The sequence below is a fragment of the Chanodichthys erythropterus genome, chromosome 6, assembly GCF_024489055.1.
Source record: "Chanodichthys erythropterus isolate Z2021 chromosome 6, ASM2448905v1, whole genome shotgun sequence".
NCBI classification, from domain to species: domain Eukaryota; kingdom Metazoa; phylum Chordata; class Actinopteri; order Cypriniformes; family Xenocyprididae; genus Chanodichthys; species Chanodichthys erythropterus.
This window is the reverse complement of record NC_090226.1, coordinates 30621969-30742246: the sequence shown is the minus strand read 5'-3', so window position 1 is coordinate 30742246 and position 120278 is coordinate 30621969. Positions and strand designations below refer to the sequence as shown.

The 120278-nt window shown below is 38.8% G+C and overlaps 1 protein-coding gene across 2 annotated transcripts; it reads right to left on the bottom strand.

The window, feature by feature from the left end:
- Positions 1 to 18529: 18529 nt before the first annotated feature.
- Positions 18530 to 71028, bottom strand: si:ch211-236d3.4 (protein FAM107B). Of its 2 annotated transcripts, XM_067387478.1 has the most exons (5): positions 70809 to 71028; positions 40092 to 40149; positions 31581 to 31812; positions 20213 to 20369; positions 18530 to 19985 (listed from the first exon to the last, which is right to left on the bottom strand). In XM_067387478.1, the coding sequence occupies exons 1-5, from the start codon at positions 70830 to 70832 to the stop codon at positions 19869 to 19871; spliced, it is 588 nt and encodes a 195-aa protein (XP_067243579.1). In that variant the 5' UTR covers positions 70833 to 71028; the 3' UTR covers positions 18530 to 19868. The 2 variants fall into 2 exon arrangements, with proteins under 2 accessions (XP_067243579.1, XP_067243580.1); XM_067387479.1 differs by lacking the exons at positions 40092 to 40149; positions 70809 to 71028 and adding an exon at positions 38134 to 38324.
- Between the last annotated feature and the right edge of the window lie 49250 nt (positions 71029 to 120278).

Sequence of the window (120278 nt, the reverse complement as noted above, 5' to 3'; positions counted from 1 at the left end):
ATTAAAATACATAACGCTAGGCAAGACTAAAAAGTCTTATTAAAAGTATAAACTAAAAAAATGTATTCCAAATTGTTCAATATGTTAATTTCAGTGATTTGGGAACTGAAAAGTCATTCCAAGAAATGTCATGAAACCATTCACATAAATATTAAAGCAATTATAAAATGTTACCAGACAAAACACATTCGCTGCCCGTATGTCATGCATATGAGGCTGCCACATCTTTAACTCATTTTGTTTCCAGTTTGGATTTGCTGTGAGGAAACAAAGAGTGACAGACTGATATGTCTGCCAGACCAATAATCCTCCAATAGTTGACCATTTTTGGATTATCCTCATGGACAAATAATCATGAACACTTGGATGATTAGCAGAAGGGTCAGTTTTCTGTTTCCAAATATTTTTTTTCTTACAACATTACATTGTGTAACATCATACGTCTTATCGTACAGGCTATCTGCTTTCTAAGTATTGGCACCTGGCATGTGGACTCCTCATGCAAAAATTTGCCAAATGTCCATACACTACAAACATTTATTGAGTTTTAAGGTAGTGTTCAGTCTTTTGTAATAAGTATTATCTATATATAATGAGTAATACAAATAAACTTTGTTTGTGATGTATTTGAAAACAAGTCCTAATGTAATTTGTGTGTGTATGCGCGTTTTTGTGACATATCAGGACACAAATTTGTATAATGGCATGGGTATGACATAGGTATTACAAAGAGAGGGTGACTTTAGAGGGCATTACCCCATGTCCCCATTTTTCAAAAGGCTTATAAATCATACAGAGTTTTAAAGTAAAAGTGTGCACAGTTTCCTGTGATGGGTAGGTTTAGGGGTAGGTGTAGTGTAGGGGGAGATAAACTACAATTTGTACAGTATAAAAACCATTACGCTTATGGAATGTCCCCACAGTATACACAAAAAAACGAATGTGTGTGTGTGTGTGTGTGTGTGTGTGTGTGTGTACAGATTAGGATTTTTTTTTGTTTTTTGTTTTTTATAATGGTGAGCTGTGAAAGTAAGGATAATAAACCAGAAATGAGGATAATGAACCATTTGCACATTACATGAGGTTAAGGTTAAGAATAAACATCTCCACACTGACAGCCAAGTGTACCCTAAAGCAAATCATTAATGCATAACATGTAATGACGCGCAGAACATTTATCACCCTACAGGACAGCAAACCTAAAGGAATCACATTTTTAACCCCCCCTCATTTGCAAGAATGCTGTGAGAAGGTGTTTTAGCTGTTTTAGCTTCTTCCTGCATGCAGAATGTCTTTCTTTCAGACAAGTTCTTCACATTGGTGTCATGATCATTCGTCCTGAGTCATTATTTACTAATTAGGTCATGCTTTTAGCAGCCAGTAAGATTTTAGTATTATTAGTTTCATTTAACACATTTTTACCAAATTTAAATCCATTACAATGGATTCAGATTCAAGATTATCACCCTAAATAGAGGCTTTAACCCTAACGCACATAGCTCGCTTAAGATTTAATAAAAATCACAAAAAATAACACATTCTAAAATTGAATGAAATTATGCATTTTAGTTAACTAGACTAAACATCTTTCTGTTACTATACCTGCAGGATGGACAGGATTGATACTATAGCGATAGAATGACTTATTTAAAAAGGATGCATTTAATGTTGCCACAAATTTTGGTCAAAATAAGATGTTCTTGCAGTGACACACCTACAGTATGATGTTAAGGCAGGCTGCTCTGAGTCACAATAACTTGAACTATAATGTAACATGTTTTGCAAGATGACCATCAGTGTTTTGACTGACTTTCTTGCATCTTTAAATAAAATAAGTTTCACTGGAAATAAAAAATTGAGCATAAAACCTAGGACAAATAACAGTTTTTGGATAATCCACTGTTAACTCTTATGTCAAGATGGTAAAGTCGATCGTTTGTTCATGTCTAATCCAGTCTGCGCAGGCTTCAAAGAGATTTAGATTCCTGAAGCTCAGATCTAATGCACAAAATAGACTTTCACGCTGGACCAAGATACCCAGACTTTGATCAGCCACGCGGCTCATTCATTGGATCTAGCTGCAGATATACACACTGCTGTGAAGCTTTTATTTCTGGCTGAAGGAACAGTCTAATTCCAGACTGAAGCGATCAATGTCATCTCAAATTATTTGCACAAAATATCAGCACATTTGTTTTCAATTGCAAAGGATCTAATATAGAAAATGACTCATTGCATCTAAGACAGTGGACTACAGAGTGTGAAATTGTTATTCTGAGCTTTACTGCCACCTCTAGGTGTGTCACCATTATGCACACATGAAATATCAAAATGTAAATGAAGCAAACAAATATCAGTATAAAAGTAACACATGCTATATTTCATAAATGCTTTTTTGTTCCAAGTAAAAGTCTGATTTGTTAAATTGCATTTGTTCATCAAAATAGCAGTAGCTGCTGTGTTCGAAATGGGAAACTAGCATTCTGTTTACTGCATACTGCACAGTATATACTGTTTACTAACATAGGCTGTAAAAAAAAGATGGATGACGCATCTTCACTCTCTTCCATTGTGGTAAGCGAAGCTGCCAGTGTGCCAATATGGTGCTGACATCTTGAATCTATCTTGAGTCTGCGCAGAAGTGAGTGCGAAGTGGAGCCGCGATATCAAGGTCGATCCCACCCACACTCCTGCAGAATCGGTTAATACTGCAGAACAACTCATTATGTCGATGTGAAATAAACAGTTCTGGAAATGTAGAAATTAAAGTTAAAGCTCCAATATTCTCCTGAAGATCCAGAAAAAAGTCAGTTGATGCTTCAGTGAGGACTTCACTCAGAGAAGCTGTCAATCTCAGCTGTCAATCATGATGTCAAAACACGCATTTTTATTGCATCAAATAACTAACTAAAACCAAACTTATTTAAAGAATGAACACTTCAACTAACATCAGTGTGATAAAAACTGCCTAAAATGATAGAAACCATCTTTGAAAAAAAAAAAACATTGGTAACACTTTATTTGACAGTGCCGTAGTTACACGTTACCAAAGTCCCTTTAAGACAAGTCATTTCACTCGGCGGCCATCTTTGAAATGCCTTTCGGGCATCCTGGGCATCACGCAATCTCTTTGAATGGGGAAACATCAAATTCTCCAAAACTGTTCGCCAACCTTATAATTAAATTTCATATTTGAAATCACCAATGAAATCTAACAACAACCGGCTCATAAATTTAGTTTCTAAACGCTCTAATCATGACAAAAAAAAAAATCAAGCTAATGCGCATGCGCAGACCTAAATGCGCGTCTCTTCGGAGTTGCACGTCTGACTGTTTGTATAGAAATCGGTGATTCTAACTGCTGCTGAAGTGACGCAATGACTTTACCGGTTGGCGATTGGCTCTTATTTAGAAGGCGGGACTTATTCCGCCATATTGCACGTTACACTAGGCGTTTCTCAATGTCAAGGATACTTCTTTGGCAGGACTGGTCCTTCCAAGTCACTTCCTTCAGAGGCTAGGCGAGGCTCCTCTTTAGCATTCAGAGAACACGTAAATGGAACAGACTAGCAAGTGCAAGGCATTGTGTCATTACCTCCCGGTAAACAGCTGCTTTTCTACACAGAGACGTATGAACGCCTCCGTTTGTTCCTTGGTCCCTGTTAAAAAAGACGAGAAAGCTATGAATTATGCTGTGAATGGTATAATGGTATAATATTAACGTTAAATTACTTTGGACAACTTAACTAGTTATTTATAAAAGAAGCCGGTGACTGCAACCAAGCTAACAATTGTTAAATGACCATCCGGTTCAGTTAGCCATCAATAACGTAATTTGTATTTGTATAATTTATAATATCATTTTGGTAGTAATTTGTACTGGCATTTAAACATTAAACTTTATTTATCTGACATATTTACTACAGTTATAACAAATGTTTGGTAACGTAATATACTTACATTTGAAAGCATATTGCCTGCTAACATCAGACATTTATTTATTTATTTATTTATTTATTTTTACATTTTTTGAACAAGATTGCAAAGCTGCGCGCATAGTGTTGTGGGTGATTTGAGAGCGCGAAGAGCGCGAAGGCTACACATATGCATCCTTTCCTGTATATGGGATATTTTTCGAACTAAGGACTCAGTCCTTGTTTGAAATTCCGAGGATCCTCGACATTGGAACAGTCCTTCGACAGATTTCGATGACGTAGCATCCTCGAAATTCTGGCTTGCGAGGATCCTTCCTTGACATTGAAAAACGCCTACTTTCTCCCATTCAAAACAATACGAGTGACACGTCTTGTGTTATTCTATAGTCTTTGACGTTACTACATGTACTTACTATAGTAATACCAGTAAATTATGCATAATTACAAGTAACTAACCCTAAACCAAACCCTAACCCTAACTGTAACTCTATAGTAAGTACATGTAATAATAGTACTCAGTACTTATTTGAGTAAACACAATGTAACTACGGCACTGTAAAATAAAGTGTAACCAAAATATTTGACGTGTAATTTGACTGTTTAGTTTGTCTCGTGTCCCATAGCATTACATGGTGAGGGCAGGGTTTTTGACCTAGCATACACCTGAGGGCGATCAAGGTGCTTTGGCTTCACTTTTCAGGACTTGTGTGTCACATTTGTATACTAACTTTTAAAGTAGGAAACCTATGTGAAATTTTATGTGTTATGTCCTGAGTATTGTATTGTGTATATGTGTTGTTTTGCTGGTCCTCTCTCTTTCTCTCTCTCTCTCTCTCTCTCTCTCTCTCTCTCTCTCTCCCTCTTTCTTTCTCTCTTTCTCTTGTCCTGTCCTTTCTTTCAAAGGATTGGATTCTTCAAAGTGATCTCCGGATCCGATTGGTGCGAATGGCACCAGGGCGCAGCAATAAAAGGATCTGGAAGGCCTGAAGAGGGAGCTCTGCTCAATTTGTGATTTCCTGTTGTTCAATTGCACGTGCTATTGTGTGTTTGCTGTGGCGTGTTGTTGCTGTTAGCTTGCCTGTTGAGTGCAGTGTTATTTTTGGGTTTGAGTTGATAAGTTGTTGTCAGTCTCATTTCCTTTTTGTATATTTTGTAAAGTATTGTAAATATCTTTACCACATGTGGGAGCTATAGGGGGTGAGTGCCATTTCTTTTGTAAATACTGTTTTCTCCTGTTTTTCATTAGATAGGGTAATTTATTTTATTTTATTTTGGTTTTTCTGTTAGGAGTTTGTGTGGTGTTTGTTTGTTGTTTTGGCCTTTGCTCACCCCTGAACTTCCTGAAGTTGTGCTTTCACTTGTGGTTTTGTAAATAAGTGTACAAAGGATCTTTAATTTCAATTGCAGTTTATGTTGCGGTCTCACCTTAGACGAGGTCGTAACAAGTGGGGGCTCGTCCGGGATCCTGTAAAACTAGATACCTAAATCAGGCCCGAGTCACTGTGTTTGATTAGATATTTTCATTTGGTGTGGAGGTAGGTTAGTAATGGTGTTTGATATATCTTCATTTACTCAAAATCCAACTTTGGAAATTTGCAGGAAAGATGACCTGTTAATCATTTGCAGATTTCTTTCATGTTGTTGTGTCTCCTAATGCTTCTAAACAACTATTAAAGGCTGAGTTGTACAATAGATTGGTCAACATGCAGATCTTGCCAGCCAAGCCAGTGGACAGAGGTGTGGACCTGGCTGTAGCATCAGTGGTGGCTGATGTGAAGTCTTCCTCTGACTTGAGTCCTTTTGCTGCTTGTTGTGATCTTAATCAGGTTAAAAGAAAAGTATGCAAAGATAAACATTTAAAACGGTAGCATACTACATTATTGTCCATTATTGACCTCACTACGTTGCACGTTTTCAACGAATATTGAAGTTTGTGTAAAAATGTCTAAACTTTCCAAAATGTCCAAAATTTTACTACATATGCAATACTTTTTACATTTATAAGAGCAATAAACTAGATGAGGAACAAATGGTACAGTGCTGTTGGTTGAAAACAGACTAGTGTAGAACTAGCCTGCTGGATTTACAAACATCTGTCAAGCATTTTAGTGTGTTTACAGCTGTCTTGGAAAGCTATACCTTCATGGCGCATTTATATGAACAAATATCACCCAGGTGGATATTTTGCATTGTTTTGCATTGTCCTTTTTTTTTGTCTCTTAAAACTACTCTTACAAACCATTTATATTTCCGTTTCTTTACATAAACCCACATCTGTTATAGTGTTTATACTCAATTTTCCCTTTTAGCCTGTCGTATTTCAGCATTTGTGTAATTTGGCAGAAGGATAGTATACAGAAACTTCTCTGCAGAGTTCGTATTGCTCTTTTATTGTGGGGCAGGGTGTTCCATTTCCTCCTGAAATTTGTTCATATGGCCCCGGCTTGCCCTCCTGCCTTCTGGTTCCTCGAATCACTGAAGCATTCCGTCTCCCACGGTATAGCTGACACCTCACCATGTTTACATGTCTGGCATCGCCTAGCAACCTGCCACCAGGGACGCCACACACAGTCCCAAGAAGTGGTGTCAGGTGGGCCGAGGTTCTCTGGTGTTCCTGTGAAAAAGCTTTACCTGTCAACATTCTTAAACATTCCTGCTCAGGTAGAAGCAGAAAGTGTCCTTATTTGTCTCGCAGAGCAGGTATAGATATCAAAATTGCAAGTATTGTTTTCCTCTACACAATTTTCACCCTTTTCTCTCCATGTTGCACAACCTATGGAATGCCAAGTGGCACTCGCCGGTATTGCGGAAGTGCCATATAAATTACGGCCAAGAGGTGGCAGCATAAACACTTTACATCTGAAGACAATCAAAACAAATAGTTTTTCAGCCAAACTGACAGTCAAGGTTAATATTACTGTTAGGCAGCATAAAACACATTTAATATAGTTTTCTCAATAAAATGTTCCAGCAAGAATACAGATAATGCTGTTTATTCGTGTTAGCGTTTCAGCAAACTTTTGAATATAGACATTAAAACCAGAATACAAAGAAAAGGCAAATATATAATATTTCTAAAGCATTTAATCTTTATTTTTAATTTGCACTGAGAAAAATCAATAGGAAGCAAGAAAAGATAAAAATATAATATAATCTTTGATGATTTTGCACTGTAAATGAAATACAGTATGTCTAATTATAGAGGTTGTATTGTATGTGTTTTGATAAGATGACATAAACAGCAACACAGGCCTAAACATGATAGTATTACATGGAAATACCTTGGTACTTTGACATATACCATGGTACTGAATGATTAGCATATTCATATACCATGGTGTTTAAATTTTATTGTAATGCATTTCAAAGAATATTATTGCATTGCATTTTCCATGACACATTTTTTTTTTTTTTACGACAACCTTTTTATAAAGTAAATTAAAACATGAATTGATGGTTATGTAGGAGATATTTCTTTGCATCTGAGTAGGCCTATGCTGAATAGGCTATATTAACACATTTGCCACCAGAAAAAAAAAAAAAAAAAGTTGTATGTCAGAGGTGTAAAGTCCAGGTCCAGAAAGTAAAAGTCCTCAGTATTTTGTTCCAGTCACCTGGATTTGCTAATTAGCACAGTTTTTCAGCCAGGAGGTAGAACTAATTAATGAAATCAGCTGGCTGAGTTCATGGGTTGAGTAAAAATATGGCAGGACTTTTACTTTCTGACCCCTGGACTTTACTCCTCTGTCGTATGTAATATGTAACATGCTAGCATTGAGGTACCTTTTTTGTGTTAGTGAAGTTATATTGTTTTAGATTTATGATTTATATTTGTATAGTATATAAATACTGTCCTCTAGAATGAATAATGTCAATTTAGCACCATGACTATAGTGTCATAACAGGTTGTACAACAGGTAAAGGCTTTCAGCAGCATTCTTTATAAAGCACCAAAGTTGGCATCACCACATCTATGTTAGAATTACATGAGGAACTTATCCATCTCGGACTGAATAACATTCAAAAACACTTTAGGAGTCTATTCTTATTTTTTTAAGACGATTCATTCTAAGATGTTATTATAGTATCTGACTTTATTCCACATTGGAGCACCTGTGCTTATATCCAATGATGCAGTATAGAGGAGTTTCCCCCAGGCTTTTTCTGTCTTTCCCACCGTGCGGACTCTCACATTCCTGGAGCCACGAGCCACAGGGCTACATACCTGAGCCCTCTCCCTGTGGCTCACCGTCAGGCCTCTGAGAGTTAGGCAGAGAAAAGGAAGAAGTTCAGCAAAGCCCCCAATGGATGGATTGAGTTCCATTCCACTTTATATGTTAATATCTGAGACATTTGAGAAAGCACTGGACATACAGTACAGTTTTTTTTAAACTAGGAAACAATATCCATACATAAACTATGTATTTGGAATTGTGCCATCCATCCATCCATCCATCCATCCATCCATCCATCCATCCATCCATCCATCCATCCATCCATGAGTCTTACCATCTGCACCCCTACTTGAGATCCACCATTAAAGAACATCTTTGAGTTGTCCTGCTCCTGATGAGTGAAAATAGATTAGCAGTTTTCATGAGGTGCTTTTCAGTTTCAAAATGAACAAAAACTGATCTTACATCACATAAAATACATCTTTCAGTAAAACAGGGTTCAGACCCTTAAAATTGTCTCACTAAACCACCAATATTATATAAATAAAGGGTTTGGACTGGCTGATATTCAAAGTTATATATAAATATTAGTAGCTATAATGTAAAAAAAAGAAGATGATATTAGCTTTTGTGCGTTTGTAGTCAACTCACGTAATCTGAGTTGGCCTCCAGTAGTTCTTCTGCGTCACTGTCTTCAGAGCTACAGCCTCCGTGTTGACATCTCACTGCACGCTTCTCTCTCCCAGACCTCAGAAAATCCACTGCAGAAGACTTCCGGAGCAGTGCTAAAGCAAAACAACCCAACGAAATGACTAGTTTATCGTAGGAAATCTTATACACTGTAAAAAATCTCAAATTGTTTCTTTTTTTTTCCTTCTCCATAAAAAAAAAAAAGTTTTAAAAACTTTAAAAAGTTTTAACTTTTAAAATTTTGTCAATTCAAATACATTGGACAAGTCAAATGGATAAACACCAAATTAAATTTAGTTAGTTTACTGAACTCAAAAATGATTTTTACATATTTGGAGTTCAATTGTGTGTGTATATATACATATATATATATATATATATATATATATATATATATATATATATATAAATATATATATATATATATATATATATATATATATATAAAATTTTGAAACAACTTGTTCCCTGATTATTCTAGGTTACTGATAGTTAAAATATGAATAATTTTGTGTGTTCTTTCCCTGTTAATCATAATGGTCATACTTTATATTAGGTTTCTTTAATAAGAATGAGAATAAGAATAATAAGTTTTCATGTTGTATTTCAAAACACATTTTCATTGAGGAGGGATACGGGTAAGGTTAGTGACAGGTTTGGTGGTATTGATAGGTTTAAGGGTGGGTAATTTTAGATGTAAATAGAGAAATTATTACAGCTGTATTTACATGCAAGGATTTTTTAAATATAAGTACAATGTAAAAACACAATAAATGCACTGCACAAATGATTCATTTAAATTAATAAATTAATGTTATTTAAAATACAATAATATAAATAATAATAATAATAATAATAATAATATATATATATATATATATATATATATATATATATATATATATATATATATATATATATATATATATAAACTATATATAACTACCTTTGTAAATGATAAAAACTGTCAATTCATTATCATAAACAAAGAAAAAGATAAAATAAGAAAAACATAAAAAAGAAAAGTTAGTTTCCCATACCTGCCTCACAGATGTAGGTCACAAACATCAGGACGAGTAGCGTTAGTATCACCTGTCTGTGTGGCCCCATGTCTCATCTCAGCTCTCAGTTCAGATTCCTGCTGCTTTGTACCTCACCTGAGACTCAAGTCCCTCCCACAGCAGCCATCTCAGAGGGGTGTGACCTTCAGCATCTGATGGATGGAACTGGACCAAAACAGGAATGTTCATTTACATAAACCAATGCTCAGTTTAGCCAACACTGGGCAAACTATTGCACACCTTAAGATGTTATCAGAAACAATGAGAAGTAAACACTGGTCACAGGGCAAGCCAGCAGCAAGAAACAGACAAGAAGCCATTGTCTTAAGATGTCTTACCGAATGTTATACTACTTACAGTCTTTTTAGATGTGGTGAATTGGGACACATTATGCTAACGTAACATATTTACTTAAAGGATTAGTTCACTTTAAAATGAAAATTACCCCAAGCTTTACTCACCCTCAAGCCATTCTAGGTGTATATGACTTTCTTCTTTCTGACGAACACAATCGAAGATATATTAATAATCACCCTGATGCTCCCGAGTTTTATAATGGCAGTGAATGGAAACCACCTGTTTGATGTTCAAGAAAGTGCATCCATCCATCATAAATGTACTCCACACGGCTCCGGGGGTAAATAAAGGCCTTCTGAAGTGAAGCGATGCATTTGTGTAAGAAAAAAATACCTTTTTAACACATTATAAAGTAAAATAACTAGCTTCCGCCAGACTGAGTTCTGTATTCAACTTACAAAGGAAGCGTAACTGATGTGACGTAAGCGTTTTGAACTGTGAGAAATGTTACAGTTTCTTTGTAAGTTACGGAAGTATTTCTGCCGGAAGCTAGTTATTTAACTTTATAACATGTTAATATGGATATTTTTCTTACACAAACACATTGCTTTACTTTAAAAGGCCTTTATTAACCTCCCAGAGCCGTGTGGACTATGTTTATGATGGATGGATGCACTTTCTTGAACATCAAAAAGGTGGTTTATGTGGTTTATAAGCCTGGGAGCATCAGGGTGATTATTAATATAACTATGATTGTATTCGTCAGAAAGAAGAAAGTCATATACACATGGCTTGAAGGTGAGTAAATCAATTTTCATTTTATAGTGAACTAATCCTTTAAAGATAGGTAAGCATTTTTTTTCATAAACACTTTGTTATCTTCACATCCTTATAGCCATCAATCTTCTGTGGAAAAAAATGTTTGTGTAAAAGTGACAGAAATTACATTTACATTGTTACAAAAATATCTACTTCAAAAAATGCTGTTGTTCAGAATTTTCAATTCATCAAAGAATCCTAAAAAAAAGTGTCATAGATTCCACAAAAATATTAAAAAGCACAATTGTTGTCAACATTGATAATAATAAGAAATACCAGCATATTACAATGATTTCTGAAGGATCATGTTAAAATTGTAAAAATATTTACCATATTTTTGCTCAAACAAATACAGATTTAGTGAGCATAAGAGACTTTCAAAAGCATTAAAAAATCTTACCAACCCCAAACTTTTGAACGGTAGTGCAACTTTAAGGTTTTGTGTAAACATAAACTATCCTTCAAAAATAAAACTTTGAGATATTCTCTTGGGTACAAAGAGTGACAACAAGCTTCTTTCTCCCCCTTTTTACATTTAATCTAAGTAATGTCTGAATGTGCTTCACAATTGATTATCATTTTTGTGGTTTACATGTTTGATTCAATAGATCAATAATTAATTTGGTTTAAAATTAAAATGAATTATATTAATGATTCATAGCAGATGCATCATGTGTTGGCCTGGTAGGGAGCATCTCCCTAAAACACTGTGTTCATGTTCAGGCTGTTGTATTGCCTGTAGTTCAGGTGTGCCATCGTTCAGTTCAGGTTCACAACTGCCTCACGTCAAACAATTTAGCCCTTGTTTACTAGAGCACAACAAATCGGATCCTGAAGATTCTTAGGGATTAAACAGATTAGAGGCGGATAGCGTGTTTTTGTGGACAAAGGGTCTTGTGATTCGGGATATAGTGTTACCTGTCCCTCTAATTAAGAAGCTATCGAGAAGCTGGATGGAGGGCAAGATGGAGAATTTCCATCAGTGGAAAAAAAAACTCCTCCGAGGACCCATTAATGTGAAACCGAGCATGATAACCCTGAACCGGGCCCTGTGACCTCCTGTAGCATCACGCCACTTCACTTTTAGAACATCTAGTTAAAATTCACAACACACACACACACACACACACACACACACACACACACACACACACACACACACACACTATTCTCTACTGTTTCACTAGAGGTTTGTGTTGTGAAATTCCACAAGCAGGGAAGTCTGGATGCTTGGCCCTGCAGACACGGAGTTGGCATTATCTAAATAGAACAGAGCTGAACTTGATAGCTTATTGTTAACGTGTCGGTGCATGTAGATGGTTCAGATTTTTTTCTTTGCAAGTGTGTGTTTTGCAAAAAGCTGTTCCCATTCAGTCGGTCACGTTCGACGTACGTCGGACAGACCGACGAATAGGAATCTCGCTAGAGAGGCCAATCTACTTCGAGTGTAACTAAACGAGCCAATGCACATTGGCATGCAATCATATGCATCAGCTGCTCGCCTCGCAGCGCGGGTATATAATGAGCAGCAGGTGCGTTGCATCTTCAGCTTTTCGCTTCGGAGCCGAACGGTGTTTGTTCCTGTTCTCTGCAAGCGAGTGTCTGCTAGAAGACGAGTCAAGCTTTTGGTTGAACTTCTCTTTTTCCGAGTGCGGGCGAACAGCACAGCAGCGGGTCGACGTCCTCTCTTTTTCTGTTTCGTTTGCCGTTTTTGAGCAAATAGCTGTTTGACAGCGTCAGAAGGCTGTTCTCACGGCCGGTACGGTGCGCTTTTGAGCGCTGAAAAGCCGTTTTTACGGCTGGTAAGAGTGAGCGCCTTCAAAGAGAGAGAAAGCACATGACAGGCTGCACACAATCCCTGTCTGTGTTGCGGTAGCCGTTCCCCTGCGTGCTTCAGCACTTCTCAAAGAGTAAAGTCCCTGAAAGAGCTTACACAAGTAGATTCGCGTCTTTTTAAAGACGACATCCTACTTGTGTTTCTGGATGCGATCGTTCCTGTCCTTACTGACGGCCACGATCACCGTTTCGCATGTCTGGGCGCGTGCTGAAATGATGTTCGTGGGTGTTCATGTTTTCATATGAGAACATGATCACGTCGACACGCCGGTCGTGACTCTTCTTTCTCCGGGAAGCTTGAGTCCCCTCTGTTGTTGGCCAGCTGCCGCTTGTGTGTAAAAGCACAGCCGCGGCTCTGCCCGACACTCTGGGAGACCGCGGAGATCAGCGAGAGCAAACCTCTCGCTCCTCTGCGTGTCGTGTGCCGTCGAGCTGCCGGGCTGCAGCGCGGGTTGTCATGGCAACCCAGCGCTCGCTCGGCGCTCTAGATGCGCGGTTCCCTTGCGTAATCTCCATTGTAGCGCCCTCTCTGGTGCACCAGAAGAGGTCTACTTTGCTGATATGGCTTGGGTGACATGAGGTTGAGGGGTTCCTTCGGGGAACCAACCCCTAGGGCCCCTCCCTCTCTAGCGCATTGCAAGCTGTGCAGTTTCTGGATTGGATTGCTGGTCCTTTTCATAGGGGAACCTAGCATTTCATTCAGAGCTCCAGCTGAGGGACAGACGTCGATTGCAGCATCGGAGAGAGTGCTGTTATGCTCTGGAAATGAGGGTGACGCTGCCCACTGTAATGGTGTGTGCTTATGCTGACTCAGATTCAGAGTTTACAGCCATGCTTTCCTGGGTCTTCCAGATGTGCATGGAAAACTTGGCAGTATGGGGGTATATTGGTGCCATAAATATGGAATGCCAAAGGTGCCAATCTGCATAAGTTTTTCCTCTCTCACTACCCTCTTGGATGGGGTGGCTGTACACAGACCACACCCACCCTGCATGTGAGGCCAAGGCACTCTTTTTGCATGAGGGTAGTTCTGTGCTGGGGTTGAGCTGCGCTTGTTGACTAACCGTGATCAAAGTCACGGCGCAGGCCCTCAGCCAGACGATGTCCACCTCCGTGGTCCAGAAGTGCCCCTGGCTTACCTTGTGAGGTGTGAGAGGTTGTCAAGCTAAATGCTTTCTCAATGCTCCCATCTTACGAGGTGGCCTTTCGGTGACACTGTCGAGGACTGAGCCCAGCGGTTCTCCTCAGTTAGTAGCGGATAGGGAGCTTCCCATGACAAACCATTGAGTTCCTCTTGGGCCGCCCCTCAGTCTGCTCGTCGCCAAGGGTGTCGTCCCCTGCAAGAAACTCCGGCCCAGCAGGCTCTGCTGTATCCATTGCGGGGAGATGACGCCTCCCGTCTCTGCAGCTGTTTAACTGGTTGGTGAGAATCACCCCTGAGACGGGCGACCCAGAGATGGGTGGGGCTGCTCTTCCACCCCTGGAGGAGGGCCAGGTGGTAAATCCTTTATTGGGTTTGTTTCTGTTCCGCCACTGACCCAAGAGGCAGCGGTACCCAAATTTTAAAGAGCAGTTCCTCCATTTCCAGGTCTGAAGAGGGTTTGGAGAGCAGTGGGAGGAGAAAAACCTCACCACTCTCATCCCCCCTCTTCTGTCGCCAGTGGACAGCAGCGAGCAGCGGGCAGCCAAAGCCTCGACTGCTCCCTCTGTCCATCCGTGGAGCCAGGTAAGTGTTGCCTAGCACACTGTGACGCCGCTTCGGGCCGCCTCACAAAGAGAGCCCCCGAGCCGCGTCCCTGTGTTCCACCTCGCTGCCCTGCTGCGGGTACACCGGTGGTCCCTTTGGTCCTGCTTGTACGGTCTCTGCGAGCCGGGTTAGCGCTCCCCAGTCCGTCTCGCTGGCTCCTTCGGACCATCATGGTCGGCTTTGCGATTCAGTTCGCCCGGCTCCCCCCCCCAAGTTCAGGGACGTCCTCTTCACTACAGTGAAAGATGCCGATGCCCCTGTCCTGCGTGCGGAGATCGCAGTCCTACTGGCGAAGGACGCGATAGAGCCGGTCCCTCCAGCCGATTTGAGGTCGGGGTTCTACAGCCCCTACTTCATTGTACCCAGGAAAAGCGGCGGGTTACGACCGATCTTGGACCTGCGAGTTTTGAATCGGAGCCTCCACAAGCTACCATTCAAAATGCTCACGCAGAAACGCATTTTCGAGTGCATCCGTCCCCGAGATTGGTTTGCAGCGATTGACCTGAAGGACGCGTACTTCCATGTTTCAATTCTTCCGCGACACAGGCCATTCCTGAGATTCGCGTTCGAAGGTTGAGCATATCAGTACAGAGTCCTACCCTTCGGGCTGGCCCTGTCTCCCCGCGTCTTCACGAAAGTCGTGGAGGGAGCCCTTGTTCCCATGAGAGAACGGGGTGTTCGCATTCTCAACTATCTCGACGACTGGCTCATTCTAGCACAGTCCCGGGATCAGTTGTGCAAACACAGGGATTTGGTGCTCAGACACCTCAGCCAGTTGGGGCTTCAGGTCAACTGGGAAAAGAGCAAACTCGCCCCGGTGCAGAGGATCTCTTTTCTCGGTATGGAGTTGGATTCGGTCGAGCAGATAGCACGCCTCACAGAGGAACGTGCTCGGTCAGTGTTGAACTGCCTGAATACATTCAATGGCAGGACAGCGGTCCCACTGAAGTTCTTTCAGAGGCTCCTGGGGCATATGGCGGCTGCTGCGGCTGTAACACCGCTCGGTCTGCTTCATATGAGACCGCTTCAGCACTGGCTTCACGGCCGAGTCCCGAGATGGGCGTGGCAGCGCGGCACATTCCGGGTGCCAATCACTCAGGAGTGCCGCCGAACCTTCAGTCCGTGGTCGGACCCCTTGTTTCTTCGGGCAGGAGTGCCCCTAGAACAGGTGTCCCGGCATGCTGTGTGGTGTTCACAGATGCTTCTGCCACCGGCTGGGGTGCCACGTAATACGGGCATGCAGTCTCAGGGGTTTGGACGGGACCCCATCTGCATTGGCACATCAATTGCCTCGAGTTGCTGGCAGTACGCCTTGCTCTGAGCCGCCTCAAAGGCCTGCTTCAGGGCAAGCATGTACTGGTCCGTATGGACAACACTGCGACCGTTGCGTACATCAACCGTCAAGGTGGTCTACGCTCCCGTCGCATGTCACAACTCGCCCGCCATCTCCTCCTGTGGAGTCGGAAGCATCTGAGGTCGCTTCGCGCCATTCATGTCTCCGGTGTGCTCAACCGTGTGGCCGACGAGCTATCACGAGCTGCGCTGCCAGGAGAGTGGCGACTCCACCCCAGGTGGTTCAGCTGATCTGGAGAGAATTCGGAAAGGCTCAGGTAGACCTGTTTGCCTCACCAGAAACCTCCCACTGCCAGTTGTTTTACTCTCTGACCGAGGGGACACTCGGGACAGATGCACTGGCTCTCAGCTGGCCCCGGGGCCTGCGCAAATATGCGTTTCCCCCAGTGAGCCTACTTGCACAGACCCTGTGCAAAGTCAGGAGGACGAGGAGCAGGTCTTGTTAGTTGCGCCTTACTGGCCCAACCGGACCTGGTTCCCAGAACTCTCACTCCTCGCGACAGCCCCTCCCTGGCCCATCCCTCTGAGGAAAGACCTTCTTTCTCAGAGACGGGGCACTCTTTGGCACCCGTGTCCAGACCTCTGGAAACTCCATGTCTGGTCCCTTGGACGGGATGCGGAGGTTCTAGGTGACTTACCCCCTGAGGTACTTAACACCATCACTTCGGCATGTGCACGGTCTACGAGACGTGCTTACGCCTCCAAAGTGGAACCTGTTCGTCGAGTGGTGCTCTTCTCGCCGGGAAGACCCCCGAAGATGCTCGATCAGAGTCGTGCTTTCCTTCTTGCAGTAGGGTTGGAGCGTAGGCTGTCCCCCCCTCCACCCTCAAAGTCCATACTGCTGCTATATCCGCTTACCACGACCACTTAGATGGCAAATCTGTTGGTCAGCACGACCTGGTCATCAGGTTCCTTAGGGGGGCGAGACGGTTAAATCCTTCTCGTCCCCTCTCCATACCCTCTTGGGACCTCACTCTGGTGCTGAGAGCACTTCAGATTGCTCCCTTTGAGCCTTTGCTGTCAGTAGACTTAAAGATTCTGTCTATGAAGACTTTGCTGCTGGTGGCATTGGCCTCCATCAAGAGGGTAGGGGACCTGCAGTCATTTTCGGTCGACGAATCGTGCCTGGAGTTCGGGCCGGGTGATAGCCACGTGGTACTAAGACCCCGGCCTGGCTATGTGCCCAAGGTTCCTACCAGTCCCTTCAGGGACCAGGTGGTGAGCCTGCAAGCGCTGCCCTCGGAGGAGGCAGACCCAGCCCTGGCTTTACTCTGTCCAGTCCGCGCTTTGCGACTGTACATAGACAGAACCTAAAGCCTCAGGACCTCAGACCAGCTCTTGTCTGTTATGGAGGCCAGCAGAAGGGAAAGGCTGTCTCCAAGCAGAGGATGGCCCACTGGATAGTGGATGCCATCGCCCTGGCTTACCAAGCTCAGGGTGTGCCCTGCCCGCTCAGGTTGCATGCTCACTCCACGAGAGGTGTCGCATCCTCCTGGGCGCTGGCTCGTGGCGCCTCGCTGACAGACATTTGTAGAGCTGCGGGCTGGGCGACACCTAACACGTTCGCTAGATACTATAGCCTTCGTGTCGAGCCGGTCTCCTCCCATGTTCTCGCCACAGGTCAGAGGCACGGAGAGGCCCCGGCTTAGTGTCGGCTTGCTGCGCTACATGCGCTTCTTTTCTCCAGAGAGTCCCTACAAGGCAGACCCTGTCGAGTCCTCCGATATCCCTTCGGCAGCCGACGTGGCGGAGCGTCTGGCGCCAGGCCTATACTCCGTTGTATCCTTGAGAACCGGGTTTAGGCTGGGTTCCATATGTGTGACCCTACGGGGATCCCATATGGTTGGTTCTGACGGTTGCTCCTAAACGAAGCCCGTGTCTTTCCCTCTGGGAGAACCTACCCTTCATCGGGTTGGAGTCACCCCAGCTCTTCCATATGTAGCACAGCCCTACAGGGTTAGTCCATATGTACTTCTCCACATAACTCCTTCGGGGAAGGATGTGGCTTCCGCAGCGTTCCTTTCCCAGCGAAGGGTACGCTTTCCCAGCGTTATCCAATAGTCTCACTGAATGGGTTTTGGGGAACAGCAGTGATCGACTCTCTCTGTGTTAGCCCTGTCCCACCATCCTCAGGCAAGGGGGTTCAGGTGGCTTGCAACAGAGCGCTGGAAGGGGGCAGCTCCTGTGGCGCTTTGGTAGGGATTCCTATTCGTCGGTCTGTCCGACGTACGTCGAACGTGACCGACTGAATGGGAACGTCTCGGTTACAAAGGTAACCCTCGTTCCCTGAAGGAGGGAACGGAGACGTACGTCCCGTCGCCACAGTCGCTGTACCCCGCTGATGCTGCCGCCTATCCGGTTCGGCTCCTCAGCGAAAACCTGAAGATGCAACGCACCTGCTGCTCATTATATACCCGCGCTGCGAGGCGAGCAGCTGATGCATATGATTGCATGCCAATGTGCATTGGCTCGTTTAGTTACACTCGAAGTAGATTGGCCTCTCTAGCGAGATTCCTATTCGTCGGTCTGTCCGACGTACGTCTCCGTTCCCTCCTTCAGGGAACGAGGGTTACCTTTGTAACCGAGACGTTTTTTTTTTCTTATGAAGCACGTATACTTTTTTCTTTATTGTGTAAGTTCTCTGTTTATTACAATCAAAAGGTCATGACTAAAGCTACAAAAAAAATAAGTAGCCTACTCTTATATATATATATTTTTATAAGTAAATTAACATTGAATTGTAGTAACAAATTGATTGTTGTATTTTCCAATGGCTTTAGACAAGGCAGCAATTACATATTATTTCAATTTTACTTTGTGCTTCAAAAGCCCATACATTCTAAAACAGTTGATTTATTTTATTAAAAAACAAAATAAATCATATGATATAGCACTTTAAAAATACCTTTCAGTTCTGAAACGGTTTCAGCCATTAGTGCTTTATGCTCTATTTCTCATTTGTAAATGTTTGTTTAAACAATCATAAATCAAAGCAGCAAATAAGTTGAAAGAAACGTCACTTTTTCTGATACACAGCCAACATTTCAACATTTCATAAAGATAAGACTATGAACAAAATTCTCTGCAACATACATTGAACCACATTAACAGTCAGGCAGCCCATACTGTTGCATTACTTAAAGGCACTGGAATAAGCACAAACTAGACAACTTCTCTATTTTTTACACAAGTAAGTGCATTTGATGTGTCGAATTAAATTGTTAACTTCATGTAATGGTGCATCATCATTTTAGCCATCAATGTAGTAATGATCAATGTTTAATGGTTGCTGTTTTTTTTTTCTTTTCTTTCTGAGCTTAAAATCAAAGGTGATGAAGGCTGGAAATAATAGTAGTTGTTATATTTTCATTTAAAAGTGACAAGTGCTGATTGTTAAGTATAAGAGACAATATTTAAAATTAGGCAATGAACAAATATTTGGCGGTTCGCTAAGCAATAAACAAAAATTTGTCTGTAATACTGATAGGTTTGTCTAGTTGTCGCCTTATAAATGTTCTGCCTTTCGGTTAGAGAGCAACAGACTGTTTATTCACTCTGAAACTACTCCTTGTACCTTGTTTTTACTTTTTCATCTAATGTGACAGAACCAGAACACAGCTGTCCATCCATGCATACACACAAACAAACTCATAAGCAGCCTGGACAGTTAAACTTTAACCCATCGGGTCCCATCTGGAGCAGTAAAAACAACACACTTTCTCTCTGCAGTCTCCTTAAACCTCTTGAGCATCAACCTCTTTGTGACGTGAAGGTGTAGCAGAGGCTCTTTGGGTCTTATCTCGGCCTTCTCTGAACCTGCTACAGAGAGCGGTGAAGGTGTTGTTGATGTGAGACAGGAAGTAGAGAAGCTCAGTGGGTGGTGTTTAGGAGCTGCAGCAAGTCTCTATGTTACTGGCTGTGCACAAATACACACATATGGATTCAGTCTGTGTCCCTACACCTCCTTCTCTCCAGAACTTGTAAACGATGTTCGTCTCAGGTTCTCCTTCACTTTGATGAACTCCGGGGCGCTGCAGTTGCTCTCCTCCAGTCTTGCTTGCTCCTTCTCCAGCTAAAGTACACACACACACACACACACACACACACACACACACACAAAAGACAGATAAGAAGAATAAACAGATAAATGTCAGGTATTCAGCTCATATTTGGTTGGTGGTTTGCAGCTAAATAGGGTATACAAAAATACTCTGATATACAAAAAATGCTAAAAAAGGATATTGACCCTCATTAGTCCATGTCCATATGAAATACTGTATGATCATATGGTTTCTATACCTCCTCTAGTTTCTGTTGTCTCTTGAGAAGCTCCTGTTCAAGTGGAGATATTTTCCTCCTGGCTTCCTCCTCCTGCTTTCTCTGTTTAATCATCTGCTCTCTCTTCCTTTGCTCCAACACACGCTGCAGTTCTGGCTTATTCTCCACACTAATACCTCTGAGTAGTATATAAAAAGAGAAGAAGAAAAATGGAAAATAATTAACAAGAAAAATAATTCATAGAATAGAATAGAGCACATTTGAAAAAAGAAAAAAAAAATAGAATACAATAGAAATCAGAAGAAATTAGATTAGAATAAAAGAATAAAACAAAAATTAGAATTAGAATAGAAATTAAATTTAGAATCAGAAGAAACAATAGACAACAGTAGAATGTAAAAAGCAAAGATTGGACAAATAGCAAAGAATAGAATAGAATAGAATAGAATAGAAAACAGCAAATGAAAATAAAAAGCAAATAAAAGAAGTATCACAATGCAAATACAGCATGTTAAAAACAATAACAAACTATAGAATAGCAGAATAGAAAAAAAATTGAGAATTCAAAACAGAATAGAAAAAGCAGCAATTATCAGTGTTCAGTTGCTTTAAGGCCTTTACCAAGCCTTTAACCATCTCAATCATAGATGGAAAAGACCATACAGACAACATAGGCAGTTTACCATAGGAATTTAAAAAAAAATGTTTTTAAAAGCTTTTTAACAGTTATAGCGCCACATATGGTCTGATCTCCATAAAAGTTGGCATGCTTCATTAGAATCATATGCTGCATGCGCTCACCTATTTTTGTGAAGTCCTGAGTTTTCGTTTAGGATTTATAGGCTTTTGGGTATATGTTGCCAAACCCTCAACTTTTTGATAATTATTGATCAGGAGAGTCTAGAGAATTGTACTGCACTAGTTTGGTTCTTATCAGGAGAAAAACCTAAGACTAGTTCGCAAAAGTAGGTTTTTCACATAATCGCGAATATTTAATGAACGATTTGATTGACAGTAATGGATCTTGAGGCAAAGTTGTTGGCCGATGGCGGCCATGTTTTTTTGAAATACGCCAATGTCCTCATAGACTATCAGGGCACCTTGGACCAAGACATTGCATACCAATTTTCAAGTCAATTGGACTAACAGTCAGGTGGTTATAGCCCTTTTCATGTTTTTTTCATGTTATAACGCCACCTAGTGTTCAGTCTTTATGATTTTTTTTTTTTATTGTGACCAAAGATTGAGCCCATACACGTGTACCGAGTTTGGATTTCAACAGTTATAGCCATTTTAGCAAAAGTGGCCCTGCCCATTTTGAGCGTTTTGGTGCACCTTAGTGTCCATGAAGCAAAATTTTAACTTTTTTTTTTTATTTATTTTTTTTGATAAGTATTGATATTCAGACTCGAGAGAATATTTCCGAACTGGTTTGGTTCTGATCGGGCAAAAAAATAAAATAAATAAAAATAGGACGCAAAAGTAGGTTTTGGGCAAAATCTAAGATGGCAGAATTTTTTTATGGCAGAAATGAAATTGGAGATATACATTTTGTTTGTCATGACCCAAGGATTCCAATGATATAAGACAGATACAGTCCGGGACAAACAGTCTAGGAGTCATGAGAAGTTTCACATTTTTGATCGCTGTAGCACCACCTATTGGCCAATTTGGACAAGTCTGGGTATCTGAGTAGCGACTACTACCATTTGACAAAGCTTCAAGTCTCTAGTCAAGGCCTTACGGTTTGGTCTGCCCGATCAGTTTTAAGGCAGAAAAAAAATTATAGTAAAAATCCTTACAATTACAATAGGGTTTCAGCACTACGTGCTTGAACCCTAACAAAAATGAGAAGAGAATAGAATAAAGTTGAATGGAAAACACATTATTAGCTGTTGCAGTCCATAAGTCATCCAGCAGGTGGCAGTGTTGTCATGTTTAATCAGATTAGTGTGCTTTGTAAAACTTATTTGTTTGTTTTTAATAAAAAGAAAAGGTGTGAATGCACACACACACACACACAATTATTATTCACATATGGTAATCTGTTCTAATGTAGCCTGCTGTGAAAATATGTAGAGATGTTTGACTGTAAAAGATGGCAGAATATCCATTAGTTTCCTGCTGTTCTTTCCCTTCATGTCGCTGATGTTGTGACTTTACATCTTAGTCATAGTCAAGGCCAATCCCATTTATAATAGGCTCGTTTTGACGGACCTGACATCTGAATTGTGTGCTTGTTTGTCTAAGTGCAGCTTGGCTGAATATATATTTCATTAATTCTGACCAATGCTGCTTAAGCTCTCACAACAGTTTCTCAAGGTGCCAAGCCGCTGCTAACACACGTGATAAATATTAACTTTAGTGCCAGGATAGACACATGCACACACACACACACACACACAGACTGATAATTAAATTAAGTGTGAGCTTGTTCGCTCCGCAGGGAGGTGGTGCCACGGGTGCTGAGAGGAGGGAAAGGAAGTGAGTGTATGTGTGTGTATGGAGTTCAGCAGATTTGGGAGTTCCAATTAGCCTCCCTGTTAATTTAGATGGTGTCTTTCAAGCTGAAGAGACAGCTAGACAACAACAAATAAACACAAGGGACATTTAATGAAGATAACAAGAGAGACACCAGGCCCCCGGACAGCTCCTGAAAGCCCTCATAATAATAACATTCTGGTCTCGGCTATGAATAGTCACTTGCTGAACCTTGCTCGGATCACTGGCATCGACCTGTTCCTGAAATGATCCATAGATGGTGTCTTTTTTCCTATCATGGCTAACAGTGACATATGAGCCAAATTTGTCTCTCCCCTTTTAGTGTCTTCTTTTAGCATCACTTCTTCTGACTGATTTTTTCAGTGTTTGGTTTAACTTTTCGTAAAGAGCTCTGTGTCATCACTGCCACATAAAAAGCTTATCTAGAGAAGGCTTGAGAAAAGAGGCTCTGTTCTGAAAGTGACCTATTTCCTCTGCCACCCTTGCGTGCACTGTGCCACCTTTGATGCCCGCCGTTATCTGTGTGGATGTGAGATCTCCATCCCTATCTCTCTCTTTTAAAGTCCTTTACAGATTGACTGTCTTCTGCAGGTCTCTCAGCACCAAAGAGGCAAAAGTGCCAACAGTAACTAAAAGATACTTGCTTAATGGCCGACACGGCACTGTGCCAGTAAGCTCTCTGTGGCTTAAAGTGTTTGATAGTGGTAGAGTGCACACACTAACGAATGTATCCACACAAACAGCGATTTCTTCTCTGTAATGAAAGCCTCTAATAAAGAGGCCCTCCATTCATGCTGTTTTTAACTCCATTAGTCTTAGCACATGAGATAGCTGCATTAGTACTGGTACTACATGTTTGTCAGAGTCAAGGGTGTCCAATCCTGCTCCAAAGAAGGCCACCTTCCTGAGAATTTTAGCTCTGGCAATTATTCATGTGTTGGGGAAGCTATTTTAAAACTTTAGCCTGCAAAGTTACTCATAATTGAAAGTAGCTAAACTAATTTGATGATATACCCCTCCTTATCCAAAATCTGGCTTGTGATGAGGTTTGGAATCATAAATGACAGTGTGTTCATTCATATGGCCAGAGCCAAACTGGTCCCCGACTTAACCTGGTTTTTCTTTCTCCATTTCTGTCGCCTGATGGAGTTTGGGTTGCCACTGTCACCTTTGTTTGGTGTTTAAAAGATGCTTAATATTCAGATGTACTGCATTATCAATGTCAGAACACTGACACTATTGGATGAGAGCAAAACTGAGCAGGGGTGCGTTTCCCAAAAGCGCTGTTCTGTCAACGTTCTGTCGTTATCAGCATAGTTCAACAAGTCAGTGTTTCCTGAAACCATAGTTCCAAAGAACATTTGCAAACAATTTTGCAAAGTTGTGTGGTTGAAACTACAGCTCTCGACCAGTGGTTATACTCTTTAAAAAATGCTGGGTTAAAACAACCCAATTGCTGGGTTTGTCCATTTTCAACCCAACTTAAATGTTTGCCCAACCTGCTGGGTAGTTTTATTTAACTCAACTATTGTTTAAAAATTACTGTAAGTATGTTGGAAATGAACATTTATTAATGCTCAATGAATAATTATTAAACAATAAACATTTATTAAATTGCTTTTTAATAAATTTATATTAATAAACTATTAAATTTATATTAATAAAATATTAAAGCTTCACCTTTTGTCTATTATTGTTGTCTCTATTTGCATCTGGTTTTTAATTTCCCAACTATTTTGGGTTCATTTTAAGCTAGCCATATAGCAATTTTTAAATAATAGTTGGTTTAAATAAAACTACCCAGCAGGTTGGGTAAACATTTAACCCAACCGCTGGGTTTGTCCATTTTCAACCCAACTTGGGTTGTTTTTAACCCAGCATTTTTTAGAGTGTAGAAGCATAGTTTATTGTTTGCATGACATGTGGACCTAATAAATTCTTATCTTGAGCAAAATAAGCAAACTGACATTCAGTAAAATCTATATCTTTTATTTAGAATATATACAAATTTCATATACGTCTTTCAGTTTGTCAAGAGATATAAAGTGCCGTTTGTGAAGAGTGTGCATGTGCAAGAAGGAGCATATGTTTGAATATGGAAATAAAGCAAAATAACTGAGAAAAAAGAGAATTAGTACTCAGTTAATACTCAATGTTATGTCTGTAATTCATAGTAAATAATCTGGAAGGGGAAACATGTCAAAACGCATTACTAAGAAGTTATTATTCCAACACCTTTGTGACATCATTAACAAATGTGGTTGAATGACAAATTTGCGACAGTACAGTCTCTGGAAACAGTCATGACTAGCTAGTTGATTTCTTCAATGATGCACAATGCTATCGTATTTAAGAAGTGAGTTACATCATTGTACGGGAAAGACACCCCTGGAAGATGACACTTCTGCTTTACAGCTGAATCAACTTTATTTCATAATTGAAAAAATTTGACACTGTTACTGAATTGAATTGAATCAACATTGAATTGAGCTGAATAATGACACTATTGTATTCTGCAGAGCTGCTTTACAGCATTTTGATGAAGTTTGCTTCATTGTTTGATTGCCATTTTCCTGTTCTTGAGCAAGACTCCCACCAACCATCAGTGAAGATGAGACAGAGGCCCTGTCCCAAATGGCACATTTCATGTGCCCTTGCATCTTTGCAGACTTACAATGGCTGCAGCATGTGTGTTAAGTCCACAAGACCGTAGGACAGGGTTTTTAAATTCTTAAATAAACACATCAGAACCAGCTAATCAAGGTCTTTAGGATTACGATTATTACAGTCAGGTGTGTTTGTTTTAGGATTCAACTCTGCAGGTCATGGCCCTCCAGAAACCGAACTGAAAAGCCCAGAAACACCCCGTTTATCATTCTAGGTTTCAGAAGGATGCTCACGAGTGGCCCCTTTGCAGTTGCTATCCGCCCTCACTGCCGAGCTTCGCATGCAAACTCCACAGTCAAAGCAGCTTTAACAAAAGTATAGAGGAAGACCATGAGGGCTTGCTGTTTGGGACTGGAACACTGTGATTTAGCTGATCTATGTACATGGAAATGATTAAGCCATGATAATAGAGATGCCTAGTGGGCAAATTTTTCCAGGAAGAAGATCGAGAAACAACCTATACATTGACAGGGTCCTGGATTAAGACAAAGGACATAGCATTTTTACAATATTTGCCCTGGTTTCACAGAGAGGGCTGAAGCCTAGTCCCAGGTGTTGTGGCAAAAATCAACTCCGACTCTACTGCATAAGAGACAAACACGTCCAATTGTCTTTAAAGCTTTTATTTCTTGCAAGAAAGGTCAGACAGGTCATACAGAAACACAAGTAGCTGCAGAGTGTAAGACCAAGAACGAAAGCTTCCCCTCACTTTTATATTTCTAACCTCCAAGGCCGAAGCCTCTGTCCTTTTACCATATTTGGAACATCCCTTAGTGGCTGTAACTTTCCACACATTGTTAGCACAGACATGTTTTAAACATACATCTTGCATTTCCCCATACCATATCTTGCTCTTTCTATTTCCAACATCTATGTTAACACTATGTTAAACATTACCACTTAAGCCAACATCATATCATGTTCCATAAGCATCATATTTCACACGAATATAGGTAAAAAGCATATGAAAATTTAAAATGTCCACAACACAGGCTAAAATGTAACAGTAATACTTTTTTTGCTAAGGCATTTTTATAAAAGCTACTTAAATGGCCTACTCCTGGCTTAATCTAAGCCCGGTCTGTGAAACCAGGCCAAAATATCTCCTTTGCTAAGAGGTCTCCCATCCATGAAATGACCAGGCTGAATCCTGCTTAGCACATTTAAGCCTACCTGGAAAGGTCCTATGATATTTAACTATGACATGGCAGGCATTCAGGTGATTTTGGTCAAGAGATAAAATGGATTTGCTGGAAAACTTTATATTCATCTTCACTTCCTGATAAATACAGGAAGCCTATTTTGCTAATGCAATGGAAATAAGAAAAATTTTAGTTAATTTTGATCATGGCTTGTCTTGAAAAATGAAGACAATTTGACGTTTGTCGCAGGAGAAGTCACACTGCAGGACTCTGTGCCAAATTTCCTGACATTGCCAGAATTTCGTCTGAGGTAAATATTTGATCGCAACGTTCATTAATCGGCTGTCGGTGAACGTCAAACTAGCGATCAAAGACTACAGATTTTAGCCTAGGATTACAGGAATCTTTAAGGATTCTCCAAATTTGTCTCAGACGACCAAATCGTGGCCAAAATTGCACAGTGTGAACCAGCCTTTAGTAAATTACTCTCCAACACTGATGACAACGCACTCATGAGCACTCTAAGTTCTTGGGTTTGCTGTGTCACAGGATCTGGGGCATAAACAGCAAAGCTATATTGTTGGCCACTTTAGATAAGTGCTCATATTCCTTGTGTGAAAACACAATGCAGACCTGCGTGGGATGTGAACATTATATCTCTAATTGGTTGAGCCTTGCATTTTTTAAATCTTAAACCTTCTAAAGTGTCTAGGAAAGAGAGGAATTGAAAGAGAGGGAAGGATAAAGGGGCTCTGTTGCCCAGTCCTGAGGGCTTTAGACCCCTCTGCTCAGACAGAGAGAGTATGTTCACCTTTACCACATTTACTGGTATTACTGAAGTGGGGGGTGGCATTGTAGTGTGCTGCTACCAAGCAACTGAGCAATGCTAATCAAAGTGCTAGCTCAGACAGCATGGAATCTGAGAAAAAAACCAAACTGAACGCCTTCTGATTCAGTACTTGGAGAATTTGGTACTTACAGTACTTTTTAGATGCACAATTGTATGTTAGAAGTTAAAAGTAATGAAATTATTAAGTCATATGCTCCAAATCAGTTTTTTAAAGACATTTAGTCAAATTATTTAGTAAGGGTTGTTCAAAATAACAAAAATGTTCAAAATAACTAAAATGTGCAAAATATCAACCAAAACCTGCCCAGATGTACTAAGAAAGTAAATAGCCAACTGTTGACCATCATTGACCACACACACAGTCCTAAGCATATCCTTAAACTGTTATTTCCCCCAAAAATGATTATTCTGTCATCATTTACTCACCTTTGTGCCATTTCAAACCCATAAGACTTTCATTCATCTTCGGAACACAAATGAAGATATTTTTAATTAAATCGAAAAGATTTCTGTATGTCCATTGACAGCTACACAACTACCACTTTGAAGCTTCAAACAGTTCATAAAGAGATTGTAAAACTAATCCATACACTCTAAAAAATGTTTGGTTAAAAACAACCCAAGTTGGGTTGAAAATGGACAAACCCAGCAATTGGGTTGTTTTAACCCAGTGGTTGGGTTAAATGTTTGCCCAACCTGCTGGGTAGTTTTATTTAACCCAACTACTGATTAAAAATGACTATATGGCTGGCTTAAAATGAATCCAAAATAGGTGAGAAATTAAAAATCAGACACATAATTACTAGAGGCAACAATAATAATCAAAAGGTGTACATTTATTAATAAGCAATTTAATAAATGTTTATTGTTTATTATTCATTATCTTATTAATAAATGCTCATTTATTAAACATATTAATAAATGTTAATTTCCAGCATATTCTGGGTTCATTTTAAGCAAGCAATTCAGTAATTTTTATACAACAGTTGAGTTAAATAAAACTACCCAGCACGTTGGGCAAACATTTAACCCAACCACTGGGTTAAAACAACCAAATTGCTGCATTTTTCCATTTTCAACCCAACTTGGGTTGTTTTTAACCCAGCATTTTTTAGAGTGTATGAATTGAGCGGTTTAGTCCAAATAAACCGTGAATAAGAGTCCAAATAAGGCTCTTATTCACATATAAACATTCATCAATTCACACATCAGTTATGGTAAACGGAAGCTCAAACATGTTCGCTTGACGTGCGAGAACCACTGAGGTTCATTCTCGTGTGTTACACAGCATGTTTGAGCTTCAGCAAGAACCAGTCAGGTTTGTTCTCATGCCTCAAGCAAGTATGACTGAGTTTCTGTTTGCTGATCAAGGTTTATATGTGAATAAAAGCCTAAATTAAATCTGTTCATGATATAAAGCGATCGTGTCTCAGAAAATTTGGACCAAACCACTCATGGATCCCTTTATAAACTTTTTGAAGCATCAAAGTCATAGTTGCATGGACTGTCAGTGGAGGGACAGAAATCTCTTAGATTTCATTAAAAATATCTTCATTTGTGTTACGAAGATTAAAGAAATTCTTACAAGTTTGGAATGACATGAGGGTGAGTAAATGATGACAGAATTTTCATTTTTTGGTGAACACTTTAATTGCAAAATCTTAAAATTGGAGGAAAAATAAGGTTGATACAATTGTTGCCCAAACCCTATGGTATCTCTAAACTTAAACCTTAAAATATTAGTTCACCCAAAAATGAAAATTCTGTCATTAATCTTTTTTTTTGTGCCCAAAAAAACTAAATAACGACTTTATTCAACAATATCTAGCGATGAACGATTTCAAAACACTGCTTCACGAAGCTTTACGAACCTTATGTTTCAAATCAGTGCTTCGGAGCGCGTATCAAACTGCCAAAGTCACGTGAACCAAATGTTTCGAAACACTTATGCAATAACGAAGCCTCGTTTACTGAAATCACGTGACTTTGCCATGAGTGCCATGCCAGTCTCGAGTCTCGTAGGAGCTCTGGAAGGATAAAAGGAGGAATGACGACAGTGAAGGATAGGATCAGGCCTGGACTTTATGTTGTTGTTTTGTTTTCGTTTATATATGGCAGTCGTCCATGAGGGGCTGCCGCATATAAACAAAAACAACAACAGAAAGTCCAGGCCCGTTCCCCTCTCATCCTTCACTGTCGTCATTCTTCCTTTTATCCTTCTGGAGCTCCTGGATGTGGGACCTGGAATGGAAGCTTTTTAAGGAGGGGCAGATGCCATCCATGAGAGGATGCAGAAATTGGCGCCATTTGCCGAAGTGATGTGACCAGAGCTGCGTAGTAATGGGTTAAATGTAATCTGGATTACGTAATCAGATTCCAAAACTCAAGTACTTGTAATTAGAGTAAACTTCTTTTTAAAATACTTATAATCAGACTACAGTTACTTTTTTATGGATTACATGATTAAATATTTATACAATGGCAGTAAGTTGTTCACAATTCATTGATTCTCCTAATTTTTCATTTTTTTAAAGTTTTTTTTTTTTTTCATAATAAACCTGCCGCTTGTATATGTTCGTGATTCTTTGAGTTTTTTCCGGGCGTGAGGGGGAAGGGTGTGGAATCGTGCACGGAAATCAGCAACAACAAGAATATTTGGTTTTGTAATGTTGCTGTTTTCTAAATGTGCTTAATTTTAAGTAAATATGTTTTAAAATCATAAGATGTGATTTTATTTTATTCAGTGTTACTATCAGCAAACACTAACAGGTACATTAGTGTTAGTATTTTGAAGTATCATACATTGCACTTTAAAAAGAATCTGTTGAGGCTCTTGTTGGTGAATATTTTTAATAAATATTTTTTGGAATATATATTTTTCTTTGTATCTGTCAAAATAGTACAAGATTATCCTACGATATGTGTGACATCAAATAGGGTTAGCACAAAAGTAATTTAAATGATTACTTTACTACACAGATTACATTACTACAATTTGCAATCTAAGAGATTATATTACTTATGTCATGAAATTTGTAATAAGTAACTGATTACAATTCATAAGTAATCTACCCAACAGATCCGTTGGAATGTGTTGTTTCTGAATTTGATATTTGATATTTTGAGGAATAGAATACACTCCTGCATTTAAATGCGGCTGCAGGAGTTGCAGTTTTTTATGACGTTTTATTAATCCGTCCATTCTTTTTAGTTTCAATGATTTAGCTAAATCGTGCCTTAATAATGGGAGCGAAATTATTCAGTGACTCACGTTTTACTAAAATAAAGGATATAATTCATGAAACATGCAACAATTTCTTAATCAGTGTCCAAACAGATAGGCTACATTTTCCTAATTATCTGTCAAATAAAGGACAGGTAACGAATAACAAAGAAAGTGCGTGTCAAAAATCCATGCTGTTTTATTAAAGGAGTTTAAAATATAAATAAAAAATGTATTTGTGATAAATATAGGCTTAATATGTGAGAAAATTGACATTTTGCATAAAGATAAATGTGCTTTGATGCATTTGTTGGATAACATGTGGTTAAAGCGCCACTCAGCGGTCAAAATCTGCAAATGCACTTTGAGACGCGGCGGCACGTGCGGCGGTAGAAACACCCTTTTGGATGGCCACCTACTGTATAGCCAAGTATGAATACTCTGAAGTTTTGCTCTGCATTTCACCTATCCAAGTGCACACACACACAGCAGTGAGTACACACCTGAGCAGTGGGCAGGCATTTTTTGCTACGGCACCCGGGGAGTGATTGAGGGTTAGGTCCCTTGCTCAGTTGTGGGTAATGAGAGTGGAAGAGAGCACTGTTGAACGCAGAGTCACAGTGTGGTCGGGGAACTAAACCAAGATTTTTTTTCTCTCTCTTTTCCTCTCTTGATACTCTAAACCCCAAGTTTGATTTAAACCGAGAAAGCCAAAAAAGTGTTAGGTTGTGCTCCGCTCTGCTCTACATCACCTACCCACAGAAGATGCTTCCTCACTCTGAATGTAATGAGTATTACTTGCAATTTAGCAGATTATTTGACCCAAAGGGACTTAAAGTATGCTATTTTCACAGGAATGTGCACATCAGGAAAAAGCCAATCAGTCCATTTTTGGCTTATTATCAGATTGCAAAGTATGATCACAGAAGCCATCCTGGACAATTTGCACAGGATTTGTCATCCATGCTAGAGTGTGTATGTACTGTACACTTGTGTATCTCATACCGTTTTTGGTTCATAAGCAACTCCCGATGAAGCTCCTGGTGGCTTTTAGAGGCTTTCACTGGATTAATCAGCTTTTTGGGCTTGATGAGATCATCATCTCCTGTCATGTAATCAGGTTGAGGAGCGTAACTGGCCAACGGGGGGATCTCGCGATGAGGGTAACCAAATGGATCCCTGTCCGGGTTTCTCGGCTGATGAGGCTGTTCCCATTGAATATCGGCATATGCTGAGGCTGAGGACAGAGAGAAAACAATGTGAGAGGAAGGGTTTTGTTGAAAGGAAATAACTTTTTTCCTTCCTGACTTCTTTTTACTGGGTGCAGAAAGCTAGAGAAAAAGAATAACATAAACAGCAGTAAGTGGGATGGTGCAGCATAAACAACCAGAGAGCCAGCATTTACATACACCACTACAAACAGCTTGTCTCTGCTCCAGTTTAAATGATTCCATGTAAGCTGAAGCAGGTTTCCTGAAAGTAGCAGGTGTTTACTTTCCTCTGGGTTTGGGAGAAAATTCCTTTCCTTCATTTCCTTCTGCTGAGTCTATTTGGAGACCACAGACCTCTTAACAAACCATCACACACAGACGGAGCACTGATGTGAATTATCTTGACTACCTCTGACCCCTAAGATAATTCACTTTAACTATTTTTAATTTTTTTTGTAAAACATTTTTGCACTTGTTTTCTTGTTTCCCTAGAATTTATATAAATATGTATTTGATTTTGTTGTGAAATATTATGTGGTACAATATTTTTGTGAAAAGTTGCCAAAATGCAAGTGAGTTTCTTGTGATATTAAATAGTACTGGTTCAGACAAGCTTGTAATTCATCACCACAAAAGGACAAATGTGCATCCAGATCCATAATGCAAGCCAGCCCAACTGCATCATGGGTAGAGACACTCCTCTCATGATAGGACAGATTAAAAGTGCAGTGATCCATGCTAAAGTGACAGCAGATCAGGTGTCATATGCATTGAAGCTTGCTCCGAACAATGCTCTGCCTGGAGGAGGAACCAGAGACAGTCTCCACCATTCAATATTAAAAAAGCTGAGCTCAATTCTTAGCACTCCTCAATCAGAGTGCACAAGAAGAGGACAGGGATGAAATGATGTTGATGATGACAGGTAAGATGATGAAGGGAATTCATGCATGTGAAAGTATTCGTGGCACAGGGTTTGGTATCAGAGGTTAGCAAGTTTACAACCAAGTTTTTTTTTTTTTTTTCCGTTCAAACATGTAAATAAAACCTTTTTCCTTTTTTAAAACCTATATTCTAAGTATTTAATTTGCTAAATCCATTTTTTTCTTATATTCTCAGTTAATTCTGCAGTGAAAAAAGTACATTTCTATAATGTACTTAAAGTACTCTTTTTTCTTGCACTAATTTTGTACTTTATATACTAAAAATTCTTCTTTAGTACTAATTAAAGGTACAATATGTAAAATTTTTGCAGTAAAATATCCAAAAACCACTAGGCTAGTGTTATATATTTTGTCCAGCTGATTACTAACAATATCTCTAATGTTTTCAACTACTTGTAAATCATGAGAAAATTCCCTTTCTTAACAGTGACACGGGGCAGTGCAGTCGCCTGTCAATGACGTCAGTTACCTTTGTTACCGCCTTTACTGACGTAGAAACCACATGACAACAGTGCCGTGGACAAATGCGGAAGTAGTGTCTAGCGTCCAGCAAACCACTAGCTCGCTTCAAGCAGTTCCTTATTTACTTCTTGCACGTTTTATGGTAGATTGTGTAACTTATTTATGGAACATAATTACTGTTTACCATCTGCCGCTGGTTCTGTCGACAAGGACAGCTCCCGTAAACTCATGACCGGAAAAGCGGAAGCGGCGCCGGCGACTGTGTCATAATAAAAGTCCCGCTGCTCGTGATGCGTGTGTTGATCAATCGCTCCAGCTCCTAGTTCTTCCAGACTCCAATCCCTATGCTTTTGCACCATCCATTGAGATGGAGACCACATGTCCCAAGTTTCCGCTCTGTAACTTGGCGTCATCAAACTACGCCTTTGTTTTGAATAGGCTTGTAGCGACCTCTAGCGGAAAAAATATCACAAATTGTACCTTTAAGATAATCTTAAGAACATCTAAGTGTGCTCAACTGTGCTATTTTGAGACACCATGAAATATGAACTAAAATGTGCTTTTAATATACTATCTCTGTATTTAAAAAAATGTTTTTAGTTACCATTTGTAGTACACTCTGGGTTCAAATGTACTATAAGTGGTAACTAAACACATTTTTTAAATACAGAGATAGTATATTAAAAGCACATTTTAGTTCATATTTCATGGTGTCTCAAAATAGCACAGTTGAGCACACTTAGATGTTCTTAAGATTATCTTAATTAGTACTAAAGAAGAATTTTTAGTACATTAAGTACACGAAAATAGAGCACTTTAGTCACAAGTGACTTGACATTATAGAAATGTACTTATTTTTCACCTGGGTGCCCTATTACAGTATTATTGCTCATACTTTGTAAGGGTAAGGGAATACAACCATTCAAGTACTATACTTTGGCCCGCACTTCGTGCTGCAGATATGAATGATATACCTCAAATGCTTGTTGTGAAGAGGTGTGATTGGATTTATGGTGATATTTGTCACCAGGTTGATGATTAAGGCAAGAAAATACCTAGAGTATTACATCAGAATATCATAGAGACTTGGTGGTGGGTTCTTTTGACTAGCAACCACCAACAGCAGCAACCATCCGGAAGACCTCAGCAACCACCTAGCAACATGCTGCTCAGCATGTAACCAACAATCCATCGTGGCAGTGCATTTGATACGTATAATATAAATACCACATTTTCTTTCAGAAAATGTAAAAATCTCATTTTAGATATACAGTAGTTTTAAATTTTGCATAGTTGACAACTGTACTCAAAATTGTTATTTTCTTTTCCCCTAGAAACAATTTCCACAATCATGAAAATGTCATATGCATCAGGAAAATAAAGCTAAAAGTAAATCTCTCACAGTCCATTGGACTAATATCACTGATATGACCTTTTTGGGTTATACAAAATGCTGTTAATCCATTAAAAGAGATATTTCATGTTTGTAAGGATTATGAATCCAGAATCACTGGTTGGACAGAGAGTGTGTTAGCACAAGGGAGTCAGAGAGTCTACACAGTATGTGCACAGCAAAAACCCCAGAGTTAAATCAACTCTGCTCCGAGTACATATGGTCCCTCTCTACATCGAGTTAAAATAACACTGAAGCAGAGTTAAAGTTAATGAGATAATATGCTGTTTGTGGAGTTGTTTTATCAGATCTTGAGAGATTTTATGCCTTTTATCTTCATTTTATTTCATCTAAGGCTGTTGCTGGAATTCAGTTGTAGTTTTTGTGTTTCTTTTCGTGATTCTGCTTGTTAACATTAGGTGTTCATCACTAACGCTCAATCATCACTTAATTATCTCCTTAACTTTAACTCTGCTTCAGTGTTACTTTAACACTATATAGAGAGGGACCATATGTAATCTGAACAGAGTTGATTTAACTCTGGGGATTTTGCTGTGTGGGCTTATGTAGCTATGAATGTGCTGCAATATCTGTTTGCTGTTAACTGAGTAAACTGTGTGAGCATAAGATCAATGTTATGTGCAGGGTGAATGTTGCATCATGGTTATGAAATACAAAAGACTTCTGTGTATTTATTTAGAGCTTCCAGACAGAGTTCAGTGTGGGATAAAAGTACTTACACATACACATATACACATACACAAGCGCTACAATATGTTTTGTACTGCTACATAATCTGGGGCTCTGGAAGCCTGTCCTTGATCTCATTGATTAGGGATCGGTAACATGGTGAAGAGCAGCAGAGGGTGGACTGTGTCTGCTCTGAAAGTGAATATCCCTCTATTATGGGCATAATGTATTTATCAACATCCTCCGCAAACCCAGGAGTCACACAGACAGGAAAGTCATGGGCTTCTGCTGATCAGATCTGAGTCTATTTCCAAGAATTGCAGATGATACATCGTGGGGTTAATTCGATTTTGTGTGTCTACAGCAGGTGTTTCCTTATATTCCCAGCATAACCGAAAGTGATTTCAGTATGGCCTACTATAATTAAAAGCGTGCTAATATGCTAACCCGTTCAAGAAATGCTTCAGTAGATGGTAACAGATGGTATTACCATGGCACTTTGAAATACAATGGTCCTAAAAAGTATTTGGACACTTAAGTCACACTTAAAATATAGCAATTTCATTTCTTTAGATTACAAAACAGCATATGAAGTGATGCTCTAAGAACTCCACTTTTCGTTGATATTTATTTTGTTAATTATTTTGAGTATTTCCCCTCAGAATCACACAGGTCTCCTAGCAGAGTAACAACCGTATATTTCATCATATTAACTATGAACATTTTCCACTAATATTTTAAACAGAATTGGGATCATATTATAATTTAAAAGAACAAACTTCCATTCTTTCAGATCAAAATTTTTAAATGCGCCTTAAGTATCCAAATTCATTTTGTATTAATTGAAACTTATTTTTAATGTTTAAAATAGGCTGAATGAATTAATAAACAAACAAACAAACAAATTAATTAACTAATAGTTAAGGCAATACTATGTTATCACAGTTTAGATTCCTCTGCATATACATATTGTCTTGTTGATCACCAGGAATTCAGCATTAAAAAGACCATTTTTGAAACAACAACAACAACAACAACTAAAAACCCCCTCTGTTACATAAGAAGTTTGTTCCCACATTGGATTGTATACAAATAGAATGCTGACAGTTGTCATGGCGACATCAGCATTCTGAGAGGATGCCCTGGGATCCCATTCTCCCATGGGTGTGTGTGTGTTTGTGTGTGTGGGAAATGTGGTGCTATTTCCCATAATCCCCGCTGAATACTGGTCCTTGGCAAGCCATAAAATTTAGGCACAGCTCTCAGACAGGGAATTAGCATTATAAAGGTGCCCAGCAAGAAACAACGCAGCAGTCTCTATGGACAATAACACAATATAACCTATTTCAAGCACCTACATCTAGACTAGAAGATTAAATAAGAACAGTTTTTATGATGAACATGCAGCTTAACAAATCTTTTTTTGCTTTATCTTTAGATTGTATAACTTGGATCATTCTCTTTTTCCTAAGCTATTTTTATATAATAGAATATAATAGAATAATAAGAGAACAAAAGAAGAGACAGACTTAAAGGGATAGTTCACTCAAAATTTTTAGTTCCAAACCAGCATGCGTGTCTTTATTCTGAAGAAAACACAGAAAAAGATATTTTGAAAAATGTGGAATTTTGGAATGAAAGTCATTGGGGTGCATTGATGTTTTGGGCAGCACTGACCTCCATAAATATCTTCTTTTGTGTTTTACACAAGAAAGAAAGTCGGTAAAACTTAATTTTAAGGTGACTTTGTTACATTGTACTTACTCAAATAATTACTGAGTGATATTAATTAACTGCATGAGTTTGGTTTTGGTTTAGTTACTTGTAGTTAGGGATAATTTACTGCAATTACTAGAGTAAGTACATGTACAAGTGTCACCTTAAAATAAAGTGTTACCAGAAAGTCATACAGGTTTGGCACAACATGATGCTGAGTAAAAGATGACATATTCTTTTTTGGGTGACTAACCCTTTAAGGTTTAATTCACATAGAAATTGCTTAATAGACTTCCAAGATATGTTGGTGAAAGGCGTGTTTGTTTAAAAGCTGGGCATTCTGAGATGGATGATTTAAGATAACTGTTCAAATACACAAAGCAGGGTTTATTGGTGTCGATCATGGTCAGGCAGAAGAACATTGTGGACCTTGCGCTTTTCGGCTAAAACAAACATAAAGCAAGATACTGCTGGTAAAACATTACAACAACAAAATTGTGAAAGATGATCCTTCTTGTCACTAAGATGCAGGGATATTGATTTAGCCTATGTTACTGACACCTAAAAATTTCCAGATGCTTACCTCCAGCTGACAAAAATACATGCAGAAAATGTCAAATGGTTTTTGAAGTCTGTTGCCTCACTGTGCAACAAAACGCCATGAGGAACAAGTTGGGCACTATGCCCAGAGAAAGCATGGCTCCCTGTTTCTCAGCGAACTGATTTCTTTAAGTGACTTTTATGTCATTCTTTTGCCTTCTTAGTTTTTCTTTCATATACTACTACTTGTTCTCAAAAACTTTATACATTTAACCCTGAAAACAGGAATCTATGGTTTAAAGCAGGTAGAGATCATAACATTTTTTTGCATGTGCAAAAAAAATGCAACAGTGTGAATGTATCTTGATACTAAATATAAAACAGTTATTTATCTGTAATTACTACATTGTAACTGAGTTGTTACATAGTAATAATACTTTGAAACTCAATGAATACTACAACTCTATAAATTCCTTTTATGATAAGAGTGACACATGTTCCTATCCTTGGTATTCAAATACAGACCCCTGGTAAAGTTTTACTGCACAATATGCATCATCAGTTCAGCATCCTGTAATCTCAGCCGCAGTCTGTATCTGTCTTACCTGACTTAACAAGCACATCTCTGGGTCTGCTGGGCTGGCCTTCAGGGGGATACAAACTGTGTCCAACTCTCTGGTCCATCCTGCTGTTGTCTGTGTGTGCGCGTGTATGTGTGTGTGAGATATCCTACATGTTTATGTGAGGGCCGTTTCTCCTGAGTTTCTGCTGTTCTTCACACACATGCCTCCTCTCTCACAGTGTAAACAGTCATGTGACCACTGGGCATCAAAGCTACGCCCCTCCTGCTCCTCCCAACTTTATTTTTCACACACACACTCTTTCTCAGGAGTCTGATAGGATTAGTGGAGCGCTTAATCTCTCCCTCTCTCCCTCTTCTGCTAAATCTCACATTAACCATTAGTCTACCAAGAAGCTTTCATCCTTCACAAACTCATACTGGGCAATTTAAAATAAATACACATACAGAGTGCATCATCTTACGAGCACGCAATGTTCATGTTTACATTCAAGATTACATGAAACAACATCTCTGGATATGGACTATCAGGTCAGGGTCATCTTAACTTGATAATCCATGGAATGATTTTTTTTTTCCCCACTGGAAATAGGGCTTCTGTGGGAGATTTGTTAGTTATATAAGAAAAAAAATTAAATATTAAAACTATATGAATATGTTAGGGTTGGATGATAGTAACAAAAATGTATACCATGTTATGAGGAAATTCATATTGTAACAGTATATAACAATATAGTTGTTTTTGTCAGAAAAAAAAAAATCTATTTTATATAGGCTATTAAATAACAATGTGTTATTGGTGCAAACCAAAATTTAAAGCAATCACAATTTCTATTTTGCGATTGATGGTCCCTGATTTTATTTATTTATTTTTTATTAAAGATAAAAGACTTAAAACTAATATTATAGAAACAGTTAATGTAGTTTTGACTCTAAATTCTGTTTGGATGAGATGTTTGAAGTAGTTCAGATATAAGATATATATTCAGATATAAGATACATATCAGATATAAGGACACCTTGATCTGATTATTTAACAAATTAATAATTAATAACAAATTATACAACTGCTATAAGTATGTCCAACCTTACCTGCATACATACAGTACACTCATGTTAAGTGGTATGTAACTGATAGAAGGATAAGAACATTTTCACTTGCTTTCACATAGCAAGTCTCAACTGCTTGATTGTTATCATGTCGAAAAACGTAAATGTATTAAATGTTATATAGATAGTACATCCTTATCTGCATATATATAGACTATATAGCACTATATAGCAAATCTCGGCAGTGTGATTTTTTATATCGTCACAAAAATATAAATATATAAATAATATAAATATATAAATAAAAATATAACATATCTTAAATTGCATGATTATGCAACTATATTATCACCCAGGTCTTTGTATATATAAGTTTTGCATACATATAGTTTACTCTCATAGGTCAATATATACTAGCCTATATAGCTCAACTGCGTTGCAAAATGTAATATTATCGGCCAGCTCTAATCTGCTAAATGTGACTACAGTATAAGGCAGGAAGATATTATAAACATTGACATCATGATTTTCTGTAAAGCTGCTTTGAAACAATGTGTATTGTGAAAATTGCTATATAAAAAAAATTTACTTGATCGTAATTCTATATTAATTGTGCAAGTTTAATGTTTCTTGCCAAACAACTAAACTTTGCATTATGCCTAACATCTGTTAAAAACAGGTTCTTTCTTGTCTTTGCTCCTAGATCAAATGAAGAAGTTTTCAAGGCCAGCAGCACATGACACATTTAAAAGCCTTTATTATTATTTTACGTCAGGAAGCATGGCAGGAACTTCGGAAGTTTTTTTGACCCAGCCGTGACGTGTCAAGAAACAAGGTCAAAGATAGAAGGAGCTGTAGCAACATTGCATTGTTCCTCTGCAGGGCTGTTGGCCAGCTTTCATTGTTCTCGAGGACACATAAGTGTAGACTTACCCGCTCCATTCAGGTGTTTTCCGTTTTTCACACTCTGCTGCTCAATGTTGTATCCCTTCTGATGCGTGCAAGAGAGAGAGACAGAAAAGAGAGAAAAAAAGAGGCTTATCAGCTTACAAATATTCACATCACTCTCATCAATCACAGCATTACTGACTTTCTGTCTGCTTGCTCCTTTCTCCAATTGATTTAGGATGTATTATGAGAGACTTCAGTTGTCACGGATCCAGGAAAGGTGGAGGCACATTAACTATGCTTCTGCTGCTGTAACATGAAACTAGCTGTTCCATTGCTTTTCTCTTGCCATGCAATTCTAGCAAGGAGTAGCATTTCTATGCTCTAGAAAATAAAGGCACAATCTTAGGCTCAGCAAAGAACCTTCTAAGAACCGTTTTTCACAGGTTGTTGAGTTTAATACAGTATATGGTTATTTAGATAGTTTATAGTTGGATCGTTCTTGAATAGCTCATCCAAAAATCATTTACTCATCTTCATGTCATTCCAAACTGTATGTTTTTTTCTTTCTTCTGTAGAATACAATATGAGATGTTTAGCAGATGTTAATGCTGCACTTTGATGTACAACAATTGCAAACAGTAACCAGGGGCTGTCCATCTCCAAAAATGGACCAAAACAACATAATAATAAAAGGCAACATAAAAGTACTCTGCATGACTCATGCGCTATATTATTATTATTATTATTATTATTACAAACCCGATTCCAAAAAAGTTTGGACACTGTACAAATTGTGAATAAAAACAGAATGCAATGATGTGGAAGTTTCAAATTTCAATATTTTATTCAGAATACAACATAGATGACATATCAAATGAAAATGTATCATTTTAAGGGAAAAATAAGATGATTTTAAATTTCATGGCATCAACACATCTCAAAAAAGTTGGGACACGGCCATGTTTACCACTGTGTGGCATCCCCTCTTTTTTTTATAACAGTCTGCAAACGTCTGGGGACTGAGGAGACAAGTTGCTCAAGTTTAAGAATAGGAATGTTGTCCCATTCTTGTTTAATACAGGCTTCTAGTTGCTCAACTGTCTTAGGTCTCCAAATGTTTTCTATGGGTGAAAGATCTGGACTGCAGTCTGGCCATTTCAGTACCCGGATCCTTCTTCTACGCATCCATGATGTTGTAATTGATGCAGTATGTGGTCTGGCATTGTCATGTTGGAAAATGCAAGGTCTTCCCTGAAAGAGACGACGTCTGGATGGGAGCATATGTTGTTCTAGAACTTGGATATACCTTTCAGCATTGATGGTGCCTTTCCAGATGTGTAAGCTGCCCATGCCACACGCACTCATGCAACCCCATACCATCAGAGATGCAGGCTTCTGAACTGAGCGCTGATAACAACTTGGGTTGTCCTTGTCCTCTTTAGTCCGGATGACATGGCGTCCCAGTTTTCCAAAAAGAACTTCAAATTTTGATTCGTCTGACCACAGAACAGATTTCCACTTTGCCACAGTCCATTTTAAATGAGCCTTGGCCCAGAGAAAACGCCTGCGCTTCTGGATCATGTTTAGATATGGCTTTTTTTTTTGACATATAGAGTTTTAGCCGGCAATGGCGAATGGCACGGTGGATTGTGTTTAGTTTCATTGTCATATATATCATATGTGTCATATACTTTTTGAAGTGTACAATTTCGGAGGGGAATGGAATTTCAGTGGAGGGACAGCAATTCCATATTTCATTTAAAATATTTTAATTTGAAGATTTTGAAGATGAACAAAATTCTTATGGGTTTGGAATTACATGAGGGTAAATGATGACATAATATCCATTTTTTCACAAGCATTAAGATTTCACTTAAATATTTTTCACCCTGTTAGCAACTGTTATGGCTGGGTTGCAAATAAAGTTGAAAGCAGGATCTATTAGCAGCAGTAATGGTTTTATTTAGCATAGAACTCGGGAGTCATGGAAAAAGAACAACTCATCTTAACATAACGTAGAATGGACAACTGAACAAAGGAAACCGAGGACTTAAATACACAGAGGTAAATGAGGGAACTAAATGAACCACAGGTGAACATAGTTAACTGGCACACAAGAGGAAACTAGGTCAACTTATAATGGCAAGGAACACAGGCAAACAGAACAGAACCAAAACATATTCATATTCAACCCCAGTATTTACACTCAGGGAACCACTTGGTCTCAGATGTAAAAGTACTGCGATCCAGCAGTGGGAGCACGCACCCCCTCTCCTTTTAAATGTGGACCTCACATCCCCCAGTTTTTACAAATTACAAATTAATGCCCGAGGACTCTTTTCCAGCTCTTTCCTGAGCTATATTCAATGCAGAACACTGTGAATGGATACCGTTGCTGCAGTTGCTAGGAGAAGCCTGCTCAGGCTTGGTGTTGTCACAAGGGCCTCACTGTCTTATCATTCACAGTAAGCACGTGGAAAAGGGGATATAAAAGAAAGAGACATTCTAAGGAAAGAACAAATGTCTTTAATTTCAGGCTTACATAGACCTCTTACAACCTAGAGGCAAAATTCAGTGGGTGCAATAATTTCTGTTTAGCTGTCCCTTTCACGCCCTTTGCAAACAAAACCAACATAGGATTTTTATTCACCTGCACAAATATCAATGTTTTCCCTCTGAGTGAGCTCTCAGGCCTGACATAAAAAGGAAGCTTTATTGAGATGTAATTAATTTGCTTGTATTTAAAGGGGATTTGTGTCCTCTCATTGGGAGACAGGCTTTAAACAGCATTATAATCAACAAAGACTTACTAAGAGGCTGAAAGATGCAAAGCCTCCTCAAGTAACAATGGAATCAGGTTGAAATAAGCTTATGCTCACTAAGAGCCAATCCATATTTGGAGCAGCGTTCCGTGAATGGTAGAGTGGTGTTTAATAGTATGAATGAGATCTGAATTAGGATTTATTCATCACTGAATGCTCTCCTTTAATTATAGAATGCCTCTCAGTACATTAAGGGTGGAATTGGGCTTCATATATCTTGATTCTCTGGTGAAATGTTTCTTAAGGCAGTCAATATGTGTCAGTATGACTGTGATTATTCAGACAACACAGACACAAATGAACCTGTCACAAATTCCCTGTGTTTGGACTCATATGGACCGTTTGCTCATTCCACACCCGAATGTTACAGAACCAATTAAACGTTAAACAATACAGGCAATCTCTAAAATTGTGAATAAACAAATAGCAAACTGTAAAGTACAGTATAGCATAGCATAGTATTGGTAGATTAGGGCAGTGCAGTGCAGTCAATAGACATTCAGTGCTCAGCGTAAACAAGTACACCAAATTTGAAAAGTAACATTTTAAACAATATCTCAATGAACACAAGGGGCCCTATCTTGCACCCAGCGCAATTGTCTTTGTACACCGACGCATGTGTCATTCCTATTTTGCACCCGCGCAAAGCGCGCTTTTCCCTCCACAGAAGCAGGTCGCTAAACTAGTGAATGAACTTGCGCTCCCTGGGCGGTTCAGCGCAAAAAAGGAGGCGTGTTCCGGCGCAAACAATCCCTGGTGCTATTTTGCTGTTCCATTAAACAATTGCGCCACTGACCAGAAAAAACCTAGTCTAAAGTCAGTGGCGCGTTGCGCGTTGTTCATTATGCTATTTTAAGGGCGCATGCTTGACCATAATGTATAGCGTGCACAACGCGCATACACTTTGCTCATGTAATCTACACAGATGCAACAGTTATTTTTGCAAATCATATGTTACACTAAAAAAATATTAACACATGAGAGGACGGAAATCATTGTGGTGTGCCACGAAGATGTGAAAAAACCTGTTTAACCGACGCTATTGTGGGTGGGTTTCTCCCATCCCCATACAACACAACTTCTCTGTCTTTCACTGCTCTTACAAGAACATCAGTCTCCTCGGCTGTGAACCGCTCCTGGCGTGCGCCTGGTAAATACGCCATAATAATAGCAATCCATAATGGAACTTGCGCACCTGCTTTTAAAGGGAATGTTGGATGACGCTCTGATTGGTTTATTTCACGTTACGCCAAACCACACCTATGAATAATGAAGCTACTTCAGACCAACCCATTTTAGATTTGCGCCAGGCGCAAGAGCCATTTATCCCGCCGGGAAAATAGCAACAGCGCCGAGTCCCGCCCACAAAGTTACCTGCGCTTCGTGCTTTGACACTTGCGTTTCAGATCGTTAAAATAGGGCCCAAGATGTTGACAAGACTAAGTTTAATATAACATCTGTTTAACTTATAACATGAAAGTAAGGTTAATAATATAACTTAGAGAACACAATTTTCAGTTTTACTCAAATTAGGGTGGTGCAAAAATGAGTACACTCCACTGAAAGTCTCTGAAGCAAAGCTAAATTTTAGACTACAAATGTCTAATTTAACAAGAATTCAACCACAGGTGAGTCTAATTACACAAGTGTCCAGCAGTCAGTTGACTATAAAAGGGTGTTAAAACCCCTTCCCATTTCATGCTGTCAGCAATGGCACCACATGGAAGAGAAATGTCACAAGACCTGAGAAAGAAAATAATTTCTTTACACCAGAAAGGTGAAGGCTACAAGAAGATCAGCAAAGCTTTACTTATCAGTCAGAATACTGTAGCAAAAGTGGTACAAAAATGGAACTGCAACCATCTCAGAGACGTCCAGGTCGTCCATGGAAGTCAACACCTTGACAGGAGCATCTTCTGATGAGAAGGGTTGAAGAAAATCTGCATGCAAGTTCACTGCAGTTATCTACAGAAGCAGAAAGCCAAACTGGGGTGACTATTTCCTGTGACACAATACAGTGTACACTGCAGAGGAATGGCATGTATGGGTGCCGTCCACGAAAGAAGCCTCTAAAGCCCAGGCACAAAAAAGCCCACCTAGAGTTTGCCAGGACCCGTGCTGACAAAGATGAAGACTACTGGGACTCTATACTCTGGAGTGATGAGACCAAGATAAAGCTTTTTGGAACTGATGTCTTCAAAACTGTATTGCGTCGCAAAGGTGAGGAATACAAAGAAAAATGAATGGTGCCTACAGTGAACCACGGTGGTGTCAGTGTCCTTATGTGGGGCTGCACGAGTGCTGCTGGTGTCGGGGAGCTGCATTTCATTGACGGCTTCATGAATTCACACATGTACTGCTCTATACTCCAACTCCAACCATGTACTGCTCTATACTCTATGTCGCCAACTTATTCATTCCATGCCTAGAAGACTTGGTGCTGTCATTAAAAATCATGGAGGTCATACAAAGTACTAGATGTAGTAGTTTTTGTTGTGGGGTGTACATTTTTGCATTACTCTAATTTGAGTAAAACTGAAAATGTTGTTCTCTAAGTTATATTATTAACCTTACTTTCATGTTATAAGTTAAACAGATGTTATATTACTTAGTTGTTGTACTTAGTACAACATTTCAGAAATTGTTTTTGTGTTCATTGAGATATTGTTTAAAATGTTACTTTTCAAAGGGGGTGTACTCATTTACGCTGAGCACTGTAAATGAGAGGAGACAAACCACTATTTAAAAAAAAAAAAATGATTAGTAGAAATCGCAATGCTTGGCAAATGTAGGAATGGAAACCTTTCATCTAAAGGGTTAATCAGCTTTTTGATAGGAACAACACTGGATAGTTACAGTCTAGAATGCACAATTGTTTGCTGGACCAGTGAACTGCCTTGACTTATAATGCAGTATAGTGCAAGGTGCAGTACAGTAGTATAAATATTATATGTGTGAATATTTATGTTCCTATAGTATAGTATAGTATAGTATAGTATACTATAGTATAGTGAGGCTATGGGGTAGTGTAGATATTTTGAAGAATGTTTCAATAGTTTTTGTCCACATAATTAATAAAATGAATGGGGCCCAAAACAACATAGGACCCTATTGACTTACATTGTCAAAATGACTTACTTTTTTTTTTTTTTTTTTTCAAAATATGCTCCTTTGAGGAAAGAAAGTCATACACAACACTGCACTATAGAGAATATGCCTTACTATTAATGTTTATGTAGAAACAATATCTGGCACTTTGAAATCAAAGTTATAGCTGCAATGACAGCACTTCCATTGAAAGGTATTACAGTAAAAATGAAACGATAAAATATGAAAAACAATGGGAAAATAATACATCACAGTACAGCACAGAAAGGTTCAGTAAAAAGTACAATACAGTAAAATGTAGTAGTATAGTATACTATAGTATAGGATAGCACTATACAAATGTTTGTATTTTTTTTTAATTTTTTTTACAGAAAAGAATGCTACAGTTTAAACCTGTTAATTGGTTAACTGTAAGATACCTTACCATATATTGTGAAATATTATAAGTTTAACATTGTATTATTACAGTGAAATTACATATGATGCAGTCAAATGGATGTTTTTTTAGACATAAAGATGATGAATTATTACCACAATATTTCATGGTGAAAAACAGTACAAGGATATTCCCATAAGTCTCTGCGTGCACACACAACATATAAATTATGTTTTATAAAAATAACTGTTTATTCTTATTTTGGTTTTAAGTAATGCATGCTAGGAATTATATTGTGTTTATTGTTGCATTTTATGTTGTTAAGTTTTAGTTTCTATTGTTTCTATCCATTGTATTATTATGGTGGCTATCAGTACATATTAAAGTAAAAGGCAGATTTTGATTGTTTTAGTATTGGTATATTAATATTATATCTGTTAAGATTCCTGTTTCGTGTTTCCGTGTTGTGTCTTAGGACTCTTATTTTAAAGGATAAGTTAACTTCAGATTTCAAATTTCCTGATAATTTACTCACACCCATGTCATCCAAGATGTTTATGTCTTTCTTTCTTCAGTCGAAAAGAAATTAATTTTTTTGAGGATAACATTCCAGGATTTTTAGTGAACTTCAACAGTTACCAACAGGTTGAAGGTCCAAACTGCAATTTCAGTGCAGCTTCAAAAGGCTCTACAAAATCCCAGATGAAGAATAAGGGTCTTAACTAGCAAAACGATCGGTCATTTTCTTAAAAGAAAATTCAACCACACATGCTCGTCTTGCACTAGTTCTGCAATACGACACGCATTACGTAATCATGTTGGAAAGGCCAAAGCAAGTGTCAAAGCAAAGACTAAGCCTGTATCTTAATGTGCATATTATCTGTCCTAAATACTATGTGACATTAGTAATATTCAATACTATTTAGGACAGATAGGGTGGATAGTATGCACATTGAGGTGCAGGGTAAGTCAAACGGCCTTTACAAAAAACAAACAAAAAAAAATTGTTGGATGATTTTGAAGATGGAGGATGTTTAGAGAGTTTTTCGCCTTACCGTGGTACTTCCACCTACATCATGCGTGACTAGGCATGTGATGGTATCAAATTTTCATGTTGCGATTAATTGATGGAGCTTTTATCACAGTATACGGTATTATCACGATATTAAAATAAGTTGCAAAACCATTTTTTTTGTCATAGTTTAACAGGTTTAAGAACTCTTTTTGTAATAAAACAAAAACAACTCTGACTGAAATTTTCAAACCGATTAAAATGCAAAAGAAATAGGCTATAAAGAACAACAGATAACACTTTATTTAATGCATTAACTAAGATAGAACAATAGCTACATTTGTTACAGAACGTATTATTTTTTGTTAATGTTAGTTTAGAAACACAACTGATAATTGTTAGATTTATCTCAGGTCCATTAAAGAAGTTATTTTGATTTTAGTAATGTTATTAAATAGTAACTAAGAAATTAACATTAATTAATAATAATTAATACTTTAAAAGTATTTTTATTGTCAGTTTAGTGATAATGAATTAACATGTTAACTAATGAAGCTGTATGTTTTCAAAGTTTTACTGAACAATAACAAATAATCAGAACATTTCTAATCATTAGGGCATGTTGTAGTACAGATTAAAATATAAAAATGTTTAGGTTTGAAAATAAATATCCTTTTAAGTCTTTTTTAAGTATTCAGTATTTGGTGCTGTGATGAACAACACTGAGATTACAAAAAATGAATGGCTGTTTGAAGCATTTTTAAAAATTCACTAGAGCAGTTACTTTGTTTGCACGGTTTCCTTGGTAACAGCTGCATGCTGCTGTCAGAGAGTGAACACGCACTTTCATTCAGCTCGTCTCCTTCACTGGTTCCGCCATGTGCTTCTCATGCACGTTGGGATTGTTTACATCTGAGCGCGTGTCTTTTTGACGCAGAATACAGCGGTGTTGTGCATTTTATACGATTGATGGGTAAAGTATTCTTAATTGCCTTATAAAAAATTAATAATTGATAATAAATTATTATTTACGGTATTCTGAAGTGCCGACGATTACAATATCGTGCATATTCATTATCGCGATTTATCGCATTACCGAATATCGGCACAAGTCTATGCGTGACTTTTCCAACGTGATTATGTAATGCGTGGTGCATCGCATAGCAGAGCAAGACGAGCACTTGTGGTTATAAAGTATATAATTTTTTTTTTTTTTTTAGAAAATGACCAATCATTTCACTAGATAAGACCCTTATTCCTCGTCTGGGATCGTGTAGAGCTCTTTGAAGCTGCACTGAAACTGAAATTTGGACCTTCAACCCATTGATAGCCGTTGAAGTCCACTATATGGAGAAAAAAAAGATATAAACATCTTGGATGACATGGGGGTGAATAAATGATGAGGAAATTTGAATTCTGAATTAATCCTTTAATATGTACTTTGGGTTCTCATGGCCCCTGTAGGCGTTTCTCAATGTCAAGGAAGGATCCTCGGAAGCCAGAATTTTGAGGATGCTACGTCATCGACATCCGTCGAAGGACTGTTCCAATGTCCAGGATCCTCGGAATTTCAAACAAGGACTGATTCCTTCGTTCGAAAAATATCCCTTATACAGGAAAGGATGCATAGGCGTTTCTCAATGTCAAGGATACTTTCTTGGCAGGACTGGTCCTTCCAAGTAGGCGAGGCTCCTCTTTAGCATTCAGAGAACACGTAAATGGAACAGACTAGCAAGTGCACGTCATTGCGTCATTACCCCCCGGTAAACAGCTGCTTGTTTTCTACACGGAGATGCCTCCATTTGTTCCTTGGTCCCTTGTCAATTTTAAGACAATTTTAATTATTGCTTATGTAACCATCTGTGAGTGAACATAAGCCGAGTCATTGCCAGAAGTGGCACAGATCTCTATAGCCAGAGTTGGGCCAGTTCCCATTCAGTCGGTCACGTTCGACGTACGTCGGACAGACCGACGAATAGGAATCTCGCTAGAGAGGCCAATCTACTTCGAGTGTAACTAAAACGAGCCAATGCACATTGGCATGCAATCATATGCATCAGCTGCTCGCCTCGCAGCGCGGGTATATAATGAGCAGCAGGTGCGTTGCATCTTCAGCTTTTCGCTTCGGAGCCGAACGGTGTTTGTTCCTGTTCTCTGCAAGCGAGTGTCTGCTAGAAGACGAGTCAAGCTTTTTGGTTGAACTTCTCTTTTTTTCAGAGTGCGGGCGAACAGCACAGCAGCGGGGTCGAAGTCCTCTCTTTGTCTGTTTTTGTTTCGTTTGCCGTTTTTGAGCAAATAGCTGTTTGACAGCGTCAGAAGGCTGTTCTCACGGCCGGTACGGTGCGCTTTTGAGCGCTGAAAAGCCGTTTTTACGGCTGGTAAGAGTGAGCGCCTTCAAGGAGAGAGAAAGCACATGACAGGCTGCATACAATCCCTGTCTGTGTTGCGGTGGCCGTTCCCCTGCGTGCTTCAGCACTTCTAAAAGAGTAAAGTCCCTGAAAGAGCTTACACAAGTAGATTCGCGTCTTTTTAAAGACGACATCCTACTTGTGTTTCTGGATGCGATCGTTCCTGTCCTCACTGACGGCCACGATCACCGTTTCGCATGTCTGGGCGCGTGCTGAAATGATGTTCGTGGGTGTTCATGTTTTCATATGAGAACATGATCACGTCGACACGCCGGTCGTGACTCTTCTTTCTCCGGGAAGCTTGAGTCCCCTCTGTTGTTGGCCAGCTGCCGCTTGTGTGTAAAAGCACAGCCGAGGGTCTGCCCGACACTCTGGGAGACCGCGGAGATCAGCGAGAGCAAACCTCTCGCTCCTCTGCGTGTCGTGTGCTGTCGAGCTGCCGGGCTGCAGCGCGGGTTGTCAGGGCAACCCAGCGCTCGCTCGGCGCTCTAGATGCGCGGTTCCCTTGCGTAATGTCCATTGTAGCGCCCTCTCAGGTGCACCAGAAGAGGTCTACTTTGCTGATTTGGCTTGGGTGACATGAGGTTGAGTGGTTCCTTCGGGGAACCAACCCCCTAGGGCCCCTCCCTCTCTAGCGCATTGCAAGCTGTGCAGTTTCTGGATTGGATTGCTGGTCCTTTTCATAGGGGAACCTAGCATTTCATTCATAGCTCCGGCTGAGGGACAGACGTCGATTGCAGCATCGGAGAGAGTGCTGTTATGCTCTGGAAATGAGGGTGACGCTGCCCACTGTAATGGTGTGTGCTTATGCTGACTCAGATTCAGAGTTTACAGCCATGCTTTCCTGGGTCTTCCAGATGTGCATGGAAAACTTGGCAGTATGGGGGTATATTGGTGCCATAAATATGGAATGCCAAAGGTGCCAATCTGCATAAGTTTTTCCTCTCTCACTACCCTCTTGGATGGGGTGGCTGTACACAGACCACACCCACCCTGCATGTGAGGCCAAGGCACTCTTTTTGCATGAGGGTAGTTCTGTGCTGGGGTTGAGCTGCGCTTGTTGACTAACCGTGATCAAAGTCACGGCGCAGGCCCTCAGCCAGACGATGTCCACCTCCGTGGTCCAGAAGTGCCCCCTGGCTTACCTTGTGAGGTGTGAGAGGTTGTCAAGCTAAATGCTTTCTCAATGCTCCCATCTTACGAGGTGGCCTTTCGGTGACACTGTCGAGGACTGAGCCCAGCGGTTCTCCTCAGTTAGTAGCGGATCGGGGAGCTTCCCATGACAAACCATTGAGTTCCTCTTGGGCCGCCCCTCAGTCTGCTCGTCGCCAAGGGTGTCGTCCCCTGCAAGAAACTCCGGCCCAGCAGGCTCTGCTGTATCCATTGCGGGGAGATGACGCCTCCCGTCTCTGCAGCTGTTTAACTGGTTGGTGAGAATCACCCCTGAGACGGGCGACCCAGAGATGGGTGGGGCTGCTCTTCCACCCCTGGAGGAGGGCCAGGTGGTAAATCCTTTATTGGGTTTGTTTCTGTTCCGCCACTGACCCAAGAGGCAGCGGTACCCAAATTTTAAAGAGCAGTTCCTCCATTTCCAGGTCTGAAGAGGGTTTGGAGAGCAGTGGGAGGAGAAAAACCTCACCACTCTCATCCCCCTCTTCTGTCGCCAGCGGACAGCAGCGAGCAGCGGGCAGCCAAAGCCTCGACTGCTCCCTCTGTCCATCCGTGGAGCCAGGTAAGTGTTGCCTAGCTCACTGTGAAGCCGCTTCGGGCCGCCTCACAAAGAGAGCCCCCCGAGCCGTGTCCCTGTGTTCCACCTCGCTGCCCTGCTGCGGGTACACCGGTGGTCCCTTTGGTCCTGCTTGTACGGTCTCTGCGAGCCGGGTTAGCGCTCCCCAGTCCGTCTCGCTGGCTCCTTCGGACCATCAGGGTCGGCTTGCGATTCAGTTCGCCCGGCTTCCCCCCCCAAGTTCAGGGACGTCCTCTTCACTACAGTGAAAGATGCCGATGCCCCTGTCCTGCGTGCGGAGATCGCAGTCCTACTGGTGAAGGACGCGATAGAGCCGGTCCCTCCAGCCGATTTGAGGTCGGGGTTCTACAGCCCCTACTTCATTGTACCCAAGAAAAGCGGTGGGTTACGACTGATCTTGGACCTGCGAGTTTTGAATCGGAGCCTCCACAAGCTACCATTCAAAATGCTCACGCAGAAACGCATTTTCGAGTGCATCCGTCCCCGAGATTGGTTTGCAGCGATTGACCTGAAGGACGCGTACTTCCATGTTTCAATTCTTCCGCGACACAGGCCATTCCTGAGATTCGCATTCGAAGGTCGAGCATATCAGTACAGAGTCCTACCCTTCGGGCTGGCCCTGTCTCCCCGCGTCTTCACGAAAGTCGTGGAGGGAGCCCTTGTTCCCATGAGAGAACAGGGTGTTCGCATTCTCAACTATCTCGACGACTGGCTCATTCTAGCACAGTCCCGGGATCAGTTGTGCAAACACAGGGATTTGGTGCTCAGACACCTCAGCCAGTTGGGGCTTCAGGTCAACTGGGAAAAGAGCAAACTCGCCCCGGTGCAGAGGATCTCTTTTCTCGGTATGGAGTTGGATTCGGTCGAGCAGATAGCACGCCTCACAGAGGAACGTGCTCGGTCAGTGTTGAACTGCCTGAATACATTCAATGGCAGGACAGCGGTCCCACTGAAGTTCTTTCAGAGGCTCCTGGGGCATATGGCAGCTGCTGCGGCTGTAACACCGCTCGGTCTGCTTCATATGAGACCGCTTCAGCACTGGCTTCACGGCCGAGTCCCGAGATGGGCGTGGCAGCGCGGCACATTCCGGGTGCCAATCACTCAGGAGTGCCGCCGAACCTTCAGTCCGTGGTCGGACCCCTTGTTTCTTCGGGCAGGAGTGCCCCTAGAACAGGTGTCCCGGCATGCTGTGGTGTTCACAGATGCTTCTGCAACCGGCTGGGGTGCCACGTAATACGGGCATGCAGTCTCAGGGGTTTGGACGGGACCCCATCTGCATTGGCACATCAATTGCCTCGAGTTGCTGGCAGTACGCCTTGCTCTGAGCCGCCTCAAAGGCCTGCTTCAGGGCAAGCATGTACTGGTCCGTATGGACAACACTGCGACCGTTGCGTACATCAAACGTCAAGGTGGTCTACGCTCCCGTCGCATGTCGCAACTCGCCCGCCATCTCCTCCTGTGGAGTCGGAAGCATCTGAGGTCGCTTCGCGCCATTCATGTTCCGGTGTGCTCAACCGTGTGGCCGACGAGCTATCACGAGCTGCGCTGCCAGGAGAGTGGCGACTCCACCCCCAGGTGGTTCAGCTGATCTGGAGAGAATTCGGAGAGGCTCAGGTAGACCTGTTTGCCTCACCAGAAACCTCCCACTGCCAGTTGTTTTACTCTCTGACCGAGGGGACACTCGGGACAGATGCACTGGCTCACAGCTGGCCCCGGGGCCTGCGCAAATATGCGTTTCCCCCAGTGAGCCTACTTGCACAGACCCTGTGCAAAGTCAGGGAGGACGAGGAGCAGGTCTTGTTAGTTGCGCCTTACTGGCCCAACCGGACCTGGTTCCCAGAACTCTCACTCCTCGCGACAGCCCCTCCCTGGTCCATCCCTCTGAGGGAAGACCTTCTTTCTCAGAGACGGGGCACTCTTTGGCACCCGCGTCCAGACCTCTGGAAACTCCATGTCTGGTCCCTTGGACGGGATGCGGAGGTTCTAGGTGACTTACCCCCTGAGGTACTTAACACCATCACTTCGGCACGTGCACTGTCTACGAGACGTGCTTACGCCTCAAAGTGGAACCTGTTCGTCGAGTGGTGCTCTTCTCGCCGGGAAGACCCCCGAAGATGCTCGACCAGAGTCGTGCTTTCCTTCTTGCAGTAGGGTTGGAGCGTAGGCTGTCCCCCCTCCACCCTCAAAGTCCATACTGCTGCTATATCCGCTTACCACGACCACTTAGATGGCAAATCTGTTGGTCAGCACGACCTGGTCATCAGGTTCCTTAGGGGGGCGAGACGGTTAAATCCTTCTCGTCCCCTCTCCATACCCTCTTGGGACCTCACTCTGGTGCTGAGAGCACTTCAGATTGCTCCCTTTGAGCCTTTGCTGTCAGCAGACTTAAAGATTCTGTCTATGAAGACTTTGCTGCTGGTGGCATTGGCCTCCATCAAGAGGGTAGGGGACCTGCAGTCATTTTCGGTCGACGAATCGTGCCTGGAGTTCGGGCCGGGTGATAGCCACGTGGTACTAAGACCCCGGCCTGGCTATGTGCCCAAGGTTCCTACCACTCCCTTCAGGGACCAGGTGGTGAACCTGCAAGCGCTGCCCTCGGAGGAGGCAGACCCAGCCCTGGCTTTACTCTGTCCAGTCCGCGCTTTGCGACTGTACATAGACAGAACCTAAAGCCTCAGGACCTCAGACCAGCTCTTGTCTGTTATGGAGGCCAGCAGAAGGGAAAGGCTGTCTCCAAGCAGAGGATGGCCCACTGGATAGTGGATGCCATCGCCCTGGCTTACCAAGCTCAGGGCATGCCCTGCCCGCTCAGGTTGCATGCTCACTCCACGAGAGGTGTCGCATCCTCCTGGGCGCTGGCTCGTGGCGCCTCGCTGACAGACATTTGTAGAGCTGTGGGCTGGGCGACACCTAACACGTTCGCTAGATACTATAGCCTTCGTGTCGAGCCGGTCTCCTCCCATGTTCTCGCCACAGGTCAGAGGCACGGAGAGGCCCCGGCTTAGTGTCGGCTTGCTGCGCTACATGCGCTTCTTTTCTCCAGAGACCCTGTCGGGTCCTCCGATATCCCTTCGGCAGCCGACGTGGCGGAGCGTCTGGCGCCAGGCCTATACTCCGTTGTATCCTTGAGAACCGGGTTTAGGCTGGGTTCCATATGTGTGACCCTACGGGGATCCCATATGGTTGGTTCCACGGTTGCTCCTAAACGAAGCCCGTGTCTTTCCCTCTGGGAGAACCTACCCTTCATCGGGTTGGAGTCACCCCAGCTCTTCCATATGTAGCACAGCCCTACAGGGTTAGTCCATATGTACTTCTCCACATAACTCCTTCGGGGAAGGATGTGGCTTCCGCAGCGTTCCTTTCCCAGCGAAGGGTACGCTTTCCCAGCGTTATCCAATAGTCTCACTGAATGGGTTTTGGGGAACAGCAGTGATCGACTCTCTCTGTGTTAGCCCTGTCCCACCATCCTCAGGCAAGGGGGTTCAGGTGGCTTACAACAGAGCGCTGGAAGGGGGCAGCTCCTGTGGCGCTTTGGTAGGGATTCCTATTCGTCGGTCTGTCCGACGTACGTCGAACGTGACCGACTGAATGGGAACGTCTCGGTTACAAAGGTAACCCTCGTTCCCTGAAGGAGGGAACGGAGACGTACGTCCCGTCGCCACAGTCGCTGTACCCCGCTGATGCTGCCGCCTATCCGGTTCGGCTCCGCAGCGAAAACCTGAAGATGCAATGCACCTGCTGCTCATTATATACCCGCGCTGCGAGGCGAGCAGCTGATGCATATGATTGCATGCCAATGTGCATTGGCTCGTTTTAGTTACACTCGAAGTAGATTGGCCTCTCTAGCGAGATTCCTATTCGTCGGTCTGTCCGACGTACGTCTCCATTCCCTCCTTCAGGGAACGAGGGTTACCTTTGTAACCGAGACGTTACAGTGAATAGGAATCGGCCCGATGCTTTACAGCTGTAACAAATATACATGTCCCAGAGCAAGCTGCAAACACACACCGATGCCAATTGTGAGCCGCATGCGCCACGGGGCAGCCGAGCTCGGGTCGATTACTACACTGCGTTCCAAATTATTATGCAAGTGACATATCAGTAAGATTTACATATCTGTAAATGTTTCTCTTTGTCAGGTTTGGTTAGTGGTGTCTAAAATGCATCTTTACGCACAACTGCCAGCCTGAAAGGAGAGGTTCTTGAGACTCCAGAGATACCAGCAGCTTCAAATACCTGTTTGCTGCTCAACACTGGCTTTTTTATAGCTGCCCTTTTAATACAATACATTTTTTTGATAGGAACTTTCATTAATAAGCCTTTATCTGACCGAGTTCTGCTGTGCTCTAAATCACTCACAAATCTTAAGATAATTTGATAATCTCCATTCAGTTTCACACAATATTAGTTGTTTTCATGCCTTTTGCACAACATTGCACCATTTCATGCTTTTCATCTTCAGAACGATCTTTCTTCATCCCCATATTGCATGAGAACTGTGACTTGCTTAATAATGTTGAACAACATCTAAGTAGGGTTTCCACAGATCTGACAAATTATTTTGTCTGAGATTGATACCAGTTATCTAAAAAGACATGGATAAATAAATGAACAAACATTTTCTTAGAAAAACTAAAATCTGAATGTTTATTGTACAGAAATTTTACTGATTTGTCTCTTGCATAATAATTTGGAACGCAGTGTACATGCTATCTGGGCTGTTAAAAAAGACGGGAAAGCTATAAATAACGCTGTGAATGGTATAATATTAACGTCAAATTACTTCGGAAAACTTAACTAGTTATTTATAAAAGAAATGCCGGTGACTGCAACCAAGCCAATTGTTAAATGACGGTCCGGTTCAGTTAGCCATCAATAACTTAATTTGTATTTGTATAATTTATAATATCAATACGGTAGTAATTTGTACTGGCATTTAAACGTTAAACTTTATTTATCTGACATATTTACTGCAGTTATAACAAATGTTTGGTAACGTAAATATACATTTGAAAGCATATTGCCCGCTAACGTCCGACTTTTTTTTTTTTTTTTTTTTTGAACAAGATTGCACAGCTGCGTGCATAGTACTGTGGGTGATTTTAGAGCACGAAGAGCGTGAAGGCTACACATGAGACGTTTCTCAATGTCAAGGAAGGATCCTCGGAAGCCAGAATTTCGAGGATGCTACATCATCAAAGGACTGTTCCAATGTCGAGGATCCTTGAAATTTCAAACAAGGACTGAGTCCTTCGTTCGAAAAATATCCCATACACAGGAAAGGATGCATATGTGTAGCCTTCACGCTCTCAAATCACCCACAATCCTATGCGCGCAGCTTAGAAATCTTGTTCAAAAATGTTTAAAAAAATGTTGTTAGCAATTGTTAGCTTGGTTGCAGTCACCGGCTTCTTTTACAAATAACTTTAAGTTGTCCAGAGTAATTTAACGTTAATATTATACCATTATACCATTCACAGCGTAATTCATAGCTTTCTCGTCTTTTTTAACAGGGACCAAGGAACAAACGGAGGCGTTCATACGTCTCCGTGTAGAAAAGCGGCTGTTTACCGGGGGGTAATGACGCAATGACGTGCACTTGCTAGTCTGTTCCATTTACGTGTTCTCCGAATGCTAAAGAAGAGCCTCGCCTAGCCTAGCTGAAGGAAGTGACTTGGAAGGACCAGTCCTGCCAAGGAAGTATCCTTGACATTGAGAAACGCCTACAAGGCCTTATTTCCTTAGTTTCACTTTCACCTGTTCCTTTTTTTCACCTATTTCCCACGTTCTTTGTCTCTGTTACATGCATTTTTGTTTCAGTTCTGGTTTAGCTTGTGTCTGGAATATTCTGTTTCTTCCTGAATTTACCCTTGTTGTGTTTGTTTAGATAAATCTGTCTGCTGGACTTAGCTCAAATTTCCCTTTGTAAATTATAGCACTCTCTTTTTCTAAATTGTAAATATACAGGCACCAGTGCCATCCCATGAAGTCAGAAACCATATAGATTCTGGAAAATCTCTAGCAACTATCTATCTGCCTTTTTTTTCACCATAAATATAATGGGACTTTTTTTTTTTTTTTTTTACAAGGATGGCATAATGAAGTGTATTATGATACAGTACTATAGTTTCATCTAGTGCAGTATAATGTAGTAGCCTAATGTAGAATCCATCAACCTCTCTGAAATCAAAGTTATCCTCTCGTCTATCACAAGGGACAGAATATAGGCCACAGCCAAAGCAATCTGGCATCACTAAACCTTGAGGAGAGCCAAGCGTGACCTCCTCTAGAATGCACCATTGTCCTCCAAGATGGGCTGAATGCCACAACGCCTCACTTGTAGTGTCCAGTTACTGGCCGAAGTGATCGTTTGACCTTTCCGCTTGTGGCCCGTTCTGATCTCTCATGTTTTATTTACGCTGTTCAGAACATGTCTCTGTACCCATATACTGCAAAGTGATATTGCATCCTCACGCATAAGACACAAACAAAAAGGGTGTTTTTAATAGATTTTGGCCCTGCTTTGCTGCTCTGGTTTCAAGCTGAGGGTTCTCAGGTTTCCTAGACAACACAAACAATTAGCGGAGGCCACGGAGGGGAGAGGCAGCCTGCTAATTATCCACGGAACCTACTAGAGAACATGGGCACGGATCAACGCTCCAGTCTTCTGCAGGGACCTGCTCCGGCACCCAGACAAAGGCAGATAAGGAATGATTTTATGTACGATAAAATATTGTTTAATAGTTTATCATCCTATTCGTTACACGTGACACCGTTCTGCAGATTCCCATGGTCCTGATCCACTGCCTGGGCCTGAATATGAATCTAAATGTTCCAATAAAACAGACATTTAGAGACCCCTAAAGGCTTCTTTCCTTACACAGTTAAACATTTTCCATTCCCCTAATGGTCATTATGTGTTTAATGGCAGCTAAGCCCTGGTAAACTACACAAGATCACAGTCCATCTTCTGGTTTCCTGTTGAGATGAAAGTAAGTGGAAATGGTGATAAATCTTGGACTGCTTGGAGCCATTCTATTAAACACTTGTACATGTGAATAGTCAAGTGCGTGCGCAGCTAGCATATGTTGTGCAAACCAACATGTCCCCAAGCTGGTACTATAAAGCAAAAATCTACATCCCAAACAAGTCAAGTATTTTTCAGGCTTGTCCAGCTAATGCACATGCATGTTCTGAACAAGTGGGTTTTTTTAACTGTAATGTGGGAATTTTATTCATCACAACTTCAAATGCCACTCAATTTATAGAGAACATATCTGTACTAGTCCAACAACAGACTTGTTCAATTGTTCAAGTACATTTTTTTTTTTGAAATAATATATATATATATATATATATATATATATATATATATATATATATATATATATATATATATATATATATATATATATTATTATTATTTATTATTATTATTTTTTTTTTTGTGTGTTTGACTGTGCCTAAAAGGGGGTGAATTTAGAGATGTAACTTCTTAGAGGGGGCTTTAGGGTGCTGCGCTTCAGCAGGCTATCAGTTATGACTGTTGTTATACTATAAACAAGTTAAAACCTTTAAAGAATTTTAGAGAATTTACATCTTTAAATTCTTCCCTTCCAGTATAAATTAAGCAAATAAATAAAATAAATTAATGAATAAACACTCATCCATCCATCCATCCATCCATCCATCCATCCATCCATCCATCCATCCATCCATCCATCCATCCATCCATCCATCCATCCATCCATCCATTCTCCAAACCAGCTGTCCAATGGGTTGTGGTTGAATAAACATTAAATTGATTAAACATTAAAGAAGAAAAAATAAGTTTTTTTTTTTTTTCATGCAATGGAAGTCAATGTGGTCCATGAACTCTTTGCTTAACCATATTCTTCAAAATATCTTATTATGTGTTCAGCAGAAGAAAGGAATTCATACAGGATTGGAACAAATTGAGGGTGAGTAAATGATGACAGAATTTTCATTTTTGGGTGAACTGTCCCTTTAAGATAGTCAAATACTCTGACAGACAACTCTGCAGTCAACTACACTTTTAGACAACTCACAAATTAAATGCATTTCTCTCACTTGATCATAAGGCGTGTTAATATATTTGTACATTTGTAAAATAAGCACCAGTGATGTTTAACATCATTCTGTAGGAGACAGAGCCTAAAATATACTTTATGCTGTCTGCAGGGTTTTTTTACGGAAGAGGATTAGGGCCAAGCAATAATAAAAAAATAAAACCATCTCGAGAGTAAAGTTGTTAAATTTCGAGAATAAACTCGTTAAATTTAGAGAAAAAAAGTCGAAATAAAATGTTGAGAATAAACTCATTAAATTATGAGAAAAAACTCGTTAAATTGAGAGAAAAAACTAGTTAAATTTCGAGAAAAAAAGTCGAAATAAAATGTTGAGAATAAACTCGTTAAATTACAAGAAAAAAACTCGTTAATTTTCGAAAAAAAAAGTCGAGATAAAATGTTGAGAATAAAGTCATTAAATTACAAGAAGAAAGAAGTTAAATATCGAGAACAAATTCATTAAATTATGAGAAAAATGTCATTAAATTTCGAGAAAAAAGTCGAGATAAAATGTTGAGAATAAACTTGTTAAATTACAAGAAAAAAACGTATTAAATTTCGAGAAAAAAAAATCGAGATAAAATATTGAGAATAAACTCATTAAATTATGACTTTATTCTCAACATTTTATCTCGACTTTTTTCTTGAAATTTAACAAAATTTCTCATATAATTTAATAAGTTTATTCTCAACATTTTATTTTGACTTTTCTCTCAAAATGTACCGAGTTTTTTTCTCGAAATTTTACTATTTTTTTCTCGAAATTTAACAACTTTAATCTTGAGATGGTTTTAATTTTTTATTATTGCTTGGCCCTAATCCTCTTCCGTAGTTTTTAAATAAGAATACAACTTAGATAGGATTTAATTTCTTGAAATATTGAGAAGTTAAAGGTGTGGTATGCAGTTTTTCGTCCGCTAGAGGTGAATTATTCAAAACAAAGGCGTAGCATGATGACACCAAGTTTGAGCACGGAATCTTGGGACATGTGGTCATCACCTCACAGCCGATGGAAAAGAATCGGTATAAGACTCAGGCAGAAATCATGTTCATGGATGAGATTATTGTAGTATATGAAGCAGAGCAGGACTGAGTGTTGCCGCTGGAGCGATTATAAATGAGAGACGAATGCAGCTCGGAACTTTTATTATGACGCAGTCATTTCTGCTTTTCTGGTCAAGCGTACGAGGTAACACAGCTCTGTTTATCATATTAGATACATATATTACTGTGTTGAAAATTATGATGTTATAATGCTACTCTGTGCATTCGCTCGGCGGCTGCTGTGAGACACTTGTTGCACACTGCAGTGCGCTAGATCGATTTTAGAATATCATTAATAAATGCTGGATGGCTTGTGTTGATAAATGGCATGCAATTAATTTTAAAACGTATTGTATGATATAGAAAATTCTGTTTTACTGTTACAAAAAATAAAACTGCATCTGATTATGCTATGTTAGCTTCTTCACAAAATAGTGTTTTCCTCTGAGGCGTGGTAAAGCATGGTACTCGCAAAAAAATCAAGAAAATTAGATTTATTTTAATAAATAAGACTAAATGTGTTGAGCCATATAATAATGATTATTTTTCTGTCTATAAATGTATCCAAACAGTAATATATTAAAGCGTCTTTGATGTTTCCATGGTTTCTACAAAATAAAACCGGAAACCGAGGGGTAACGCGGGTATGACGCAATTGACAGGCGACTCCTCACATGTCCCGTAGCCTTGGTTAAAATAGCAATTTTCTCACTATTTACAAATAGTTGGAAACATTTGGGATATTTTAAGTACTCAACTGAACAAAATGTATAAGTTTTTTTTTTTTACCTTATACATCTACCTTTAAGTTTTTTGAGTTGTAAGATATTTGCCTTATGTTGTTGTTTCTCAAAATTGTTTTACAGACACAGTTTTCAAAAACAATTAAGATGTCTGTTTCCTGAATGTAATATGCTGATAATACTCAAAAGGCATTTTAACATTTGGAGCGATTGTGCCACCTGGTGGGGAATACAGTACTACAAATAGAGCAGTACATATCCACACATTCTCAGTTTACTGAATATCATGACCCAAACGGATTCATTCACTGCTGTACCTGTTAAAAATGTTGTAAAAACAGTTATAAATATAACCTGAACTGCGTCAAATGTCATCATATATTTTTATACAACACATATCTTGTTTCATGTGCCAAAGCCGGACAAATCAGTCACTTGCAGCTGTGCTTTTTAAGCTCTCATTGTTTCAGTTACAAAGCTCTGGGGATTTTTCAGTAAAGACAATTAATGAGTTTTATTCATTAACTTGCAATGCATGCAATCCTGCATCAACAGCTGTGGGTCAACTGCATGATTTCCATAGAATAAGCGATTTGTTTCTACTAAATAAGAAAAATATCCTTTCACAAACAATATTTGAAACCCAGTTTTTCTCATGCAAACATACAAGTTGTTGTTAATATCTAGGCTTCATTTGCACGTTTACGTTTGTGTTTAAGGCCTGTAGTAAACTGCGTGGGAGGAAAACATTAGTGTTATTAAAGGTAAAACCAAAAATAATGAAAGAGAAAATTGATTTGTAGGCTGGAATTATTTACTTGCAGGCACACATGCTCCTTATCAGTACAGATTTAGATGGTCACAACAATTTTGATGTCTTATAGAATTCAAAAAATAATTTTGACCACAATAAAAAGTCATGAAGATCGTATGCTAAGTTCTATTCATAAATCCATGCTTATAAACCATATATTGCTGTTGACATTCTGCAGTATTTCATATGTTATGTAAACAGTGTGCCACACTGTTCATAAACTGATTAGTTTTTTAATTTATTTTATTTACTTATTTAGGTATCTTGCTCCTTGGTTTTCTGTGCTTATTCATGGGTCTTTTCAATCATCAGATCAGAAGCCATGTATGTAATTTTCCCTTCTGATTATTTAAAATGAAGCCACTTCCAGTTCCTGTGACCCACTGAATTCCTCTGGTTTAATAGAATGACAAGAATTCTCAGGATTTATATTGGGTGGTGAACCTTTTTCCTCACTATTTCGTATTTGTATAAATTCAATCATTTGACTGAGTTTTATGTTGAAATTTTTGGTTATTCGTTCTTACATCATTTTCAAGAACATAAAGCAGAAAGAAGGTATTTAAAATTATTTTAATTTTACATAACCTAAAGCTAAGGAAAACTAAGACTAATTTACTGAAACAACTATCTAATCTAAAGTGAAACATCCAAGCAGTCATTTTGTAACTTCAACATTCCAGAGTCTCAGATTAACCTCTATCTCTGCCTGCACACCACAATTTAGCCTTCAAATTAAAGTGTTGTTTCTTATTTCAGAGTTTTTTTTCTTTTTTCTTAATGGAGTGAAATGAGACCCGTGCTAATGCTGAAAGAGAGAGACAGTGAGAGAGAGAGAGAAAGAGAAAGAGAAAGGGATTTCTGCTTTAAGAGTCCTGTGTAAAGTCCATTGATCAGAGACTCATTTGTTGTACACTACGGACAGGTTCAGTTACTTGTCTCCAGGGTCCTTATACATTCTGGTGTCTGGACCCATCTTACTTTGAATCTGACCCACTTTTTCTCATACACATTCACCGTCTGACATCAGCCAACCAGAAGCTGCTTAACTGTAGATTTGTATAAATTCAGGTTTTAGTTCAGTATTTAGGTTTCATCTTTTTATTTTTTATTTTTTAATAACAAAATCAATACAGGAGTCATTCCACGAAACTGGTATGATTTGAGTCCCTCTGACCTTTTTCAGTGTATTTTATCTACTGGGTCACCAAAATATATTTTTAAAAGCTTTTTGTATTAATGGAAATGTCTTCTTTAATAATGTTTAAAAACATGACATACATTTTATCTTCATTTTAGAAATTATTTATTTATTTTTTTCAGTTGACACCACCTATTTTGTCATGTCCCTCAAGGCCTTACTTGGGATATGAATAATAAAAGTCCTTTCATTTTGCTATTCCCATAAATATCCATCTGTGCTTTTTTGCTGGTAATGTATCTTTCTAAGTAAATTCATGATTATTCATTAAAATCACATCATTTAGTTCCATACCTCAGTAACCCCTCAACCCCGTTACTCAAACCATTCTCCCCCTATAAAAATAATCAACTGATACTTATGTGACATCATTAAAAGGAAGTGACATCATAGAAGTCTTCTGAACAACATTGTGAGCAGACACAGGCAAGATACCTCCTTCTTTAATAATAGTTATAACTAAATTATGTTGTGAAATTGTGTTGGTCAAGCTTAGCGACTCAACCCCGTTACATCAATTAAAGATAGAAAACTATTTCTTGTGAAAATGATCTTTGTTATTTCAACATTATTCATTTATTTACTACATTTAGAGCAGTGGCCAATTTGGGCAAAAAATCCCGTCACAGTCAACCCCATCACACCTACATTTTTATTATTATTGTTTTTTGTTAAGTTTATGAAAAAGTTATTTAAAGTTTAAAATTATGTCTGAAATGTACAGAAGAGGATTAGTGCCAAGCAATAATAAAAAAATAAAACCATCTCGAGATTAAAGTTGTTAAATTTTGAGAAAAAACTCTTTAAATTTCGAGAAAAAAGTCAAAATAAAATGTTGAGAATAAACTCGTTAAATTACGAGAAAAAACTTGTTTAATTTAATAATTTAACGAATTTGTTCTCATAATTTAACAACTTTTTTCTCGTAATTTGATGACTTTATTCTCAACATTTTATCTCGACTTTTTTCTCGAAATTTAACACATTTTTTTCTCGTAATTTATTGAGTTTATTTTCAACATTTTATCTTGACCTTTTTCTTGAAATTTAACACATTTTTTTCTCGTAATTTATTGAGTTTATTTTCAACATTTTATCTTGACCTTTTTCTTGAAATTTAACACATTTTTTTCTCGTACTTTAGTGAGTTTATTCTCAACATTTTATTTGGACTTTTTTCTCGAAATTTAACAACTTTAATCTCGAGATGGTTTTATTTTTGTATTATTGCTTGGCCCTAATCCTCTTCCATAGTAATGTTCAGAGCAATCATAAGAATACTGATTTTAGTTCAAATTCTGAAGTTAAGCCTTTGATAAAAAATAATGAGGTTGCTGTCACAAAAAGTGCCCATTTCAGGCTTTAGTATAGCAAAATTGTGAGATTTTATGTAACTTTTATATTTGCACTTACTGAATTAGTGTGAGGGACATCTGATTAATAGGAAAATGTTGATTTTATCACAAATACATTTTATAATAATATTCAGAGAGCTCCCATAGTGTCCATAACTTAAAATAATGACCAATAATAATAGGGATTTGATGCCTGAGATGGGAAAATATGTTTTTCTGGAAGTTAAATATGTCATTAATGTTTGTGGGGTGTTCAGAAAAGTAATACATTTTGGTAAAAAATCTAAAAATGTGTAAGTCCAAATCATACCGGTTTCGTGGAATGACTCACAGATGTTCAGACTGTTAAAACACAAATGTGATCAAATTAATATTACATTAAAACAGCTAATATTAATGTATATAATATAATATACTCTTTATATAGTTAATTAAAACTAGTTAATTATAAAATCAACCCAGTGTAACTTAAAGATGCACTAAGTAAGATTCAAAGACCAGTCATATAAGTATTACATAATGCTGGTTGCCTCATCATGGTGACTGTCACTTTTAATTGTGGAATAAATGAATCAATACGGCTGTCATTGTGGAAACTGAAAACTTGGATTAACGTTTTTTTGCGTGATGCTTCATCCACACCACTAGATGTCAGTATGTAGTCTAATATCACAGATGACTAATAAATAAATAAATATAAATAAATCAATATTTTGTGCACCCTTTAAAATATAAAGGCAGTAACACACCAAGCCGACAGTCGGCTGTCGGGCAGTTTTGTTCGTCGGCCGAAGCCTCGGGAGTACTTCACTTTCCGCACCCGGACGCACAGTATACTAAACAACAGATGCCTACGGATGATCGAGTTCGACACATGTACAGTACAATTTTTTTCTATGTTCTTTAACAGACATTGTGTCATCAACGGGACATTCGTTGGGCAGGATCGGAGAAGAAAAATAGTGCATTGCAACATAGATCAGAAGATACACCAAGAGAACAGGAATCAAAAATGATTGAGAAGCATGCTTCTGAGTTTACTCGTCTTGTTTTTGAATCGCTCTTTACACACTCTACTTCGACGACCGCACACTGTGCTCAGTACTGTGGAGCTTGTCAGTCCGCCGGGCCATCTGATCATTCTGATTGGCTGTTCAGCTACTGCCACCCGCTGGTACGGAAAGGCATCTTACGCAGGCGCAGAACGGACGTGCTACTTGGCCGTCGGGTGTCGAGCGTCGATTTGGTGTGTTCCTGCCTTAAGGCTACTCAGTCCATTGATTAAAAAACAAAAATGGAAATAAAGCTTTGAACATATTAGACATTTGTGCTGTCTCTTTGACAACTTTTATATAAATCAGGAACTGTCAATGTGTTGGCGTCATCAAAACCTGATCTTTCAGAGTTAAATTCCTTCCCAGAGCGTGTAATTATTTTTAGCTTGACTGTTGGATCATTTAGAAAGGATTTTGTCTGATTGGTCTAATCTTCCTCAGTAGGTCTCTGGCACAGGAGGCATTAGCACAACTTGACATCCCATTTAGCAGTAGGGCAATCACATGCAAGTGCTCTGCTCAGGAGTTGGCTGATGTAGCCTTATTAATCCTGATCCTAGACCAGCTTTGTTGTTACTCATTATAATTTAGGAGCAGAGATGCTCATCCAAGATCAGCTTGAGCTTTATTGTTCCTAAATAGTTTCCACCCAAAGCACGTACAATGCCAGAACAGAAGCTATGTTTGGAATGAAACCGAGTATGCTGTTTACTGCATAATGCTCGATATACAATAACAGTGTGCAATTTAGAATAAAGGCCCGTTCACATCAAGAACAATAACTACAAATGCACACCAATGTAAGTGTTTATTTTAAGTGCGCTCTGCAGTTATGTCGTCTGCCGCTTTAAATGCTCAAGCTCTTTTAAAGTCGAGGGGATTCTCATTAGTTGTCAATATTTTTATTGTACATCAGCCATGAGAAAAGACATTCTGAAAGTTATTGCAACTATATCGTTCCTCTGTGTCATTGTCATTATAGTTGGTGTGGACTTCCCTATAGAATTACAATGTTCCTTGGGCTTTAATCATTTTAATCTTAGAAAATATTTCATTGTTCCAAATAAATAGCAAGTCATTGCACTGGAATGCTCTGGAGTGTTCTTTGTTGAATACTGCACATTTTGGAAAATGAAATGGGTAACCAGATTTTCCATGCATAAATACTCATAAATTTGCAGAGTAGGGCCTATACGGCAGAAATACTAGTGCTATTAGTGTGGCCGGGGAAGCAGAGATTTCATTAGCTTGGATTACAACCAGTTTCCCAATCATTCCATATTCACTCGTGACGGAGTGAGCTTTGTGCAGGTGCGTCTCATTTCACCCATGCATGAAATGCCACAGCAGAGATACACGCTCCAGTGGAATAAAGCTTGTAACAGGATGAACACAGAACAAAGTTTTAATTAAATCAACTGAGTTAACCAGACACAACAAAACAGAGCATGTCGCTGCATTAGGTTATATTAATAATCGCAAACATTTGCATGATCACTCTTACAGTTAAGCTTCAGTTCAACAGCTTATTTGAAAAAGGGAAAAAGGGGTCTTGTAATGCGAGGGTCTATAGCTGCGAGGTCCTGTCGAGGTATTCAGCTCATGCCAAGTGGCCCGGAAGCTGGCAGAGAGGGTGAAATTACAGCTCTGACAAGCTGACATTTTCAGCTCTCACTGAGCACTGGTTTCTCTGCTGCACCTTAGACATTACTGAAGAACTCACATTCCAATAACTGCTGGACTATCAAAACAACAATTTGCTCAAGGGGGGCCATCATTCTTGTCTTATGTCCGATATACTGTAAGTTTTGAAGGACAGGCTGTATGATCCACAATGCTGGCTGAACAGAATGAGATGGTTGTGTGTGAGAGTTAATTCAATATTTTGAGTGATTATGGGATGCTGAATTGGTCTGGCATCAATTTGCATGTGGGACTTTCCTTGACCTGAGAGGAATTTACATGTTTATTCCGAAACTATTATTGGCTGATTTCTGGTAGTGTGTCTTGCAAGTAAATCAGCATACCTTTAAGCCACATCCACACAAAGCCAGAGCTGACCTTTTTTTCCCCCTCGTTCTAAACGGCGTCATCTCAAGAAATATCTGCGTACACACAAAACCACTGAAACGGACGCAAAACGATGTAGTGTACATGCCAGACCAGTGTGTGGTGCTGTAATTCTGCCACAGAGATACACTAGAGAAGAAGACTTGGGCTGCGTTCCAGTTCATTTTTTTATGCCCTTCCCTTGCTAACTTCACTCAATCTCGTTGACTCGGATGTACGTCATTGCTTACAATGCATGAGCGCCCACTACTGGGCTGAACTGGAATGTCCTAAGCCCTTGACCACTTGGAATCCGCTATGGAGTTGATTATTAATTCATTTTTTTTTTCTTATAAAATTGTTTAATTCAGCATTCTATATGCATGTATGTTTGTTTTAAATATTTAAAAAATAATTCATATATCATAGAGTTGTTTGTGTTGGGGTAAATTAAACATGATATGCGGTGATGTCACAATTGTACTGCATTGTGGGATATGGAGCTGCCTGAAGCCTACATATGATGTAGACTCACTCCCTCGGTCAAAATCGAGGGAGCGAGGGTCTATCCATATAAACTTCCCGTTTCACTTCACAAAGTTGAACGCACTTCAAAATGGCAGCAGGGAGTGCTCAGGGAAGTTCATGAGTGCATGTCAAAAAGTGGAGTGGAATGCTTCCTTGAAGCATGTGAGTCGTGGGGTCGAGACGTGAGGTGATGACATCGTTTAAAAAAATGTACGGATTGGCTGTACACACAAAAGCGCAAGGGTGTCTTTTTTTAGATTTATCCACTCTGGGACCCGGTTTAAAAAAATAGCAGGTTCCCAAAATGCCGGATCCATCTAGGCAAAACGCAAACGCCGATACGATACGTGTCTCCATGTGGACGGGCTCTTAGTTTCTTTTAAAGTATAAACTTTTTGAAACACTTCTGTCACTCTGAATCTGTCAGTTTATTGACAGTTTATGATTAGTATTGTTATTATTATGAAAGTTATAAACACATTCATCACAGTGTCATTTCCACCTCATATTATGTATTTTCATACATATATGAAATATACAAATTACATTTTTATATTTTAAAATCTCCACCCCATGCTAAGGCTAACTTCATAGCTAGCATTTTTATGTAACCTAAATGCACAACATTTTTTCACAAAGTCTTTTCTTTGTTTGTTTTTTTTCCACACGTCATATTCTTCATATTTCATCTCAATTTTCATATTTCACATCATCATTTTAAACATTTAATAATTAATATTTCATGATGCCTTTTTTAATCATTTAAGACTGAAAGTCTGGGGCTGCAACATGGGCAAAAACAATTCTATACATAAAAAGCATATGATAAGTAGGATTAGGGCCAAGCAATAAAAAAAAAAAATAAAACCTTCTTGAGATTAAAGTTGTTAAATTTCGAGAAAAAACTTGTTAAATTTCAAGAAAAAAGTCGAAATAAAATGTTGAGAACAAACTCGTTAAATTACGAGAAAAAACTCTTTAAATTTCAAGAAAAAAGTCGAGATAAAATGTTGAGAATAAACTCGTTAAATTACGAGAAAAAACTTGTTAAATTTCAAGAAAAAAGTCAAAATAAAATGTTAAGAATAAACTCATTAAATTACGAGAAGAAACTTGTTAAATTCCAAGAAAAAAGTCAAAATAAAATGTTGAGAATAAACTCGTTAAATTACGAGAAAAAACACGTTAAATTTCAAGAAAAAAGTCGAGATAAAATGTTGAGAATAAACTCGTTAAATTACGAGAAAAAACTCGTTAAATTTCAAGAAAAGTCAAAATAAAATGTTAAGAATAAACTCATTAAATTACGAGAAAATTTAAATTTAATGATTTTTTTCTCGTAATTTAACGAGTTTATTCGCTACATTTTATCTCAACTTTTTTCTTGAAATTTAATGAGTTTATTCTCGTAATTTAATGAGTTTATTCTCAACATTTTATCTTCATTTTTCAACCACATTTTTTTCATAATTTAACAAATTTGTTCTTGTAATTTAATGACTTTTTTCTCGTAATTTAATGACTTTATTCTCAACATTGTTCAGTAATCTGTTAATTTACAAAACATTTAGCTACATGCCTATTTAATACAGCGCAGTCCCTTATCTGTGAAATGTATCAATATTTATTTAATTCTGCCTGTGACTCTTCACCCTAATAAATCTGACACATGATTGTACAGTCAAATGACTCAGACATAGGTACGCAGAAGAGGCTCTTATATCCTATAATCCTCTAGTGACCTTCTCTACAGCAGCTGTCAGCTGTCACTTGCAGCACTGAGCAATGAGTCAACTTCAGTCACCACCACACCCTCCATCCACACCTTCCCAGAATGCAGCACTCCCCATAACTCAAATATTTGTCAGTGTTTCTACTCCAAAACTTCACTGGAAATGACCCAAACATTCAAAACACCAACAATGGGCTCTCGAGTTAATCCGAAACTCGTGGAAATGAGAGCAATTCCGTTTTATATCGGGCCAAAAAACTACTATGCAATGTCAACAGCATTTACCAAATGCATATAATGCAATAAATGATCATCATTTAGACTTTTTAAACAAGTGTTCATTTGAAAATATCAAAGCATTATCATGAATGTTGACTTCTATAACAAAATAACTCTAAAATCAGCACTCACAATTAAGTATATCTTTTAGAAGACTAAATTTAATTAAATAAATAATAAATAAAAGGCATTACTTTAGATATTACAATTGCTCAATATAAATAAAGACACAATAGCAGTGCCTTGAATGCTTGGTGATGATTTTTATTTAAACAAACCATAAGAGACTCCCTTAATACACATCAAGTGTTCGAAACAAGCCATGGCCTGTGTCATCCACTCACCAGTACCTCAGTTATCTAAACTGATTAACAACAATTACAAAGCAATACTTACTTTTTTGCCATAGGACGCCCCCATGCTGAGACTTTGGAGTGGGTTGAGGTTGCTGTCTGTCCACTAGGCCCAGATTTCAGAGATTTCCTCGTGATTCCAAACTCTACTCCTCTCCTCGATTTGATCCGTGTCCACTTCGGCTCCACCAAGGGAGGGAAGGAGGAAGGGAGGGGGTGCAGACAGAAAAGCCCTCTCGCTCTGCCTGGCACCTCAGCAGTGGGGTAGTCTGGCAAAAGTGACTAGTTGGGTTAGATTAAAATGACTAAGTCTCTCTGACATTCTTTGGCTTGAGAAAAAGGAGCAGCTTGTAAGCTGAGGAAGCTATTTTGTCATCTTGGGTTTCTTAGCTTTAAACAAACTGGAATCAAACTGAGCGTGAGTCAGAGAGTAAACCAGACCATCCGTGGCACCTGTTACTCCGCTTTCCTTACGGGACTTATCCACTGCACCAAGATTATGCTAATTGGCAGTGACAGAGAAGGAAGTCTTGAGGAAGGCTCATGGTGGGATGGACTCAGAATAACTGTCAGAATTCAGGGATAGGGGGGTTTGATTTTTGCTGGGATTATCAAGGCATGGGTGGTCTTTTTTATGTTTGTATTTACATATTGAGAAATGTTAAATCTCCCCTACTTTGGAAGTCCAGCCATGGCCCATAAGTGACCCAGTCTAATCACAAAGGCATTTTGAGCCGATCATTAATGTCAGGTGGTAAAATACAATTTTATATGAGCTCTATTGTTTTCATTTACTGTGAAAATGTATTATTATAATCTGGGATATGCCTTATTACATTTTAAAAGGCAGATTTGTGACTTTGCTATGCAATAAACATTAACAACACCAAAATTAAACATACCTAATTTTATAATATTGCTATCTAATTTTAGACACAAGACTGACACTTGCAAGTGTGATAATGGCCTTCTGAAGCGAAACAATCTGTTTGTGTAAAAATATATCCATATTTAGCAAGTTATGAAGTCAAATATGTAGCTTCCGCCAGACAGCCTTCCTTATTCTACTTATAAAAAAAGTATAAAACTCTAGCATTTCATAAAGCTTATGCTATGTCCTACGCCTTCCCTATTCAATTTACGAAACTGATGCAATGCCAGTTCTGTTTTTTTTCCCTGTAATTTGAATATGGAAGGCGGTCTGGCGGAAGCTAGATATTTTACTTCATAAATTGTTATTTTTAATTTTTTTTAAACAAACGCATCGCTTCGGTTCGGTTCGGTTCAAAAGGCCTTTATTAACCCCCCGGAGCCGTGTGGAATATGTTTATAATGGATAGATGTGGATGGAGACACTGATTGTTTTCATCAGAAAGAAGAAAGGCATATACACCTAGGATGGCTTTAGGGTGAGTAAAGCTTAGGGTAATTTTCATTTAAAAACTGAACTAATCCTTTAATAGTTTAATAATCAAGTAGGGTAGACAGAGTTAGAAATATCATTATTTCTTTTTGCTGTCCTTCACAAATACTAACAAGAATAATCTATCTATATCTATCTATCTATGCAAAGGGTAAATGCTAGTTTGACCCTTTACAAAAACAAACAGAGCAGTACTGCCATCTGCTGGGGATGCTTTTTTTTTTTTTTTTTTTTTTTTTTTTTTAAGAGCCAAGATGAACAATCTTGCTTCTGGAGATCTACCTACCTGTGCAGAGTTTATACATCTTAATCAAACACAGCAAAACTGGCTAATTAAGTGATTTAAAAATTAGAGGCAGGTGTGTAAGAGTAGGACTGAGCATAGTGAATTTATATGAGGGGAATATTCACTTTCTAACAGGCTAATTAAATATAATAAAACATTTTTAATTTATTAAAATAAGAACCGCATTGTGGGACTTTTTAAGGAGCGAATGTTCAGTGCCCTGGAAGGTTTTGCAATTGAAACAGCTCATAAAATGGCCAGCACCCTGATCAGTGCCCTGAGGAGGCTACTGAACTCGGGAGCTGATTGAGACGCACCTCATGTTTTCCTCTGATGAGGAAGTAATGCTCCTCACTGTAAGTTTAAAGGGTTAGTTCACCCAAAAATGAAAAATTCTGTCATTTATTACTCACCCTCATGCCGTTCCACACCAGTAAGACCTACGATCATCTTCGGAACAAAAATTAAGATATTTTACTTGAAATCCGATGGCTCCGTGAGGCCTTCATAGGGAGCATTTCCTCTCTAGAGATCCATAAAGGTACTAAAAACACATCTAAATCAGTTCATGTGAGTACAGTGGCTCACTATTAATATTATAAAGCGACGAGAATATTTATGGTGCACCAAAAAAACAAAAACAAAATAACGACTTATTTAGTGATGGCCGATTTCAAAACACTGCTTCAGGAAGCATCAGATCATAAATAAATCCGTGTATCGAATCTGCTGTTCGGAGCGCCAAAGTCACGTGATTTCACATGATTCGATACACTGAATCATTTTTGCTCCGATGCTTCATGAAGCAGTTTTGAAATCGGCCATCACTAAATAAGTCGTTATTTTGTTTTTTTGGCGCACCAAAAATATTCTCATCGCTTTATAATATCAATATTGAACCACTGTGCTCACATGATTCGATTTAAATATGTTTTAGTACCTTTATAGATCTTGAGAGAGGAAATGTCATTGCTCCCTATGGAGGCCTTACTGAGCCATCGGATTTCAAGTAAAATATCTTAATTTTTGTTCCGAAGATGATCGAAGGTCTTACTGGTGTGGAACGGCATGAGGGTAAGTAATAAATGACAGAATTTTCATTTTTGGGTGAAGTAACCCTTTAATAGAAATCAAGCTATGCCAAATATTTTCATTGTATTTCTTTATTATAACCAAGGCTGTCTATACAGAAGTCTATACAGAAACTGACTTTCAGAAATAAACCAGAGAAATATTCATTGGAATTAAAAGTGTGACAAACCCTGGTCTCTCCTATAGTACACCTTTTATTATCACTTTAATGGACTGAGAAAATTATCACTTTAATGGACTGCTTCACTGACAAAATATGAAGCAAGCAGGAAAATGGCACCTTTTTTAAAGCACACATATTGTAACTTGCACTCATTTACAGTGAATTTTCCCCCAATTTTTTCTTCCATCTACTTTAAATAACAGACTTAAGAAATAGTGTTGGTAAAGGTGGGAATTTATTCTCACAACAAAATATAATTCAACTTTTATTTTTCGAAGATTTCTGCAAAATTGATTTTATTATATACTGAGTGAAATTAAGACAGCTTTACTAATGTTAAAGGTCATGATACATGAGCTTGTGTTGAACGTTGAAAAAATAACAACAATTCATTATTAACAATTTGTGCTACTGCCAGTCCATTCTGTACTCAATCATTTATAGTGCCTATTTTCCTTGCGAGCTTCATTAAAAAGTAATTTTTCTTTCTGATAGCATTCACCTCTAAAACACTGTTTTACTCTTTAAATAGAATGACATTAAGAGAAAAACATGTTTACTTGAGACAGACCAGTACAAACAGAGTACTGAGATAAAAAAACAACTAAGTGTGGGGAGTTTCTTTCTTCTACAAATCTAGCATTTGCTTGAATGCATTGAGACTGATTTCAAACTGGGACTGATTTTCAGCTCCATCTTTTGAACTTTCACCAAAGTATATGGTTTTGCTTACTTAAAATAAAAGGAAAAAAATCTATAATAATAATGATTTACAATACATTGCAACATCAGGTTGGGAAACAAAATGAGCAAAAATAATTCAACAAATACATTGTGAATTGATTATTGATTAATGTCAAAGTGGAAATGTTGCTGTTTCCAAAACTGATGGCAGGTAAAACTTTGGGACATGTTTTGTCAAAATCATTTGCAGGTTTAAGCCTATTAGAGCACCTTGGCTTTTAGTAGATGTTAAGTCACTGTTTTTCTCCTCTGTTCTTGCATCCCTTCTGCTTCTCGGATGTATTTACAAAGCGACACAGTCTATAATTGGCTCTAACATGCCTTTGCATTACTGATGAGGACAAAAACGTGTTCTTGCCTTTTCTTTGCACTTGTGCTTGTGTTAAGAGACCTCTTTTGTTTTGTCCTTTGGGGAAGAAGAACACACTGTTATTTTTTATTTATTTATTTTTCTCACCAAACCAAACTACTTAATTGAATCACGGAAAAAAGCAATGCAAATGCACATGCATGGAGTCCGTCTTTGCCAGTGAAAATGACACAAATGCTATTTTGTCTCCCTACTGCAGTTTTTCATACAAGCTGCTCTTGGGATGGAAATCAAGCTAATTTATCACTCAGGGAAAAACCTGAATATGAAATACACTAAGAACATGAACATTTTTAAAAATTTAAAGGCCACGCGGAACATCATTCATTAATCTGTAATAAATGTGAATCCTTCAGCCGCATTACACAGTCTGTCTTTCGGTTTAAACACATGTTGGCACATCTCACCATAATAAAGATAGTTCATATCATTTTGTTTTGCACTGAAATTAGTCAATACAGATTTTAATCTTGTTGCTTATTACAAGTAAACTTCGTTCACCGACTTCGTCCAAGATTTAGAAGAAGGACAAGAAACTATCTTTAACTTCAGGGCCAGAGAGGGACTCATTTTCATTTTCATTTTTCATGTCTATCACTATGAATGAAATTAAGAAATGTAAAGAAATGTAAAAGTGGATTTAACATAAAATTTTGCTATTTTATATGAATGTATAAACTTAAATTATTACAAATTGAGGCAAAAAACAAAAAACAAAAAACAAAAAAAACATAAATCCTCCAAAACTGCACAACTTTACAGTAAAATATTAAAGTGAGCTATATTAGGTTTGTTTATAAGAAGTTTGTCTTAAGAAGTCTGTTTAACTTTAATTCTGGCCCGGTTTCACAGACAGGGCTTAGGCTGAGCCAGGATTAGGGCCTTAGTTCAATTAAGGCATTTAATTAGCTTTTATAAATGTTCTCTATAAAAAAAAAATAAAAAAAAAACATCACTGGTGTGCATCTTAAGACAAAACAATGGCACTGACATATTTTAAGATCTGTCAGTAGATGTTACTTTCAGATAAAACAGCTCAAACATGCATTTTAGTCTAGGACTAGCTTAAGCCTTGTCTGTGAAACCACGGGTAAAGGTTTCAGCAGTCATCAGCATATATATTACACTGGAAAGTGAAACACTGGGACGTAAATTTTAGGTACTATGCCTTATCAAATCTAAGTACATAATTAGCAATTCAGTCTAGCTGTCTTTTTGAATTTGCCTGAGAATATCTGTAGTGAAACCCTTTTCTCTGTTGACTTTCTGAAATAATCAGTTCCCCTGGTACCAGTGGTGTCAGACTCACCTGCCCCTTTGAGACCATCTTAAACCTTGTACCACTAGAAAGGCTATTTTTAACCCACTAGATAAATTCTCTTTCAGGGCTTTAAGGAAAGACCTTGTACACTCAGTAGCCAAACAATACAATAAAACACACTTTCATTTGGTTTCCTACAGCACTTTTTCTGTCGGTCAGACAGACAAATGAGCACATGCACTCTAGTTAATGTGAGATATTGTATGAGCATGAGCTTGTTACGGTGGCCCAGTAGTGCACAACACAACAAAATTAAAAAAGCAAACATAAGTTCACAACACAACGGAAATGCTCCTGACCACTAGGGGGCTCTCAGAGCTCGGTAATATTACTATGCCTTGCCACTGTTCTACAGAGTCGACAGTTTTACAAAGATATCAATACCATGATTAGTTTTAAGTATGTAAGCATTGTATAACGACATGAAATATTAATTAAAAATCAACTAAGTGCACAATAGCTTCATATTTATACTTGTGAATGATTTGACGCGATAACACGGCTCATGATAAAGGGAACATCCACCAATTCCACCAAGTGGTTAAAACATATAATTTAAAATTATTTTTATCATTTAAAAACAGACATGTTCAAATTCCAAAGGTTGTTAGTTCCTGTTGGTAAGACTGAGAACCTTTGGAATTTGAATATGTCTGTTTTTAAATGTTAAAAGTAATTTTAATGAATACAAATTATACGTTTTAACCACTTGGTGGGATTGGCAGACGTTCCCTTCATTATGCACCGTGGTAGCGCGTCAAATCATTCACAAATATAAATATGAAGCTATTGTGAACGTAGGTGATATTGAATTAATATTTTGTGTCAATTAATGTTTCAATCGGTCTTTGTCAGGTGACGTCACACTCGTGAAAACCGAAGTGCATTATGGGTGTCGCCGCCATTTGTGAGGTATCCAAACAATCTCTGTATCAGTGCAGAGTTGTTTCTTCTTTGGCTTCTTTTCATTGTAAAAATGGCACACTTTTGTTGTGTGAAAAGCTACAATAATATGTCCCACGATAGAAAAATGTCAAAAACTTTACTACGAGATTAGATTTAGTCGGTTTCCTACTTGAAAAAAGGCTGTACGGAGAGTATGTAGAGGCAGTAACAGAGGCGCCGGATCGCATGGGTTGCCGCGGTGAGACGCAAAACATCACTTTCGTCAATATATCTCCATTCACGTATGCTTGCTCTCTACATTTTCACAATGGTGAGTTAGAGATTTCTGTTTTCTAAAGTAGCAAACGTTATAGCAACGCATTGTTTGGATTTTATGTGCTATGAAACAATAGTCAATTTAAACTGAATCCCTTTACTTGAATATGTCTACATTTTTTTTTTTTTCTTAATTTTGCTAAGGCATTTTTATTTGATATACTTAAGGTACGACATTTTTGCTCTGTATCCATATGCTGATTCTAATTTTCTGACTACTTTTTACAGCGGTGGTCTTATGTTATGTAGCTAAAAACCTTCTGATTTCATTGCAGATCAGCCTGCTTAAAGATTATGGAGACTGACCCAACTGGACACCATCCCTCCCTACATTAAGGCCACATCAGCATTAAACACAGGCTGTGTCTCAATCAGCTCCCTAGTTCAGTAGTTAGGGAACTGATCAGGAGAGCTCAGAGCTGATTGAGATGCACACACAGACACTAAGTAAGGAAAAACAATGCAGTCAGCTACTTGGGTAAAGTTGGTTTTATATTCGCACATTCAGACTTCTGATAAATTCAGACTTTCCAATAAATATGCAATAAATTAACGTTTGCGAATTTTAAGCAGCGACATGATATTGACAACCGACGATTGTCAACTTACTACATTTTTCACAGTCGATCAAAATAGGCAAGTATTGTTTAATGGCATATTTACTTGTGAATGTCCAATGTAGTGTGATTAACAAGGCTATTGAATACGGATGTCCGAATTTGTGAATATAAAACCAACTTTACCCAAGTCAGTCAGCTGACACTATGGTCCATCAGGCTGGAGAAAGTGATCATCTTCACACTGAGAAGATGCAGGAGGCTGGAGGAGATGGTGATCTGCATGTGCAGAAGTAAACCGACTTGATATGTACAGGATGTCTGATGTTTGTTTTGGAGATGATGATGTTAATGTACTATACGTGTCTGCCAAACCTGGGAACCTTTATGGTGTTATTACAATTATTTATTTATTTTTTTTTGGTGACTCTGATTCCAGACGCAACAAATACAAATTTCAAATGCTTTTGTGAACCTTAATGTACCTCAGATTTGATCTGCCTGCACAACACTTCTCATGTTTCCCCTGAGACAGTATACAGAACATTCAATGAAACTGTTGTTTCATATGTGTCATCTATATGCAAACCTGAAGCTTTCAGCTGTATGGGCAGACAGAGATGATTTGCACAGAAATATGTCTCCTTTGTTTAAATACAGAGTAGCAGAGATTATTGACTGTTTTGAGATTTTCACAGAGAAACCATCCAATCTGACAGCGCATGTTTGAATCTTTTGTAGAATTGTAGTGTAAAAATGTACTTATGCTTTATCCAGTCTTGCATGAACAATAAAGCATGCATAATTACATTTTTCATGCTGATTTGTAGATTTATTTTATGAGTTCACATTTATATGCACTTATAGTATTAACAGGATAATTACTAATATACACAATCTGTAAACCAGGGGCCATATTCACAAAACATTTTATCTTACCACTAAGAGTTCTCCTAAATGGCAGTAAAAGTTCTTAGCTAAGAGTTTTCTCTTAAAACCTATTCACAGAGCTGCTAAGACAAACTTTTACTAAGGAATAGAGAGAAGTCTTAAGCTAAGAGAAAGGGCGGGGTTGACCTCGTTGCTATGGACTATGCCCACAGTGATTGGCTGATGTGGGAGGAGTCTCTGTCAGGGATTTAATCATAGAAATATTGTAGAATGAGGTATCATGTTTCTATATTAAAATAAAGGTTTTAAAATAAAAATGCTGCCATATTCAATAAAAGGTTTTAAAATGTGGGCTAAGTGTCACTAATTAAACTAGTACATGTTCTGTTTGATCATTTGTAAGTGTGAACTAATTAAAACAACTTCCACAGGCAATCAGGCATTATTCATTTATTAATTTATTAAAGATTTATTTTTGGTGTTTTATCATAGATTCAAATCTATATGTAATATGTATTGCATTTATGAAGAAAAGGTTCAGCACCCAAGGCTCTATCGCTATTGCCTCAATGGTGTAGTGTCTTTAGGTGGATTAGGACTGTTTGTGATTTGGTCTTAGTGATTTAGGAGTCCTCTTGACTACTCCTAATGTTTCACAGACTTAGGAGCTAGTTTTAGTGCTAAAATGCTTTGTGAAATATTCTTAGAGCAAAAATGTAGGACTCCTAAAATTAGGACTGACACGCCCATTATTTTTAAGAGTTTCTCCTAAATTGACAAGTTAGGAGCTACTTTTAGCCTTAAGATGTTTTGTGAATATGGCCCCTGATATTTAACTTGCACGACATATCTTTGTTTTTATTATTATGAAGGCCTTTTGAAGAAAAAAAAAAAAAAGACCCATAATGTCATTGACCCAGACAGCACAGAGGTAGATGGAGGACAATAATTTACAAATTATTTTGGCTCTAAAAGGTATACTATATCAGAATGTACTATAATAAAATACACTATTAAATTCTACATACATCTCTGATGATGCCTTGTTTATTGGAACAATGTTTATCGTGTTAAATACTGGTTTATGTACTTAATGCAATAAAGAAAAAAATGCATGAAAAAGGGGTAGTATTAGTTCAAAATTCTTCCTGATGACAACACTAAACCATCCTTAATCAGGCACTTATGATATACAGTTAACACAACATCATCATCATTATCGTTTACTACTGTGTTATCGCAGTCCTTCCTTCAGAATATAAATAAATCCTGCACCCAGCGATTAGTGAAATGTGGGTTTCGAGATATTTATAGTTTTTAAATTGTTCACGTATATGCGTTTATACCATAAACAAGATAGTTTACAATATTTAAGTATGATGATTTAGGTAGCAATGCGGGGTCAGCAGCAGTCCAACTTACTGCAGTCAGTTCGTACTGATCTGTTATGAATGGATGACGATTTCTCCAAATAACGGTCCCTGGCATCTTTGGTGAGTTTATCGCGATATGACATTTTAACATTTTTCTTGTGCTTCTTCATTTTTGCGAGTTATTTGCTTGTTATCTCAACTCGCGTAATCTCTTTCATTATCACAGTCAGCAGGGATACCACAAATATGGCGCCGCGGTGACGTCACACACAACAAAATCACGTGTCTGACGTTTTTGTAGGCCAACACGGAAGTTAGCAACGCACGGGTTCCCTCGGTTGAAAGCCAATGCATTTTTCCCATAGACTTTTGGAAAAACGCAGAAAATAAGCTCTGTGTTTAACAAAGGGTTATGACACTTACATGTTTTGTCTATCAAGATAATCTTTACAAGTTAACACAACATTTATAGATTTTGAAGCCTAAATAAAGTGGTCAGATATAAAAGGCTAACAGTAGGCTATAAACGGACTACAGCACACCATGGTCGTGGATCAACGTCGTCACCACCAAGCGTCCTCAAACTTTATTTAGAAAACAACTTTATTTAAAAAACATGCTCACTGATTATGATCTGCGCTGTTTATGAATACTTGTCCATTTTTTCATGAGAAATGCTGTCCAAATGTCCTGTTTGTCATAATGACGTCTAAAGTCCCCGCCAAAGGAAGTAGTCCCTTTTAGCAATTTTAAGACACAGTAAAAGTTTAAAAAATCCCAAGTGGGTTATAACTGGTGTGTTTTATGTTATAGATCAAAACGTGAAAGTATTTAGAGGCTTTGTTAACCACAGACCTTATTTCAGGCGATTTAGCAAAAACCCATTCAAAAAACCCATAAACTTTACGCCGTTGGAACCGGAAGTCCTAAAATGCTAACTCGCTTCCGGGTTTTGCCTACAAAAACGCGTCATCCCTGGGGCACTCTATTACTGCCGACTCTATAGAACAGTGGCAAGGAAAACTAACTTTACTGAGCTCTGGGAGCCCCCTTGTGGTCGGGAGCATTTCTGTTGTGTTATGGCTTTATTCCGTTGTGTTGTGGCTTTATTCCGTTGTGTTGTGGCTTTATTTCGTTGTGTTGTGGCTTTATTCCGTTGCGTTGTGGCTCGATTTTGTTTTGTTGTGGCTCAATTCCATTGTGTTGTGGCTTTATTCCGTTGTGTTGTGGCTTTATTCCGTTGTGTTGTGGCTTTATTCCGTTGTGTTGTGGCTTTATTCCGTTGCGTTGTGGCTCGATTTTGTTGTGTTGTGAACTTATGTTTTTTGTTTTTTTAATTTCGTTGTGTCGTGCATTACTGGGCCACTGTAGCTTGTGGACACTTAAAAATGGAATGTTATTGCATTAGATAATAAAATATCAAAACAAATGTCATCTAAATAAATATCACAAGCCCAATTTTCAAGCACAAAGTAAGTAAACATTAACTGTCATTCAGAATTTTTTTATTTTTATAATGTTACATTTTCAAATGAAAAAGAATGAAAACATAGGGCAGGACTAGATTTTATTAATTGGGAATTGACTGAATGGTAGAAAATTGAGCCACAATAAATGTGAAATTGTTACAGTGGCAGCTAAATGACATCAATGGAAAGTTATTATATTTTGAAAAAAGAACAAACCAACAAACAAAAACTTTTTTCTTTGGTGTATATTGATGAATTGTGCACAATAAGACCAGAAACGTGCATCAAGAATGTGATTTTGATCACAGAGGTGAAGAAATCAGGTTCTTGTTTAAAGCATCCAAATATGACTTTTTAATAGAACCCAGCAGTCATACACATACACTACTTTGATTCAATTCATGTTTGGAAGATCTCTAGAGATCTGTGTCGCCTTCACAACTAGTTTAACATGGTATACTGCAGATCAGGCCAGTGCCTTGGCTCCATCACAGTAAACAGAGTGAGTCAGATCTCAGTAAAAATTAATTTACTTTACAAGTCAGTGTGTTCTTAGAAATAGCTATATAGTCTTGCTGTAAAGAACAATCTTCTATTGTTTTCCCTCTCAGTCTCAGTGGTGCGTTGCTTTGATCAAAGACACAGTACTGATGAAACACCATTACATTCTTTTAGCTCTTTCAGTACAGACATCAAAACATATAGTTCACCCCAAAATTATAATTCTCAAACTTATATCATTCCAAACCTTGTAAGACTTTCTTTCTTCCGTAAAACAGAAAAGTAGTTATTTTGAAGAATGTCTGAGCTGCTCATTTCCATGCAAAGCAAGTGAATGGGGACTTGGAATGTCATATTGGATATCGTATTTAAAAACGTATTGTGAAATATGACTATTGTGCAAGCTTATGAAGCTATAATAGTTGTACATGAGGAAAACAAAAAACAGTTACATTTATTTTCAATTCTCATTCATGTTTGTGTTCAATTGAATATGGTGCATCAATATAGGCCTATATTAAAAATTACAAATAACTTTTTTTTTTTTTTTCCTGTGGTATAATGTATGCTGATGACTACAAAGGTGAGTATGAAGGAGAAAAAAAAGGAAAGAAAAAAAAAATGTAAATTTAAATGGTAAAAGACTTTAAAAATGCTATGGTAAACACCTGTTATAAATTAGTAATTACTTCAGCTTGTGGAAACGCTATTTGCGATGAACTTTGATTCATCATGTGGCTTTCTCATTACCATCTGTTGTATTTGGTGGTTGCCAGTGTGTTATAAAGGCACATAACATATTTTAGTACTTCAGTAGGTTGGTATTTTAACATTATATATGTTTTATATACTGTAAATTTATCTGGCTACCATATTTTGTACGGTAAACGTCTGGCAACCACAGCTGCCCTTTTCTATAGTGCTCTCTCATCTGGCAACCCTGTTAGCTTTTCCCCTTTGCTCACTACAACCTCAACCCTGGACCCTCAATACACCCCATCAAGTCCGAATAATCCATTTTGCAAAGAAAAGGGATCAGTTAAAGTGAAAAGCTGGGATAATTGACAGGAGAATAGGATAGGGGAAGTTTCAGAGTACACCAATCCATAAACAGCCTAACAAACATGAAGGTTTTGATGGATGCTCTCCAGATGTAATGGAAACATCCAATCTCGAGAGGAAATAAAGCAATGAGAAACACTGTGATATGTAATTCAACTAACAAAGGCCCTTTGCCAAAGCTAACGTGAGAGACAGATATGACACACACGAGAACAATGTGATCTTAACACATTTCCCTGAACTATCCCTTTTGTAGCATGAGAATCAAAAAGAAGGAGAAATCAGGTGAGGGTTACTGGGTTCAATGTGAAATCCAATGAAAATGTAAACGGATAATTTAAGGGCACTAACCTGCCCTGCCAAGCATTGTGTGCTGAATGACTTATCAGCTGGCTTGAAATGTTTGACTGAAAATGGTCCTCAGTATTTTTGCTCAGAGCTGGACACAGGCCCAATTTAATCTAGCGTATACCCACAGTAATTACGTGAAGATCCTCTTAGGACTCATGCGTATGTGTGTGTGTGTGTGTGCTGGTATAATGGATGGACCCTCATCACACAGGAAGTGCGGGTAAATTAGACCATTCCCATCACGCTCTCTTTCTCTTCACAGAGAGAAAAAAACATTTTGTCAGTGTTTGCTAAATGTGCATTATAGTTCCTAGAACAGGAATATTTTGACAAGTCCACAGCTTTGCTGTGCAAATCTCACTGAATCAATACTCTCCATCAACAGGCAAGGTCCAGAAGCATCCTGATATTAACCTAAAGTGACAGGAAACTGATATGAGGACAGCAGGATCCCAAGGTCATTACTTTACCACTTCCTTCTTCAGGGAGCTGACATATGTTTTGAGGTCAGCCTTTCAGAAAGAAAAATTGCAACTGAGAACTGATGCACTCTCACTTGATTTGACATGAATAGAGAACATCTCACATTTTCTTTTCTTTTTTTTTTTTTGACTGGCCACCAATATGATAAGCACTAAAAAATACTCAGGAGACAGAATATCATAATATGATTGGATTATAGTACTGCAAGAACAAATACAGCCCTAGCCACTTTTTCATCACACACATACATAATGTATTTTAAAATCTAATTTATTCCATTAGCCATTATTCCAGTTTTCAGTGTCACATGGTCCTTCAGAAATCATTCTAATGCTGATTTGGTCCCCAAGAAACATTTCTATGCTGACAACAGTTGTGCTACTTAATATTTTTGTGGATTTATTTCAAGATTCTTTAATAAATACAACATTTATTTGATATTCTGTCACTTTTGTGTATTATGTATCCTTGCTGAATATAAATTTCTTAAAAAAATAATGAACTGACAGAAATACATATTATAACTTTGATATATTATATATGAACCTTGATAGTTTCTTTAATAAAAAATGCGCACTCACTTTTTTGCAACCACGGCAGGCTATTCAGTAAGTAAGATCTATTCAAATCTATCAAAAATGTGTTCTTTCTGCATTGAATAAAGTCAGAACCATGCTTTGTAAAGTTTTTAATCTGTTGCATTGGAGAAGTTTAGTCTTCTGATGATGAATAAGTATACAGTAAAGTAATAAATAATAAAAATAAATGACAAAGCAAAATGAAAACATATGCTGTAGAGACAGACTCTTTCATTTTTCCTTTGTTGTTGTATCATGGCCCTTTGCCTTCGCCGAATGACTACACAAGAAAAAAAAGAAGAAGAAATGACATAGCCTCTCACTCCCCTAAGTTGAATCTTTAGATAGACCTTCAGATTAATACAGAAAGAACTAACCTTTTGTTTTCAAAAGCACATTGTGTGGGATGCTTGGCACATGGTCTGTGTAATTGCACCGATTTCAGTTTTCTGAAGCTGGCTGAAGTTCACTTGCTTTCAGAGATAGCGATTATCAGATATTTCTCATGTGCCTGGAGCTCAGAGTGGCGGCTCCCAGCAATATCCTCTTTGCTTTGATGTGAAGGTTGTTCTTTCTCCATCTCCTCAGTATGCATTTCAGTCCCTGTATCCGACATCTGAAAACATGTTAAATACGTGCATGCCTATGGGCTTTACAACTCGTGCGGAAATGGGCCGCCGATTTGAATGATCCAAATGGAAATCACTTAGATTAGTCTCGCAATTGTGATCAAATGTGTAATTAAAAGATAAAACCAATAAGATAAATATAGAATCTCATTTCTCACCTCCTTCTGTAATGTAATGGGTTGAGGAGGTATTTTTGGAGATGTAATTACAAAAGTTGCAATTTTGAATCAGCAATTTGGCTCTGTGCAACTGAGAGAGTGCTGGCACTTTTGATATGCCTCAGCATTTTCTAATATATCTCTTGCTTGAAAGGCAAACACATTTCTCATGGCAAACATCGCTCTCATGATGTGTAATCTCTCACTGTCTCCTTCCCATCATGCACTCTGTCAAAGAGAATCATTCACACAGTCAGACATTGAAAATCCTCATAAGGAAACTCACATCACACAAATGAAGGTTTGACTCGTCATTCAAAATTAATGTTACACTCTGAATGTTGTTAGAAACCTTTTTTAATATACCACAAGCTTATGATTTGAGATGTGCATGTATGAAAATGTAGGAAGCTAAAATGCAGTTATCCATTTAACATATGACATTCAGACATATGACTTATTTAACACATTATTATACCGAACAGAACTTTTGGTGTAGTTGTAGGATGGAATATATTTTGTTTTTGTGTTGTTTTAATATATGACTTGTCTATTTCAGTAATAATAAATACAGGTTGTTTTTGTTTTGGTGAATTTCTGTTTCTCAGTTCATAAAAAGTGTGCCCCCTATGCAAACAAAATGCCCCTTCATTCTATATGTTCTGACGATGGTTCTGCAATGTACACTAAACTGCCGAAAGGATATGGACACTATTTTAATTAATGTTTGTTTTGGCAGCTAAAATATTATTAAATAGCATAATGTCATTGTTGAAATGATAATCAATAAATGTGTGTGTGTGTGTGTGTGTGTGTGTGTGTGTATATATATATATATATATATATATATATATATATATATATATATATATATATATATATATATATATATATATATATATATATATATATATTTCATGTTTGTTTCAGCAGCTTCAATAATATTAAATAGCATTATTAATGTCATTGATGAAATGATAATCTATATTATATATATATATATATATATATATATATATATATATATATATATATATATATATATATATATTTATATATATATAATGTTAAAATGACTATCTATCAATCAATATATTTATTTATAATTATATTATGTATAAATATATTGATTGATAGTCATTTAACATTTTATATATATATATATAAGTAAGATTGTGCCTTGGAGATAACAAAGACCAAACTTCTCAGCCTGTACATCTCTATGCATTCAGCAGGGGGAGCCAGTGAGCCTTAATTCTCAATGCACAGCTGGAACAAGGACAAGCTTCGGCACAATGCAAAATGATGCTTTTTGTTTCAGTCGCACCGCTGTGCTGCTCTCTCCGGTCATTTATTGAAAGCAAGGACATTAAGATGCAAAGAGTGCTTTCACAACTCGGCAGCCCTTGTGGAGACACCCACACTTCTGTTCCTATGCACAAACACTATGCTAAACAACAATAGGCTGAAGAGAGGGAGAATGAATAGCAATAAGAGAAACAGATTCAGAGCGTTTGTGTTTTTTCAGACCTATCCTCTGTGACAAGTTTATTAAACAAGGTAGCAGTAAGTGAAAGTGCTAGTGTGAGTTTACACCAATACACGTCTCACACGAACACGCTCAGGTAGCTCCAGAGGAGGGCTTCTCTCAGCATTAGGCATTGTGAGGAGATAACAGAGTTCCTGCCTCAGATAACAGAGTTCCTGCCACAGCATTTTTGGGATATTTGAATCGTTGCGTATCAGCCAGAGTCAGATTCTAATTCATGGCAGACTGAAAGCACCTTACGCTGAAAGAGAATTATTTCTGCCTTGTAGACACAAGTAGAGGCAGGCTCCTCATAAAGGTGCAAATGGGGTATTTATATCACGCAGCAACTCTGAAGCCTCCAGTGAAGCACTGAAAGAGGCAGGTATTGGGTTTGTCATGGTAGACTAATATGGAAGCAAGACCTCTGATGATAAAATGAGTTGAAACATTCGCTACGCAGGCTGAAACACTCAGCATGCGTCATATAGTTTGTAAAGCATTCAGTTATACCATTTTGAGATCTTCTTTGAATAGTTGTGCATAAAAATAAATATGTTTCGTATTTAGTTACTCATAAATGATTAATTAGGCTGAAGGAAATTTGTCACATTTTGTCATTTCGGTTCGTTCCACATAGCTGTGTTATACAGGCCTACAGTGATTTGATGTTCCAGTGACACAAACTTGGCATATTTTATCAGCCTGGGGCATAAATATTAATTAGATGAAGTTATGTTCTGATTCTTCTTCTAAATCTGTCCTCTTAAGATATTTTTATTAAATAGAAAATATAATTTATATTTATAAGGGCTGTCAATCTATTAAAAATTTTAATCTAATTAATTACATACTCTGTGATTAATTAATCTAAATTTTAAATATTTCAATTCAAATGAAGGGGTTTTCCTGGGTCAAAAATGGTCAAAACAGACATGGTCATCCACACAAACAGTAAAAAGTGCCCTGATCTGCGAGCCCGATACTGACAATAAAGTACCCGTCACTCTTACTGTAATTCCTTCTTAACCTCTTTGCAAAAAAAAAAAAAAAAAGTGATTTTATAGCTTTATAGAGAAGATGCTTTTTTGCTAAACCTGAAAAGTATTAAAAAGTTGCATTTAGAAGTCATATTAACTAATAATATAATTTTCTACCATATACAATTGAATGCACCAGCTAACAACAACTTGCTTTGTTCTGGTTTCACCTCACTCCAGTCTAAACTAACTGATTTTATAGGTAGGCCTAACTACACATTGTCATTTAAATAACCTGAAAATATTGTGGATTATTAAGGCTAATTTTACCACTCTTGCTAAATGGGGTAAGCACACTTATGTTCTCATTTCAGAGTTGTTCGAGTAAATGATTCATTATAGACCATGTGGACAGATCAGTTGTTGTCATGATTCATTAAAATTAATCTGTTTAAATGAGTCATTAGGTCGCGAATTGTAAATTAGCAGACGTTGACGCTTTGCGTGCGAATCGCGACTGTTATTAGGACATCGCAAAAGATTTGTCAACACAGAAAACACTTCATCACTGGAAAGGATTTTTGTTTTTTTTTTGTTTACTGAAAGTGTGGTTTATGTCAGCTGCACGTGCAGGGCGCCTGTCAAAGAAGATGAGGTGACGTTCTTTTGAGCACTATTCACACCCAGCGGTTATTCAGGAAAAAAAAAAAAGCCTTGTGAAACATGGATTCGGACTTTTAGCATTGTGTCAGTTGATTTAGATTATTATGTGTGAGGTAGAGAGAGTGCAAAGACGGTGCTTACTTTCTCGCACGCACAAGGGAGGAGCTCTGCTCGTTCTGTCCGTCAGCACAGCAGTCGTCTCCCTCCTTCATTTTACAGTCGAATGGTGGCTAGAATGGCTCCAGGTTCAAAGGTCAATACGGAATGGATTAATCTGCGTTATTTTTTCTCAGATTAATTAATCAAAATTAACATGTTATTTTGACAGCCCTAATATTTATATATTCTGGGTGATATAAAGATTTTTTTGTTGCTGAAACAATATCGCAGCTCTGTCAGTTAGAAAAAAACAAAACACTCCGAATCTCTAATCCAACAAAATGATGGCCCATGTAAACTATTTTAGATTTTGGGGTTTGTACATTTAAAGGGTAAATCTTTGTTTGATTATTATTATTATTATTATTTCATTTTATTTCTCAGATTGACTGTAGCATCCCATCCGTCATATCCAAATTCTGACTCCAGGAGGCATGATATGATGGTTGCTACCCTGTTTGGTTACAAATGTTTAGGTTACTGCAAAGTTTGGAGAGTATACCAACACAAATGTTTGGCACAAAATTTGCATGCAGTTTATCTGATCAAATCATAATGCATAAAAATGGATTACAAACAGCAATAACACACAAAATGTCTTGGGGAAATGCATGTTCATTCATTAGGCAGATTTGTTAATGAATTAGTGGATGGAAATCCATTTCTTTGGAATGAAAAAGCAGATTCACTCTCTGACAGTAGGTGCCCCTCATAGAAAAGCAGAAATACAACTGCTATTCATTATCACATAGCAAAATACTGTTGGTGAGCGCCACCAAGTCATAGGTTTATGTAACAGCAGTATCTCTGGGCATGTGACCAAATGTGTGAATCTTATTTAAGTTATTAAATGTAACTTCAGGAGGAGTATGCCTATCTAATCTTCTAATTATTACCTGGATATAAAATCAGCCTCTTACCTCTTCCTGGCTTCAGTTCTTTCAGAATTTGGCTTGCCCCAAACCATCATCATGTCTCACTTTGAAAATTGAGCTTACAAAAACCTTCCAAAAACACCAACTCTTCCATCCTCAAACAGCCTCACTGAAGCACAGAAGCGATTCATCACATGGACTAGACGGCTCTCCTCCAACCCTCAACAGCCTCAGCCTACAACCACTACCACTGCTTCCTCATCCGTCGCTCATCCATCGCTCATCATACAGATGCCATGCTGGCCTCCCGTTTGAATTACAGTGAAAGCCTATTTCTTTTGGATGCAGTAGGAGCTCTTCCCACCCGAATCGCAGTGTGATACCACATGTTTCTAAACATGGGGGCTCTCCCATTTGAAATACAGTGTGAGCCCTTCTTTTCTAGAACTTTTTGACTGGAGGTGCCAGAGTCTCCCCTTCCAAGAAAGGACGCATCCTCTCATAGTTTAGGCCCTCACATTAGGAGGGAATGGAAATGCCATGTGAGTTATTTTATGGTTTCCTTTTCCACTATCTGCGGGTGCACACTCTGAGGGTGGTTGGGCCTGTTCTTCTTGACTTAGAAGCTCCTTCTTATGTTCTGTAATTCATAGGCCCCATGTCATGGATGAAGGGGTGGGGAACTTTCCAACCTCAGCGGCAAACCTCCAGTCCGAATACAGCTCCCGCAAGAGTGCGATACTGCTGCTGCAGTGCCCTGCGCTAACATTATTCCTTCTAATGTTTTTGGGGGGTCTTTCAGACCGCCATGCTTACATGCCAATTTTACTTAAATAGAAATGAGCATTTTGATCTGGTAAATCCAGCATGCTGTGAAAAAGTCAAAATCAAGTCAAAATCATCCCCTCCTCCTTCTTTATGTATTTTGCTTATACAGTGCTCAGCGTAAATGAGTACACCCCCTTTGAAAAGAAACATTTTAAACAATATCTCAACGAACACAAAAACAATTTCCAAAATGTTGACAAGTTTAATATAACATCTGTTTAACTTATAACATGAAAGTAAGGTTAATAATATAACTTAGAGAACAAAATGTTCAGTTTTACTCAAATTAGGGTGGTGCAAAAATGAGTACACCCCACTGAAAGTCTCTGCAGCAAAGCTAAATTTTAGACTACAAATGTCTAATTTAACAAGAATTCAACCACAGGTGAGTGTAATTATTCATTACACAGGTGTCCAGCAGACAGTTGACTATAAAAGGGTGTTAAAACCCCTTCCCATTTCATGCTGTCAGCAATGGCACCACATGGAAGAGAAATGTCACAAGACCTGAGAAAGAAAATAATTTCTTTACACCAGAAAGGTGAAGGCTACAAGAAGATCAGAAAAGCTTTACTTATCAGTCAGAATACTGCAGCAAAAGTGGTACAAAAATTTTAAAAAGATGGAACTGCACCATCTCAGAGACGTCCAGGTCGTCCACGGCTGTTAACACCTCGACAGGAGCATCTTCTGATGAGAAGGGTAGAAGAAAATCGGCATGCAAGTTCACTGCAGTTATCAGAAGAAGTAGAAAGCCAAACTGGGGTGACTATTTCCCGTGACACAATATGGCGTACACTGCAGAGGAATGGCATGTATGGGTGCCATCCACGAAAAAAGCCTCTCCTAAAGCCCCGGCACTAAAAAGCCCACCTAGAGTTTGCCAGGGCTCATGCTGACAAAGATGAAGACTACTGGAACTCTATACTCTGGAGTGATGATACCAAGATAAAGGTTTTTGGAACTGATGTCTTCAAAACTGTATGGCGTCGCAAAGGTGAGGAATACAAAGAGAAATGAATGGTGCCTACAGTGAACCACGGTGGTGTCAGTGTCCTTATGTGGGGCTGCATGAGTGCTGCTGGTGTCGGGGAGCTGCATTTCATTGATGGCATCATGAATTCACACATGTACTGCTCTATACTGAAAGAGAAGATGCTACCATCACTCCGTGCCCTTGGTCGTCGTGCACTTTTCCAACATGACAGTGATCCTAAACACACATCTAGAGCCACTGTTGGATTTGTGAAGAAGAACAGGGTGAAAGTGATTCAGTGGCTCCTGATCTAAACCCAATCGAACACCTATGGGGAATTCTGAAGAGACAAGTTGAGCATCACTCTCCATCCTCTCTAAAAGAGGTCATTCTTGAAGAATGGAAAAAGATAGATGTTGCAAAATGTTGCCAACTTGTTCATTCCATGCCTAGAAGACTTGGAGCTGTTCAGTTTGGTTCTGTACAAACTACGTGGATGCAATATAAATGCAGGTGTCAGTATAGTAAATAGTAAAAGTTGTACAGAACAAGATTAAGCACTTAGAAGAGTGACAAATATGGTGAATACATTCTATTTTAAAGGCCTGATTGAATTTGTACAGCTATACTGCTTAGATAACACAAGACTGACTCTCTGACCCCTCAGTATTTCATATAACTATATAAATAAGTTTCATATAACAGCTTTCTACACCATTGTCATTTTCTGCATTTGCCTGTTCTCGCTTTGGCTGTTTATTCTTGCAGATAACAGTTCTTCTGCTCCTCTGCCAGCACTGCTGCCAGTCTGTTTGCTTACTTTAAAATGAATAGAAACAACTTAATGGACTTTGTGGCAACACTGCACAAAACAGTGATGCAGTATGCCATTAAAACCAGCCGCAACTCCAAACAAATGAGGATTCACAATGACTGAGGAGTCATTGGATTGTTCCAGAAATCACAATGTTTTCTTTAATGATCTTTTGTTTTGCCTCTTTTTTATGTGGCTTACTTTTTTGAGATAACTTAAAAAGCAATGTTTACATCAAAATTCTTCTTTTTTTTATACATACATTGTAGCCTTTCTGCTGACCTGCAGTTCAAAACTAATAACTTGTTATTTATGATGTAGATAAAGACAACTGTAGAACAACATCTACACATACTGGCACAAAGATGATGGTTAAGTGCTTATTCTCATGAGATCAGCCATGTATGTGGTAGGGAGTAATGAGGCTGGGTGGTGCTGGGAGAATGGACAGGGTAAGGTTATTAAGATAGCAACACAGATACAGGCTTGAGGATCTTTTATGTCCAATCGGCGTGACAAACAACACCACCAGCAAACAAGCTCAAGAAATGAACCTACTGTAGCAACATCTATAGAAAATATTAATCGCTGTAGATAAAGCTACAACCCTTGAATGGTTGACATGGTGAACATGATATGTCTGGGTCATATTTAATCACAAACAAACAACAAAACAAACAAAAATAAATAAATAAATAAAATTTGTTAAGTGAGTAAATTAAGAATATTTTCTGCCAAATGTTTCCTGATTATTATTATTATTATTATTATTATTATTATTTTTTACTATTAACCAATAACTTAGTAATTTACATAAAAAAAAAATAAATAAATAAAAAACTGTTGCATGAAATTTACACAGAAAACACTTTACACTACCTACCTAAATTTAGAAACATATCTTTAATGACCCACAGATGGAAAAAAGTATTTCAGGCATGGAACAATGTGAGGGTTAGAAAATAATGACAGCATTTTCATTTTGGGTGAACTATCCTTTTGATGACTGAATTTTGCTTGTATATTTTGCCTTGTATGTAAACACAAGGTAAACTAAATCAGAAATTGTAAAAAAATTCCAATTAATTTTTGAGCACATCGGGCGAACACTATTTGACTCTGTATAAAACAGCTACCTCTCTCACTCTCTCTCTTCAGGGCGCTGGACTCAGATAATCAAGTAAAGGTCACCAAAAGATCAGCCATGATGTGGCGAAGGACATTGGCTACGGTTTATTCATCAAACGCTGTGATTGGTGGCTAATTAGCAAGGCTAAAGACTTCAGCGGATGCGCTTTGACAGAACCGGATACTTAAGATAGAGAAGGTGAAGTAATCAGGTGTGTAGATGCTCCTGGGAATGAAATGGTTGCGGGCTGCCATCCTTCAGAGCCTGAAGTGAATGCAGGGTTACCCAAGCATTGCATGCTTGGAACGCAGTAGATCAGCTCCTGTGGAGTAAATGTATGCTTGGCTAGAGTTGAATCCAAACAAGCTCTTTTACAGCCATGCCCCTTGATATCTTGAGCAAAGCCACTTGGGATGCGAGAGGCGAATGCTTTGTATTACAACTCTAAAGGCAAGCGACTCTTCTTCATATCTGAGACAGATAAAGGCAGACAGGGTGAAGAGGTCTGCTGTCCGATATGTGAGTGGTGTCCTCCAGATATGAGTGAGTGTCTTTTTAGCATCAAAACTCTGTGACCTCATATGGTGTTGTTGTGAAGGAAGGCACTGCCTTCAGCTATGGGCCTCTCAGAGCTAGATGAGGCTCTGAGCGTTTGAGCCAGTGCCTGGCATTTGGTGTGGTTTTACTTTCTGCGGTTCAGTGAACTATTGTTTGTCTGCCTTTTTGTTTTCAAAGCAGCCCCTCTCGTCTGATTTTGGCCTGCTCTCTAAATTATGGATCAGTGCGCGTTCCTCTTGCCTCGTCGGAAGCACCGGGAACCAGTGGGCTACCACAGCTAACTCATCAGAGAAAGGTCAGGTGCGTTCGGAAGGCACGAATTTCCTCAACCACATTATTTTGAGCAGGAACAAAAAAAGATTTGAAAGAAATCCTCCTGCAAAATGATAAACTTATTTATCAAGGCTTGAGTCATTAAGGCTCAACAATCACTCATTTGTTTCTATGTTATTACTGGTACTTGATAAGATATGTATCACTATTATCTTTCCTAATACATTAAGCTATGGATTAGAACAAACCTCTAAACCTACTGCAATATTCACCCAACCATGTTTGTGACTCAACATATTTCAGTTTTGAGTCTGATGTTCCAGCCTTGCCCTACACAGACTGAGATTTCTCTGGAATTCCAGAATATTTCCACAGTATTATGTATGCTAGATGCTGAATGACCTAAATTCTTTGCAATATTGCATTGAGAAATGTGATTTTTGAATTGTTTGAGAGTTCTCTCATGTTATTTGGCACAAAGTGGTGAGCCATGACCCATCTTTGCTGGCAAAGATTGAGATGCTCCTTTTGTAGCAAACCAAGATGCCCTCACCTATTACCAATTCACCTGCATATTGTGGACTGTTTCAAAACAGTTTAACTTGGATATTTTAAAACCTTTTCACTTTCATTTAGCCTCTGTCCCAATTATTTTAGAGTGTGCTGCATCCATAAAAATCAAAATTTGTTTACAAAATACAGTTAATTTGGTCAGTGGAAACAGTGGAAATCATTTCTTTGTACTTTTCTCAGTTAAATAAAGCTTCAGGAAAATTAACAAGTCACATATTCTGCTTATTACATTTTACAGCTATATATACTAAATATATACCCAAATATATACAGTGCTCAGCGTAAATGAGTGTACACCCCCTTTGAAAAGTAACATTTTAAACAATATCTCAATGAACACATAAACAATTTCCAAAATGTTGACAAGACTAAGTTTTATATAACATCTGTTTAACTTATAACATGAAAGTAAGGTTAATAATATAACTTAGAGAACAAAATTTTCAGTTTTACCCAAATTAGGGTAATGTAAAAATGAGTACACCCCGCTGAAAATCTCTGGAGCAAAGCTAAATTTTAGACTACAAATGTCTAATTTAACAAGAATTCAACCACAGGTGAGTCTAATTATTCATTACACAGGTGTCCAGCAGACAGTTGACTATAAAAGGGTGTTAAAACCCCTTCCCATTTCATGCTGTCAGCAATGGCACCACAAAAAATGTCACAAGACCTGAGAAAGGAAGTTAACATCTCGTCAGGAGCGTCTTCTGATGAGAAGGGGTGAAGAAAATCGGCATGCAAGTTTACTGCAGTTATCTATAGAAGTAGAAAGCCAATATGGGGTGACTTTTCCCGTGACACAATACGGCGTACACTGCAGAGGAATGGCATGTATGGGTGCGGCCCACAAAAGAAGCCTCTCCTAAAGCCCAGGCACTAAAAAGCCTGCCAAGAGTTTGCCAGGGCTCATGTTGACAAAGATGAAGACTACTGGGACTCTATACTCTGGAGTAATGAGACCAAGATAAAGGTTTTTGGAACTGATGGCTTCAAAACTGTATTTCATTGATGTCATCATGAATTCACAGAAGTACTGCTCTATACTGAAACCATCACTCCGTGCCCTTGGTCGTCGTGCACTTTTCCACCATGACAATGATCCTAAACACACATCTAAGGCCACTGTCGGATTTGTGAAGAAGAACAGGGTGAAAGTGATTCAGTGGCTCCTGATCTGAACCCAATCGAACACCTATGGGGAATTCTGAAGAGACAAGTTGAGCATCACTCTCCATCCTCTTTAAAAGAAGTCATTCTTGAAGAATGGAAAAAGATAGATGTTGCAAAATGTCGCCAACTTGTTCATTCCATGTCTAGAGGACTTGGTGCTGCCATTGAAAATCATGGAGGCCATGCAAAGTACTAGATGTAGTAGTTTTTGTAGTGGAGTGTACTCATTTTTGCATCACTCTAATTTGAGTAAAACTGAAAAATGTGTAATCTAAGTTATATTATTAACCTTACTTTCATGTTATAAGTTAAACAGATGTTATATTAAACTTAGTCTTGTCAACATTTTGGAATTTGCTTTTGTGTTCATTGAGATATAGTTTAAAATGTTACTTTTCAAAGGGGGTGTACTCATTTACGCTGAGCAATGAATATATTAACAATTTGGTCTATTCATTTACACGTTTGTTTCTATTTGATGTCATTCAACTATTCCTTCATCCATCCATTTATTCACTTGTTTGATCGACTGATTTTTCCGTCTATTGAACCAAACCAAGCTTACACAGACAGGACTCAATTTTTCAGTTTGTAGCACTGTGACATTAAAATTTCAGCAACTCCAAGTCACTGGCGACAAAGAAAGAGACATACAGAGGAAGATGGGCATTTGCTGTCTATCAAACAGTCTCTTCATGACTGACTGAATGAACAAGTCTTTTAATGCGAAGCTCTTTCCAGGCTTGAAACCACCAAACTCATTCCTCACTTCAGTTCTATTACTGGATCACTGTTTCACACCAAACTTTCCCTAAATCACTTGTTATACTAGCCTGACAAAATGACCACACTGTTCTTATCAGTCAGCTTATTGTTTTGGGCTTGACATGCATGCAGTGTTTTTGTGTGAATATCTGTGAAGAATCTGTATATTGTTTTACTTGAGAATTCAATATCAGAAATGCTATGCTTTGTTGCTTATGATGAGTCAAATGGTTTGAGTGATTTATAATGCAATTATTCCCACGTTGGTATCTATGTTCTCTATAGTAACTCTATGTTACCCATAACACAGCACACACAGGTCGCTGCATAGACTTTCATCAGTTCACTGGGAAACAAAACTGGGTAGCACTTTATTTTACAGTCCTGTTCCCCATGTACATACTACTGTATGTAATTATTATAGTAATTGCAATAACTGGGTAATAAATGAAGCTCTAGCGCAAGTTCTGCCGGGAAGACTCAAATGTTACGTCACTTATTAATTCAGATCTAACCAATCATTATCTAACACTTGGAGTATAAAAGATTGGTACTTACACTTGTCTGAGTTCGCAGATGCTGACGCAAACTTTGTTAATGTAGCGTCAGTTGCAAACCTTACAATGTCTTCTAAAAGACATATCGTGTGCGCATATTCAGATTCTGAAGAGGATTTTGTTCCACCATCTTCTCTTCCCCTGCATCGTAGTTCACGCATTCAGTGCCGCGAGTCCTCATGGGCTCAGTGGTCTTCGGATAAAATAATCGACACTCTCGAAGCAGTCGGAATACCTCTCAGTCAAGGATTATCCAGAGAAGACTTGCTTCTCATGGCCCAAAATACCCTGGGTAGTCCACCTATTACGACCGATGCCGCTGCATCAACTTCAGCACCGTCAGGCCAGACTAAGCAAGCCGGCAAGAAGAGGGCTGCCAAGTCATCTTCTCCACATCCAGCCAAAAGATCCTTGCAGTAAGTACGGATAACTTCTCCCCCGGCCGTCTCTGGATCTGTGAATGTTAATTCGCAGCTCATTCAGGTCGTTCATAGCCGTTCAGACACTGTCAAAGGCTTAGCATCGAAGGTTTCGAAATTCGAAAATTCCTTTGCGACTTCTAACCTTTCAGCAAATCCTCCTTCAAGATCTCTAGTAATTCCAACGGATCTTCCTCCACCTCCCGGATTAAGCTTTTCATCACGTCTGCCTTCGACCTCCTCTGCTCTGCCAGCTTCTCATCATACGATCCAGACGCCATTCCAACAGGTTTCTGCCCCGCCCGTTACATCAAACTTCAGTCTCTCCATGACTCTTCCAGCCCAAGAGTTTGGTAGGAATTTTGTTTCACCTGCTGCAGTCACGGTGTCTCCCCAAATAAGAGCTAACATCATCCAAGGTAAGGATATAAACCTGGCAACTTTATTGCTTCCTTCACCCGCAGCTGACAGACAAATGGTGGATTGTGGTGATGTGGCAGTATTTCTCAAAACGTCTGATCCCAGATTACAACGTAATCTCTCATTTGGTGAATTTGTTATTGCTTTCAGCATTTACCGAGACATTTTGTGCCAAGCTTTCCCAGATCGAAAGGAAGAACTCGATCTTTACTTATCAATGATGGCGGATTTTAATCAAAGATATGGAGGGACATTATTTTATGAATATCATAAATCTTTCTTTGCTAAATCCACTTCTTTCATTTGTCTGTACAACACAAGACTGAACTGGTCCGTCACCGACACTGAACTGCTCGTCCGTCATTTTGGCGGTCAAAAGATCTTATCATGTGTTATATGCAGCGCTCATGGACACTTGGCTTCATTCTGCACTAAAGTATTCGCTACCAAAGATCTGGCCGCTGTCCATAGTGCTGAAAACGTAAGAGCTCCTCTTGACCATAGAGGTCGCCCTATTGTGGAATTTAACCCCTCCGACTGGCCATTGTTCGGCGTTAGATGGGAATCAAAGTTTTACTTTGCAGTGAGGCTCACGTTCGGGTGTAGAAGTAGTCCCCACATTTTTAATTCCCTTTCAGAAGCACTGTGTTGGATCCTGCTAAACGCCTGTAAGCTTCCTTTCGTTTTTCATTTGCTTGACGATTTTTTGCTGATTGATTTTCCTTCTTCCCAATCTTCAATTCTTGACACGCTTAAACAAGGTTTTAGTGATGTCGGCATTCCCCTTTCGGAAGAGAAAACCCTGGGCAAAAAAACCTTTCAAGGGCAATGGTTTGCCGAGAAATGGCCAAATGCATTTCCTAAGCCTGAATCAGGTTCCGTCTCTTCCGCTCTCCATGAAATCTATCCTTTGGCGGTAGCTAGTGTTCTCTGGGGCTCCGAGTGGTCTCGCAAACGTATTATGATGTTTTGTGATAACGAAGCTATGGTAGCTATTATCAACAAAGGTAGATCTTCCAGTCTGACCATTATGCCATTTCTGAGACGTTTAATTTGGCAATCCGTCGTTCATAATTTCATCATTATGGCTGCGCACATTCCTGGTCACTGTAATATCATTGCTGACTCTCTGTCTCGTTTTCGTTTTCAGGCTTTCAGACGGCTCTGCCCTTCAGCCAATCAGGATCCAACTCCCTGCCCTCCGCTAGCAAAGATAATATTAATGTAGACCAATTGCTCAAATCAGCTAGTCACTATATCTCCGTGGCTTCTTCCACACTCAAGGCTTATACTTCAGCATGGTCTTAATTTCTTATGTTTTGTTTTTCCTTTCAGATTCCGCTATTTCCCATTTTAATATCGACCGTCTGTGCTTTTCTAGTTCACAATTTTGAAAATCGCAATCAAAAAATGTCTTCCATTCGTAGGTTGCTCACAGGCATTCAATTTTATGCAAGGTATTTTAATCCTAATTATCCTAGTCTTTTCACTGTACCATCTATTCGTTTGTTACTCAAAGGCATGGCTAACTCGTCCAGCAAACCTCCAGATCGCCGCCTTCCAATTACTTTATCTATTTTACAAAGATTAATTCTTTCCATCCACAATGGTCTCTTTTCCCCTTATATTAACACTCTGCTAGAAGCTGTGTTTTTATCAGCTTTCTACGGTTTTATGCTTAAATTTAGGGAATTTACTTCAGATTCTAAACATTTCAGTCCGACCCACTGTCTTTCTTTTTCTGATTTATGTTTTTCACCCAAATTCTTTATTCTTTTTCTGAAGCATTCTAAGAATGATTCTCAAGGATCTGGTGTCACTCTAACTTTTTCCAAACGTAATAACAGCTTTTGCCCTTTCTACTCTATGATTAAATATCTCATAGTCCGGCCTAAAACTCCTGATCACTTTCCCCTTTTTCTTTTACCCGATGGAGCACCCCTCACTAAAGCCTGGTTTAGGACTCATTTAGCTACTGCCATAGGAAGCTGCAACCTTTCCCCCTTGCTATATACTGGTCATTCTTTTAGGATCGGGGCTGCCACCACAGCAGCCAAACAAGGTGTTTCATCTTCAGCCATCAAGCTTCTGGGCAGATGTTCCTACTCTGCATTTTAATCTTATTTCAGACCAGATTCTAAAACCATCCTCGAAGCTCAGCAAGCTCTCTCAAGTCAAGATTAAGGTATTTTCATGCAAATACTGGTGGTGGTGTATGTTTACGTATTTCATTTTACTATTTTTAGCTTCTATATCTTTGAATTTTCTGGCTTTGTCTCCATTAGGCCATTGAGGCCTCGTATACATGTGGTCAGTGTGGCCTTGTCTCTGTGTGGCCTATCGTGGTCGTGTAGCCGATCGCGGCCTTGTCTCTGTGTGGCCCATGGCGGTCGTGTGGCCGATTGCGGCATTGTCTCTGTGTGGCCCATCGTGGTCGTGTGGCCGATCGCAGCCTTGTCTCTGTGTGACCTATCGTGGCCGTGTGGCCGATCGCGGCCTTGTCTCTGTGTGGCCCTCTGTGGTCGTGTGGCCGATCGCAGCCTTGTCTCTAGTGACCGATCGTGGCCTTGTCTCTGTGTGGCCTATCATGGTCGTGTGGCCGATCGTGGCTTTGTCTCTTTGTGACCTATCTTGGTCGTGTGGCCGATCGCGGCCTTGTCTCCGTGTGGCCGATCGCGGCTTTGTCTCTGTATGGCCGATCATGGCCTTGTCTCTGTGTGGCCTATCATGGTCGTGTGGCCGATCGCGGCTTTGTCTCTGTGTGGCCTATCATGGTCGTGTGGCCGATCGTGGCTTTGTCTCTGTGTGGCCGATCGTGGCCTTGTCTCTGTGTGGCCTACCATGGTCGTGTGGCCGATCGCGGCTTTGTCTCTGTGTGACTTATCGTGGTTGTGTGGCCGATCGCGGCCTTGTCTCTTTTTGGGCGATCGCGGCCTTGTCTCTGTGTGGCCGATCGCAGCCTTGTCTCTGTGTGGCCGATCACGGCCTTGTCTCTGTGTGGCCGATCGCGGCCTTGTCTCTTTGTGGACGATAGCGGCCTTGTCTCTTTGTGGCCGATCGCGGCCTTATCTCCGTGTGGCCGATCGCGGCTTTGTCTCTGTGTGGCCGATCATGGCCTTGTCTCTGTGTGGCCTATCATGGTCGTGTGGCCGATCGCGGCTTTGTCTCTGTGTGGCCGATCGCGGCTTTGTCTCTGTGTGGCCTATCATGGTCGTGTGGCCGATCGTGGCTTTGTCTCTGTGTGGCCGATCGTGGCCTTGTCTCTGTGTGGCCGATCATGGCCTTGTCTCTGTGTGGCCTATCATGGTCGTGTGGCCGATCGCGGCTTTGTCTCTGTGTGGCCGATCGCGGCTTTGTCTCTGTGTGGCCTATCATGGTCGTGTGGCCGATCGTGGCTTTGTCTCTGTGTGGCCGATCGTGGCCTTGTCTCTGTGTGGCCTATCATGGTCGTGTGGCCGATTGCGGCTTTGTCTCTGTGTGACTTATCGTGGTTGTGTGGCCGATCGCGGCCTTGTCTCTTTTTGGACGATCGCGGCCTTGTCTCTGTGTGGCCGATCGCAGCCTTGTCTCTGTGTGGCCGATCACGGCCTTGTCTCTGTGTGGCCGATCGCGGCCTTGTCTCTTTGTGGACGATAGCGGCCTTGTCTCTGTGTGGCCGATCGCGGCCTTGTCTCTGTGTGGCTGATCGTGGCCTTGTCTCTGTGTGGCCCTTCGTGGTCGTGTGGCCGATTGCGGCTTTGTCTTTGTGTGGCCCTTCGTGGTCGTGTGACCTATCGTGGCCTTGTCTCTATATTGCTTATTTTCCTGTTCTTTCTTCTTCTCTTATTATGTTTTAATTTGTTTTTTTCTCTGTTTCAGGAACTGCAAGATTCTCCTCTGGTGGGTATACATTCCCTCTCACAGTTTTTGGGGGGAGAGTGGGCTTCGTCCTGGCGGTCACGTCTCGCCACCATTTTTGGGGGTTGGCTACGCCCCTGCCTTCAGCTTTAGGCAAAAAAATGCAAAGTCTGCAACCCTCAGGACGTGAGCTACGGACTGGGCCTACGCCAAAGATCATTAACTTTATATATTCTGTTTGCTGTTTGGTAATAAATATCAGTGTTTCATTATCTTGCCTCCCGAGTCTTTCTGGTAGAAATGAAGCTCTAGCGCAAGTTCTGCCAGGAAGACTCAAATGTTACATCACTTATTAATTCAGATCTAACCAATCATTATCTAACACTTGGAGTATAAAAGATTGGTACTTACACTTGTCTGAGTTCGCAGATGGTGACGCAAACTTTCACCTCCATCCTCCCCACCACCACCAGGATGGTCCCTGTCCATACTCCCCGGGAGTTGGCTACGCCCCTGCCTTCAGCTTCAGGCAGGAAATGCAAAGTCTGCAACCCTCAGGACGTGAGCTACGGACGGGGCCTACGCCAAAGATCATTAACTTTATATATTCTGCTTGCTGTTTGGTATTGGTATCATTATCTTGCCTCCCGAGTCTTTCTGGTAGAACTATAGGTTCTAACCCTGAACCTACTCCTAAACCTAACCTTAACCCATGTTACCTTATAATACCCAGTACTTTCTTAGGTAAGTACACAGTAAGTACATGTAAGTGCACGCACTGAAAAATAAAGTGCAACCCAAAACTGTTTTGAAAAGCCCAAAGCTGATATTATATTCTGATGAAGATATACTGGACTAGAATGTTACTGACGAATTAAGAATTTTCATTTTACTTCTGGATAAATTTGGATCATTTTCGGATCACAAAATCTCATGCTTGTATTGTATTTAATCAATGAGATCAATTAAATGTTTAATTTAATTACCACATATTTGTAATATATTTACCCAAATTGCCACTATTATGGTATTATTCTATTCTTGTTTCAACACATGTAAATATGCAAATACTTAGTTTTCATGCCATTAGCACATCCATATTGTTTCTGTGTATATCCAAATCAATATACAGTGTGGACCAGACTTTATGCCAACAGTGAAGAGTCTGGCTAAGTCAAGTCGTCGCCTTTATTTATATAGTGCTTTATACAATATAGATTGTTTCAAAGCAGTTTTACAGTGATAACACCAACATGATGCATTTTGGCTGTTGTTCAGCTGAAGTCAGTTCAGTGTTGATTCAGTTCCATTGTAAAGGTCATCAATTATTAAATTAATTAATTTCATCTATAGATCAATATTATTATTAAATATTAATTTTCCCCAACTAAGCAAGCCAGAGGCGACAGTGGCAAGGAACCCGAACTCCATCAGGTGACAGAATGGAGAAAAAAATACATTGGCAGAAACCAGGCTCAGTCGAATGAACACAATGTGATTATGATTCAGGTTGCATCACAAGTCAGAATTCAGACTGGGATTGGTAGCAACCATTCTATTCTCTTTCGAATCCTCTCTATTTCTCCTTTTAAGTGTTTATCAAACATTTTTGAGTGTGACATCTAATGCTTAAAGTAGTGTATTATCTATTCCACCAAAGCTACAAACTCCCACTGGAGGAAGGAGAATGAGCAGCATAGACCCTGGTTTACTCCGTTTGCACACATGGTACAGGAGATCAATAATTGTAATTATTATCATTATTTTCTCTTGGCCTTGGCTAATCCCCAGTTGTGGCAGGAGTTCGATTTTCTCATTGCACTAGAGGAGAGAGATTACACCATACAGTCCCTGAATTTGATATACTGCATTTGTTCCCATTTCAGTGACACTCCCACAGTGCCAGACTACCAGTAAATAAACAACAATGGCATGCTTATTTATTTATATATCATTATGTGGACAGAAATCCAAAAATCAGAGAGCATATAAATAAAATAATTTAAAGGTCACCTATTATGCCCATTTTTACAAGATGTAATTTACGTCTCAGGTGTCCCCAGAATGTGTCTGTGAAGTTTCAGCTTAAAATATCTTACAGATCATTTATGAATCCATGTTGCAAATACCTATTTCTGACTACAGTCAAGAACAGGCTGTTTTTGTGCATGTGCCTTTAAATGCAAATGAGATGCTGTGCCCCGCCCTCTCTCCACGATCACAGTTCCTGCCTCAATCGGTTCAAACTAGACATCTGCTTGGGTTTTGATTATCATCACGAAAACTCTCACAGATAGCATAGTTTTTCTTTCATAATTAAAGGAAAACTCCACTTTTTTTGAAAATAGGCTCATTTTCCAGCTTCCCTAGAGTTAAACAGTTGAGCTTTACCGTTTTCGAATCCATTCAGCCGATCTCCGGTTCTGGCAGTACCACTTTTAGCATAGCTTAGCATAGTTCATTGAATCTGATTAGACCGTTAGCGTCGCGCTTAAAAATGACCAAAGAGTTTTGATATTTTTCCTATTTAAAACTTGACTCTTCTGTAGTTACATCGTGTACTAAGACCGACAGAAAATAAAAAGTTGTGATTTTCTAGGCTGATATGGCTAGGAACTATACTCTCTTTCCGCCGTAATAATCAAGGAACTTTGCTGCCGTTCCATGGCTGCAGCAGTGCAATGATATTACGCAGCGCCTGTGAGCCCCTGCTTGCACAGGGAACGTGCCTTGCAACCATGGAGACGTTTGTGAGAGACGCTGCGTAATATCATTGCACTGCTGCAGCCATGGAACGGCAGCAAAGTTCCTTGATTATTACGCCTGAATGAGAGTATAGTTCCTAGCCATATCAGCCTAGAAAATCGCAACTTTTCATTTTCCGTCGGTCTTAGTACACGATTTAACTACAAAAGAGTCAAGTTTTAAATAGGAAAAATATCAAAACTCTTTGGTCATTTTTAAGCGAGATGCTAACGGTCTAATCATATTCAATGAACTATGCTAAGATATGCTAAAAGTGGTACCGCCAGAACCGGAGATCGGCTGAATGGATTCGAAAACGGTAAAACTCAACTGTTTAACTCTAGGGGAGCTGGAAAATGAGCTTATTTTCAAAAAAAAAGTGGAGTGTTCCTTTAAAGTTTATTATTTCCACACGTTTTAAAGCTGTATCAGTTTAAACTTCTAATGAATCGCTTTCTGAATGCACTTATCTGAAGCACACACACAGACAGCTGTCAGACGTCAAGTCTCGTGAGTAACTTCTCTTTCACTTTTTTTGTTTTGTTTAAACTGTCAAATACATACAAGGTTCTGTCAAAAACACACACACAGTTCACATAAACACAGTCAGTTATGTCTGGGAACGTAAATAGCAGGCAACGTTACAGAAATTGTATGTGTATATAGCAAGTGGCAACCTCCCCCAGTTTCTCTTGAGGCCAATACGGAAGTGCAATTCATCGACTGGCCGCTAGGGACAGGCTCCAAAAGAGAGCAGAATCTCATTGAGTCCCATGTTAAAATGGCCAATTTTACAGCAGAAAAAAACATGTTTACAGGTTAGTATAAATTGTGGTTTTGGTCTATACTGCTAATTTTGCCCTTCATGACAACTCTGAGGGGGGTGAATTTTTTTATAACTCATCTGTTTATATTATATTAAGCCTTAAAGTTCTGCATAATTAAGGGCGTGGTCACTTTGAGTGACAGGTAGATTGTGCTCCTGTCTGTGAGCCGTCATGTCACCTCAGCTAATTCCAGCTGCTGAATTTGGTATCTCTGCCGTGTTTGTGCTTTTTTCGGGATTATTTAATACAATTATAAAATAATATGGTTTGCTGCGTTAATGGTCGAGACAGATGTGCGTCTGTGTAGATGTGCTCGCATGCGGAAGGAAAGGATCGTCTTGGCATTGGCTAAAAGTTTTGTTCATGAGATTTACTGACTATGGCTGGAGAATATGCCTCTCAAGCCACCACAAACTCTGACAGCACTGCTTGGATATTATAACTAAAACTAAAATAAAATAAAACTAATCCACAGTGTTCAGCAGCTCAGATGTCAGTAAATGAAGACTGTTATGTTCACTCTTACATCCAACAACAAAACATCTCAATTACTTACCAGACATTGTTGATGCTACAGCTGCTCGAATGCAGAGAAAATGGCGGACAGCGTACAGCTTGCTGAGGGCGGAAACTATGGTAATACAGGACTCTCAGTCAGTGGCTGTGGGCGGGGCTTGAGGAATGTGATGTTACATTACTCAGAGAATCAAAGCGGCTTGTCTACTGAGACTGCTTTGGTTTAAAGGGTTAGTTCCCCCAAAAATGAAAATAATGTAATTTATTACTCACCCTCATGCCGTTCCACACCCATAAGACCTAATCTTCAGAACGCAAATTAAGATATTTTTGTTGAAATCCGATGGCTCAGTGAGGCCTCCATAGCCAACAATGACATTTCCTCTTTCGAGATCCATTAATGTACTAAAAACATATTTAAATCAGTTCATGTGAGTACAGTGGTTCAATATTAATATTATAAAGCGACGAGAACATTTTTGGTGTGCCAAAAAACAAACAAAATAACGACTTGTATAGTGATGAGATTTCAAAACACAGCCTTATGAAGCTTTGGAGCATAAATTAATCAGCGTGTCGAATCATGATTCAGATCGCGCGTCAAACTGCCAAACTGCTGAAATCATGTGACTTTGGCGCTCCGAACCGCTGATTCGACACGCTGATACATAATGCTCCGAAGCTTCCTGAAGCAGTGTTTTGAAATCAGCCAAACACTGCAGGTGTCATGATGTCACAGTCACGGAGATGTACTTTTAGGGACCATTTACACAACACCATTTTCAACTAAAAACAGAATACTTTTTAATGCGTTTTGACCGTTAGTTTAACAACAACAGCCTTTTGGAGGCCTGGAAATGCAAACTTTTGAAAACGGATTTCAATTTTTTGAAACCAGTATCATTATTGTCTTCATGTAAACTAAAAAAATATGAATTTGTGAAAACGGTATGAAAACGGTATTACGTGTTCAGTCTGTAGGAGCATGGGGTTTCTTTTCAAAGTGACATTGCCAACTACTGGCCTGGCATGCATAATACAGCTTTTTTTTTATTAATTTAAACCAATTTGCGAATGCGGAACGAAAATGAGCTAGATTTATTGCATGGACAGTGCAATAGCCAATCATAATGTAATGGAGTTTCTCACAAAACAAACAAACAAGCAAACAAACAAAACATTTGTGACATTAACCTTGTTAACTCTTCTTTTACACTTTTTTTTTTGTTTGTTTGTCTTGATTTGAACTCTTCTTTTGCAAAAAATGTTTGGAAAAAAAAAGTACAACAAATCTAATTTAAACAAAATGTACACAAAATTTAAACAGCTGTATATCAACAAGACACCTACAGGCATTTCCTCCTGAACTGTTGTGCTGAAACACACGATTTGAATAAACAGATAGACCTGAATCTTCAACCTCTCTGACAGTTAAAATGGAGTGCAAAAGCTAATTAGAGTGGTCTTTATTTCGCTGAGACTGGTTGGTGAACTTTAATTCATGCCGGCTGGAGAGGGAGCAGATTCATTTATTTGGGTAATTGAAGGTGCTGATTAGCTGTCTATGAGAGAAAGGAAAAGGAGAATGATTGCTCACAGACTCTAGCTGAGTAACAAACCTAATCTACCTTTCGCAGTTCCCTCCGATAGCTCTTTAAATCTTGGCCAGACACCACATTTAAGAAGAGAAAGACAGAGATAGCAAAGGCCACCTGTTGGAGATGGTTCTTATGTTATTATCTTGTATTTGTGTTTGGATGTGTATTTGGAAAATGTCAGGAAATCAGTTTGAGATGATGAGACAACTGTAACATGGAGCTTACCAACAGATGCGAGACATACTGATACGTTCACCAAAGAGGAAACATAGAGAGAACATCCTGTTAAAGTGTGTCAGTATGCTCACAACTACAATTAACAGCCGATTGTACACATCACGGCTGGTTTTAAATACATCTTCCTTTTAAATGTAAGTAGAGAACAGTTGTAACTAAAGGCAGTTGACCCTTTGCTTCCCTCCTTAAAAATGTTCCTGACCAATCCTACTGTAGCAACTGTTGCCATGCACCATTTTCTCACACTTGTGTTTGCTCTTTTATAATGCAAGTCTAAAGAGGCTCTATGTGTTTGGATATTTTTAATGCAATTTTAAGAAAACTTGAAAAAAAAAAAAAAAAAAAGTACCAAAGAAATTGTAAACCAGGTCAAAAGATATCCAGAGACCACACACATGCATGCACGCACATACACCACACCACTATTTATGAAATTAATACAATAAGAAACAAGTTAAAATAGGCCTTTGCTCAGGAGTCAAAAGCAAATAGCTACTTTGATTAAATATATGTTCATAATGCATTTTGTTAAGATGTATTTTTTTTTCAACTCAGTCATACAATTTTAATATTCAAGGTCCAACTCTACTTTTTCTTCAATCATTAGTCCTGACAGCTACATAATTCATACAAATGAAACTACACTGCAATATTAATAAGTATAAAAGCAATAATACATATAAAAAAGGTACTTTTATTCGAGATATAAGTTTTATAAAATGGTTTCATAAAATGTATTTTTGCCACCAAAAATTGCCTCCAGCCATGACACTGCTTAAAACACTCCTTCTTTTTATATTAAATACAATCGTATTGTATTTCTGGTTGCAAATGGTGGTACAGTCATTTTAGGCACCTATAAATATTTCTTATATCAAAAGATGCCAAGTATATTTGTTATAGCCTGTGAGTTATGAAGCAAAATATGTCCCCAGTCTACCCTTCATGTGCTCATTAGAAATCAACACAATAGTGAATGTGTATGTCAATTTCCGTGGCAGAGTGTCCATACTTCTTTTCAAGGGCCTTTATATATCGATACATTTATGGATTTGGGGATCATATTTATTACTCATGTGCACTGCATGTCATTTGAGGAGATATTAATACACTATATTGGGGCACATAATGTATTTAATGTACAAACAGAGCCCTGTGTATTACATTTCAAAGTGATATGTTATAAATTCATAGCCATCTCTCATCCAGTGGTGTCACTGTTGTCATGTCTTAGACAGGGTTGGATTTCCAGATTTTGAGGGATTTTTTATTTTTATTTTTTTAAACATACAAACAAACTAATTCAAATGATTTAATCTTAAATCTTAATCTTAAACACTTGTATGTTTAAGATTATATATATAATATACATTATATATATATATATATATATATATATATATATATATATATATATATATATATATATATATATATATATATATATATATATATATATATATATATATATATATATATATATATATATATATATATATATATATATATATATATATATATATATATATATATAATGTTTAGACGTACTGAAATGTTTCATTTATATAAAGAAGTAAAACAATGAGACTAAGAATAATATGCAGGTGTCCTTGTATTTTATTATAAGGCCACTGAGACAGAACAATCACAGTTACCACAGCAACAAAGTGCACAGCAACAAATATAATATGCCTATTATAGTAAAGGCTTATAGCTTCCTTCTATGGTAAAAATCTAAAGCTGTAAGAGCTCAAACCATGACTGCAAACATGACTTTTTTTCCCAATATAAGAGCCTGGTTAAATGTCTCTGAATAGTTCCATAAAAATGAGCTGCATAGAAAATGTTGAATGCAAACTGGCAAAACCAGGAACTGATTTAGGCGTTCTATTATGCTGTAGCCCATTTTGTCCTTGTTTTTAATTCAGTTGTACCGAATGCCAGATAATGATTGCCAAATAAAGCATAGTCCATTCACCATTTCCCAAGGCAAATTCTAAGGGGAATGAATATGACAATCTGAGCCCAAATTTTGAGCACAATGGGACTAGCAAGTAGAATTTATCCCTTTGAATACATTAACAACCCCACAATTTGGTGAAGTCGTGTTGCCCCACAAAACAACAACAACAACAAAAAAAACTTTAGGAAGAGGTCTATTTTAAGTCAATTTCTGGGAGAAAAAAAAAAAAAAAAATTCACCCCATGCTTGTCTCTTCCCTCCTCTTGTTGGATTTTCTTTTCCATATCCTTAGGGAAGGGCTATAAAACTTATCAGCGGATTCCATCTCGGGTACTCTGTCTGGGCTGATGAGATTCTGACTGTCCTTAGTGAGACACTCGTAAAAGCTCTGGTGCAGTTTAAAAGCCATAGAGGTCTGGGACCCAGAACATGGTAGTGATAACCAAGACACACCCAGCCTCTAATAACTTTACTGAGGCTGCTGACAGTTAAGTCTACAGATTACAAGAGCGATAGCCTGCTGGAAATTGTCATATGGTTCTGAGAGGGACTGAGTTTGGTTTACTGTGTTTTTGATGTGTTTTCTTTGATTTTTTTAATTACAAACTGGAAATTTGTTTAGTCCTGGATTTACGATTTTCAATTGGCAGATGATAAAAAAAATTCCATAGATTTCCACTTAAGAGGGACTTATCTTAGAAACATATCTAGTAACCAGAATGTCAAAGGCTACAGTACATTCACATAGACAGTGATTGTTACTGACAGTTGCATTTACTAATTGGTGCGACTCTCGATAAATGATAAACTAAAGTCAAGCGGCTTTTCTCTTCTGTAAATAACACTTGTAACCATACAGTGATAAAAAGGCAAGATGATTTTCATTACACTGGACAGACTTAACATATTAATAAACAAGTTCAAATGAGGTGTGAGTTCATCTGTCAAACCTTAATTAACTGACAACAGCTTCATTTTTTTAATTTATGAGTGTTATTTATAGTAGAGCATCATTTGACCATCAATATATTAATTAAATAAATAAATGTAGAATTATAGAATCTGGTTATTAAATCACATAAATGTAAAATTGGGCTACTTTGACATGAACTAGTAAGCAACCACCTCTAGTAAAAACCACATAGCAACACTTGCAACCAACCAAAGCACTTAAGCAACCATATGTGTGCAAGCAAAACCATATTTAGTGCTCAAAAGACCCAAACAAACCAAACCTACATCAAACCAAACCAAAATTCATGCATATTAAAAGCATGGATTTGTATACATAGTATGGTATGAAAATGAAATGGTTTATGAGAACATTCATGGCCAGTGCACGGTCAAAAGTCAAAGTAGCCATCTTTAATGAGGCAGAAGACGAGTTAGAATCCATATGCATTCTTTTATTAAAGTCCACAGCAAACAAATCCAGATCAGCAGGCAGATAGCATAAACGTGAGGCAGGCAGAGGTAACACACAGTAAGGCAATCCAATACAAACAACAGTGCAGAGTAGTGATGTTCGATTCGTGAACGAAATATTTTTTTGAGTCGGTTCTCAGGATGTAACTGGGCGAGCCGATTCACTAATCGGACTGAATCAAACTTTAGTTCCGGGTTGATGACGCCGAAGCCGAAGTAGCACGACCAACTCAAAAAGAACCGAATGAGCCAGTTCAACCAACCGTTGAAGTTTATTTCTGCGTTTGTGCAACAAATGTGTGCAGTAGTTGCAAATCTTTTCCAAGATGTAGCGTTAGGCTACTCAATATTGGTCAGACGTATCCGACATAAAGGATCCGCAAATGAAACTGTGACCACAAACTCCATTAACTTAAGTGAATGAAAGGCAATTATCAGCAATATGCACTCACACAAATAACTTTGTATTTGAATGTTTCAATATGCGTTGACACAAATTACTTTATTTGAATGTTTCATTGATATAACATGACACTGAGTTGTTAGAAAAGAAATGCATAGTGACATCATTGCATGATGACATCAGGAACCTATGAATCACCTTTTTGAACTGGTTCATTGAGCCAAACTGTCCGAAAAGAACCGGTTCGTGGAAATTAATCGGACTTTGCATCACTAGAGCAGAGGGATAATCGAAAAGGCAAAAAACATAACAGAGCAGGCAACACAAGAGAAACAGGTCAATGATAATATAACGTTGACTGCCGGGTAAAGTCTTGCAAGCTCAGCTGAAGTGCGCATCGAGGGCGCATTGCGGCCACAAAGGGGATGCTCGCGAGCACCCTTCTGAAACCTAAAATGATGAATGGGACACCCTACAGTCTTGTGGACTTAACGGACACACGCACGCGGAAGCCACTGTAAGCCCACAAGACTGAAAGTGCATAGAAGTGTGCCATTTGGGATTCAGCCTGAAAACAAATGTCAGTTGTGTTTTAAGGCCATGACACACCAAGCCAAATTTAGTTAATTTCCTGTTTCCTGTGATTCCCTCATTCCTCCTTAATTTGTTCTCACCTGTGTCTTGTTACCCCTATTAGTGTCTGTATATTTAAGCCCATGGCTGCATTTGGAATTGCATAGTTCCCTACAATATAGTAGGCGAGAAAAAGCATGTGAAAAGAGTTGTTTGTCAATAAAATAAAACAGTAGGTGAGATTCTGAAGTGCATATGCAATGGACACTTTACTAGCCCATGAGGCCATGGGAGAGAATTTGAGAATGGCAGTGAAGCGACACAACAGATAGGTCACACAATGACAACATGGCGACTGTAGTACGTCCGGATTAAATTCATGCTACTCACATTCATACTAAATAAAAAATACATTTTTAACTGTCTCAAAGTAAGTACTTATTGAAAAGGTGTACCCATTCAGCGAGTGTGTAATTTTGAATACAGCTATTATGTTCCCAGTGTTCTTGTTGAGGTCTTGTCTTTCTATGGTGTTTCATTGGTTTACTTCTGTTCCCTAGTTTTCAGTTTTTTTTTTTTCTTTTTTTTCAATTATATTAATTAAAAGTTTTATTGCATTAGGATTCTTTCACCCTCAATTCTTTCTAAGTACCCCAGCGTGACACTGATGTCAACTGTTGGCCAATGTCAGGCTGTCGTTGAGCATCTGTCTTCTTAGTTTTTGGCATAGTCAGATCTGCATTGATGGATTTTTGGATAATCAAGGATGTTGAATCAGTGGTGGAGCCTGTCAGTGAGAGAAATCAGTCTGATTGGCTAGTCAGCTTAGCTAACCAGCAGACAAGAAGAAAAACATAAATGACAGAGCCAAGCAAACAATAAAGTGAAGAGGGCAGATGCAGACAGTTCGATTTCCTTTTTCATCTTATCTGAGTGTGCCGATATGCAAATATATATCAAGTTTAATAATAATATTAAATAGCATTAAAGGTGCCATAGAATTTAAAATTGAATTTACCTCGGCACAGTTGAATAACAAGAGTTCAGTACATGGAAATTGCATGCAGTGAGTCTCAAACACCATTGTTTCCTCCTTATTGTGTAAATCTCATTTGTTTAAAAGACCTCTGAAGAACAGGCGAATCTCAACATAACACCAACTGTTATGCAACAGTCGGGATCATTAATATGTGCGCCCCCAATATTTGCATATGCCAGCTTACGTTCAAGGCAATAGACAAAGGCGGGACGTCTGGATATGTACTGCTGAATCATCAGACTAGGTAAGCAAGCAAGAACAACAGCGAAAAATGGCAGATGGAGCAATGATCCATGATAACATGATATTTTTTGTGATATTTGTAAATTGTCTTTCTAAATGTTTCGTTAGCATGTTGGTAATGTACTGTTAAATGTGGTTAAAGTTACCATCATTTATTACTTTATTCGTGGAGATGAGCCATTGCTATTTTCATTATTAAACTCTTGCAGTCTGTATCATGCATCATTCTTTATAAATCTCTCCAACAGTGTGTAATGTTAGTGTGGCGACCAGGGCGGGCGAGAGCCGTGAGGGAACGGCACGAGGCCGGTGACGCGAGTGATAATGAGCGTCACCTGCGAGGCGTGCCGGCCTCGAGTCTCTCACGGAGGAGCTCCGGAGGCATAAAAGGAGGAGCGACTACAATGAAGGACGAGAGAGGACCAGGCCTGGACTTTATGTTATGTTTTGTTATGTTTGTGTGGCCGGCAGACGTCCGCGAGGGTCTGCCGGCATTACTTTCGTTTTGTTCTTTGTTTATTGTATATTAAAGTTTTGTGGAATGTTCGCCGGTTCCCGCCTCCTTCTTCCCACATTTACGAACTGTGCTACAGTTAGCTTTAGCCACGGAGCACCATGAAACTCATTCAGAATCAAATGTAAACATCCAAATAAATACTATACTCACATGATCCGATGCATGCTAGCAGTATGCATGACGAACACTTTGTAAAGATCCATTTTGAGGGTTATATTAGCTGTGTGACCTTTGTTTATGCACTGTTTTATAGTCGAGAGCTCGGGGGCAGGGAGCGCGAGGAATTAAAGGGGCCGCAGCCTGAATCGGCGCATATTTAATGATGCCCCAAAATAGGCAGTTAAAAAAAAAACATTTATTTAAAAAAATCTATGGGGTACTTTGAGCTGAAACTTCACAGACACATTCAGAGGACACCTTAGACTTATAATACATCTTGTGAAAAAACTTTCTAGGGCACCTTTAAAATAGTAGGCATTTTTTGTCGCTGATAGTTCTTTGATGTAGGTTTGGTTTCTTTGAGCACTAAATATGGTTTTGTTTACACACATATGGTTGCTTGAGGGCTTTGGATGGTTGCTAGTGTTGCTATGTGGTTTTTAGATAGTGTCACAAGGCCAATAAATCTTGCCTAGGTTTGTGCTTATGCCAAAAACATACATATAAATAAATTAATGATATCATCGCAGCATGAATAGCTACTGACTGTTTCATATTCTGCAAGTCAAGGTGAACATCGACCCACCAGATTCGCTGTAGGCAGTATTTCCAAAGCATCATCCGTGGTGAGAGTGGGAGAGGACTTTAAATCAAAAGGACTAAATACATAGTGTTGCAGCATAAATCCTTTTATGCATATGAACAGATAACAGGAATCTATTTATTCACATCTGATGTGCCCAAAATGCTAGTGTCCACAGCTAAAAAATGCGAAGGGTTGATAAATATTGTATGCATTCAAAAACAATGAGGCTGTAATCATGAACAAAAGAGGGTAGAGGCTACCCAGCAGCTATGGTTGCTCTAGCTCTAGTCCTACAAGAGGGAAATCAGGTGGAGATTACATGTTTTCAGAGAAAAAGAATGGCTGATTGTAGAGGACAACTGGCTGAATGATAGAGTTATATTTCTGTTTTAGTCATTGCCTGTGTGTCCTTCCCATAGACATCACCTGGAGTTTCGTGAAGTCATCTACTGTTTGTACATCTGAAATTACAAACAGACACTCTGGCATTTAGCAGCAACTAGCAGTTTAAACCAGCACACACACATACACATCTTTAACGCTAAAGGAAGGCTCATTGTTGTTTTTAGATGAAATGTTCAGAGAGCGGTGGCCCTGTCTTTGCCAGCAATGCACACTTAATTACTGTCAGCTTTGCTCTTTGTCAAGAGGACCTTTTGGCTGCCTGCACAGCAAGACTCGTTAAAAGCCCCTTTTCAAGTGCTTCTCTCCCAATCTGACGTTAATTACTGTATCAGTGCTGTTTGTTAGGTCAGTATGAAGCTCCGCTTCGCAGAGAGGAATCGGTCATTATGATGATCTCATTATTCAAAGATGTGCTTCATTCCTCTGTTCTATCTGCTTCTTTTTCTGCCTCATTTATACTCAGCTCTCATCTATGAAGACGTGCACACGCCCGCACAGCACCACCTATGCCGGGGTTCGCATACTTGGGTGAGGCCTGTTGTTGGAGAACAGTGAGAGGCATTAGAATAATAAATAGCATATTCGGTATCCGTCAAATGTTTGAACACACATAATTGCACACTTCCTCACAACTGAATTCAAACAAGGAAAAAAACACAGTAAGGATATTCATAATTATATATATATATATTATGTACATCATATATCATTTCAAAAACATACACTGATAACACCACAATGACAAAAAACCAAGGGACAAGTGGTTATTAATAATAATAATTAATCATAATAAAAATAATAATTGTTTATTTTGCTTTTCTTTTTTTTTTTGCACACCTTGCACTGATGTTAATTGCAAAAAAAAAAAAAAAGAAAAAAAAAGTGCAAGCAAAATACATACATACATAAACAGTGGTATACTAGATCACTACTTTTTTTTTTTAATTAATGTGAAAATTTAGAGTAGGGCTGGGCGATATATCGCATGCAGTTGTCACGCGCATTTCGTCAGTAAAGCCGGTTCCCTGATTACCGCTAAATCACCATCACCTGCTTTCAAATGGAGCGGCATTTAATAGAATGACAAGCTACGCAATATTGCGCTCATTATCGAAGGTGATTCATCTGCGATAATGAGCGCAATATTGCGTAGCTTGTCAGTGAACTACTGACGAAATGCGCGTGACAATTGCATGTGATATATCGTGCAGCCCTAGACAGTATTTTCATTTTTGCGTGAACTATTCCTTTAAATGAGTTTATATAGGTCATTTCTACTTGCTCTTGCAGGCAGTTCTTTTACCCCAATGTGGTTTGTTTTTCTTGGGCATGAGTCTAAAGGTTCCGTTATTATAATCTCCTGGATTGTCCTTTATTGCATCATGGTTTTCAGAAAATTACAGGGACATCCCATGAGAGATGGGGACAATGAGAGAAACTTTTTTTTTTTTTTTAATCAGTGACAAATTTTATCTTCAAACCTGTAGGAAACTTCAGATAATTTGGATGTCCTAAGTTCTGCAGTTCTTGGGGGAATCGCTCAACAAGTCTTAGACTTTGGTTAGAATTTATCACAAATTACTGTCATCCCGGCTGACATGAGGTCAGCTAGGAGAGAGCACAACGACTTCCCTCGACGCAAGAACAGATTACAGATTCAGGTGGCAAGCTAACCCAGGAAGAGATCCAATCTGCATGCACCCAGGCAAAAAGAAAAAGAGGAAAAGCATGCATTTAAAGTGTTCTGGTGGATAAAACAAGTGTTGTTTCATCTTTGTTTTTTATCTGTTAGGCTTGTAATAATTGCCTCAAGGATTACTAGTATTTCAGCAGAATTCTGATGTGAAGAAATAATTGTATTTAAATATTTATGACACAGTTTCACATTTGATTTTTTTAGAGACCATCTTTCACACATTTTAAGCCTCATTAAATAAATAAATAAATAAAAAAAACAAGATAATGTGGGCTCTGAATTCAGTAAGCAATCTGATCCCAGAATACACTGCCAAATTTGAATTTTGAATATCTGAAGATAGATAGTTTGAATTCTGTCTGTTGATTCAGTATGTCTATAAAGAGCACCTCAGACCCAGAGGTGCCCTGTCCTCTCCAGTGGCTCTGAGACACAAACTCTGGCTAATCAGAGTGATTGGAGCAGCTGGCTTGGTCGTGGGGGCTGAGGGACACCTTGTGACTCTGTCAGACCTGCCAGTGGCACACCTGGAATATACCACAAGGGTGACTTTGAGATTTGAGAGAGAGAGAGAGAGAGAGAGAGAGAGAGAGAGGGAAAGGGACACCCACAAGGCCTTGAGCACCAAGATGATAAAATTAAGCAATGGAAAGGGTAAAAAATAACAAGCTGGACGAACCATCAGTTTCAATACTAAAAAGCACCTTTGTCCGGAAATCCTTGATGGTTTGGTCCGATGGTGCTGAAGTTGTAATCAATATCTTCTGCGTTGAATGAAGAAATTCATACTAACATGTGCTGTTAATTTGACTCTTTTGTGGTTGAGGCCGTTGTGCATGGCTTGAAAGGAAGTGAGGCCTACCAGCTTGGCTCGTTGACCAGGTTGGTTCTCATGTGACGCGATCCGTAGTATCAGCAGGAAAAAAGAGAAGAACCAGAAGACTTTAAATATGATTTGTTCAGAGCTATTTAACCCCCTTGAGTCAGCGGTCGTGCCAGTGATACCACCGGCTGTAAATCTGTAAAAGTAATTAAGAGTTATACTCCATTTTAATCTGTGGAATATCCTCTTTTATTTGTGTAAAATCAGAGTAAAACAAAATGTTGTGCTTTTTGTGTGATCTCTCGTGTCCCTCTGAACGAAGTCCAATCTGATAGTCCTCAGAAAATGAACTGTAACTTAGTGAATACTAATCACAAAAAAATTAGTCTTATGTCTACAGAAAAGTTGACATGTCAGGTTTTATATCGTGTAAGTCAAATCGAAAACACATTCTCTGTTTATGTAATCTATATGAAAAAAGAGAGATTCAAGTCCTTTGCGAGTCAACTCATTATCCACTAATTTGGCTACGCCCACGGAGTGAGCGCTATTCAGACGCAAATTCAATACATTGTCGCAATCATGTATTTCTTATCTTCTAAAGTGTCTATCTGCATGTTATAGCCATGGTTATAGTGATCTCTGGAAGCCTCTGTTAGTTCCTGGAATGTCACATGGTATGCCTGTTCTTCACCACGAGTCATTTGTGGACTAAATTTGCACAGAGCGCCCTCCTGCTACAAGTATGAATGGAAAACACAGTACATCAGAATATCCAGCGCTCATAGTGATGACAATAAATATTGAATAAATATTACTCCTCTATATAGAACATTGATAAACATATGAGAATCCATCAATATTTCTCCAAATATGCATGCTTTTAAGCTAAATGCCCTGATGGATGTTGTTTTGTCAAAGGTAACAACTCCGATTTTTCATATTCATAACTCCTGATGCATATTAGGAAATTCCGGTCACTATAAGATTTTAAGAGTAAAACAGAGGTCAAAATGTGAAGCTTGAGTCTTAGATCTTATTAATGATCTATAGTTTGATGTATACTTTGCATCACAGAAATATATTTTAAAGTATATTAAAATAGAAAATTATTTTAAATTTTAATATTTTAATAATATAAAAAGTTTTGCTGTTCTTTCTGTATTTTTGATATACAGCATGATGAGCATGAGACTTCTTTTAAAAACATTATAATAGTAATGCGACCAATCTTTTGACTGGTACTGTAATTTAAACTATAATAGGCCCATTTTCTTCACATGATGTCCAATAATACGTACATGTGATTACGTACATCATGATTTTTGGTCAAGAGTGGACATTATATTTACATTAATACAATAACTGATATGATCCTGTTATCAGCATGATCACAGAGGGTTTTTTTCACATAGCCTACCTGACTGAAAGGGCTCATTATGCAGGTCTTTGTCTTCTCAGGTGTGGATCACAGCATTATTCATGAGGATTCATGCCTCCATGCATACTGTGTTTCTTGACAAAAAATGTCTTAAAAAATTCAAATCAATATATTGTTTTATATGAACGGGTAGACAGGGTAATTTTTACAACATTTTGAAGCAAAAACTCTAGTCTACAACCTCCATTACCCAGAAGTCTTAACACATATTTTGTATTTATTTTGTGGCCTTATTTCAGTGACTTAAGTTTTTTTGATTTTTCAATAACCACGCATAAACGTTATTCCTTCAAAAATACAAACATGTACATGCATATTGCTTACATATTATGGTAGCCAAGTTCATGCTGAATACAGTGTAATGACACCTTTTCCATTAATATTAGGGGTGTGACAACATCTCGTGTCACATGACGAGATTAATAAATGAATAAATAAATGAGATGAGATTAAATTGTGACGAGGCGAAAAACAGTCCGGTGATAGTGTGAGGGTGAAATTAGGAAAGAATATGCCACCACTACATTTACATTACACCTCCACTGTCATTTTGCTTTTTATATAAATAAAAAAAAAACATTTAACTCAGTTGGATAACAGTCGCTGTTCACTCCCTATTCATAGATTACGCGCAATCACGAAAGTGAAAGTAAACGCGAGCACGTGTTCAAACGCAATGTCAATACCCCACATTTGAAAGAGGCTTCCTGATGCATGCAAATATCTTCCAATATGAAAGCTATCTTAGGCTGGGCTGTGTAGTTGTAAGCATCTCTCAGCTCTGTATCATGCTTTAAAGAAAAATTTGGTCTCTATTTGCACTTTGAATATTGAGAGAGTGCTTTGATTATGGTTGCACTTATTGTTTGCACTTAATAAGACTAAAAGAAAACTGTTATTTATATTCATGGTAACTCTTTACAATAAGGATTCATTAGTTAACGTTAGTTAACTTTACATGAACTAAGGAAGAACAATACTTCTACACCATTTTAGTTAATGTAAATTTCAACATTTACTAATACATTGTTAAAATCAAAAGTTGTTTTTGTTAACATTACTAAATGCACTATCATGAACTAACCACAAATTACTATTTTTATGTTTAACTAACATTA

What these genes read in the sequence shown, in the direction of transcription:
- si:ch211-236d3.4 (XM_067387478.1), bottom strand. Translation starts at nt 70,832, where the DNA reads ATGGGGGCGTCCTATGGCAAAAAA. An exon ending in GGGCGTCCTATGGCAAAAAA is followed by an intron (nt 40,150 to 70,808) that starts GTAAGTATTGCT and finishes TGCACGCATCAG; the next exon opens with AAGGGATACAACATTGAGCA. An exon ending in AAAACACCTGAATGGAGCGG is followed by an intron (nt 31,813 to 40,091) that starts GTAAGTCTACAC and finishes CTCTGTCCTCAG; the next exon opens with CCTCAGCATATGCCGATATT.